The 144,179-nt window shown below is 32.7% G+C and overlaps 11 protein-coding genes across 14 annotated transcripts; 5 read left to right on the plus strand and 6 right to left on the minus strand.

Annotated features, from left to right (window-relative positions):
- Window positions 1–505: 505 nt before the first annotated feature.
- On the minus strand, window positions 506–7,262 carry LOC116775401 (isoleucine--tRNA ligase, mitochondrial). Its single transcript, XM_061524757.1, has 12 exons — window positions 6,853–7,262; window positions 6,529–6,651; window positions 5,543–5,904; window positions 5,231–5,344; window positions 4,839–5,038; window positions 4,280–4,440; window positions 3,680–3,913; window positions 3,090–3,256; window positions 2,708–2,840; window positions 2,240–2,391; window positions 1,823–1,957; window positions 506–1,565 (listed from the first exon to the last, which is right to left on the minus strand). The coding sequence occupies exons 1-12, from the start codon at window positions 7,042–7,044 to the stop codon at window positions 713–715; spliced, it is 2,826 nt and encodes a 941-aa protein (XP_061380741.1). The 5' UTR covers window positions 7,045–7,262; the 3' UTR covers window positions 506–712.
- Window positions 7,263–7,265: 3 nt separating this feature from the next.
- Window positions 7,266–11,871, plus strand: LOC116775127 (protein LTV1 homolog). The gene is made up of 11 exons (XM_061524760.1): window positions 7,266–7,388; window positions 7,459–7,617; window positions 7,779–7,898; window positions 8,130–8,280; window positions 8,365–8,478; window positions 8,773–8,894; window positions 9,174–9,302; window positions 10,288–10,442; window positions 10,829–10,976; window positions 11,047–11,231; window positions 11,644–11,871. Exons 1-11 carry the CDS (start codon window positions 7,386–7,388, stop codon window positions 11,819–11,821), a joined length of 1,464 nt encoding a protein of 487 aa, XP_061380744.1. The 5' UTR covers window positions 7,266–7,385; the 3' UTR covers window positions 11,822–11,871.
- Window positions 11,872–12,013: 142 nt separating this feature from the next.
- LOC116775399 (vacuolar protein sorting-associated protein 35) lies at window positions 12,014–25,042 on the minus strand. Its single transcript, XM_061524758.1, has 18 exons — window positions 24,915–25,042; window positions 24,676–24,756; window positions 24,157–24,277; window positions 23,343–23,536; window positions 22,689–22,817; window positions 21,968–22,053; window positions 21,111–21,303; window positions 20,749–20,877; window positions 19,933–20,037; window positions 19,554–19,702; window positions 18,897–19,113; window positions 17,510–17,619; window positions 15,235–15,403; window positions 14,715–14,812; window positions 14,200–14,378; window positions 13,364–13,497; window positions 12,691–12,864; window positions 12,014–12,401 (listed from the first exon to the last, which is right to left on the minus strand). The coding sequence occupies exons 2-18, from the start codon at window positions 24,748–24,750 to the stop codon at window positions 12,243–12,245; spliced, it is 2,421 nt and encodes an 806-aa protein (XP_061380742.1). The 5' UTR covers window positions 24,751–24,756; window positions 24,915–25,042; the 3' UTR covers window positions 12,014–12,242.
- Window positions 25,043–25,253: 211 nt separating this feature from the next.
- Window positions 25,254–31,286, plus strand: LOC116775035 (trafficking protein particle complex subunit 12). The gene is made up of 11 exons (XM_032667819.2): window positions 25,254–25,475; window positions 25,606–25,832; window positions 25,960–26,040; window positions 26,346–26,426; window positions 27,008–27,188; window positions 28,392–28,549; window positions 29,106–29,249; window positions 29,883–30,026; window positions 30,100–30,266; window positions 30,371–30,494; window positions 30,942–31,286. Exons 1-11 carry the CDS (start codon window positions 25,346–25,348, stop codon window positions 31,188–31,190), a joined length of 1,686 nt encoding a protein of 561 aa, XP_032523710.1. The 5' UTR covers window positions 25,254–25,345; the 3' UTR covers window positions 31,191–31,286.
- A 164-nt stretch (window positions 31,287–31,450) lies between these two features.
- Window positions 31,451–34,464, minus strand: LOC116775037 (histone-arginine methyltransferase CARMER). The gene has a single exon (XM_032667820.2). It carries the CDS (start codon window positions 34,310–34,312, stop codon window positions 32,714–32,716), a length of 1,599 nt encoding a protein of 532 aa, XP_032523711.1. The 5' UTR covers window positions 34,313–34,464; the 3' UTR covers window positions 31,451–32,713.
- A 489-nt stretch (window positions 34,465–34,953) lies between these two features.
- Window positions 34,954–43,932, plus strand: LOC116775398 (ATP-dependent RNA helicase DDX24). Its single transcript, XM_061524620.1, has 14 exons — window positions 34,954–35,215; window positions 35,428–35,815; window positions 36,619–37,218; window positions 37,618–37,770; window positions 38,510–38,663; window positions 39,320–39,497; window positions 39,881–40,010; window positions 40,626–40,758; window positions 41,219–41,308; window positions 41,428–41,539; window positions 41,839–41,956; window positions 42,617–42,794; window positions 43,572–43,740; window positions 43,812–43,932. The coding sequence occupies exons 1-14, from the start codon at window positions 35,075–35,077 to the stop codon at window positions 43,911–43,913; spliced, it is 2,646 nt and encodes an 881-aa protein (XP_061380604.1). The 5' UTR covers window positions 34,954–35,074; the 3' UTR covers window positions 43,914–43,932.
- On the minus strand, window positions 43,931–58,498 carry LOC116775397 (myrosinase 1-like). The gene is made up of 11 exons (XM_061524621.1): window positions 57,644–58,498; window positions 49,184–49,290; window positions 47,898–48,045; window positions 47,313–47,479; window positions 46,687–46,944; window positions 46,523–46,611; window positions 46,298–46,445; window positions 46,060–46,223; window positions 45,834–45,986; window positions 45,266–45,357; window positions 43,931–44,337 (listed from the first exon to the last, which is right to left on the minus strand). Exons 1-11 carry the CDS (start codon window positions 57,670–57,672, stop codon window positions 44,097–44,099), a joined length of 1,596 nt encoding a protein of 531 aa, XP_061380605.1. The 5' UTR covers window positions 57,673–58,498; the 3' UTR covers window positions 43,931–44,096.
- Window positions 58,499–63,806: 5,308 nt separating this feature from the next.
- LOC116775103 (protein SYS1 homolog) lies at window positions 63,807–66,169 on the plus strand. Its single transcript, XM_032667920.2, has 3 exons — window positions 63,807–64,156; window positions 64,595–64,716; window positions 65,085–66,169. Exons 1-3 carry the CDS (start codon window positions 63,977–63,979, stop codon window positions 65,272–65,274), a joined length of 492 nt encoding a protein of 163 aa, XP_032523811.1. The 5' UTR covers window positions 63,807–63,976; the 3' UTR covers window positions 65,275–66,169.
- Window positions 66,170–66,236: 67 nt separating this feature from the next.
- LOC116775396 (snake venom 5'-nucleotidase) lies at window positions 66,237–83,273 on the minus strand. 3 transcript variants are annotated; one of them, XM_061524526.1, is made up of 16 exons: window positions 83,010–83,273; window positions 82,335–82,477; window positions 78,810–78,930; window positions 77,977–78,084; window positions 76,842–76,928; window positions 76,266–76,432; window positions 76,015–76,113; window positions 75,818–75,940; window positions 75,362–75,527; window positions 75,032–75,210; window positions 74,541–74,696; window positions 71,597–71,776; window positions 69,906–70,030; window positions 69,312–69,416; window positions 68,461–68,557; window positions 66,237–68,091 (listed from the first exon to the last, which is right to left on the minus strand). In XM_061524526.1, the coding sequence occupies exons 2-16, from the start codon at window positions 82,458–82,460 to the stop codon at window positions 68,008–68,010; spliced, it is 1,923 nt and encodes a 640-aa protein (XP_061380510.1). In that variant the 5' UTR covers window positions 82,461–82,477; window positions 83,010–83,273; the 3' UTR covers window positions 66,237–68,007. The 3 variants fall into 3 exon arrangements, with proteins under 3 accessions (XP_061380510.1, XP_061380511.1, XP_061380509.1); XM_061524527.1 differs by lacking the exon at window positions 82,335–82,477; XM_061524525.1 differs by lacking the exon at window positions 83,010–83,273 and having other exon boundaries at window positions 82,335–82,940.
- Window positions 83,274–83,399: 126 nt separating this feature from the next.
- LOC116775332 (carbonyl reductase [NADPH] 1-like) lies at window positions 83,400–85,083 on the minus strand. The gene is made up of 2 exons (XM_032668217.2): window positions 84,872–85,083; window positions 83,400–84,529 (listed from the first exon to the last, which is right to left on the minus strand). The coding sequence occupies exon 2, from the start codon at window positions 84,339–84,341 to the stop codon at window positions 83,493–83,495; it is 849 nt and encodes a 282-aa protein (XP_032524108.2). The 5' UTR covers window positions 84,342–84,529; window positions 84,872–85,083; the 3' UTR covers window positions 83,400–83,492.
- A 14,260-nt stretch (window positions 85,084–99,343) lies between these two features.
- LOC116775338 (phospholipase A1-like) lies at window positions 99,344–112,850 on the plus strand. 2 transcript variants are annotated; one of them, XM_061524629.1, is made up of 5 exons: window positions 99,344–99,459; window positions 105,151–105,263; window positions 108,335–108,487; window positions 108,970–109,123; window positions 111,587–112,850. In XM_061524629.1, the coding sequence occupies exons 1-5, from the start codon at window positions 99,440–99,442 to the stop codon at window positions 112,257–112,259; spliced, it is 1,113 nt and encodes a 370-aa protein (XP_061380613.1). In that variant the 5' UTR covers window positions 99,344–99,439; the 3' UTR covers window positions 112,260–112,850. The 2 variants fall into 2 exon arrangements, with proteins under 2 accessions (XP_061380613.1, XP_032524119.2); XM_032668228.2 differs by having other exon boundaries at window positions 99,376–99,534.
- The last annotated feature ends 31,329 nt before the right edge of the window (window positions 112,851–144,179 follow it).

Raw genomic sequence — 144,179 nt, forward strand, 5'->3', positions numbered from 1 at the left:
CTTATAATTTCAAATTATAAGATTGCAATCGCCAACCCGTCTGGAGCAAGCGCGGTGATTAATGCTCTAACCTTCTCCGTGTGAGAAGAGGCCTTTGCTCAGCAGTGGGCTCCGATAAGCTGATGATGATGATGATGATTATGAGATAGAATTTTGTCTTTTTAGACGAGACAATCATTTTGTCGAGATTAATGCTTTCAATATCAGTGACTAATATAAATTACTTTATTTCTACTGATTTAGTAAAACAATTTCATATTTTATTCTATTTATAATTAAAAAAATATTCGCAGATTATACTAATTAAAATTATCAAACAACTGAACGAAAAATACTTTTCTTCAGAATTCTTAAACAATTTAATAATTTCCTATTTTTTTTTTTTTTTGAAATTTCGATAATCTCGTAACAACACAAACCTCAAAGTTATTGTTTCTCTACTTTCAACAGGAAGAAAATTTGGTGCATGAAATTAAAATAAAACTCATTTTCTTTGTATTTCTTTAACCCCTCTCATGGTTTATAATTTGATATTTCTGTTAGTTTAATCATAAAAGCAAAGAAAACACATTATTGACTGAACTATATTGTTTTATTATAACATTTTGCCTTAGAATTTATTAGGCTACAATTGTTCGTTATGCTTTTCATAACAATTTGATTAAAGCTCAAATAACATTAAAATTTTATCTTCAAATTTTGCCTAACAATTTCAATACATAGCTAAAACTTTTTCACATCTCAAACACTTGTCACTATTATCTATCGCATTATATTTCCTGCATCTCAAACATTGATCTTTTTTACTCTGTGCCAAATCTACGAGCATATTTTCCCCGCCATTATTCAGTCTGACAGATGACAGTTCTAGAATTTCACATAACACGCTATCGTTGATGCCATCTGTGTGGTTTAAATCATCTAATTTATTGAATAACTCTGAATTTATTGTTAAATTTAATTCGAATTTCTTCAAATGTTCATTTTTAGTTTTTAGTATAACGTTTCTTTTGATATCCAATATGGCCTCCATTAACGACGAATCAACATCAGACGGCTTCAAGACTGGCAGTTCTTTGGTGAAATAAAACGGTTCATCATACAACGGATGATACTGCCACACTTCTTCGATCAGATGAGGCAAAATTGGCCCTAAACCCTTACACAGAGAGACCAGAATCGTATGTATCACAAGCTGAGCGGCGAGTCTCTCTTTAGAATTTTTTATTGAACAGTACAACCTGTCTTTAATACAGTGACAATACAATCCGGACACCTTATTACTTACAAAATATAATACATTCTGCGCCACATGATTGTATCTAAAATTATCGTAATGGTGATTTGTTTCGTTCACAAAACTATGACATTCCGTGACCATGTATCGGTCGAAGAAATTTAATGTTGGATTCTTGTAGAAATCCGTCTTCCCTAAATCGCTGATCACGCCGAGTAGGTATTTCATTATGTTTCGTATCCTTATCACTTCGTTCTGACAGTCCTCTAGAAGTTTCTTGCTGATGACTATTTGGGAATGTTGAGTGGAGTGACTCGCGACCCACCACCTAGAGTACAAAAGGTGATAATATGAATAATGTTGAATAATAAATATGAAAAAAGGTAAAAGGAAAGAGGTTTTATGTAAATTACTGTCATACATGATTCAGTAACAGATTACACATATCTGTCAATGGTTGTTATAAGAAAGAATTACTTTTAATTTTTGGTTAATTAAGAAAAAATACTGTTGTTTTTTTTTTCTAATATAATTTGTGAGTATTGAATAACTTGTAAATGAATTTCGGGAATTACTTTCGCATACCTCAAGGTGTCGACACCGTAAGCGGCGTTCTTCTTGTCACCGAATATTATGGTTTTCGGGTCAATGACATTGCCTATGGATTTAGACATTTTACGTTTCTTGTCGTCAACTACGAAGCCGTGTACGAATATAGATCTATGGGAGAATGTAAAGAGAATTATTGGAATTATTGATAGTTTTAACTTAAATATCATATTACAGATTTGTTTGGAGATAATTAATATTAAGTATGTAAATAAATACGTTTTCCACTAGCTTATTGCTGAAAAAATTGTATTTAGACATGTTTAGGAGAAAAACTTTTATCAAGTGACATTTTTTTAGTTACTATAATGGATGGCGAGCTAGTCTAGCTGTTTCACGATTTCAGAACTGTTAACAATAAATTTGTATAAACAATATCACTAAATAACTCACTCGTAAGGCGCTTCACCCTTCAGAGCGAGAGATGTTAGCAAGGAAGCTTGGAACCAACCGGTGAGTTGGTCAACACCTTCAGAATACAGGTGAGCCTTACGATCCAGGGTGTGCCAGGAAAGACCAGAGTCCAGCCAGATGTCCATTATATCCTGGATAGATTTTTTTATGAAAATTATCAAAGGATCAATAGGACAACGAAACAAGATAAACTTTGTAAACAGTAAGAAATTTGTATGCCTTCTTCTGACTTAGAATGTTTAAACATTAAAAGCTGTCAATATTATTATTATTTTTTATATTAAAACAATGTTAAAAAATATCGGTACAAAATTAAAATAAGGAACTAATTGACGAGCAGGAAACGAACATAGACTAATAAAACTGCAATAATTTCAGAACTGTGGAACTTATATAATTTTTTTGTCTCTGATGATGTCCCTCGACTTCTATGACCCTAAACCTCACCTTTCCTTTGGTAATTTCTTCACAATTAAATTTCTCAGAAATCTTCTTCGGCATGAGATCCTTAACATCGCAAGTCCACCAAACGTCTGTGCCGTCCTTGTCTATGAGAGAACAGATATTCTCTATGATTTCCCTACAAAATGCCTATATATAATAAAATGGTTCAAATCATTAAATAATTTAAAAAAAGACTGTTATAGAATCAAAATCAATATCGATTATTTGTATAGGTCTATCTACACTGGTTGCTTTATCATAATGTGAGAATAACCAACGCATACAGAACGGGAAATCATAAATTGTTAAATTCTTAAGAGATCCGTTTATACTGGTCTCCATACTAATAATATGATGTCCAGTTAATTATGATCTAGATACTCACTCATCAACAATGATCTCGTTACCCCTATATAAAGCAGGTATGGGCACGCCCCAGGCTCTCTGTCTCGATATACACCAGTAGGGCCTCTTCTCCAATTGAGCGCGGAAGCCCTGTCTAGACTGGTCCGCCGTGGATGGTGGTAGGATAGCCACTTTATCTAGAGCTCCCTAGAATTTTTCTGTTATTTTAATAATAAAATGTCTCTTTATGTAAAACTTACAAGTTGAAAACTACAAGACGTTAAACATCGTTGCAAAATATAACAAATATATTTACATATTGGAATAAAGCGATATGCAAAAGCTATTTCATTATATATATATATATATATACTATTTATGTGCTTCTTTTAAGTCTACTTATCTTATATTACTCCCACTCCCAGCTTCTTATTTTTGTCTTTCCCAAATTATTGTTGGAACATTTACCAAGACCTAAATATTTTATTACTACAGCCATTTCCATATTATTTTTCAACTTTGGGATAATAACGAGAATATTGTGGCATATTTCTTAAAAGTCTCATTAAAGTTTAAAACTGGCAAAAGAAAACTGCTCTTTCACACAATTTACGCCATCAAAGATCTCACCAGGGCCGTTTGTTTCAACGCGTTCGTGTCTATGAACCACTGATGGCTGGCTCTTAGGATAACCGGTTTTTTAGTTCTCCAATCCAATGGATAGGAATGTGTGAATATACCCTCATGTATAATCGAGTCTCGAAGCTTCTTCATCACAGTTTCCTGGCCTTCCTGCAGCACGTATAGCCCGTCCAAATCGGGACCGAGGTTTATATAGCGGCCGTGTTCGTCTACATTGCACTCCTGCGAAAAAAAATGCATGTCTATGATATCGTAAAATTAATCAGAAAAAAGTTATTTTTGGGATGTATTATCGCGTTTTTAATTATTTTAAGCTACTTGCTCCCGAGGTTTCGATTACTCTGCAGCAGCTATCACGGGTAACCGAAACCTCTAGAGCATATTTTTTCTTAAATAATGAAAAAAGCTAACGTACATCCCAAAATATTAGTTTTATTTACGTCACCTTATTGATAAATGCCAATGTGTGTGTGACTGTAATTTGTGGGTGTGTCAAAACGTGACAGCACACTTTTTTTTAGCTTACATTTTAGCTTTCTCGGCTTAAAATCAGCTATTCCTTTCAAACGCTTTTTACTTTTTACTCACCACAGTAATATTATTATTGAGAGCAACGACAAAGTCATCCGGTCCATGTGCGGGTGCTGTATGAACTAAGCCAGTGCCCTTGCCACTGGTCACGTGTGCTCCTGGTATTAGCGGCATAGTGTGTGTCAGACCGTTATAAGTTGTGGATGATAAATGTTGACCTTTGGTAAAAAAAAGAAGGATTAAGTTCTTGTATAGTTTTTTTTTTTTTTTTGTTAATAATGTTAATCCATCTATAGTGCCAGTGTTATGTATGTATTTTTTTTTTTCGATATTTTTAGTTTTTTTATAACCAGGATATATTCAGCCAATCTCAATTTAAAACCAAAATATGGTTGACATTGTCAATGAGGGTTTTAATGAAAAAAACCTAAATATAAAATGCCTCTGATATGGCAGAACTTAAGTTGCAAATACTAAACAGAAAAGCTATTTATAATTTGCTACGACTAACAATTACTTTATTCAAAATAAATATATATAAGTAAATTAATTATTTATAATTAAAAAAAAAACTAATAAAAAATAATACTATTGTATTAATTTTTTTAAAACCTACCCTCAAACTCCACCACAATGGATATTCCACAGTCCAATACTCTCTCTAGCTCTTGAATCTGATCTTTAGCGATAAGGAATAGCTCAGATCTTTTACTCATTTTGACGACACAGTACACCATGCTGGGGTTGTAAGCTATCGCTTTGTTAGCAACTAATGTCCAAGGAGTTGTTGTCCAGATGAGGGCAAATATTTGTTGGCTGGCAACATTATGAATAAAAAAATATATATCTTATCTATAACGCTATGTAAACGTGAAACAAATCAATAATAATTTGTAAACTAATACAGTAAAATTTTTTTAAATACTATATAATTTTAATTAACATAATAACAATATTATTGTTCATCAGAATTTTAGTGTCTGTGACACATTATTTTGTATTACTTACTCAGAACAGACATTTTTTACCAAATCAGGAACTTTCTCCATGGGAAATTTAAAATAAACCTCTTTGCTTTTAAAGTTAGGATCATATTCCAATTCCGCTTCAGCTAATGCTGTCCTAGACGACAAAATATATTTATGATATAATATTAAAAATAACTTAAGAGTACAGACAAGAATGTACTGAGTAATATTCTCACTGACACACAATCACACAATATTCAGTGACTTATTTTCTCAATTAATAAAATTTATTTCTATATACAAATGTTACGGTGAAACAAATTTATAATCATAGTTAAAATCCATCATGTACCTTGAAGATGGAGACCAATAAACCGGTTTAAGGGCTTGGTAAATTAAGCCGGATTTGTACATTTTATAGAACAATCTCAGCTGGCTCTGGACATAGTTTTTATTGAGTGTTAAATAACATTGCTTTTCCCAATCGGCCATTATACCCCAGCTTTCGAATGCTTCTTTTTGGCTCTTAACTGTTTTGAGTGCAAAACTTCTTGCTATTTGTCTTGTTTGTACTGGATCTGTGGGTTCATTTTTGCTTTTTGTTTTCTGGAGAGCTTTGAACTCTATTGGAAGTCCATGGCAGTCCCAGCCTGGTACATAATGGACCTTATTGCCTTGAAGAATCTGACTCCTGTTGTTTATATCCTTAATGATCTGTAAGATATGGATGATATTGTTATGTAATTATAAGTCACTGCATATCAAAACCAAAGTTACTTTCTCTGTCCCCATAATACCTATGTATGCTTAAATATTTAAAGGACGCAAAAGTTTTTGATGTGATTTTTTTTTAAAGATAGAGCGATTGAAAAGGTAGGTTTACATGTATAATAATATCAATTAAATATTGAAGCATATACTGTTATTTTTGAGGTTTCTAATGTGAATTCATAAAGAATTACATTTTTTTCTGCTTACATTGCAAACACAGGCTGAATCCTATGAGATTGATCAAAATAATGCACTAAGTATTGCACACATTGCAAAGAACTACAGAAAACTCTGTGATGTTATATGTCTATCTCGTATGGAAATCCCACAGTAACTTTTTTTGTCATTTACTTTTTACAACAAATAATGGTTAATTTTCAAAGCTATTTTAACCAATGCAGCATTAATCCGTATCCAATTAAATACCTTTAATACATAGTTAATTTAGTATAGATCTATATGGCCCGTCAAAGCATATGATTTTAATTTTATACCTGTGCGAAACCAGAGTGGGTCGCTACGTTGTTATATACAACATATATACTATTGTGTAATTATTTCATTTACCTTGTTAACAGCATGCCCCATATGTAAATCTCCATTTGCATAAGGTGGCCCGTCATGTAAAATAAATTCTGGACCAGTTAAATGTTCCCGCTGCCATTCATAGAGTTCGGAAAACTTTGCAGTCTAAATAACATTTAAAGTGGTTAAATAGAAACCGATATTTATGTTAAAATTGACGAATTACTAATAAGAAACTAACAATGGTTTTCTAATGTATTTCTTAAATAATTTCAGAAAAAAAAAACTTTTTTTAAACAGGTTAATATATTTAAATTTACTAATTAATCATCAAAAGTATGTTTATATTATAACTTTTATTGATACCTTTTGAATTTTCTCTTTGTTGATATTAGATCTAGCCGGAAAATTTGTTTTAGGGAACAAAACTGTGTGAGAGTATGTTTTTGTTTTTGGTTTTGTTGAACTTTCCTCTCTCGTACAAAAGAAGGAGGTCCATTTTATGTTTGATTTTCTATAATTATTATGAAAAGTTCTTAAATTGTATGTTTTGAGCATTTTAAGGTTATTATTTTGACAATTCTTGTTATGTCATGTAAAGTTGTAAACTGGATTCCGAAATTTGAGTCCGTGAATTGTAACATTTCAATGCAACAGGTGTTACAAAGTAATTTGTGGTTTTTAAGGACTTATTGAAAAATAAACGGATTTTTGGTAATAATTAGTGCAATATGTTTATGAAGTTTAAATCATTCAACTCCGATGACAAATTATTGTAAATTTCTAAACGTATAGAGAAAATGCAGGTGTCAAACTTGAGATAAATTCTTTCAATTAATGTCTGCCAAAACAACACATGTTCTTGTGAATAAATCTTGAAAACAAATAATTTTTCCAAAATGGTAACGAAATAAATAATGTTTGTTTATTTGTATAACTAAATATGGTCCATTGTTATAATGTTTGTTGCAGCCGAAAGCTAAGAAAAAGTTTATAGATCGCAAAAAAGCTGTAACTTTCAATTTGGTGCATAGATCCCAAAGAGATCCCTTAATCGCCGATGAAACCGCTCCTCAACGTGTGCTTGTGCCCGTGAACGCCAGTATTCCTGTAAAAAAAGAAAAGGAACCTGTAAGTAATTTATAACCTGCTTTGTTTTGTAAATTTGTAATTGTAAATTATAATGTTACTACGTAATTTTAATAATTACTAGTTGTTCATTACAATCTTTCTGGAACAACTCAACTTCTACGTAACACTAGCAATTAATATGTATTTTATATAAATTTTAGCATTTATCAGTAGAACAAAGAAAAGAAGAGCAGAAAAAATATGGCATATACTTTGATGATGATTACAATTACCTCCAACATCTTAAAGATACCAGAGAAGTTACAATGGTGCTGCAACCTGTGAGTGAATATTTAGTATAGATTTAGAAAATGAGATCTATAACTTTTGTGAGTATTCATTTAAATAAAACTAATATTTTCGGATAATTAAAAAAACTACATATTCCCGATGTTTCGGTTACTTTGCAGCAACCGTCACGGACAGATGAGATGAGATGAGATTATATAAGTTGTATTATTCTGAAAATAATCTTGTAATTATATAATTCTACATACTCAATGTTTTTACAGAAAGTGTCACATAAAGGGGAAAAAGTTAATGACGGGGCTATTAGTGAGAAATTTGATGACGGTGTAGAAGAGAAAATCCAATTGCCGAGCTCGGTTTTTGCTTCCGAAGTCGAAGAAGATGTGGGATTGTTGAATAAAGCGGCTTCACAAGGTATGAGATAATTTTCATTAGATCTCTACTATTTAATTAACATCTTTAACATAACAAAGGGGATAATATTATTGTTGTTTTCAGGGCTCTGTCTCCAATTGGATCCCGATGTAGTCGCTGCTCTGGACGAGGACTTTGATTTCGATGACCCCGACAACGAGCTAGAGGACAATTTCATTGAAATGGCTATGGGAGAAGGTATCTATGTCCTGTGGAATTGTATTTGATGTTGAAGAAAAATTGAGGGTATTTTAAATTTAACTCAATTTCAAAATATAGACCAAAAATATATCAGAATAACCTCAATAATAATACAGTTGTGATACTAGAAGATTGATGGTGTGGACTGTAGACAAATTTATAACTCTATATTATTGTTTGATTTTAATCCTTATATATATCATGAATATTGTATAAATTTAAACATGTATTTATGTCCCTTAAAGTATTTTCTATAAGTTACATGTCTAATTACTAGAGATTGATTGATAGGTGAAGATGGTGACTATGATGATGGTGATAGTGGAGATGATGAAGGCAGTATGTCCGGTGATAACTCTGATAAAGCATTTGCATCAGATTTTGACTCTGACGATGACAGTGATAGATCGCAGGTATAAATACATATAAATATATATACATACAACTATGATATTTTAAGTGGTTTAATTTTTTTTTTACTTTAAATGATACTTATTTTGTATGATATCAGTCTTTTAATAATTAATGATAATATTATGTCTTTTCTATATTCTAAACTTGCATATATCTTATATATATTCAATTAAAAAATCACTAGAAAAATATGTATATGTAAGTCAAATACAATGATTGTAAAAAACCATTTAATATTCAATTTGTATTGCTATATAATAAATTATTCCCGATTTAAGGAAGGAAGACCGAACATGCCATCGTGGGACAAAGAGGACACCAAGTCTAGATTTTCACAATACTCTATGTCCTCGAGTGTGATCAGACGCAACGAAGGTCTCTCCTTATTGGACAATAGATTTGAGAAGGTATGATTATTTATTTTGTTTTCCTTGTATACTTTTATTTAAGTGAATAAGATAAGAGCAGCTTTTATTGGTTTTATGCAAAGGATTTTTTGTACATTAGTCTTTGTGTATAGCAGCCTTTCTCAAAGTGGGCGATAACGCCCACTTGTGGGCGCTGCGACTTAAAGGGAAATGGTAATAGACCCAACGAAATTAGGCATTGTGTAGAGGTCTGGGGTATGATTTGTAATTTCTTTTAGCTAGGATTAGTTATAGTGGTTTTTTAGTAGGTGAAAAAAGGGGGCGCTAAAAAATAATATATTCTCATAGTGGGCAGAGACAAAATAAGTTTGGGAACCGCTAGTATATAGTATCAATATATGTAAAGACACGGAACTGTCTGTGTGCAGTTTTGTGAGGCAAACTTGTGGTAAAGATAATTATGATTCAAACGATACGAACGAACGTCACTTTTATATTATATATAAAAAATATTAGATTTATGTAATTTTTTCATTGTACCTTTTATAAAATTTTCCAGAGATCTCTACTTAGATCGTGATAAAATATTATAATAAGTTTTTCATTTATTTAAACACCATATTATTAACGAGATTATATTTTATATAATTACGAATCACGTTTAATTCATAACTTGTTTTTTCCCGCGACTCCGTCCGTGTTAACTTCAGAATAAGAAATGTATATCCGACGGAGCGAACTCTGTTTCTCCTTAGCGCAGTAAATCAGCATATTTTTGATTTTATTAATATTTTTTTCTTTTTCGATTGAACTAGATGAAAAGTATCCTATGTCCGTCTCCTGGTTCTTAGCTACCCTCCCGCCAATTTTCCTAAATTCTCACCGTCTTTCTTATGTATATTTAAGAAAGTTATGTAGTTAGTACTGATTACATTATTTACAAACAGCTGTTTATTTCTTATTTGGCTGAAAATTTTAAAGTCGTACCTATATATATAATCTAAATAATATTTTTATTCACCAGTTGTATGCAGAATATGATGATACAGAACTGGGAGCTCTAGATATGGATGAGATAACTGGCTTCATGCCGGAGTCACACCGCATGCTGCTGCAGGCTGCTGAGGAGTTTGAGGAATCACAGCGAAGGAAGGAACTGAGCCGAGAAAATGACACCAGGTACATCAGTGTTTTATATTAAAATTTAAAAACTTCATAAAAGGAAGTTCAATATTAACTAGTAAATTTTTTTTTTGTCAAATTTATTATACTACATAAAGATTGTATTTAATATTGAAAATAGATTTAATCTCTCGAAAAACCAATGTTCTTGGGTAATTCTGCTTACTGTTTGTAATTAATAAGCAATACCTTTTAATATAAAACAGAAAAACCGAATTTTCTGCTTGGAGATTTTGTAATTTTATTAATACTGAGATTTCTAAGAATCTTGGAGGCAAATGTCTTGTACATTATAGATTATTTTGTTACATACTTAAATTATTAACTATAAATAAGGAGAGTCGGGAAATATATGTTATGGCTTCCGTGCATTAATATTGTAGGATGAGATACCTTCAACAAATTGCCGAGGAGTCGGATGAAGATCTCGTGTCAGTGGACGTGGACCCTCAGGAGAAGTGGGATTGCGAAACTATACTGTCAACTTACTCCAACTTGTACAATCATCCCAAAGTTATTGAGGAACCAAAGGTCAGTTGAAGGTTAATGTTTAAATATATTTTCTTACATTATTATTATTTATCGTAATTTATGTCTCCAGAAACCGGCCAAAATTAAGATCAATGCGAAAACCGGTATACCTGAATCAACGCTGGGGAAAGACAATACACTCACAATTAAATCTCTGGCCAAGTTCAATGCTATGAATAAAAATGAGGATGTCTCTGATGATGAACGGACCAACGCTGAGTCAGTGCTGTCGACATTAAGCGTTCTGTCCATAAGGTAGGTGCGAGCTAGCTTTGACAGTCGACTTTATTTTTGGTGTAAGTTACATCATGTGAGTACATACGAAATAGATTTTATAAATAAGAACTTGTATAGAAAATAAAGACTGAAAATTCATTGGTATGAGTAGGTTTCAAACTTTCAAAACTCTAGCTATCAAGGACCAGTTGCTTTATTATTAAGCTATCGTAGCCTCCCGGACCTTTCAGGCCCGTATTTAACGAGAAGGTCCCATCGGCCCACCCAGCCTTCTAAGTGACGCTGTCAAAAATAAGGGCTAACATACGGTCAAGTCTTTAAAAAAATATATGCCGACTGTACTCTGTGAATTAGGCATGATAAATATTTTCACGTGTCCTGATAAGATGGACATTACTACATTTTTATATTAATATATCAATAATTACAGACCTAAAGACGAAACAGCAGAAGAAAAGAAAGAGAGGAAACGTTTGTTAAAAGAATATAGAAAAGAAAGAAGAATCGAAAAGAAAGCAAACAAAGAAGCATTTAAAGAAGAGAAGAAACGACAGGAGAAAATTATGTTGAACAATAGAAATAATGTCCAAGGGAATAGAATTTTGTGAACATCAAAAATATATATTATACATTAATAAAAAAATATTTCATATTGCCAGCAAGCAGTCTTATTTAATTTTATAATAAAGAAATTAATTACATAAAAAACCAATGCGCGTGCGCACGCACGTACACACACACACGCCTCTGAACCCGCTCCCCCCCCCCTCCCATACACAAATATGTATAATAAAAACAGCTTATAAACATATCATATATTGCTTTAAAATATTTATATAGAGATGTTATTCACAGATCATGTCGGAACTAAACAACACATTTTGTTATATTTCATTTCTAAACGTTAATATTTATTACTAGATATCGATTATAATTAATTCCCTATAGCTGTGTTAATACTATGACATTACCAGATTCTGAGTTACCATATAATGTAACTTATAACGTAATTTCCTCTATATCCAGGGTCTAAGACAGTTGCAACCCTTCATATCCCAGACCCTCAGGGTCGGGACACTCCATCCTGTTCTTTAAATGCTGCAGCGTGTTGTGAAAGTGCTTCGTGATCTGTTCGACCTCCTCCGATTGGTCCAGGTTGCCCAGCTCCTCGCGGATTTTTTGTATTATCTGTAGTTTTAAAACAAATATGTCATACAGATATATTAATATAATAAAGTCATAAGCAAATTAAATATAGACTGAAATTACATTATCTCTGGACAGTGCCAATTATTTATACTGCCTGTTTGAAGGGAGTAACAAAATGTCTAGCTCAACTTCCACTCTGCGACGTCCACGTCACCTTACTCTGTGACATCACACGTCAAATTACTCTTTGACGTCACACGTCACCTCAGTCACCTTACACTGTAACGTCAGACGTCACCCTGCTCTAAGTCGTCACTAGTCACCCTACCGCTTGTATGAGAGGCGCGGTGAGGCTGGCGTGTCCCCTCTCCCTGAGAAGCGCGTACCGACCCAGCAGCTCAGCCAACAGCTGGGCCTGCACACCTCCGTCCATACACTGCTGGGCGACGCGGGCCGCTTTCTTCAGACAGTCAAGAGCTCGGGACGCATCGTTCAATGCCCACTGTTAAATGAAAAGACACTATCTATTGTACTACAGAATATAGATATTAGGACTTAGAGATTGTTAAATATATATGTTACTAAAATATATATATTTTAGTAACATAAAATAAAATATATATATATCTATATTGAAATACTATAAAACGTGAAATTAAAGAACGTATAGAGATAAGAAATGTACTCCTCAGTTGCTTTACTGATTACTTATAACCGGACTTGGACATGTTTAGGTAAAATTTATTAAAATTCATCATACAATTTTTTTTTGATTTTAATAATATTTTCTTTTATATTATTAGTAATTTTACATTTCGTTTTTCGAATAAACATTGCTTTTAATCTATAATTTTGTTAATAAATTAATTAAACTTAAACTATTCATTGATAGGAAAAAGTAAAATAAAATATCTATCAAGTTTATCTTTGTAAAAGTAACATCACATATATATATATATATATATATATATATATATGTGTGTGTGTATATATATTCTTACCTGTTGTCCATCTTTACCAGCTTTCCAGAAGAGGTGTGCACATAATGCAACAGCCCGGCTCTGATCAGGTTTCTTGAGTAGCTTGCTGGCAGCGAGGGCACACTGCGTTCTCATAGGCTCAGCATTCTCAGCACCTTTAATTATATATCACATTATAATTACAAATGCGAGAAATATTGAGTATATATATATATAAATATTCAAGTTATTTCTTTATATTATTGCAAGTTGTTAAAAATAAATGAACACTAAACTTAACACTTTCATTAACAAAATAAATACAATTTTAACTACTTAAAACAGAAACTATATGTTGATGAACTATAGTGTCTCAGAGTGTTAACGTTTTTAGATGTCAAATAATAAACTCTTGTATTATATTCCCAGTTTCTTCAAACTTGGACACGCACACTTTAAGCTTTTCAAATTAAAATCTGTCCTGTAGACACGAGCAACAGTGTAGAAATCGTTTTTATAAAACACTCAATGAACCGGCAAGGCGCGAGTGTTCGAGATACAGTTTCAGATTTGATTTTCAATGTTCAGCGTTACTTCCAATGATATCTTACAAAATAGCTGAAGCCAGTATTTATAGTCTACAAATACAAGTCGATACTTAAATGTTGCCATTACAAAATTACACTCATTCAGTATTATAATTAATACATCAGTCATAAAAATAGTTCTAAAGATGATAGCATGTTAGAATTAGTACGGCACAGATGGCGCCACTTGTAACACGAGACAGCCCCTCCCCTGCCCCGCGGCAGACACGTGTTCGATTCAAAAACCACGATTGAATACCTCATTATTATAAATATTTGTTACAAACTTACCAAAGCAATTGATTTGTTCGAACGTTGCTATTATCAGCGTGATGGCCGCCAGTTGGGCTTTGCTGTCCGATATTTCGTCTTCATACAACGAGAACGCCTGTGATAAATACTCGTAGGCTATGGTCTCGTGGTTAGCGAAACCTATCTCGCTTATAGCGAGAGCTCCTTGGAGATACAATCTGGAAATATATTTGTGTAAATTACACTATTTATAACACAAGAAGGGCTGTAACGAGCTGGCTGAAAATTTATTGGATGGTAGCTCAGAACCAGAACACAGACATAGTTCTCATCAAATTTTAGTGAAGAAGAAATAAATAAAATTAACGTAATAAGTACAAAATCTGCTTATTTACTGCTGCTAAGGTCAGCTATACATTTCTAATGATGAAAAGACGTTGGACGAGTCGCGACAAAAACTAGTAAAACTTTAATATATACGTCACAGTCAAAGCAACAAATCTAGATATTATATATAGTATCTAGGATAATATCCAGATAAGGACATTTCATACCTTAGTGGGAGTTCAGCGAGCTCGGCCTTCACCAGCAAACTGATCGTCTGATGACAGAACTGGAATATCTTCTGGCATTTCTTCTCCCACATCTCATCCTAAAAAATATATTTAAACCAAATAACATACTTAGCAATTATGTGTTTCCTTTGCTCGAATAAACATCTACTTGTCCCCAATTCCTATATTAAAGAAGGTTTAGAACATTTAAATTATTATAGCTGCGTAACGAACATCACGTTTAAACTGAGAGTATTTACGTGAACCATAATGGCTAATACTAAGGACACTTGTAACCTTTATTTGCCGAGAAGTCCTACATATGTACATATGTCTAGGAGTGCATGAGAGAGTAAGTGAGTGCATTATAGAGTGAGTGAGTCAGTGAGTGCATGAGTGAGTCAGTGAGTGCATGAGTGAGTCAGTGAGTGCATGATAGCTCGAGTGAGTGCATGATAGACTGAGTGAGTGAGTCAGTGAGTGCATGAGTGATGTTTTCCGTGCGATTGTATGGCATCACCTGTTCCTTGAGCTGGTGGTAGGTGAATGCCAGCGAGTAGGCGTGGAACACAATCGGCGGGAAGGTGTGCTGTATGCGGGCGGCGCCTCCGCCCTGCAGCAGGCGGCGGGCGGTGCTCAAGATAAGGTACTGCTGGTCGGCCGAGTCCGACTTGAAGTGGTGGATCAGTCTGGAACCGGGATTAAATGATTATTAGTATATGTCTATATGACGGAATATGAAGTGATGTTTTTAATCACCAAGTTTTAAGACACCATCTTTCGTAAACCATACTTAAAATTACTTGAATTTTTATTATAATCGGAAATATGTATCGAGATAATATACATATATAGAACAGGGGGACGAAATATCTAAGATAATTCCCACATTCACTTGCGAAAATAATGTACCAATGACTATATAAATTGTATTTAAAAACTTAAACTGATTTATAATAAACATAAAAATGATCAATTTACAAATTATAAGTAAAACCTCCTTGAAAATTTAAAATAATATATACTTATTCATGACACAGATAATATAAGAAATTAAACATATTTCGTTTATTCATAACATATTTAATGTAATCTATATTAATATATGAAAAAATGTTTATATTCCCAAAACCTCGGCATTTCATATAATTCTTTGAAAAAATATCAAAATGTGCGAAAGAAATTCCTAACAGGGTTATTTAATTTTAAGCATTCGGACATGAAAATAGTTTGATTGGTATTTTAAATGTTTTCATACAATCATAAAAGGACAATTTAAACTTTTTCGAACTGGACGTCACTTAACAGTACTGTTAGGCATTTGGCGGGAATCAACTTGGATACGTTCCACCCTAACTAACCCTTAATGTACTAGAGGGCGCTGTTGACAAAATTAAGGGTTGAATAATATTTTTCAATTTAAAATCTAATAATTGAAATTGTAATTATTATTTTCGTTTTTTTTCTTTACTATATTTAAAAAAGGAGTTTATAATGTTTAGGTTTTAGTTTTTAATTAAGGGATAGTGTTCGCTGGATTCGCAATATAGGGTACCAATATGATAGCTCAGTTGGTTGAACGATGGGGCGGTAAGCCGCGTGTCGTGAGATCGAATCCTGCAATCCTTGCCGGGATTGTTTACGTGTAAAGGTTTTTCTACATATTATCAACCGATTCAGGATTCGAACCCGCGACCTGGCCGTACCGTGCTAAGCCAGTTCTAACAACTGAACTATCGTGTTGGTAACTACGTTGTTTTCGACAATTTTATATATGTCGCCGAAAATGATGTCGAATTTTATTTAGCATTTTAATTCATCGAATTAGATTTGGTGTAGAAAATGGATCAATAATAAATAAAAAAGAAATTTAATATATATGTAATTTAAGATTTTCATAGAATAAATTATTTTTATTATATTATAAATACTTTTTTAAGTTGATAAAGTTCAGAATTAGTGATACTTAAAAAATCATCAACATATTATTTTTAAAAAAAGAGAACATAGATTAAAAAGATATTTAGTACATGATTAATTTCGGCTTTTTAATTTCATCGCAGAAATTGGATGTCCGTTAGTTGATGATAAAATAATTTATTCCTACTTCTTTAAGTGATATTTAATAGAAGGGTAATTGAAATGGTCTCCGTTTTAATGGCGACTTTTTTATTTCTTTGTCAGATTTTTTTTTTATTAAATTTAAATATAGTATGTATCTTTATTATAATTTATTTGGTAGAATCATATATTATAGCTAGCTGTAGATGTGAAATAAAGTAGATAAAGAAAAATTTTCGAATAAGATGCGCTTATTTGACAAATAGCAAGACTAACCGACGGACACTTCAATCTCGCCTACCCGTGACCACGTTTGATTCAAGATAACCTAAATATCGAGTTATATTTCCCTGCCTTTCTCCGCAAACCATAATTTAATATTAAATTTACTGACATATTCTTGGACATCAAATAGAAAAATGTTAATTAATAAATTTTATTAACTACCAATCATCTTTACTTTATGTGAACTTTTGTAGCAACTATTGTAGCAACTCTGAAACCGTTTTTGATAATTTAAATAAAACCTTAGACTAATATTAAAAAAAAAAACATATTTTACGATGAAAACACCAACGTATAACATATAAATCCTACTTGAGGGATATTTAAAAAATCCCAATTTCACATAACTAAAATCTGGGATACACAAACAAATATTAAATAAATAAGTATGTATGTATGTATGTTTGTATGGTTATGTATGTATGTGTGTGTATTTGTAACCCACATACCTGGCTAACAACCCCTGCTCTTCCATAAAATCGTCAGCATCTTGTTCAGCTGCTGGAGGATCAGCTTGATCCTTGACCAGAACATCCAGCATTGAGAGAACAGCTTCCACCTGGGGGAAGACTTATATTTATATATACATATATAGATTATGTATATGTATAGACTGTAACATGAAAATCTATACAAATAATCATTTTTTTTTTGTCAGAGCGTAACAGTAAGATATCGTTTTATACTAGAATTACATAAGTTACATATATACTAATATAAAATTGTTCATATTTTTACCCGCCTGTATTTTTGTTCCGGCTAATCTATAAAAGTGCTGGACCGATATTGAAAGGACTTTCACTTGTGGATAATGCAACAAAGATTAACTTGGGCAACATTTATTTGATTAAAAAAATATACTAATATCTAAAATAAATACAATTTTGACCTAAACATGATAATAGTTATATTATGATCCATAAATAATGTTCAGAATTTTTATGTCTGTTAAATTATTAATTGAAAAAAAAATATTATGAATAAACGGTCAAACAGATTTATGAAGTAACAAAATATTATATTAAATTAGTTACACTGCATACATAAAGTAATTATTAGGTTATATATATTTTTTGTAAGTCAAATAAATAGAGACATTGTTGTTTATTAGTTCATTATACAGGGTGGCCACTGGAGGTTCCAGCAAAGCTTGGAAACATACTTATATGTATATTAAAATAAGAGTTACATATTAAAACTCATAACCTATACCTAAGACTACATGATTGCCCCGATGCTAGGATATCAATGCCATTCCATAGCTTGTGTGGTGTCAGGAATCTTCTGGCTCACACGGCTTGGTGTTGGTTCCGCGGAGTCAGCGGCGTCACTCGTTATATGATAATTTATCCATACAACGATGTTGCCCCGGCGATGTCCATTTATTTTATAATATGTAGCGCGTACGTAACAAGTTATACTTAGTCGGTATTATTAAATAATAATATCAAGCACCATGTAGGAAGTCACTCTATTATATTTAGTTATGTGATTCAGTTTTTCTACTTAGCACGATATAACATAAAAAAATTAGTATAGTTTTATTAGATACTAGTCACAGACAAATATTTAACAATTTCATCATTGATAACTATGACTTCTGGTGCCAGTTTTGTTTGAGGCGGTTAAAATTATCTAAACCTGAGCATGGTTAGTGAAAAAATCAGGATATAACACATTGAGTTAATCAATAACCAAATTCAGTTTTATTCTGTTATATAAACTTTGGACGGTTAATACAAAATAGTTTAAATGTCACATACAATGTAGAAGTAAATGTACAAAAATATCTTACATTTTGGAAGGTTTTTAGAAGGAAGGGTAATAATTACTCACATCTTCTGGTGTGGAGACAGTTGTATTGCTCTCGAGGACGTCGTTGATAAGATGAACAGCTATCAGCATCCTGCCGGGCTGGCTCAGCCTGTTGATGAGTGGAGCGTAGTTCTGGAGCTTGATCAATGTGAGTATGTTCTTGTAATGATCAGCTGGCAGCTTCAGTATCTTCATGAGCTCTTTGAACACGGGTGTATTGTGCTCCAAGTATGGTTTTCTGGAAAAACGAATTATCATAATTTTTTTATATAAAGCAGTACTAAATTTATTGTACCTTATATACGTTAAGCTGACTAGAATAAGTAGTGTCAAATGTGTGATTAAAAAATATATATTTGTTAGGGACATTTCGTTTTATTGCTAACTTTAATTCAATGTTGTATTTGTGTTGATGTAAATTTGTTTAAACTCACCTAAAGCTACAGAAAAAAAAAATATCTTTAAATTATAAGTTCTATAATGAAAAATGCCATTGGCCTCTAGCTATATAATAACTTTATTGTATGAAACGCCTTTATTATTATGATATGTCAATTACTTATCAACAAACTCAGAATATGTTTGAGAAATATTTAGTAATTTTCTGTAACAAGGTCAAAGAACATTCAAACATACAGTTTAAATAATTCCTCATTGTACACACAATAATTTACCAACCCTGATGGTAGTATGTCTACACATATCCTGTCGGTGTGAGCTAACACCCTGTCCACATAAGACAGCTTGTCAGGGTGACATTTCTGTGCTAGTTTCAACAGCGCCAGCTGCAGGGAAAGCATGTCCTCCGGCGGCATGTCTGTGCGACTCTGTGAACAAAATATTGTATAATCTGGGGCAGACAGCACTGATTGAAGTTCTGTCGAAAGTCTTTAATTCGATTCCCGACAGGAAATATGTTACTACTATAAGTACTGGACTTTTCATGACTGGTTACATTTGGAGTTGTATGTATACAAGCAGTGGCATATTATGCTAAGGAAAAGACAATATTTTAATATATATATATATAATTTTAATTATTAATAATATATATCACCTGAGTGATAGCAGCGACCTGATCAGAGAACACCTCGAACAATTGCACCTCTTGTTCCTGTCCATCATCAAGGACAACACTCAGATTCACATTCCCCTCGTTCCTCTGCAAGAATTATATATTAAAAATACATATAATAAAAAAATATTCTATTAGAAAAAATATCTTTAAAATTATTATGTTTCCTTTATGTGACAATTATATCTTAAGGATGATTTAGCTTAATTTCACACACATAATTTATGATTAATATAGTACCAAGGTTATAAATATATTACAACAATTCCTGTATGTACTATGGAGCCGTTTATAGTCTGTTGGTCGTGACGTCATAACATCCGTTAATGTGATCAATACGCGTAAGTTGAATAATTAAAATAATTAAATTTTTAATTTTATATTCACAGTTGTATTGACTATTTGAACTCACATAATAACTGTAAACAATTTTTGAAGCCACTTTTTAAGCAAAAAAAATTCAACTGTAAAAAGATATGAAGTATCTTGTTAATATGTTTATTAAGAAAATTTATTCATAATTATCACAGGCCAAAAACGGCCTATATAATTTTGAAAGAGTTGTAACCATCATTAACCAGACATAGCTACAAACATCTGCAAGGAAATACTATGACACATGCACACACATATATACATATACACACACCATCACATTTACATTGTCATCAAACTTACAATTCTCTTTTGTGCATTGGGGTTTAAATAGTAAATTATAAAGTCAGAGTGAGAGAGACTAATAGGAGTGAAAGAGAGAGAGAGACCTATAAGTGTATATAAGTGAAGATATCAACATACCTGACTGTAGGCGGCAAGTCGTTCAATGAGCGCTATAATGATGTTCTTTATGTTAACACCGGGCTGCAGTTCAGCGCATGACTTCAGGAACGGCTGAAGGTTTGCCAAGTGAAACTCATCGGGGAAGACCTGAATGATACAGAATAAAATTGTTATTGTTAAGTGATTTTTACATAATACAGATTTAGAGCAATAATATATAAAAATGTATAAAATTTTAAATATTTCAGTAATTTAGATTTCAATCTATAAGAAAATGATAATGAATATTTTGTACCAATTTTTTGTATATTTAGTCCAAGCTCTATATATATATATATATATATATATATATGTGTGTGTGTGTGTTTATATGTATTTACCTGTATGATACACTCCATGAGATATTCCTGTGCTATGGGATCCCTGCAGCTCACGACCTGTTCCAATATAGCTGGCAGCACCAGCCTCCGATAATCCGCCTCACTGACAGACTCCAGCTGTGACACTCGGACAAGATTGGTGCCAACCAGGATGCGTAGTTCTGATCTTTCACGCTCACGACGCTCTTTGTCCCTTGAAAAAAAAAACATACATATACATCACTATTCTTATCTCAAGTTTATACCGTCTAAATCAAAACGAAGGGTTTCAAGTTTAGCAGCCGGCACGTAACTTGGTAGAGACGGCACGTGGAGACGATAGACGCGCAGATAGAGTCTTAGGTGTAAACAATTTAATATTTAATTATCAACAAGCAGATATTTTTTTTAAATAGTCGCCCGAGAGTGTAAGTTACCGTTCTTATTACGAGTGCATTGAGACCAGAATCGTTTGTAATTTACATTATCGAGCGACTATTGGAACTGTCACCTCGTGCTTTTGCTCGTGTCTCGTCTCGCGACCCGTACGCTAGTGTAAATCCCGGGTCATAGGTATGTCATGGGACGCGGGAAACGTGACGTCATAATTATTGTACGTGATCGGATGTTAGCCCCCGAGTACACTTGCGAGCACTTAAATTGGACCCGTCGTATTGTTACTGTTACGAGATTTTGTTATTCATAATCGTCAAAAGTGACCAGTTTTTTTTGCACCAAGTATACCAGCCCAGCTTATCCCCACCACGCCAAAATTGCCAAGATACGTGCCAGCCATACATTCTAATTACTACTACACATTAATGTAAGTCACTTATTTCTTTATTAAAATTAATTATTGTATATATTTGAATAAAAACCTCGAATGTCCTTGGTGTTGCATCCTGACCCACAGCTTATTCATTTCGGCGAAATTCATCAGCACAAAGTCTATAGCGTCTCTGACCTGCAACAAATAATGAACACTATTACAACTGAATAGACTACAAATTCGCAAAACATCCTTCTAGCTATATAAATTATGTTACTTCACATAATTATACTGAAGTAAACTTTATTTTATCTTTTCAATTTCGAGTTTCCTTTTTATCTTTTTGTTATCTTAAATGTTTGTACTACAGTGATATAATAACCGTTTTATTACTAATATGTCATTTACAAAATTTGTGAGTATGATAATAGTGTTTCTTCATTTATATATATATACTACGAGATGTGGCCGTGAGCACAGTTGCTAAAAAGTAACCGAAAACCGCGTAGTTTATCCAAAAAATATTAGATTCATTTAAATTATTGGCAGGTAGCTGATTTAATAAAAAGTAACTTAGGGTATCTTTTTTCAAGATCCCGAATGACCATCCCGAAATTATAAAGCGCGAGTGAGAGGCAGGGCGCATACGGGGCTTTAAAGTTTTGTTATATTTCTTATTATTTTTCTAACGCAGACGGAGTCGCGGGTAACAGCCAGTATTTATACACACATATATATATATGTGTATATATATACATCATGAAGTTTACAGCCCCAGAGAAATTTTTATAGCTAGTTAAGTTATAATAAAACTTATGTATTTTCCTTACATTCCCCTCATTTTCATTCTCCGCTTCCACGGTGTCGGGCAGAACATTCCTTGTACACTGGAGGAGATAGTTCCTTAGAAACAGCCCGCGTAACGGATGCTGCACGCCACGGCACATTTCAACCAGATCCTGCAAATGATGTTGAAGGTACAGATTACATTTATATTAAATGTAAACTTCATTCATTATATTGATTGAATGAATAAAGTTTACATTCATTATATTAAATGTAAACTTCATTCATTATATTAATAGAATGTATATATATGTATATATATTAAAAAATACTGGAAAATACTGGTGAAGAAAACTAACAAAAAATAAGGAACATTTAAACCTATTTGTTTTCAATTTTTTATGGAGTTTTCTTGATGTATTAATTCATATTATGGACAGTTGAAATTAATATGTTTATATATAATATTTCAAATCTACTTGCGTATGTAAAACAATAAGTAAAAAAATTTAATCTTGCTACTATCATTATGATAAAAATAAGTTTATACAAAAAATAATAATTTTTTTCGTCTGTTTTTTTAACATAGGCTAAAAAATGTTTAGACAGGACATGATTTTTACTTGATAGGAATACTTGTAGTGTAACCTAAAAAATCAAACATATATATATAGTTAGCCAAGTAATTCATATCAGACCTTGAGCAAATCCCTCCTTAAATTTGTATTAGTTTTGATGTAAACTAAGCCGACTGTTATCAATAGGTACAAACGAGGTACAATATTCCCAGCATACTGTACTAGTTCATACAAATCTGCAACTTTACGACCCTTCTGAAATTCTTCTAGAAGATACAGTTCCAAGTGGCGGAGCTCATCAGTAATTGCCATGTCTGGTTTTGTTGTTAGGAGCTTATTGAATAGATAATATAGAAGTACATAATAATAAAACAAAAGCAGGCTATATATGGCTTACCATTAATATATATTTTTTTAATCTGTGTATGAATATATTAATATTATACATGACAATTTAATAGTTACATATATTTTCAAAGTTCTAAAGATTTCAGATGAAAAATGTGGATCATCAAGAATATGTTCACATACTTCTAATCAATATTAACTAATGATGTATGCAATTGTCCTTTTTTTTAATAATTAATAGTTCATGTGTAAATATTTCTGACAATTCAATATAATTAAAATTTTTTTTTTTACAATTTTTTAGTAATAGGTATTCTTTTTAATAAAATATTAAGATAGGCAAAGCTTTTAAATAATATTTATCATTAGACATATATCTCTATTTTTGTATGTACTTCATACTTTAGAAATTTTATATAGCATAGGGCCACAGTCTATATGTGGGTCTTATATGTCTAGCTAAATAAATGTCATTACCATAAACAATTGAAAATTCTATTAATACTGGCTGTTGTATCAAATTTTATAAAAAAAAAATAGTCAAATAGTTTTCCTGTTACATTAAATTAATATTTCTAAAGGATACATAATTCATAATAACTCTTTGGTGACAAAAGTGATGTCCTCAACTCTCCCAGCATTGTAGAAGCGTGTTTCAATGCATCCATAAGTTTTGATTTGTCCAGGCATCTTTTCATTTGAAATGCCTGTAATAAAAAGAGTTCCAACTAGTAAAGTTTTTTTAATAATAGCATGAAGAAGATATACGAAATTAAATAAGAGTATTCATCTTAATCTCTACAAAACACGCTGTGGAAAATATGAGTGAAGAAAATTAACAAAAAATAATGAAAAATTAAACCTATTTGTTTTCTATTTTGTTTTTGAGTTTTCTTGATGTATTAATTCATATGGACAGTTTTTTTTTTCTATATTACAACTGAGTTATAAGATAAATATAAATAGTAATTTAGAAATTTTTTATTTTATAGTATTCAAGTTTATATAACTTTGACTATTGTAGAGGTGTAATGTATGTGTCAAAATATTTATTGCACATTAAATTGGTTATTAGAGGTAAGTACATATTTATTATTATTGCTACCTGAAATTTTACATTGCTTAACGCTTCCTCCAAAAGCTTCTCCTGCTCCTCTACGGGCGACGCCTGGTTTGTCATTTGTGCCTGCTCAAAACATAATATTTAATCGACACCTAATTATCGGTAAAAACCACTTTTTATTCATCTTCTCCTACATAAATACGTAACTAACATTCGACCAAATATACAAAAATGGATGATCTAAATGCTCCATGATGTTTTTCAGTGAAGGGAATACGTACCGAACACGTAATAAGAATAGGTAAAACAGTAATTCGTTGATAAAAACGTTTTGCACCACACAAAAACACCTTCAAACTTCAATAAATGTTGTTGAACTTGAAGTTTCTGATAACATCGTAAAATGACGTTTGACATGTATAAAAAACCATAGGTTAAAAATTACAATAAAAATCTTTGGTCACTGTATTGAATAAAACGTATATAACATAAGACACAGAGAAAAAAAAGATTTTATTTTATAAAAATACTACGATAAAATTTCTTTAATATAATTAATTAATTCATCTTCAAGATAATAAACGAATACTGCTTACAGAATATATAAGAGGTATATTAAAGTATTTCCAATTTGTCAGAGCTTAGTGTCAAAGCAAATCTTATCATAGCAAAATATCGAATTTGATTTCTACATGTAAATAAAAGTGATAAAATGGACAATAAGCCAACCTTGAGCCAATACTTTGGTGGCTCAGAAATTCCACCAGCCTCACAGTTTTTTGATGAAATAGGAACATCTCCTTCAGAAATGATTCAAAGTATTTATCTTGGGGAATCAGAAGGTAAGAAATAAAAAATCAAGTCTCTCTAATAGATATATTTTCTTCAATTACACCATTAAATAAATTATATAAACTCTCTAATGGAAATACTGTCTATACAGAAGTATTATAATTTTCTGTATCTAAACAGCTGGCATAAGTGCACCCAGAGCTTTCACAAGTCCTCCTGACCCCCAAGAAATATTCACTAATGTAATACCCACTGTGAGTTCGGCAACTGCAGTCCCGGCTACCAGCTTGCCAGATCCATCAACATTCTTTGATACAATTGGACCCGAACCTCAAATTGGTTCAAGTAAGAGCAATCTTATTTCTGCTGCTGTCATTACCGAGGCCATGGACGGACTAAGTGTTAAGGTGTGTAAATCAAAGTAATTGTTTTGTGTTGTTTGGAATTCTGTATTCAAATTGCTTAGTGTTGTAACAATAAATCTTTATAACATATATTTTTCTAATGACATTACAATATATATATACATTTTAGAATCAACCAGTTGATAAGGAAGGAGATAGAAGAAGAGATGCTTGGATACCTAATGAAGAGGCAAAAAAAACCTTGCTAAAGGTGAAAAAATTAGCAGAAATTTATACAACTATATTAATAAATTTTTTACTTTGCAACATTGATTAAGCATTATTTTATAAAAAAAAAAAACTTTCATCTTGTCTGTCCATGATAACGGTTGCTGCAAAGTAACCAAAACGTGGGGAGTATGTAGTTCTAAAAAATTCTTAATAAAAATTCTAAAGTTCTAAACTAGAGCATAGTAATCTGAAAATATTAATTCTATTTAAATGAGTACTTGCAAAATTCTTATGTCTCTTTAACATTACTATTTTATAACGTCATATATTGGATTTACTTTCCAGGCTCAGTCTTCTCCAAAAGGATCGTTTTTTCCCGAAAGGGAAGTCCTCACTATGCCTGGGTTAGTCCTAGAAGAGGAATTGGTGAGTGCCATCTACATGCAATATTTACCAGTAATAGACACAGAAAAAATATTAAAAAAATTGTTTTGTTGTTTATGGCTGTTATTTTTATCCAATAACATTTCTTTTTCTGGCATTTGTTTTTTTTTTATGGAAAGAGGTTCATTATACTGACGCATTAACTTAAATGTGAGTGACTTAAATCAAAACATTTTTAAAACAATTTCAGCAAAATATGTCTCATCATTTTAAATAACAAGATATTAATAAAAGATATGTTATTTAAATTTAAAATTTAATTTTGTGTTTTGGTAGCAAGAGTAATGATATTATTTTGATCAGATGTGGCATGTGTTATGTTATTTACAACCATAATATATTTAATAGATGAGAATGATAAATATGTATTTATGCCATAAACATTGGTTTAATATGTTGTATACCGTCAGAAGAATTCATTTTAATAACCATAGAATTTTTTTTTTTTTTTTTGTTAAATTCATCCTAATCAGGACAGGCCAAGAGAACAAACTCTTTTGTAATTACCATAGACTTTATCAATTGACATTGCAAGTGTTGCAAGATTTTAATCTATTCACCAGGCTGATGCACTTCAAGAGATAGCTGTGAAGTATCTTGGTGTGTCATCAGCTGGTAGCCGTGGTGTGGTCCGAGCGGAGCATGTGAGTCGGGATGAGGCAGGGCTCCGGGAGCTTCTACGGACAGGCTACTTGAGGGCTGCGGTAAATCTAACTGCTACATTACTGAGTGCTGCTGGTCAGGGTAAGTTGAGTAAAATAATGATTATTATTGATATATATATATATATATATATATAATATTGATATATATATATATATATAATATTGATATATATATATATATATAATATTGATATATATATATATATATAATATTGATATATATATATATATATAATATTGATATATATATATATATATATTGATATATATATATATAATATTGATATATATATATATATATAATATTGATATATATATATATATATATATATATATATATATTATATGAAGTCCTGACTCTTGAACAGCTGGAAAACCTTATAGCAAGGTCAGACACGATAGCTTAGTTGGCAAAGCGACTGGAAAAGGATATTACAGAAGTCGCTGATTCGAGTCCAGTTCGCAATTATTCCAATAATCTCCAATCGTTGGAAATGTTTATTTCTATAAAGATATATTATGGTCTTCTGTAAAGTCCCTGTCAGACATGTCCTTTTATTTAGGGTATGTTAGGTTATCGAAATAGGCGACGTAAGTTGAGATATATTTTTTATATGAATACACGTCAAACTCAAAATTTCGGATCACAATGAAAAAAAAGGCATTTATATCCTTTTCCATGTTAGAAGCATGTATATAAATACTTTATTATTAAAAGCAAGTTCTTAAAATAATTATATTCACTAATGAAATGTCTGGGTTACTTTGGTATTTACGTGTAATTAATTTAATAATACCAAATAATAAAACACGGTCATTGACCTTGCCACAAGTGAATTCTTTATGGCGGAATTCGAAACATTTTACATATGCTTGATTAATAGTAAATTATATAGGAAACGAAAGGTTCTAGGAAAACTACGGAACTTACTTATATGTATATTATAATAGAAATGACATATTAAAACTTATAACCTATACCTAAGACTACATGATTGCCCCGATGTTAGGACAGCAATACCATTCCATAGCTTGTGTGGTATCAGGAATCTTCTGGTTCACACGGCTCGGTGTTCGTTCCGCGGAGTCAGTAGTGTCAGTCGTTATATGATATTTTTATTCCAAACAACGATGCAGCCCAGTGATGTTCGTTTATTTTTTAATATGTTGCGCGTACGTAACAAGTGTCAATACATTGTTGTTATTTGAAACGTAAATAGAGACGACGTAACACGTAAGTCGAGGGATACCCGTGTTCGAGTATATTCTGATTCCCGAACAGGCGCTGGTCGTATGCACAGACCGACGAAGCACAGTCAACGCTCACTACAGCTGTGGCTGACACGGTTCGCTGTCATGTGTCGCATCAAGTTGTACGAACCTTTACTGAAGGAGGCCGAACCGTTTGGAGATTTCACTAAACCGGATATGTTTTATGAGGTGGGTGGTTTATTTTTTTTTTGGTTATGAATTTTATTCTAAAAAATATATATTTGTTTTTTTTTTATATTAAGATGAAGCTTATCTCATATGAAAATGAATTGTGTTATTGAAATGACGTAGATTTAAATTTTGAATGTCTGTTTTTGATTCAGATAAAACTGACTATAATCACGACTAACTTAAATAAGTACAAAATACACACAAATAATAAGTACACACACAAATAACATATAAATGAATAATTTAAATAAGCAGAAATATATAAAAACTTGGTACAAATGATGTTTCTATCGCCTGAATTGAAATCGTCATCCTTACTTATATTGAATAAAGAGAATATTGTTGGTCAAGAAAAACTGATAATATTGGAATAATTTTAAGAAATTTATATAAAAAAATTAAAAATTATTTAAAATACTAGTTATCACCAACGAATGGTAGCTAAACAAAGTATCTTAAATCAAATTATGATATCTAAAGCTAGTATATATTTAGTTATTTAATAATATGTGTTTTGTTATTTATTAAACTAACAATATTCTTATATAACCAGTTTTATCCGGAGGCTTACGAGAATCGAACCGGCTCGTTGGTACCGTTCTCGTTGCGTCTCCTCGTCGCTGAGCTACCGGGGCATGTCGGCAAACCCGAAGAGGCCATGGATAGATTATACGCAATGCTAGATGTTATTGAACAGGTTAAAATTATTTATTAAAAAAAATTGTGCGCGGATTCCCTACGAGCGGAAGAATTGAATCGTTTAGAATCACTAGATTGTAAACGATTCTTATCCACTAAATTTGAAAATAGAATACTGCCCTATGTAATTATATGTGTATCAAATCAAACTAAAAAAATAAAAATATTATAAATAAATAATACAGAACAACAAGTACGTATTTCAGCTAATTGCACGACCGTGACGCTGCATACCAAAAACACCATGCGTATGTGCATGGAAACTACCGACTATCTCCCTTTTTCTCTCCTACTTTCTATATTTGTCTCTTTCTTTATATCTCACTCAGCTTAAAAAGTTAAACGTAAACTTGTCGAAAGTCGCATAGGAAGTTTCACTTCAAAATAATATTCATAAATATATATATTTAAGTAAAGAATACGTCTATCAATTGAGATTTCATTGCTATCTCTTTACAGATTACGTGAGATGTAAAACTAGAGGAATTATTTTTTTCTGATATTTTTTTTAATGTGTAAATTATCTTGCTTTATTTCAATTAATAGTTATCCAATAGAAAACCTTGTAAACGCATAAAAAAGTGTGCGATTTTATTTTTGAAATGGGTTTTGATTTTTTTTTTACAAACAGATGATATCAAACCTTAAATCCGGTAAGACGGAGGTTGGCACAGATAATATATCAGCTGAAGATCAAAAAGAATCACTGCGACTGTGGAACGGCAGGCGGATACGAGTTTTGCATTCAATAACAAACTGCGCTATAGCTCTCAAGGTATATAATACTATAATAAATATCTATTAATAAAGCATGGAACGATATAATAATAAAATTATAATAATTTCAGGATTACCGTCTAGCGACGAAGATTCTGACAACTCTTAAAAATGAAGCGACTAACGTACAACAGCAGCGAGCGCTGCACAGCGCTTTATGCCGCGTAGCGCTGCTAGCTGGACACGGACGCGCCGCCGTAGCACACTGTAGCAATGCGAAGGACGCCAGAAATCATATGTAAGTGCTACGAGAGTTCTTCGTAACTCGATTGCTACGTAGTAATGTCTATGCTACGCTACTAATTAGATTTTGCTACAATTTTTCTATGTAATATTTTCCAGCTGCCCAACTCCAGATGTAAGGGAGTATGTCGACTTGGGCTTAATAGACATAGCGCACGGCAAGTATCAAGACGCCTACAATAACTTTGCGAGAGCAGCTGATCAAGAACCTACTAATATTATGGTATGCCTACGTTGAATTTATCGATATAATGCAATATATATTTTATCGATATTTTCAAAAGATTTTGTATATTTCATCAACTATTTGGATCTATCTAGCAAACGTATTCAATAAAATATATTCCGAATAACATGTTTTCTACTACAAATTTGTAATATATATGTTTTCAAAACTGTATGTAATGCTATTTACATATAGTTTCTCCAACATATATATGTATATGCATATAGTATATTTCAATATATTATCTACTTTGGATCCTTTATTTCAGCTATTTCCAGCTCTATGAGTATTTGAACAGTTCCATTGTTTTCGTAAATCAGCCACACGATCTTTGGCATTCATAAAATTAGCGTAAAATATTTTTTTTTATTTCCATGTACGTCACTGATTTTTTTTTATTAATCTTGATGATTTTCATTAATGTAGGGATATCCGTTGTTACAGGTAGCTAACAATTTGGCTGTGTGTCTCTTATATATGGGTCGTTTGAAAGAAGCTATATCCGTTCTCCAGAAGGCCATACACTCGGATCCTGAGCGAGGTCTGAATGAAAGTCTTCTCATAAATCTGTGCACTCTCTACGAACTCGAGTCTTCAAAGACAAATGAAAAGAAACTTAACTTGCTGAGAATGCTTTGTAAACATAAAAGCGATACTATACCTAATGTATTGGAATGTCTGAAACTTGCTTAGTAAAACTTAGCCTCTTTTGTTTTAAGAAGCATCTAAAAGAAATCTGATTTATTATTTATCTGTATATTGATTGTGAATACATTATTTATAACCGGATGTGGTGTTTTAATTCGGAACCGACTTTACGTATAAAAAAAATCAATCGGCAGAATTTAAATCGAGTTTTTTTTTTTTTAAGAAAAATAATATTTGTATAAACTGCCAGAATTAGTATGTATGTAGATGTCGTGTTAATAGTTTGGGCAAATAACTGAAGAGTATGTGACAAAATTTGTTTATTTTATTACAATTCAAACATTATTGCTTATCAAATTTTTTTAAACCATCGATGATTTTTAAGCCTTCTAAGTGCCGATTCAAAGACCAGATGGCTACCAACGTTCTGCCAAATTGAGGTAGTTAGCGAGTTTGACTAATGATGAATTACTAAATATATCTTCATAGTCATTTAGCCACAAACATCAATCGACTAAACAGTCTGAATGTTTGCAAGCGGAGACATTATTAAGATACATCAAAGGATTTCAGATTAATATAATATCATACTAAACCTCATATTCTACCTCAAGCGTTGACAAGTACCTTCCATATCGCCTACTCCTAATATAATGGCATAATTTTATAAGAAAAATTTCTCATGCACCAACACAAAGCAATTAAAATATTACAAAATAGTTCTCATGTTAACATAAAAAAAAAAAAATACACCTTGATTGTATCTCAAGTCACTGGCGATATCTACAAAAAGATTCCAATAATATTGTGAGATAGAAATTGGTTGATTTCAGTCAAAAACTTTCAACGGTCCTAATATTAATATTTACATAAAAAACTGCATATGTATCCAACGATACAACTGAAGTTCGGTTTTAATTTCTTACATCTATACTACTTAGTTCTTAAAACTATGCCATAATTTCAATTTAATTAAGATAGCTGGTGAAATAATATAAATTCAATTTCAAAAGGAACAATCCTAAAATATTGTTAAAAATTGTTCTATGTTACTCATGATGTTCCGAGGTCACGGCAATTACAATTAATCTTGGATCCAACATCCACATAATAAATGAGACGATAACATTCCTTTCGTCTGTAGAAGGACTACGCTAATGTACTTCTAATCACTTAAACTAGACACAGAGCTGCCGTAGGTCCAGCAGTTGTTACAGCCACTGAGATTGTGTAGGGACATATTTACACAAAGAAAATGCTGTATCCAAATTACACTAGTAAGCGTCATACAAACTGAGAACAGAACGCACCGAGTGGTATTACAACACTTCATTGCATATCTTAATTCTGAATCTACTTATACCGTTGTCAACTTACACCTAATGGGATTATGATCAAGGCGGTCACCTCAATTAATATTAATTACACGACCATACAGCTCGTCCACTGTGATGTTTAGTAAATAAATAAGTCCTCTTACACACTATAAAGTTTGAACGGAAGATTGTTCACAACCGATTGCGACGGTTCCTTATAGCTCTAAGACGCGCTCGGCGCGACTTTGCGGATTAAATATCGCCATTTTGGCTTATCCCGATCCTCTTGATGAACTCCTCTTGCAACATGACGGTTTTAATCATGTTCGGATGAGCCCCATAAGCAATTGTTTGATCTGGAGTTGAGCAATACTGTTGTGTACCATCTGTAAGAATAACACCTTGTCCATTGCTCAATGAGCCGGCGGATTCAATGGAGTTCCAGTAAGATTCGCTTGGAGATGTGGTGTTTACTCCTGGTGGTGGTGCCGCAGGTGCACCGGTATATCTGAAGTATGGGTTCTTTAAGTCTAATGTGTTGGAAGATGATATATTTGTTCCTTCTAGATTAATCTCCATTGTAACATCATAGCTTTGACGTTTATTTGCTAAAAGAAGCACTCGACCTGTCAATGCCTGTCCTTGTTTGGCAAAAATCGGTGTCTCGAGTAAGCATCTGACTTGGTACCAATGTGTTAGTGGTTCTGTCGGTGAAGTAGACAACCAGATGTGCTGTGTACTACCAGCAAATAGAACATCAAACCAGAAAGCCAGTCCATGGCACGTTCCAGACTGTGTCAACTCAAATCTAAATGGCACCTCTATACGATGTAAATCGGTTTCATTGGCATTCAAAAAGTCGACTACATGCCTCACAGATCTCGACATACAAATGCGTACGTCAAAAGTATCTACAATGGGCTGTCTGAAATACTCCTTCATAGCAGCAGTGCGTAATGCACTCAGATCAACTCCATGGAAACATGCCTGATACCAGAAGTTGGCTTTGTTATATTGTTCCATGAATAGAGCGTCATCTGTGAATGGCGCTATGTGTAAGTCTCCTCTGGTAGGATACATGTTACCGTTGGGTTTTAGCCACTTCTTTGCGTGTAAATAAGTCTCCAACATACGCTCATTATAAAGCATGTAACCCATTGGCTCGGATATGATTACATCGACGCTCTCTGGTAACTCGATTTCTTCTATTTTACCAGCAACAACAGAGATACGATCGTGAAGCCCGTTCGCTCTGACAAGAGCCTGTGCATGATGTGCCATGTTGCTAGCTTCTACGGCATACACCTTGCGAGCACCAGCCTGTGCCGCGAAAAATGACAAAATACCGGAACCGGCGCCGACGTCTAACACTACTTTGTTTTTGAAATCGTTGATGTTCGATAAAATGGCACGCTGGTATGTACTTGTTCTCACATAGTCCTGCATCATGTTCTGTTGCTGACTTAGGTATCCATAAAACTGGAAATACTGCATCGCCGAGGAATCCTCCGTGCGCACCGTAAACACAGATGATGATCGACCAGCTTTAATCTTACTAACCAGCAAATGGAAGTTCTGACAGTCAACATCAGAGGAGAATTTGAAAAACAGTGTTTCATTATCTATTGTAAAAATGTAAGATTGGCCGGCGACTCGCGAACACTCGCTCTGACTGTGGACGGGGAATTCAAGCACCTCTTGAGCCAAGACGGGATCAGCACGTATCACTTTAACACTAAGACCTTGCGGGTCGTAATCCACGTTTACGTTCGTGGGGAAATTAAATCGCGGAGTTAAAGCACCGTCATTGTTGACGGCGGAAACCGTCACCGCGCGAAACGTGTTCGCCATTTTTATTACGCTTCACCAACTCGATACTTTTGTTTGAAAATTCAGGCACGCGTACGGCAAACAAAGAATAATGCCGTTGAGAAGTTTTGTAGAGGCCGGTGTAAAATCGATCACTCACAAACTTCCTCCCTCTGCTTGTCTATGGACGCAGCGGCAGCGTGCTCTTTATGTTTTTTAATTATATATCAGATTGAAGATCATACGGTGTGGTGCCAAAATAAGCAGTACAAATAATTTCAAATTTAAATTTATTTTTCTGTGTTATTTAATCAAAACACAACAAGAATTATTTTGTTAATAGTAAGATTGTTTTACCTAATATTATTAAAATTTTATGTCACTTATTGCTTTAAAATATTTATTAAAATAACTTTAAATTATTGTATATTATTTATATAAGGGTATAAAATAAATAAATTTGTGAGTGACAAAATATTTTTTTGATATTTAGATTTTTTATTGAGAATATTTAAAGAATTTACAATTTAAATATTATAAATAAATTATTATTATAATATTATAAATATTGTCAAACATGTTTCGTGTAAGGGTAAATAATTGTTAAACATTTTCACGCCAATATTCCTTCAAACGCAAATGAATTATACATGTCAAACTGAATTTACTATCAATGTCAAACTCACGTTTATTTTCGTTGCTATCAGCAACTAACATTGTAGGTTAGAACTTAGAAGTTCAAGTTTAAGTGTACAGAAATACATTTCGTAAGGCACAGTTGAAAGGTTATTATTTTTTTACACAATGTCCAAAAAGATTCAAACCAAAAAATGGGACTTAGTACCATTAGATGGGTTCCCTATCACAATGATGGACAAGGGGTTTGTTGGACTTGAAGAATGTACAGACTACGGCCTGGATAAACAAAACAGAAGGTCTAAAAAGGTAAAGCCAATCCATTTAATACTGCACTCCATAGGTTAGGAAGATATATCGTAATCATTTATTTTATTAACATCAAATTTGAAATTTGGAAATCCTATATAATAGCAACAGTTATAATAATTTTCTGCACATACCGTACCCATGGTGAAGTAATAAATTGTTTGACAAATATCTTAACATTTTTATACTAAAATGCCATTTCACTGTTTTAGAATAAACAACCAAAAAAGAGGAAGCCGACAGAGAACAAAGTAAAAGATAAAGGTGTAGAAGTTCCTCAGAAGAAAATTAAACTTAGCAACGGTTTTATAGTTGAAACATGTAAAAAAGTCACACCATCAAAAGCAAATGATGTCCAAGAAAACAATGAACAGGCAAAACAGAGAACCAAAAAGGTTAAGGTAGCACAAGTAAAGGCCAATAAAGTTAAGAAACCGAAACTCGGTGAAAATATAGCTAAAGTTACAAATCTGACTAAAGAAGACATGTTGTCCTGGGCGGAGTTTAAACTGCCAGAGGAGATTGTTAGAGCACTTATGGAGCAGGGATTTAAAAATCCGACAAAAATACAACAGTTGGTACTCCCTGCTGCGATTCACGGTAAAAATTTGCTTATAATATAAATAACATTTACAAAAACATCTAACATTTCTATGTCATTAAAAGATGTTATGCATTATGTATACTTGCTCGATATTTTAGATAATATGATGTTGAGTAAAATGTAGGTAGATCACTTAAGTGTTTTTGTATCTGTCATTCAGTCTTGCTACTTAGTACAATACATAATTTTAACATAGTTCAATTAGATCCTGCAAAAGATACAATGAAATAAACAGTGTTTCATATGAAACTAATATTTTTCGGATGACTGCGCGTATTTTATTATTTTTAAAAACTACATACTCCCGATGTTTCGGTTAGTTTGCAGCGACCGTGTACACGGGCAAACGAGATGTGAATGTCTGCCCGTAATTATCCGTGATCACGTAATAAATATTAGTACTCGCGAAAGTCTAAGAATTAATTAATATTTTATATTTTGACAACCTTTTCTTACAGTGTGTATACATAGCTATAATAGTTTAGGTGGAATCTCTCAATTCTGGAGTCGAGTCGATATTTTGTACACATTTAGATTGGATGACAGTTAGGTGAAAACATTAATGATCTGACAAAGAACAGTTCCCAAAAAGAGTAGGACATATACATTGTTATGAACACAATATGGTTATCAAAACAAAGTGTTTTTTGGAAGTTTTTTTCTAAAATCATTTATTGGTAATATAATGTTTTTTATATTGTCTTAGTGCTTGATGAACTATGAACTATTAATGATTTTCGTGTCTCAAACTATTCATTCAAATTAAAAATAATATATGTTTTGTTTATATAAATCCTAGGTAGAAGAGATATCCTCGGAGCTGCTGAAACGGGCAGTGGTAAAACATTAGCCTTCGGACTTCCAATTTTAACTGGCATAATGAAACTGAAAGAGAAAGCTGAGCAGAAAGGACTAGATGTGTATGATATACCTTTTAAGAAAACGTCAGTTAAAAAGAGGAAAGATGTCGAAAATAAAAAAGAAAAGATTAATGGTAAAGATAGAAGGAATAATCATAAAAATAATGAAAAGAAAGTAGAGAGTGAGAATGTAAAGGAGTCGTCGGAGGATGGTTATAGTAGTGGCGATGGAAATGAATCATTGAGTGGAGGTGATGTTGATGAAGAAAATAATGATAGTGACTTCATAGAAGAAATAGAAGTTCCCTTGAGGAAATCAAAGGAATCAGAGGAAGATGATTTAAGTGATGAAGATTATGTACATTTGTCTGATATGTTGGAGTCTGATGATTTAGAGAGCGATGAAAATGATGAAGATGAGGTTAGTGATGGCGAAGATTACGATGAAAATGATGATGATGAAGATGATGAACAAAATAACGATGTAAGTGACGATGAAGAGAACAGTGGCATTGATGAAGTAGACATTGCAAATGGAGGTAATGTTACAGCATTTTTTTAAAGGTTTTTCAATTAAATTACAGAAATCAATTATATTGTAAACATATAAGTTAAAATGGTACAAGTTTATTATATCGAGACTTTATATTAACAAAAGGATCATATATATTTTTTTTATATTCATTATGTCCTTCTGTTGATTTCAATCTCAATTTTAACATGGAATTGTCTTTGCTGCAAGCTCTTGCAATACTGGTGTTTAGGTTAAATAACTTAGGGTTTCAATTAACGTAACCAAGTAACTTGGCACATTTCCTTTTAATAGTTAAACCTGTACAAATATAGTTATTTACACATACCTTTGTCACACCGTTTATATTTGCTAGTATTACCGCTATTTACCTTGTCTGCATGCTAAATAAATTTTTAATCATCAGGTAGAGGCTGCGTGAAGGTGATAGAAGATGTGTCATTGCCGGAACAAGTTATGATGAAGACTGGCAAACCTTTGTATGCTCTGATATTAACACCAACCAGAGAATTGGCCATACAGATCAGTAGACATCTCATAGCTGCTGCTAAGTATACAGGTTTCGTGTATTTCATACTAGTTCTAGTCTGCGACTTCGGCCGCGTTGTTTTTGGTATCATGTTCATAGAGGAACGAATAATGTGAATTTAATGAGAGATGTTTTAACAAACGATCAGCGACATCTATCGTCTGTTTAACTTGACTTCAGCTATCACGACCTCTTTCATGCAAACTAACCTAAATTAAAAAATAAAAAATATTCTATCAGTACATTATTGGCGAATGAGTGACATACCCATACATGTTCAGAAACTAAAGAATTTATAATGTAAGTAGGACTTGAGGTGTCCTGAAGATAATCTGATATAGGATTAAATATTTTTTACTTTATTATTTTCTGAACAACGAAGATGTTAAAAATATGATTCAACTACATGTAGTCCAGATGAAAGACTTGCTTTACTTAAATACATATAACATTATATTTTATTCATGTTTAAGATAATTTACTTAAAATATCAGAATTGATGTTAATTTTTTTTTGATAATGAGGTGTAGCTTTCGCGAGTATTGATTTAAATGAAACTAATATTTTCGGATTACTACGCGTATTTTATATGTTAAACAAAATACATACTCCCGACGTTTCGGTTACTCTGCAGCAACCGTGATCACCGGCAGACGAGATGTGAGTGTCTGTCAGTTGGTCTTGATATTTATATTTAAATGATAATAATATTAGTTTTTTTTTGTGTTATATATTTTTTTAATGGATGATATGCAAACTTTTTCGTCAGGCATAAAGATAGCGACGGTGGTGGGTGGCATGGCGGCCGTTAAGCAGGAGCGTGTGCTGTCATCAGGTCCGGAGGTGGTGGTGGCGACTCCTGGCCGGTTGTGGCAACTGTTGACCGAGGGTCAGAGCCATCTCATGCAGATACCTTCCGTCAAGTGAGTGCTACAGTATACCACTAGATGGAGCTACCATCAGCAATAAAACCTTTTTGCTATGGACATTGGATGAATATAATATGCATAATCACAAACATTTAAACAAATAAAAATGTAATTTTAATTCTTTTGATATAAATAACTGTAAATGTGATGTAGGTAAAAGTTGTTTTTATATTTTGGACTCCCATTTATGAAGCTTGCAAATGAAAGTCTTGAATTGAAATTTTCATGAAATGATGCATGGAATTTTGTTAGTAAAACAGTTTTATGTATGACACATACTGTGTTATTATGTGGGGCTCAGAGACTATTTGCTTCTACCGCGGTCCTGAATTGTATTTTCATTATGTTATGTGTTTGATTGGTTAGCTTGTATTATATTTTTATTAGGTTTTAGGGTATATAAGTTTATGAATAGAGAAGCTACAGAATATTGAAGAGGTTTAAAAAATGTAGAGCTAGTTGTCCTTATAGTATAGTCTCTGTTACAATGTTGAATTTGCACAGTCGTTTTTTTTGATTTCGAAGACGAATGTATGTATTACGAGTAGTTCTTAAGCGGAGGATAGTTACTTAAGGCGAAATTATAATTGCATTGATCGTAATGAGTCTTTGAAGTTATTATTGGGCAGTAAGTGTAACTTTTCAAACAGGTTTCTGGCCATCGATGAAACTGATCGTATGATAGAACGCGGTCACTTTGAAGAACTGCAGCCCTTATTGGAGAGGCTCAACTCAGAGGAAACTCACAAAAACTCAAGACAGAACTTCGTTTTCTCAGCCACACTCACAATGGCCCACGACTTACCCTCGCATATGAAGGGCAAAAAGGTTATCATGTACTAAAAACTCATTTTCGTTAAGTTATCTTTTTTCAGACTTATATTTTCATACACAATTTAATGAAAATCGGTTCAGCTACGAATCCATATCAGCGTGTGAAACGGATGTAATTTTCTAGCAATATGTTATGTAAAAAAAACTCATAAAGAAGGGGAACACAAAATTTCCTATGCCATAACAAAAAAATATGTCATTAATTCTCAAAATTTGTTCAAATAAAATACAAAGATATATGTTAATGTCATGTCAGCTAATTAAAAATAAATTTAGAGAGAAGCTTATAAGTTTTAGACAGAATATTATAGAAAAATCTGATAAATTTTCATACATGTCCCTTCTAAAAATTTACTGAATCTGTATTTTTCATACAGGTAACAAAGAGAGGGAAAGTGCTGAATAGAAAAATTGACAAAATGACACCGCAGCAGAAGATAAAGAGATTGGTTGATATGATAGGGATGTCGGACCCCAAGGTCGTTGATATCACCACACAGAACTTGGGTAACATATATATACATATATAAAGATGTTTGTCTGTCAATTCTAGCTCCTTAACTCATCTATTCCAAACACTTACTGTATATGATACAAAAAAACAATTTTTTTTTTGAAAAATAAAAAAAAATACATATAAGGAGTAAATATAAAATTAAAATTTTATATATTTCCCCTGAATTATGATCTCACTGATATCATTTTGGAAATTTGGTTATAGATTTAATTTAATATATATTTTTATGGTTGTCAAACGGTGATAAAGTCAAACTTATATAAAGAAAGTATGTGTAATATCATATATACATTTAATACTAGTTTTCGCCTGCGACTTTGACTGTGTGAAGTTTGATATTAGGTTCTGAGAGAAATGTATGAGTTAAATAACAGATATGGCAACCGGAACGGCAGCGACATCTATGTATGTGTCTCACGTGACTTCACACACAAAACGACTTACGCCGCGGGAACTATCAGCACATCGAGAATAGATTACATCCCGTATCTTATTCCGATGTCTAATCTACATTAATTGAAAGTTACATCACAATCTGTTCAGTAGTTTTTGCGTGGAAGAGTAACAAACAAACATATTGTAATGGTGATCCCATATGATTCCAGGTGCCGCGGATACGTTGACCGAATGCCGCATAACGTGCTCGCTAGACCAGAAGGACGTGTTCTTGTACTATATACTGAAGAGACATCCGGGGAGGACTATCGTTTTCTGTAATTCAATCAGCAGCGTAAAAAGGTTTGTTAACTTATAACCTACGTTGTATTGTATTTTGCCTGATAGTCTTGTAGTTGATGTAATGAAAAGGCAATCTAGTAGATATAAGTATTGTAATATTATAATTTACAATTTAAACATTAAGACGAGATTACAGTGCTAAGTTCCGATGGCGAGTGTCGACAGAAATGTAATAATTTATTTATTTAGTTCGTAACATATCGAATATCGGTTTGTTTCTAAGTGCCGATATGGAGTGTGATTTGCACTTACATTAATAACATCATAATATATAAAACGCAGGCACAATATAATTTTTGACTACGTTAAAAAGAAGTTTTTAGTGTATCATATTATATGAGGTTGATTAAATTATGCTGATCAATCATTTACGTAGTCATCAATCGGTCTGAAGCAACATTAGTTTGGAGGTGCTTGGTATTAATTATTCTAAAATAACCTTATTATTATTATTAATCAGGCTGGCCCAAATACTAGCGTTGGTGAAGTGTAACCCCCTTCCGCTGCACGCGAGCATGCCACAACGACAACGTTTGAAGAATTTAGAAAGGTAATCTCAAACTACCCTCAAACAAATAATATGTTTTTTTAATTTACACTTTAAGTTAAACATTTTCTTAATATATTATTATATAAAATAAAATTATATATAAATATTTATCATTGTAGATTCCGTGACGATGTCCACGGCGTGTTGGTGTCTACTGACGTAGCTGCCCGCGGGTTGGACATACCTGATGTAGACCACGTGATACATTACCAGGTCCCGAGGACGGCTGAGGTGGGATACATACACATACAACTCATATGATTGTTTAATTACAGGAATTAATATATCCTAACTAAAATTATATATATATATATACATAACGTCTGCCCGTGATCACGGTCGCTGCAAAGTAACCGAAACGTCGGGAGTATGTAGTTTTTTAAAAATAATAAAACACGCACGCATAGTAATCCGAAAATATGAATTTCATTTAAATATATAATGAACGTTTGAGATTTTTACTAATGTATAAAATATATATAATGTATAAAATATCCCACAGCAGCCATAATAAGTTTGTATTATTCTAGAACTACATACACCGCAGTGGAAGAACAGCCCGCGCTTCCAAGGAAGGCCTGACGATACTCATGATGGAACCCGCCGAGGCCTACACTTACTCTAAGTTATGCCGGACCCTCAATAAGAGTAAGTATATATATATCAATACATATTATAAAACAAAGTCCCTCGCCGCGTCTGTCTGTGTGTTCGCGATAAACGGACAAACTACTGCACCGATTATCAAACAGTTATCACCACTCGATAGCGTGGTTCTCGGGGAAGGTTTTAGTATATAATTTGTTAGGTTTTGTATTTACTTGCGTGTACATTAACGATATTTGTTGAAGATGTCGGGAAACATGAGCCGTCTGAGAGCTTTTGACGAAAACGCTGCCTAAAGCCTTTGATACGATATCGTGGAATTGTGTATTTTATATAGGTTTACAGAAAAGTCCGCGGTGGCATATGTCTATCTCTTAAGGACAACATACTATATCCATTTTACAACTTTGAAAATTGGCATTCCAAAAGCTATTTACATAAATACGGTACTAAGTCTTATCAAAATAAATTACTTCGTTGTCAGGACTACATCAGTATCTGTAAATTACTCTTCAAATCATTTGAGTCGTTCGTACCATTTGAAAGTTATCATAGTATAAGTTTAATAATTCTCAAAATTAAATAGGCTTTTTTATATTTTTTGTAAAGAGCCCGAGCGAAGCCGGGGCTGGGACCTAGTATATACATATTTTTATAACCACGTTTTCTTTGCTTTTCATATATAATCTCTTATTCTTCCAGCATCCGAGCTGCCAACATTCCCTGTACCGAGCTATCAAATATCACCAATACGAGATATCATCAATTTAGCCAGGGAACTGGACTCTCTTACTACAAAGAAGAAGAGATTGACTCACGAGCAGAGTTGGAGAGACAGGGCAGAGAAGGAAATGGACTTGATAATAGACGATGATGACGTGTATCCTTTACTAAACTGTATATATACATATATGTATATATATATATATATATGTATATATATATATATATATATATATATACATATAATTTTATATAATTATATTTTAATTAATTGTTATAATATTATTACATGCACTATTGAAAAAGACACTATTCATGTGACTAAGTTGAGGTTACGACGTATGAAATATATTTTCGTTTCAACATAAAGTGATTAGTGTTATATGTATATAGTCTTGGTTAACAGCGCCATCTTTTGTTAAGTTGATGTAGTTGTGCTCTATCGGTAAAGCAGGAACAGTTTTTTCATTGGGTGATTATAATAATAAACAGTGTCATAGATAACTTTATAGCCGCTTACGAATAATATATGTATGTATATATATATACAACATGTATGTATATATATATGTATATATATATATATACATGTATGTATATATATATATATATATACATGTATATATGTATACATGTATATATATATATATATACATACATGTTGTTGTTATTCTCTGGGTAGGATAAATATTTAAAGGGTCGTCAATAGATAGTAAAACTTAGTATCTATGATAATATTTGCTTATATTTTTGTACATTTGTTGTTTTTTACATTTATATTTTGATACAAGGTAACAACGCTGTGGCTACAAATATAAAATTTACTATGCTAAATAACAAAATTTACTTTTTATGATAAAATTTATTTTATTTATATAATAAATTATTACTAACTATTTATATAAACACAGTAATTTCTTTAATACAGTATCAGTCCGGAGTTTAAATCCGACCCGTCAATTGACAAAGCTCTTAAAACTAAGAGGAAACAGCTGGAATCGATACTGGCAAGACCGCTGTTCCCAAAAGGGTTTTCATACAAGTACCCCACTCTAAACGATCCAAACGCATTACAGGTCACGTCTGATGAAAAGGCTTTGGAGGTTGTTATATTATTATGAATAATATCCACAATCTAAAGGTAATATCTCTGACACCGCCATTTTGTTTTCAGGTTATGAAAAAGGCAATACAGAGCGGCGAACTCAAAAGGGAAAAGCGGAAAGGGAAAAACGCGCCATTACTGAAATTAGAGAAGCTTTTTAGAAATAAATAATTTTATTTTGTCTTTCAAATTGTTTTCATATTTATTTGAACATGGCAACATTATTTCAATTAATAATAAAATCTGCTGTACATCGTTATATTTAGTAATACTTTAGAATATTTCCCATAGCTATATAAATCTTGAATGCTGAACAAATTAAAAGTTATTATAAATTATTGTGAATAAAAGATATCAAAACAAAAAATAACCTAAAATTATATTTAAAGCTGTCAAAATTATTTCGCTATTCAAAGATTTGCCGCCATTTTCCGCAAGCCAGACGTCTCCTGAATTATAAGAGCTGTCTATACAAGAACTCGTAACATTTAATGATCTATTTTTCGCCACACACGAATAGTAATGTGCTGAGTTTCTCGGAGTCCTGCTTCTTTTAGGATCTTCAAAGTTAACTTCGTACAGACCAAATTTACTACTGGAATAGACAAAAAATATGTTTCAGTGTCATTAAAAATGAAACAGAATATTGTTTATGACATAAAAAAAAATAAACGTAGAAAAATGAATTCCTAATTCGAGATATATCTTTTTCGACAATCTTTGTTGTGTATAATATATATATAATTCAAAAAAAATAAAAATGCGAACTTTAGACAATTCTCATCTTTATTTTACTTCTTCTTTGAAATGGACACTGGAAGTTTAAGAAAGGATTGGAGTAAAAAATAATTTACTACTATATAAAAATTGAAAGACCAGAGCCAGGCAGATTTGTTTACAAAGAAATTTGCATACTACGAGAAATATTACAAAATTGAATCACAACTAACGATCCCAGATACGTTAAGATGCTTACGTCACATATGACCACAAATCCTTCATTAGGACTTAACAAGTCGTGGGTTAGGTAAAAATAGTAAACAGAATCGAGGCTGTGAAAGCAAAAGTGGGAGTAGTTTTAAGAGACTGCCCAACTAGTAATAAAGAAAGGAATAATTATTATGGCGCTTAGGATTACGTATTTAAGACTTCATCGTTGTTCAGATACGCACCACGACAATTACGACAGTTGAAACTTTGGTCCATTTTAAATATTTACTTGCACTATTAATATCAAGTGTGATAGAACGACTGTTGGCGGTCCAATCTAACTAAGAGTATAGGATTCTTAAGAAAAGTTCTGGAAGTTTCGACAGTAAAATTTCAAATAGAAAATAAAGAATAGTTTCGTAAAGCAGTTCATTTTAACACCTAGGACCTGTTATTGAGATCAATAATAATAATTAAATAGACGCCTTCATTTCATTATTAATAAAATTAAATTAAATTAAGCCATAGCATAAAAAAAGGTCAATAACCGATTTCATCTTAGTTAAATTAGTTTCATAAAAACTTTAACTTACTTGTATCCGTTAGTCCATTCAAAATTATCTTCTAGTGACCAAGCAGTGAATCCAATGACGCTCACGTTGTCAGCTTTTATCGATAATAAAACCTAAAAAGACATGATTTGATGTTTTCTAACTTATTTAGAATTTTGGCAGGGGTCGCGGTGGCTTAGAGGTTAAAGGCCCGCCTTTCGTGTATGAGGGTGCGGGTTCGAAACCTGGCAAGTACCTACCAATGTGATCTTTTCCGAGTCATATGTACTTTCTAAGAGTATTTAAACACCACTGACAGACGGTGAAGGAAAACATCGTGAAAAACCTGGGCTTATATAATATTAAATTATACTCGATACTGGCAGAATATACTATGCATGTATTTGCACGGATGAAGGCCAAAAAAAAAAATTTTTTTTGGCGTTTTATGTCGTCTTACTATTATTGTTGGAATATATGAATGAAAAGTGTTTGAAGATTGATGTGAGAGGGTTTGGAATAAAATTATCTTATTAAATTATTCGCATAGCTGCAAACTACATATGTCTATACGTAAATCATTTTTTTTACAGAATATATTATGACTCGCCTGTTCTAAGTGGTCTCTGTAGAAGTTAGTTCTTTTGTAATCGTTGAGATCGTATCCTGCGGTTGAGAATCCACATTCTGTTATAAGAATATCGATATCACCGTAGCTTTTCTTCAACCAAGACAATGAGCGGCGTAGACCTAGCGGATACACCTTGAAATTGCAGAATATTTTATAGAAACAAAAACAAAACGGATCAATGAAATTGATTTCATTGAACACTTACCGGTAATATATCTAGAGCCCCATACCAAGTGTTATTAGGATGTACCAAAATGGCGTTCAGTTCGGGTACTCCTGTTATGAAGAAATATCCGGGATCTTCGCCGGGTTTAATTGGCCTGATCAAATTAGACGTATAATAGTTCACGCCGTAAAAATCAGCCGTGCCTGAATATTATCAGAAACGATATTTGAATGTATTGTTTGGAAAAGCAGTAATAAAATAATTAATGAGTGTTGACCTCTTACAAATTCCTTCTCTTGTTTCGTAAATGTTGGTAATCTGGATTCCTTGTATCCTTGTTTCAAACTATACTCCAGTAGGACTTTTTCTAGTACGGGAGGCCAACCACCCTTTTTGGAATAGATTGGATGGGAATATCTACCAATCTATATGATGATATTGAATATTGAATATGACTTTATATTTTTTTTTTGTTAATCTTTAAGACGCACATTCATCTTACCGCGTGTTCTCTGCCGAGCTCAGCAAGTTCTTCGTGATTCGAGATGTATGGGTCCAGCCACAGAAAATTATTAGCCAAAGATACACTCCCTGGAAAAAATATGATATAATTTAGTATTTAAATTTCTATCGAAGAATATGTAAACTATACAATAGGTATATTACCTCCATACTTAGGTTTAAACTCTTTTTCATATATCCTGTACGCATGCGCATGCGCCATTAAAATGTGTTTATTGCACAGAAATGGTGCAAAGACATCTTCCTTAGCAGTAATGAATATTCCAGAGTTGTAAAAATAATCACATTGAACGTTCGCTTCATTTATTGTTATCCAGGTTTTAACTCTGTCACCGAAAAGGGAAAACACGATTCTGGCGTAATGTGCAAACCATTTCACTATCAAAGGATTTGTCCACCCACCTACATTACAGATTATATAAAATGAAAAAATAATTTATAATTAAAAATTATTAACGAAAAAATCTTTCAAGTTGGATATGAATAATGAGAAATTCGAAATTTAAATCTTCAAAGGATAAACTGGTAGCATTTCATTTTACAATCTTCGTATTCGTGTTGAGTGTCAGCAAGCTATTGTTGAAACAGTTAAAATTAAGGTTCTCTATATAGATATATTGGGAATGTAGTCTACATTGTATGCTGGAATAACCAGTATTTTTTGTATGAAATATTTTTTTTACACTTTTTTAGTTACAAATTATTTTAAGAGTCCTTGCAAAGACAGAAATTAAAGAGCTCGAAACAAAGTGTGTAACGGGCTGAATTACCAAGTTTGTGGATTATAATAGGCGTCTCCCAATGATAGAGAGTGACGACAGGTTCAACACCAGCACTCACAAGACCATCTATAAGTTCATTGTAATATTTCACACCAGCTTTGTTTATTTTATTTGAAAAACCAGTTGGCAGAATCCTTGGCCAGTTTATTGAGAAACTTAAAAAAAAAAGTTCAAAATATAAAAATTTAATTAGTCGTATAATATAATTTAGTCGTATTAGAATGAAATTATAATAAAACAATTTCATGTTCTTATGATGATTCTTTACCTACGGTTCGTCTTCAAAATTAGGACCTTTTTAAGTCAATGTAGATTTTATATATGTTAGTAGGTACACGAGTTGTCGACAACCCTATTTTCTTCAGTGAAATAGTGTTTTTATCATTATTATAGTCGATATATGATTATTCAAGTGTTAATTATAACAACTTTCTGACAATAGTAAAGTTTTCAGAGTGTAATGACAGACTAATTCGTTTCAGTCTGATACGGGCGATGGAGTGGATTAGGGAAAATGAGATTTATGTTTAAATGTACATCAATGAAGCTGTTTTTGACATCATGATAATATACCGATAAAATTGCAGCCCCAATTCCTTTGTTATCTTTATGTCTTCTTTCCACAAATGGTAGGAATCAGCCGCGACATCTCCGTTTGAATTATCCTTAATTTTCACACGATTCTCGTGGACGTAATCGTCCCAAACGCTGGGACCCTTACCTGATGATAGACGTATAGACGTATATATTTTACAAATAACAGAGCAGATCATACACGGATTATAGTACATTGAATCGCCAACACTTTTAGTATATATAGTATAGTATTGGAGATTTATTTTCTAGCGACATAAGTGATATGTCTACACCTACCTACCGTAATCTCACGACTTAAGATTACAATATTAAATATGAGAGTGTTTTGTTTGTCTGTGTATGTTATTCAATTACTTTAAAAGTTAAACTACGTAGGTAAATTAGATTTGAATATCTATAATCCACATCAATAAAACACATTCCAGTGAGTATTATTAGATTAGTTTGTATAGTCACACTACATACATAAGGAGCGATTTCTGTTTTCTTGTAATCCACGTATATCTAAGCATAAACTCAGTTTTATGAATGAAAAACTTGAATGCTCCGTGTGTACTCCCAATAATCTAATTTGTGGTAGTTACGTTATGATAACTAAGACTTTCGCTTGTACTCATTCAAATGAAACTAAGGTTTTAGTATACTACGCGTTATTCTATTTTTTATAGCTACATAATCCCAACGTTTCGTTAACATTATAGCAACAACAGTATAATTGATACTGCACTGAGTCTATCATTCGGTTTCGTTTTCGGTTTAAAGACATTTATTTCTCATAAAGAACACAAAAGTTCACTTATAATAAGAAATTACAATAATTTTGCTTGAGGGTACATTTAAAAGTCTGCCTTATGAATTATATACAGTAAAAGAAATGTTGCGGGTAGTTATATTACACAAACATGTGTAGGTAGGGGTTACATTAACTTATAAATTATTTTGCACATATTCCATTACACTTTTTTTGAATATAGGAAAACTCTTGCTATTAATGATTAAGTCTGATAATTTATTATAAATTTGAACTCCTTCAAAGAAAATGTTTTTCTTTCCATAGTTGGTTCTGGTTTTTGGAAGTTCTAGTTTATTACGTTTTCTAGTGTGGTATGTATGTGTTTTTTTATGAAAGTGTAATTGTAAATGTGTTTTATTTGTTATTATTTTCCTAATCAACATGCAACATCATTGATATAATTAAACATAATTCGATTAGTAACTAACTAAATGATTTAAAGGAATCGCTTTATTTTAAAAGGTCTCACCATCATCATTCCATCCACCTTCTATTTGATAAGACGATGTCGCGGCGCCAAATTTGAAATTCGGCGGAAACTCAACGTCTGAACCCGCCAAACCTCCGAGAAATGAACTGTAACAATATATATTTTATTCAGGTGTACGTTTTTGTAATATTCCATTGAAAAATAAAATTATTCCCTTCTTTAGTAACGTCTTCCAAAAAAGACGAAGGGTAACTCTTAAATATTAAATAAGCAATTACAAAAAGATTTCAGGCAAGCGACAGTTACTGAAGATCTATTATGATATCATTTAAATATTTTCCATTTATGAGACGAAACCTCTTAGCATTCAATGGATTCACCGTGCGGGTGCCGGGTCCATTGCGTTGCAGGGAGTGGAGCTTCAACAGTGCCTGGGACTTGCGACCCAGGTGTAGGTTTAAGGGGCCCCTAACTAACGCGCGTTAAACGCTCACCTCCACTGTCCAAGCTCCTCTCCCTACCTAACCATATTTGAAAAGAACCTACTAGGGCTGCCTTCGAAGTACGTTCCAAGAACGAATTGATGTGAGTTCTGGACAGGCCCAAGTCTTTTAGTAGGTTGTAGAGAGATTTAGCCGTTATACCTCTCGCTCCCACTTCTACCGCGTATAAATCCACGACGAACCTATTTCGAGTGAGTTCGTTTGTGAGCTCGTAATATTTGTTGACCTTGATGGTATGGTCTTTGGGGATGTTGGTTTCTCAAGGAACCGTAAGCTCTATCATCACAACGCGCTTTAAGATTCGCGAATACATGAATATGTCTGGTCTGGAGGCCGACGCACAAATATCCTCGGGGATTTGGTATTGTTTTTCACACGTATCCATCATTATAGTCCAATCCGTAGCGTCTTTAAGGATGGAGTAAGGCTTGACATTTGTTTTTATACCCCTAGTGCCCTCTCTCACAAAACCTACTTATCGCTCCTTTGTGGTTATTTCCTTTTGCGCTCTGGCTACCGAAAGACTAACCGCTTCACGTATGATTTCCAGAACCCTATCGTGACGACGCGAGTATTGACCGCTATCGAGGAGTACCCTACATCTCACTAACAAGTGCCTAGCAGTTCCAACTGCCTTCCCACAGATATAGCAAGTCTTTTCGGTACCTTTACCCCATCTTACTAAATTACTCTGATCTGGGAGAGTCATCTGGAACGCATTGAGATAGAATTTTAGCAATGCTGGCGACCAATCATGGATTAAGGTGCGCCATTTTAGTGCTAATGGGATGCAAAAATCTCCTATGTCTAACCACTCGTTCTGCATTTCTAAACTTATTGCATGGATCTTATATTTATCATTCTCGTCTTGTCGAATAAAAGACTTCAATATATCCGTATCTTGGACCTTCCTACTTGATCCTAACCCTACTCTGTTACTTTGCGCTCCTATCATAAACTGCTTGTGGAATTGAAGCCTTGACTCTAGCTCTGGGGCATCTTTGTCTTTTGGGAGCGATGTAACGACGTCATCCTGGGATTTCCCCAGGATGTATCTCTTGGAAACTGTCAGGTGTTTATAGAGCTCCGATGGCCTTTTTAGACTCATCCCAAAACTATTGCGATCCCTAAATAAAGCCGATGAATCAGCCGTTAGCGCGAGCCCGAGCCACAACTTCAACATCTTTATGACGCCTGCATCTAACTTTGACAAAAGACTTTGACAAAACAAAGAATATATAGTAACGTAATAAAGTTTAAGTCGAATAAAATGTTTTTTTTTTTTTATTAGTAAATATTTTTTTTTAAGTTCCGTCGTAAAATAAAACATGATAAGTAGTTTTGAATTGAAATAAATGTTTCGGATTTTTATAAAATCCTTTTATAATTACCTCATGGATATAAAGCGTTAGAAACAAACATATACAAGAGTGTTAGAAGGTCTCTCGATTATTATCTTGTAATATATAAATGAGTAAACATAGCCACGTTTATAATATTAACAGGCTATAATTAAACTTAACATTATCAATATCTAAGTCAGGGCTGTCTAGACTTGAAAGGTTCTAACGCAAATGAAAATTACCGAATACATTAGGGGCCGTATAATATTTTTAAAAACTTTTTGTTTTTCCATTTTTTTATCTTTATTTCCCTCGGGTATTGGCTAGAATCAGTGCATGCTTGATTGATGGTTCTGATAATGAAGACTTGCATTTCAATTTTATAAATTTCATTATTGAATATGCACTTCCACAAAGATAGGTAGTCGCCATCTTGCAACCCGTTTTTAGACCAAAAACTGACAGCTTCGGGAAACCTTCAACAATGACATTAAAATATTCGATTCGAGATTCTGGTATGTCCTTAAACAAGTGATCTAAATGAAGATCAGACAGTGCTAATTCATAATTAGTATTCACACTTTATGGTGATTACTTTTATCGTGAAATGGAAAATTAAAAACATATAAATAGAAATAGTGAAACAGTTTAAATTAATTCTGCTTGAGCTTGTTTTTTGTTTGGTGTTTTACCAACATTTTGTTTCGTTACTTTATTTATTCTGGCAACAACAGCGCCTTGAAAAATGTTTTGTTACCGAATATTTACATATAAAATAGGAATGTTAAAAAAAAACGACAACATTAAAAAGAAACATGACAGCAAGCAACATAAAATTACTATTATGTACAGTTTAAATGCGTTTTAAAATTAGCACGATTAAATTTTATACGACAAATAATCATCAAATGCAATGCCATTAAAATCATTAATAAAAATGTCACAAATGGCCCTCATTAAACAATATATATCCAGCCATTTCTCATTTTAAATAGAGACGGCACAGATTACATCACTTAACCATAATGTTGAAGACTCAGCCTGTTAGCAGTAAAATAGTTATCTAGCAAGAATATTATAATGTCCTTTATCTATAATAAGTGCGTATACTTATAAACATATATGGAACTTAACGCTTCAGAGTAATTGTAAGTACTTTTAAGGTTTAAATGGTCCCTGACATATGGAACAAAAACTAGGTCATAGTCATTTTCTTAATTTGTTATATTAATGTAAGCATTTCTTAGCGATATAAGTTAATCTCGTTGATTATTTTAATTAAAAAAGTGAACAGTATTTCGTTTTTGTACATGATCAGGGTCAAGCCAGTCCGTACTTCTATACGGGTATTAAAACTTTGTATTTTAAATAAAAAACGAAATAAGTTTATACGATGAATACTTTGTCAATAAAATTTATTTCGATATTATCGTGCACAACAATTTTGAGGGATTTTACCTCTTAAATTACTTTATAACTAATCATTGAAATTATCATGACATCTTAATGTCGAAGACATAAAAAAAATCTAGGATTGCATAGTTAAAACGTGGTGCAACAAAATTTATCGCTTATCTGATAACGTTTAATACTTTTTTGTATTCTGGATAAAATTTTTCTTTATTTTTCACTGACAAAAGCAAACTTAATTCAAAAAGAATTCCCCACCAGCAAACGTCAAAGGAAATAACAGTTGGACAAAACAACCAGGCGGCATAAGAGAAGGTTATAATGAAACTTAACTAAATTAAATTATTAACTAATTAAAATACAAGTTAATGTATGAGTCTAGACTCTAGACTCTAGAAGAACGAAGATTTAAATCGTAAAACAAACAACAGATATTTTTTTAAATACTGAGAGGAAAGTGGATCGTTTAGGACAGAGAATATTTTATATATAAATCTATAACATCTTCGTTCCCACATAAGCATTCATAGCAGCTGAGAACGGTAACGGGATATATGCTCGTATTTACGAAGATCAATAATAAAGCCAATACAAGAGTTATGATCGCGATCTAATTTATATAGGTTATTTATGGAAATATTACAGCAATTTACATCAGCGTGACCGATGATAGCTAAGGTTAGTATTAGTATCAGTACTAACAGAGTTTTGGTTCGTAAGTGTGAAAACCGCTTGTGTCAACATGAATTAAGAAGCGACCCCGTGACCTTATTGTCCACCTCATCAATATGAACGTCAGGTCAATGAAGTGTAAATAAAAAGTCCGATATTATTAGTGACGAAGCACTGATGGGTGTGTTGTCGTAAAGGGATGCTATAAATACTGTCGCTAGTATTCAGAATAGCCGCTGGTCTGATTCCTGGCTTGGCATTTGGCATTTATTAGGATTCACTGTTATCTCAAACGGAGCACACATTCGTGGACATTTTCATTGATGTCCGGAATCGGAGCATTAATACTGGCAGGAGAGGCATGTGCGTAAGTTTTGGGATTATAAGTACAGATCATACGAGAAGATGATATTTTTGGTAATGAATATGATCAATGGTATAATAAGTATATTGCCATGTTGAACACTGGAAGCTAATTCTCTCCAATCAGACAATGTATTCTCAACACGTAAATTTTTATGGCGACCATGAATATTAGTAAAGAACCAATTTAGTTTTTTTGGAAGACATGAACGAGATAAAAAAGCAATAACAATATCGTTGTCAACTGTGTTAAGAGTGTTGGAGAAGTAGGTAACGAATAACATAGGTATGTTAATCCTAGTTAAATAACCGGTAAAATTCCATTGCAATCTTACAATCTAGAAAGTTCTGTAGCTATGATAAACGCTAATTATCTTCCAGGAATGCGAGTTAAAACAGGATATAGGATTATATAAGGTTAAAGGAGATTGTTTGTTTGAATTCTAGTGTGAAGACATATTTATATTATCTGTGTAACGAATTCAAATATTATAAAAATTTAAACATGCTTAAACTGTAGCTGCAGTTTTGAATATAAGAAACAGGAAGTCTGTGGAAATGTAAGCTGCCAGTGATTTGAATTCTTGTAAAAAGAACTTGTAAGAATCAGCTAACATAATCTACAGATAATAAAATTAATTCACCAAACAGTTTACATGCCATTCGTTAAATAATAGTAATTTATAAGAAGTGAAATAAAAGTTAAAAATGATCAAGGTAATTAATCGAGTACCGCTGATGAAAATTAGCAATAACGTACTTTCATATAATAATGTATGTAATATTATGTGTTATCTGTGGATAGACGTTTGTTTTTAAAAAATATAAAAAATATATTTTAAGGTATTAACTCGTTCATTCACTTTTCTTATAAAATTAAGAATCCACTCGCCTTGATAAATATGATAAAATTTTTATGAATATGATATGAGGAAAATATGTTATTGTAATAAAATAAAAAAAAAACAATTTCCTCACAAAGCTCTTTCAACGAAATACCCTTTTTGTCAGCCGGTTCGTTTCTTAGAAATTGAAAGGTGAGTGGGAGAATAATTAAGGTGAATGATCGGAGCAATGAATTCAGACAATATACTACAGATAAAAAAGTTTTGTTTGTCAAATTATGACGTTATTGAAAACATTCGTGTCATTTAAAATTATATTACTTTTATTTTATTGCCAGTTATAAAAAAATACATAAATTAAACCTTCGCGGTTTTTAAATGATACGTTTAAAAACACGTCAAGTTTGTGATGAGATAATGCTCACTTATAGTCTGATTTTAAAACGATTCCTTTTCATTATATCAGCCCGTAAAATCTCAATACCGCCTTATCGATTGTAAAACATTTATAAAATTTATTTCATTATAATTTTCATCAAACTAAAAATAAATTATATACTATAAAGTTAAAACAAAAATTGATTAAATCTATAAAATATTTTATTAATTACTTTGTTTTTAATTAATAAAAATAAAAAGGAAGGTCGATTATTAAACAACCGTGTGTTACTTTTAATTCACTTTTCCGTTTTGTAAAATTCTATTTTATTCTATCAAAATATATTGAAAACTATAAAATAATTTACGTTATTAATATATTTAATTAATTAAAATTTAACAAGTTACAAAATGATCATTATTTACATTAAATTTAAAGCCACCAATAATATATATACGGTTGTTACTTTGATAATTTAATTTCAAAATTTTATGTCTTTAATAATAAATATATTAATATATTAAACATGTATAGTAACCCAAACATATTAATCTTAAAAAAAACTTCTTATTTATCATTGACTTTCATATCTAACGTAACTTTCACAGATTAAGTCATCTCATCTTTTCTTTTCTTTTGTTTTGCTTTTTCTTTATTACTACTTTCTTCTATTAATTATTCTGTTATTATATATCAATTAATTTTTATCATACATACATACATATTTAATTTAATTTTGAAGAGTTTTAGCAAGGACTAAAATATCGATTTATTACTAGTATATTTTAATATAACGTAGCTGATATTGCCTTCTTTTGGCACCATCGATCAAGTTTTTGAAATTGACAGTATAAATTTCTTCAGTTAAAATTAACAAAAAAAAAAAAATTTCTTTATAACGATATCAGTTAGTACTCAACCGACGATTTAGCGAGCGTTGAAGCCCTAGTAACCACTTTGAAGGGCCTTTGATCCGTATGTTTACTAAAAGTTTGAGGCACCACACTACAGACGGTGCATTTTCCGTTACTCATTCTATAAATTACCCTAAGAGACATGAGACTTCTCAGAATTCTATGGATTCACCGTGCGGGTGCCGGGTCCTTCGCGTTGCAGGGAGAGGAGCTTCAACAGTGCCTGGGACTTGCGACCCTGGTATAAGTTTAAGGGGCACCTCCACCGTCCAAGCTCCTCTCTCTGCCTAACCAAATTTGAAAAGATCTACTAGGCCTGCCTTCGATATACGTTCCAAGAATGAATTGGTGTTAGTTCTGGACATAATCAAGTCTTTTAGTAGGTTGTAGAGAGATTTAGCCGTTATACCTCTCGCTCCCACTTCTACCGCGTATAAATCCACGACGAACCTATTTCGAGTGAGTTCGTTTGTGAGCTCGTAATATTTGTTGACCTTGATGGTATGGTCTTTGGGGATGTTGGTTTCCCAAGGAACTGTTATAATAGTTGGTTATAATATGCGAAGATTAATGAATGAAAATTTATTCACGCTTCGTATTTAAGGTCACTATAGACAGTTATGATAAGCATACCGCTGTGGGTAATTCGTATATTCACATTTTTGTTATATCAAGTATAGTATAAATGTTGTACAACATGTATTAATGAAAGCCTTTAGAAAACACCGCTCTCGCTTCAACCGGCGTTAGTTAGTCAAATTAGTTATAAAGTATATAATATCAAAATTAAATAGATTAAAAATTGTTAAATAAATATTCAACAATAACGGTTTTATTTTTAAAACTTCCGAAATAATCAAAGAATTGATAGATATAAAACGTTGATTTTAGATAAATGTTCATATCCTTTGTCAAAAATTAATGTGTTAACCAAAAAAATACAGTGTTTGTATTTTATAACTAGATTTTAGATTTTATTTTTCCTGTTGCACTTTAATTGTAAAAATTCTGTCAAATTTTGTAGTATAGTTGCATTGTTTGTTTCACGAATTTCTTTACGTTCACTTTTCATATACAAAATTCCATAAGATTGTTTTGAATATATACAAAGGCCTTGTAACAATAAGATTAAGGAATATTTATTGTATTATGTAAATTACTATGAAAATGTTGTAAAACAGCCACTACGAAACGACGACGTCTTTATATACGCATTAATTCCAAATAAATTTCAACTATTCTTTATTAAGTAATCATCAACGTTCATAACATAACATTTTTTTTTGCTACAAAATAAACATTCTTGCTAACTATTGTTTTATCTGTCACGGAACTTGAAAACTCAATAATTTTATTAATATCGTTGTAATTTTTTAAAGTAAACAGTATGACAGTTAGCCTTTTCTGTCAGTTTGATAATCCAAGGTCATACAAAATTATTGATCAATTAGTTTTTTATAGTGAAAACATTTTAATGTACATTTTATCTGAAATAAATTAACTATTATTATACATATACATTTTATTTTTAATTTTATCACAATTTAATGGGCGAATTAATGGATCAATGTTATTTGAGAGTTTAAAATATTTCCGTCTCTATGTAAGTTTGATCTTAAACGGTTTAACCGCAAACGCCTGGTTAGATTATATATATACATATATATGTGTAGTCTTAAATATTTGTACAGATTTTGTGTCGTATTTTATGCTATTTTTCTTACACATCGAAAACGATTGATTAAGATTAAACATAATTTAAATCAAATATAAAATGTCTGAAGTAACTAATTTAATTATAAGGTAATATTAAAAAATTTCAAAAATTGCCAGTCTTTCAAAATTATGATAAAAATTAAATTAACACAACAAAGATTCTTTTACTCAAGTGAATATTACGAGTCAATGTTAAAAAAAAACACCCTTGAATGAAAAAAAATTAATCATGTCGGCATCGGAAAAGGATAAAATAGTTACTAGATAAAAATATAAATATAATGAAAATTGGATAAATTGCACAAAAACACTTTAAAATTCCATACACAGGATGTTCAAAGCACTGATACTCACAGCAACACTAGCGTGTGGAGAGGAGACATCGTCGTCACTACGACACTTTTAAATTATCAAAACATTTTATACGTGTCCATAAGCAGTAATGGTTGTAAAATTTGATTTACAAATCTTTTATATTCAATGGAATCGACTAATGTCAGAAATAATATAACCTTTAAAATTTTTATTACTTTATTTTAAATTTCAAACTATTTTTGTTTAACCTATTACTAACCTATATCTAAGATTTTCAGTTGTAGTCATTGAAGTGAAACTATGTTTCTAATAAGATTCCTGTTTTTTCATCATCATCATCATCATCATCAGCCTATCGGAAGCCCACTGCTGAGCATAAGCCTCTTCACGCATCGAGAAGGTTTGAGCATTAATCGCCACGCTTGCTCAAGACGGGTTGGCGATTTCAAACTTATAATTTGAAATTATAAGTCCAGGTTTCCTCACGATGTTTTTTATTCTTTTATAACTACATAGTCCCGACGTTTCGGTTCCTTTACAGTATCTGTAATCACGGGCAGACGGGAAAAATGTGCTAGTATTACTAACGCTTATGTATTCAAAATAATAAAGTTCTTATATCTGTCTAATTGTGAGGGTAACGGTATTGTTTTATTTTATTATTCTACTATTCGTAGTTTGTACCAATCAGTGTCGGTTTTAGATTTTTTATCAGTGTAGGCCACTTTATTTCTGCCGCCCCATATATGCCCCACCATTCTAAAATAATAATAAAGGTGTTTAAGTTAAATAAACGAACTAAATAGTCTTTAAGGAAGAGCGTAAATAAGAAACAAGATATACAATTTTTTACGCGACTTTTTATTAGCAAAATCATTTATATTGTCGTCATATTTTATAGTATTCATTATCTCTGCTTCTATATAAAGAAGAAGAGGATTGATTTTTTCTAGACACAGTGACGATCGTCGGGTAATTTTTGACCCGTTTTAAAAAAGAAAAACTCCTTTCCCCAGAACTATCATTTTCAATCATTTTTAAAACAGTAATTATTTTATACCAAGAATCGTTTAAACTTCTAAAAGCTTCTACTCTAGCTGACCAACGAGTTAGGTTCACTCTTTTGAGTGTTTTTCCTCTTCCTATCTCTTTCGTAATTTTTTTCTAACGTTCAGTTGACTTCACGAAGAAAGTATATACCTCCTCTAGCAACATAAAAAAGTGGCAGGCTTCTTTTTTGCCTGACAGTCTTGTAGTTGATGTAATGAAAAGGCAATCTAGTATATATAAGTATTGTAATATTATAATTTACAATTTAATCATCGAGACTAGCTTACAGTGCTAAGTTCCGATGGCGACTGTCGACAGAAATATAATAATTTATTTATTTAGTTCGTAACATATCAAATATCGGTTTGTTTCTAAGTGCCAATATGGAATGTGATTTTCACTTACATTAATAACATCATAATATATAAAACGTAGGCACTTCACTTCCCTTCCTTTAAAAAAATAATAATATATAATACAATGACACATTATTAAACGAGTAAAGTAAACAGTATAACAAAATATAATGCAAAATTGAATTACCTGCTACGAATATATAAAACGAAAATATTTTACAATAGTGAGATCTAAGATTTTCGCGAGTTTTATTCATTTAAATGAACCTAGTATTTTTCGGAAAAACTACGCGTGATTTATTTTTGTAAAAAACTACATACTCCCGACGTTTCGGTTACTTTTCAGCAACCGTGATCACGGGCAAACGAGATGTCCGAAACCGTAACCGTAAAATGTAACCGAAACGTCGGGAGTATGTAGTTTTTTACAAAAACAAATCACGCGTAGTTTATCCGAAAAATACTAGTTTTATTTTACAATAACCAAAATTTAAAAAAAAAAATACTTTTAATGTATTTCGTGTAAACAAAAAATATAATGTCGTATAAAATATATACTATAAATAATGAGTTTAATTATTAAGACATAAACCTCACTGTCGGCTTGATGAGTCGTCCGTATCGGGTTCGGATCAGATTGTCATTGTTACCATGCTCCTCGCTGCAGTTGCTATGCTCCCTAAAATTTGTTGTGAATTCTTCGCCTTTATTTGGCGGAGCATATTGAATTTCCGAGTCATTGTGCATTAGAAATGGAGGTTTTAATCGATCTATTGAGATTGTTAATATTATCAGATATCATAATTTTAAAATGTTTATCCCCTCTCTATATGACTTTATGGGGCCCAAAGTAAGGGGTTGTTAGGTTTGTGACATGGTCGCAACGTACAAATACGTGAGAACACGATGATAAGACTGGGTGTAAAAATATATTTCCTTGTCTGTGCGGTCGCTTCGGTACGGCGGCTAGGTTACGAATGTGCATACGCAGATCTTGCAATAGTGTTTCGTTATCCGGAGATGCTTGCTTTGACGACTCAAATAAATCTCCTGGTAATATTAGAGTAGTGCCATAAACCATTTCAGCGGCAGAAATGCCTGTATCGTCCCGTAAACATGCCCTAAGGCCGAATAAAACGGTTGGTAGCTCCATTACCCAATTTTCGGTATTTCCACGTGACATCAGTGCTGTTTTTAGCGTTCTGTGCCACCTTTCTATTGTACCGTTGGCTTGTGGATGGTAAGCGATGGTGCGAATTTTCGATATTCCTAAATATTTTGTCAATTTACAAAAAAGATTTGATTCAAATTGACGACCTTTGTCTGTAGTGATGTTGGCGGGACAACCGAATCTTGTAATCCGTTGAGTATATAAAGCGCATGAGACGCTTTCTGCGGTAATATCCTTTAAACATTCAGCCTCAGGCCACCCAGTCGCTCTATCTATCATAGTCAATATGTATCTATAACCTTGACAATACGTTAATGGACCGACAATGTGCACATGTAGATGTTCAAAACGGCTACAAGATGGAAAAGAGCCGAGGGGAGATATTGTATGGCGTCGAATTTTTGATTTTTGGCGATTAACGCAGGCTTTCGTCCACTCATTAATGTCCGAATTCATAGATTTCCAAAAATATCTATGTGTTATCATTTTTCTAAAGGCACGCGTGCCACTGTGACTAATTCCATGAATCGCTTTAAAGGCTGTATTACGATAGTCGCGCGGTAGATAAGGGCGTGCGCACTCTTTTGATATTTCGCAATATATTGGCTCACTACAATTAGGATACAAGATGGTTTTAAAATTTAAATATTTAGATTTTAACAAGTATTTCAACTCTTCATCGTTTTGTTGAGCCTTTTGATAAGGCACGATATTTTGTGATCCTTGAATGTACTCTATTGATTTATAAAATTGACTTATGACATCCAGGTGTCGTAGGCGTCCCGGTGTATCACTACCACTCGTAGCTTTTTTATGTAAGGCGTACACGAGCGGCTTATGATCCGTAAATATGGTCACTTGTTGACCTTCAATCATGTAATTAAAATGTTTTACAGCCATATATATGGAGAGTAGCTCCCGGTCGTAAGCACTATAAAGTTGCTGAGCTTCGCTGAATTTACAGGAAAAGAAGGATAGTGGTTTCCATTTTTGATCAATTTTTTGTTGAAGGACGGCGCCTGCGCATGTGTTGGATGCGTCAGTTATTATAGCTAAAGGAGCTGCGGAAACAGGATACGACAGCAAACAGCCCCTTTTAAATTGTTTTTACACAATTCGAATGCTTTTTCAGTCTCTTTGCTCCACGTGATTGGGGTTCTATCGTTGCGATTTGTATTATGTAAATATGTATTCACTTCGTCGTAATACAACAAGTCGTAATACCACTTATAAAACGTAGGCACACTATACAAATCTCAATGGCGAATTTTCCCAACAAATTTAATGAATGAGCTGCACAAGGAACAAACAGCAAATTCTGCTTGTTCTTGATTTTTAGCTTGTAAACCATTGTAAATCCCTGATATATTGGAGGCATAAGACTGACCACGGCAACTTTTGAGATTTATGTTTATCTTTTCGAACTCTGTAGTTATGGCATCACACATTTCTTGACCCTTGTGTCCTACAGAAGGCAAGAATTTCATGAATCTCTCACATGGTTCTCCGTTGTCTAAAACATATCGAACCACAAGTGTTAGCTGATCTATATGTGATGCATCCGGTGTAGAATCCACAATCAACGAAAAGTACTTTGCTTTTTTTATCTCATCACTGATGTATTTCACTGCTTTGGCACCCATTAAATAAATAAATTCGTCGCAGACAGTTTTCGTAAGGCAGCTAGTTGTTCCTGATCCCAGATTTGCATATCTTTCATTGTGTTGAGTCTGTACTATGTCAAAATTGGCTATTAATTCAAGAACATAATGTAATTTCCACTGGGTCTGTCACCAATTTTTTCATTATTTCCTTTAAAAGCGAGACCTCTAGAAGCTAATCCTTTTATTACATAAACTACCCTCTTTAAAATGTTCTCACAGTAAGAAATTTTTTCGTTAAGTTGGGCAGTCAAGGGTGATTGGATATTGCCATGAATCATACCCCTAGCTCTTAAAGCGATAATGCAGGATTTATCATTTAGAGTTTTCGTGATGAGCTACTCGAACTTCTTCATTCTTCCAATCATTGAATCCTTCCCCGTTAAATTGTGTCCTGTTCTCAATAAATCCAAAGGCGAAAAAGGGTCCACAGAATACGGAGCCCTTGCTTTCCGAATAGATGAGCCAATTCCTTTCTTTAACTTAATTATTCTTAATTTTTCTATAAAATATATTTTTTAGTAAATAACGGCGATGATCGGAAAACATTCGCGAACTTTTTGTTAAATCACAGGATTACACAGAAGTTTTCTAACCATTTCACGCAATAATATCTCTCGTTAAATCTTTTATTTATCATAAGGTTGGATCTGAGTTTAGTTTTATGGTTGATTCAATTGTAATAAACGTCGCAACTATAGACATTTCCTCGTTGTCTGACTTTAAATTACTGCCATTTGTTGAAGGTCTTTCGGTATTAAAATCAAGAGATGGGCAGGTGTATATATTGCCCATCTCTTGATATAATATTATATTTCACTGGTATGTAACAGCAAAGTCGGAATTTTAACTTTAACTTTTTATGTTGGAGCTAAATTGCCGTCCCTGTCAACGACTACTTCCTAATCGAAAAATTATAGTAATTCTTTTACTGTATTAAATCTAACGGACTCTCAAACAGCCTTCCAGCTGAAATCCGGCACTACAATTCGTTCGCTGTTTTAAGTGTAGTTTACATAATTACAGTTTGTCATTTTCAGCAATACTATATTCAATATTATGTTTTACCATATTAACTGTTTGTGAAAAAGTATGTCTAGTCTAAGTATAGTCTATATTTGTATATATTTATATTTATATATACTGTAGGAATATGAGAGGGTAGAAGAGAATCAATGTAGGAATATGAGAGGGTAGGAGAGACTCAAACGACATATAAGCCGTTGTCAGAGGACATCAGGGCTCTTCTTTTTCGTTCGTAACGCGCGTTGGTGTGATAGTTTAGTCGTTAGTAGATTTTCGAAGTGTGTTTAAATCTTTCGATTGTGTTATATCCGGATTTCATTTAACGATTAGTTTAAATCAAGATAGTTGAAAGTTATTCATTTAGAATTGTTTTTATTTTTGTGTAAATTTAATAAATTTGCAGTGGAATTGTATCGAATGTTATTTTTTAAAAAGTCAATTCTTACCTTGTTTCTAAGAATACAAATATAGACTATATATACAAATATTATATAGATATATACATCTCGGGGCGAATACATTTTATGTAATTAAATAATAATTATGGATGGTTGACATTATCAGTTGTCACCTATCTAACTACTTGCGTGCAGTCAAAACAATGAGTGTTAGTCGGTTGGTAAATAGAGGCGAGGGTACAGATTAAAAACATTACCGCTCGAACCGTTACAGGGATCGGACCTCTTCGAAGTAAAGGATTCGTCAAACCGTCTACGAGCTGACCTTCAATACATGAGACCCTGATAACAATCAAGAGCGTAGGCATTAATGACGTCAATTATGATGAAATCACTATTTCAAAAACGATGAAGTTATAATATTTTAAACACACACATATATATATATGCATTAAATTTTATGTTTGTTGTCACCAATTTATTGTCTTCACCTCAGACAAATTTATAATCTGTTATTAGTTTTAACGACATTGACTTATTTGTTGTTAGTCATCTTGTCAGTTTGACAAAACAAAATGCAGATATCCGAGTTGTTTAACCCATATGTTTAATTACTTTATATAAAATGATAAAGAGTTAATGGTGTTAATTTCCAAATACACGAACAGTCGACACATGCTTAAGTTCCGATCTATCCCGTTGTGATAACGATGTCAAAAATGAAGAAATTAACGGGCTCATTTCGCTACACGCAATGGGATCCTTGTCTTATAATTTCTCAAATTATGGCAATGCAGTTTGTTTTATATCTCTCACTCAGTCTCATAATAGCTATAATGCAAGATTTGACTTCTTCCACTAGAACTTTGGATCATTTGTTTGAGTATCATGTAAGTATGACGAAATTATTAAATTTTTACTCGAAGCTCGTAACTTCTGTTACTCGGTAGGAATATGTTTTTACAAATTATTTTGTAAATAAGGAGCCTTGTACAGCTTCTTATTTATTAGGTTTTATTATATGACCTACATATTTACTTATTCTTTTTAGACAAAATATTATATAAGTTTGATATTATCAGGATTTTCAGATAACTTTGAAATGAATTTTATGAAATCGTTATATTTATTTTTGTTAGACTTTGGAGAGCCAAATCAATTTCCAGTATTCTACAGCCATAAAAATAGTATTAACCAAAATATGTCTATTTTTTTTAATTTGATTATTGCTATTTGCCTTAAGAATTGAGAGCTAGAGAGATTTTTCATCCCATTCCCATTTCATAAAATTTCGTCCTGTTTGTTTACTAAATATTTCGCATTTTCAGGAAATACATGTTAAAGACAATGAGGGAAGAGCAATTATAGCAGCCTTTGTGATCAATGCTATTATTGGGTCATTTATGCTCTGGATGCTGGTCGGAAGAACAAAACTGTGCTTGGACTTTAGGTAAATTTGCTACTAGTTTATGCATAGCCTAAAATATAATAATGTTTATTTAAGTGTCTGATATAAAATGAATTAATTTTTTTCAGATAACTATGTGATTTTTATTATTAAAATATTTTGAAATTTCCATTATTTATCTGAAATTTAAATGAAAAACCGTGATCATGGACAGACAGGATCTTAGATATGATTATTTATTGTCATTGAACCCATATTTTTTATATTTTAAGCTAGATTGTGTACATTTAAAAATTATATCCCTTAGAGAAAAAGTATACTATTGTGACGGTTATAATCTGTCCTACAACAGTTTTCAAAAATGGAACTCTTGATACAGAAATTAACGCAAACAAATCATATTTTTCCAGTTGCACCTTCTATGGTATACATTTACTTTTCTGCTGGGTGTACAATGGATCATTTCCCACAACATTCTCCTGGTGGGCGCTGAACATAGCTTCTGCGGCTATAACATGTGTCGCCGGCGAATTTCTATGTCTCCGTACCGAATTACAAGCTATTCCGCTAAGTAATATCGGTGCTAAGGTGGACTTATGAAACCTACCAACTTCGAATATATCTCAGTGATTGTATGACATTTGAGTACAGTTGTGATGAAAAGTGTTTTTAATGTATGAAGATTAGACTTGAGAGTGATCAAAGTAGTCCAGAAGGTTGTGAAAAACTCACTGACAAATATCTGAATATAATTCAATTAATTCATAATATTTAATTTCATTAGCAGTCTGTTAATAAATTAATGTTTTAAATGTTAACGTCTGTGGTATATAGGGGTTAAAAAAAATCCCATTCAAGATAGCAAAGTAATGCAAAGCCTACATAGACTATGGAGTCCACACATTACCGTTATGGACCTATAAATTAATCAAAACAACTTCATTAAAGGTATTAAAGTCTCTTGTGTAATGTCGTTTAACACTTCTTTGCTTGTTACATTTATTCTTGTAAATAACTTATAATTAAAATTATTATTTTTTATGTATATTTAAAAAAATTTACTCATTTTAATTTTGCGTTATTCTTGGTTACGTTCAAAAGAAAATTATGGTAGTAGTGGTGGTTTTCATATTTTGTATATAAATTTGTAATTCGAAAAATTTTTAAATCACATTTATAGTTAAACAAAATATTTTTTTTTTTCGATTGTTCAATGTATAAATATTAGTCGTACATCTTGTAGATAGTTAGTTTATGTACGTGTCAATAAAAAATATCTAAATAAACATGAAAAAAATAAAAAAATAATTGAGATACTCCCTTTTTGAAGTCGGTTAATAACCTTCCAGTGCATGCGAATCCGATATCATTAGTTTTAGTAACCTGATGAAGAAATAATATGTACAATAACATAACGCAAATATAACAAATATATTTGCTTATCAAATCGGTCAAATATATACATGATTTGAAATAAAATTGTTGCTTAATGGTATTCTTTCATTTATTTATAATCGACGTTACAAACCCATTTACATTTATAGGTTTAAAAATAAAATTCGTTTATAGATTATAAAGATATATTTCAAAACAAATCAACAAGTTGCAACGTATCACAATATCACAACTACGTATCGAAAGCAAAATAATATTTTGTAGAACCATACATGGCGATGTTTGACAAGAGACACACTAGTTAAACATTTATATTAATATTTCAACATCCGTAATTATTTCTATCCAGCGATAAGGCACCAAATAAAGATATTTAAAGTCATGTGGCAATTTAATTAAGGCTGCGGGTGAGTTATTAATTTTTTTCAAGTATCATTTGACAGTTCATATTGACGTTTTAAAACTGACAATTTTATTGTTAGGTGTTGACTATTAGTATTTTTTTTATTTCAGAAAAACAGACGAAGGTGTTTACAATAAATGCCGTCGAATTGTTGTCGAATTATTAAACAAATATATTTTTTAATACTATAAAAAAAGCTTTTTTAAAAGCAATCACAACACTTTTAGTAGTTTCTAAACACCGGACTTTTATTTATATTATGTATGCTTAGTCTAAGTCGACATCGATACACTACATACGGAGCGTTAAGTTTTTTTTTTTCATTAATATTTTCAAATTATATTCTTACTTCCGCAACTCTTAGAATGTAGTGTGACGATGCAAATTTGGACCGTCAATACTGTTTATGTGAAACAAGACAATAAAGAGAGTAACAAAAAATAAATTCACCTATTAATTATACGTAATGTGATTTACACTATAAATATATTTAAAAATAATCTCATAATTAATATTCACCATTTTTAAACAGAAATTATGTTTCTGCTACTTAAATAACTTTTATAAATGGCTATCGGTTTTGAAATCTAGTAATTATGCCAACGTTATTGGTATTTATTAAGGTATGTTTAACATTTCAGTGCTGTTTCTAAACTTCTCTATTTAATGTGCATCACTTTTATAACTAAGAAACAGTGAAAGCAAAAGCAATCTTATTGTATAATACATTTTAGGTATGATAATTAATGCATGGTTTTGGTAACTAGATTATGTTTTTAAAAATGTTTTATATTGATACTCTTTTGAAGAAATATATAAATATATATTGGTCAATTAATTTAGCTACAATAAAAAAAAAATATAGAAATTTTGATCTTTCATATTCGAATGTCTATATATATAAGAATTAATAGCTATTTTAATAATTATAAGATATGTAAAGTATATTGGCAGTGTAAATAATTTGAAAGAATAAGATCATTTGTATGATATTGTAGATTATAAATAAATTAAAGAACGTATATATAACATATTAAATAACATTTAAAAAAATATTTGATGACATTTTGGTATGGAAGATGTTACAAGGAAGACAACTTTAGGCCTTTTGAATAAAATAAATTTAGATTTTGTGTTTTGTAACATGAATGTACTTAACAAAAAAAAATATATATATATATAGAAAATGTTCATAAATTTCACTTACCATAAAAAAATTATCAGAATACTATTTTATTTGAGGTAGTTCTAATTGTTCTTTGAGCGCTAAGCAAATAACAACCTTAATGTATAGGCAAATAATACAGAAGTGTAAAGCAAGATACATCATGAAGCACTATCACATATATCCTTATCTGGATGATTGCTTTTAAATGTATTTTATATGAATATTTTTTATATATATAATTTAAAAATTACAAACACGACCGAATGAATTAATTAAATATAATAAGTCAAATTCTATTCAAAAATATTAGTTTAAAAATGAGCATTATAAATTAATATCATCCGGAGTCCTGTACCAGGATTGGTATCTAAGGTGAACTTTCATCGTCAACTTCTTTGATCACCGAGTCGGATTCCCAACGGGCCTTCTCAGCAAGGAGTTCTTGTAATTTCTGTTATGGAACGATATGAAAACATTTTAATGTAAACCATAGATAATATAAAAAAAATATATTCTTGTCTTTGGCTTTATTCATTTTATGTGTTTACTATTACCTATTTGTAATTTGACTATTATTTTGAATGTTTGACTTCATCACAAAGGGATGAGTAATTAAAAAATTTATACTTAAATGACAACAATGTTGCAATCAAAATTATATACAGATTATAAATAATAAACATTCAATTTAATTTTGTATTAAAAAAAAAAACTTTGTAACTTTGAATATTCCATACTAAAATATGATAAAATATTTTTTTTAAGTACCATAGTATATATTGGTATTTTTTATATGCAATGTATGTATATGTATACTCACTTCCGGTTTAGTGAGTATTATAATCCTGTTTTCAACTTTCGGCGCCAATTCGCATGCGTTCTGTTCGAGGTCGTCCAAAGAAGCCCGACGGGTGAGTCTGTGGGATTTTGTTATCATTTATGATTAAAAAGTCTTTAACGCGGCTTTGCACGTGTATGTCGTTATGTTTAATGTCTCTATATACATCCATCTAATAAATTAAAACTATTTGCTGTGATTTTTCTTTGCCGTAAGGTTCATTTTTTTATCATTATAGGAGCCTCAAATTTGAATCTCGAACTTTAAAAGAAGAAGAAAGAAGTTTCGAGAACTTTTAATTTGTAAACCGAGTCTTTAGTTTCTCTATGCGAATACACAAATTCGCGGGCAGACGAGATGTGATCACGGTTGCTGAAAAGTAACCGAAACGTCGGGATTATGTAGTTTTTACAAAAATAAATCAAGCGTAGTTTATCCCAAATATATTACTTTCATTTAAATGAATAAAACTCGGGAAAGCCTTAGATATCATTAATCAAAGAAATGATTTAGAAGTTAAAAGCTAAAATTTCATTACTATCAAAGAAAGGCCAAGCGGAACTCCTATGTTCCTTACGTGGATACCATATTTTTAATAGCATGAACGAAGAAATATAATATTAGTACATAAGTCCTATAAGTATTTAGTTGCAAAATTAAAAGTTTTCTCTTACATAATTCAAAACTTAACAAACTTGGAATGATGTAAAGTATTAAGATTTACAAATGTTATAGGCCTATTTTAAAATTATGCTCGTTTATAGTCCTTAGACGTTGGTCCCAAAAGCTTCTGTGCTTGGAACGTAAGATAATTTGTGTTTCTGATGTATTACCTGTGATGCGTGTTGTGCGATGGTTCGACCGCTACTGACGATGCTCTCCTCAGAGGCGGTGGTCCATCCAGCTCGCTGTTGTCCAACATTTTGACTAGACTATGCCTGAGATGAGAGGCACGTGTTATAAAACATGAATATGCATCGGCTTACGCCAAAAATGCGGAACTTTGTATGTATTTTTATTAATAAATTTCGCAAAAACTACTAAATGAAATTAAATAGTTTCTATCAGCAATTTTGGAATATATAGGCTACGTTTTGACCCAAATGCCATTATTTGAAGGGACACCTAAATATATTAATTTTAAACGAATCTACTTTTATTAATTAATAAGAATTTTAGTTCAAAAATTAATATCGCTTCATATTCAGCAAAACTTGTCAGTTTAGTAGTTTATTTCTGCCTATACAAATATGAAGTTCTTTGTATATTCAATAATTCTTCTATTATCTTAATCAGTAAGATAAAATACTTCTTATATTAGTTCTAATACTAGTTCTCTTATGTCCTACATTTTTAGCGTTGTATTTTCATATAATTTTTGTGATAATCTGTGTAAAGATGTATCTTCAGATCATTATATTAATTACCGTCTACTGAGAGTGACGAGCGATTGTCTGTGTTTGGAAGGACGAGCGCGGCCGGTGCGAACGTTAATAGCTTGGAAGTGATTCTGGATAGCCATTCCGACCTCTGGACACATGTCTTCTGAAACCTGTAATATACATGCGTGGGGTCTTGATTATTCTGCCAATGTTTAATCTACTTAGAAGTCTAGATAATGATATACGATACAACATGGGATGGGATAGGAGATAGCTTTCAAAATTAGTCTGGCGACATTCTATATGATAAAAGTCGCTACAGATTTCTTTAAAATAAATAGATTTCGTATATAGTTTTTGTATTAACTGCTTTTGGTGTTCAGAAAATGGAAATTTCCATTCCACCAAACTGACGGTGCGCTGGCCTATTTCGAAAAAAAAAGGAAGCATAACTTCTTTGTCCTCTTTTTGCCGTTGAATTCAATTCCTTTCTTGACTACGAACAGAAAGTATCGCCAAAAAACTGTTATGGCATGCACACTGTATGCTATGTGCAATTGACACAAGGTTCCTAACGCCATGATTTAAACTGGTGATGATGGATAGAATTACCAATGATCATCTTTTGGGTTATCTATCACAGAACCAGCTTATTAGTGATCTCCGACATTGTATTTGTTGAGAATAAAGCGCTGGGGACCTTCTAGCTGGTAGAACGCACTCAGTGCTTTGCCCTCGAAGGATATATAATATGCTAGAATCTAGCAAGTCTAACTCGCTTAGCTCTGGCATTCGGCCTTGATATCGCTAAGGCCTCCGATCGACTTTGTACAAAGCTCTTTTATCGAATTTACCTATGTCCTATAGATCACCTATGGGATTGTGCAAATCACCAGCTTTTTTGCAGTGGAACATTAAAACGACGAGCTTCCAAGAAATCATATAAGCTTATGGTCGAAACATATGCCCATTAACATTGGTGTACTCCAAGATTTGGTGCTACCGCCCATACTGTTTATCTTACATATTAACGATATGCTATAAACCAATAACATACGTAGCCATGCGGATGACTATACATGTGAGGTTTTACCTCCGACCGGGTAAACATCTGTCGGGAGCAAGTGGAGGAGTTTTCAATCTCATAAAACTGAATTTGTTCAGTTGAACCCGTCGAAATAGCAAGTGTGATTTTACCCCTAAAAATCTAATTGAATATATATTTAATATTCCAGGGTATTCCTCTTACGCTCCGAAAGAGTAAAGGGATCCTTGGGGGTAGAAATTGAGATCGACGAGAAATTGGCTGCGAGAAGGCCAAATTATCCGCGGAAAAATTTGAGATATTGAGTAGAGTAATGCAATACTTCAAATCGGGACACTTTTTTTTATTATACAAAGCGTGCAATACCTACGATTAAGATCCCTTAAGTGCCCAGAGTGACGTGGGCTCCCTTTACGTATTCTAGTCCGTTTTATGGGGAAGGTTCTGAAGGATTATTTGACAACGTGCCTGTGTTACAATTGTACCTCCACACTATCATACGTAGGGTAGGATTGCATTCACATCATTTAGATACTTACCCTACATAAAGATCTGTTTGCTTGTTACAAAATCGTCTTCTATACTATATTTGAATTTAGAACATTTCTTAATTTTATGTCGTATCGATGTCTTCTTCCTTTATAGACTCAAAATATAATATTTTTAATAAAATGGGGAAAAGTTATCTTACCAGAATGGGACAATCCTTCAGCATGCTAAATCCGTCGTTCCCTTCGTGTAGATACTGCTTTATTGCTAATCTGTATTTCTGGTCCTTCTGTAGATATTCATCTCCAATTTTTATCACCTCTTGTGCGATCCTTTGACCTGGAGGTTTTGATGGGTCAAAAGCAAAGGATATTCCGGCCACCTAGAAAAATGTAGACTTTTTAAAGAGGTATGCTATCTTAAAAAGTGCTTTAAAGTTTTCAATTACATATAAATATTGTTGGAGCATCAATTAAATCAATCAATTAATTCACAGCTTACGAAATTGTATAAATTGATGGGGTGGGTACACATATACCACTACAATAATAAGCATTCAAGTAATCCAATCCTTCTTAACATTGAAGTGACGAAAGCAATGATTAATAGTTGTGGTGGTGTTGGATCAGATCAAGTCTTATAGTAATCATAATAACACAGACGACATAACAGGCATTAGCAACTTTAGAGCGAGCCTCATTTCGGTATTACTAATCGGCTACGTTATCGACGAAATATATTTAAAGCAAATAAATTTTTAAGTGCCTTATATTTTAAAATATGTTGAGTGATGCGTAAATAGCTTAAGCACTAACAATGATTTAGTAGTAATTTAGAATTCATGTATCTGTACTGGGCTTATTAGGTATAATTTTATTTATTTCGGACGAAATATGATTTCATATATAGCCTTGTTTCTGCTTTGTTACTACTGTCTATTTTTATTTAAATTTTATAAAAGAATTTTAGATAAACCAGTCGAATAGATTGTCCATTTGTATTAATGATTAATTAATAATTTTTTATAGTCGCTAGACTTGGAAAAGGGAAAGGTTTTTGCGAAATTTTTAACATCTCTTAATGTAAGAGATGTCTTCAAAAATATTGAAAGCAGTCGAAGGTTGGAAGACTACCACGTTATATTCTCCGATACAATACCCTAATATTAACCTATGCCTATTTACAAGCGAAAATAATAAGCAACTTAAACCTAAGACGGAATTACATATTAAAAAGCGATAACGCCCTAATGTACAGGCTGTTCTTATTATTTCAGTTGGTATTTTGATAGCGAGATCTAGGATATCAGTACCGACATCTGTTGTCATATATGGGAACTAATTTTATTCATACTAAATTTCACCTGTATTTTTTGCGACTTTTGTAAGTAAAAAGACTGTTTTTGTTTCGTTTCCATATTTTTTCGTGGGTTTTCGTATATATTTTACTTAAAACTTGCAAAAAAATGTTTAACTTGGGCGTTGAAAAAATGTTTAAAAATGGACCAACGAACCAAAATATTATAAAGTGAATATATTTTTTGTTTTCTCTTTTAAGAATTCAGAAAATATTTCCAACTATTGAAGTAAATAGTGCTAAAAACCTATTTTGGTACACACAAAAAAATCAAAATTTAGAGATTTAATGAGGGCAGTATTAAAAACTTTTTTAGAACAACGGACACCAAGGTTTAATGTGCAAAATTTCTTTTAAGAAACTTTTTAATTTAAAAAATAAAAATCAAAATAAAGACAACTATATAATATATTTGAATTAACGGTCTACTTTATCGGTCTGTCTAATTTTTTCAATCTACCGTCAATCGTTTTTCAACATCTCCCCATTAGGGAGACGTCTTCAAAAATTTAAGACAATTTATACACCGCGTGCCTTTAACTAGCGATATCCTGAAGCCTCCTTATTGTCTAGTTTGAAATTTCGATAGCGAGATGTAGTATACCAGTAACGACATCTGTCGCAATTTATCGGAACTAATGAGAAGTGGGGTTCGTTTCTAAGACTACCTTCTATTTATTAGACTGCACTGGTTACTCAAATATAAGTTTTTGATTGTTTTGTTAGTGAGGATTTATGTAATATCTTTTATGGTTAATTAATTGCAAGCATTTGCCACCACTAGCTTAAACAAAATTTGAAATTTACTTATTCAAAAAAGTTCTCGGTTATTAAACAATCATATGTTAAGTAATCAAAAAGGTCATTTGGCCCACGATGATGTGTCTTTAATTTATTAATGGAAGAGATGAGTTTACTTTTTTCCTCAAAGCGTTGGGAATGTGGTAATGAACTGGTTCCTCATGAAATATATGATATGGGGTAAAAGATTAAAATAATCACATCTAAAATATAATTACAAGGCACAAATATGGTAAAGGAATTAATGGTAGCAGTCTCCTAAGACTTTGTTTGAAGACGGATTTAAGCTTCGAATGTACTTAAGTAGTTGCACAAGGGTCTTCATCCAGTTGTCTTTTTTGTATGCCTTTTTCTTCATTATGATTACAATGGAGATTTCATTTAAGATAAGCGGAAAATTTAAGCTATTTTATTATTTATGTTTTGCTTCATAAACACTTTACAGTCTTAAAAATATTAAATTGTGCAGAGAAATCTAGTCCCACTGCTTTCTTCCATACTTAATTTAAATTATTGTAGGTAAGTTTATACATTGATGGAAGTATTATCAAACTGAAATCAATAAGAAAGGCCTTGAGAAGACTTCCTTAATTTATTAATTTTATTAACATCTCCGTTATAGGGAGACGTTTGCAAAAATTTTTTTTATAACACCGCCTAAAAGGTACTATAATGAGAAACCTCTTATCATCCTGTTTGGAATTTCGATAGCGAGATGTAGGATACCAGTAACGACATCTATCATCATTTATTGGAACTTATAATTTCCAGGGTTCGTTTCTAAGACTACCTTCCGTTACATAAAATTAATAATAATAATAAAAAAAATGAAAACTTTATTTTAATAATACGTTAAAATATCAAGCAGTAAATAGAGAAAAGGAATAATGTACTAATCGTCACAGAGCATACGGTCAATTGAGGGTAAATTCATATTTTATTTATACAAGCTAAAAAAATGGTCTGATGGCGTATAATAGTTCCCCTACCTGCGGAAACCTTCCTTCGAGACTGGGGTATTTGGAGACAGCATTTTCTAGAACCTGTATCACGGTCTCCCCAGACGCTTCCACTACTACCAGCGGATCTCGCATCGGTATTATGGTAGATAGATCTCTGAGAGTGAAATCTCCTGCTGGGTGGACCTGGTCAAACGGTACTTTTTATTAATTGCGAGCTGCATACCCTGGATTCGTATGAGCAGCGTGTGTAACTAAATCTTTATTTCAATATATATAATTCTAGCACTTCAATCCTTACAACAAAATATATGAACCAACAAATTTGTACAACGGAAATTATACATCTTGCAATAATATAAAGTATCTATAGCTATTAAGATTACCTACTTAAATTAATCTATCCAATCTTTGTAATCTGTAGAAGTGCTAGGATGTATTAGTTCTTATAAAATGTGCTTAAATTTTTACTAATAAAAACAGAGTCTAAAAAATAAAGGATTCTAAATGATCTAAGTTACCTGATCCGATCTGAAGGTACCACTGTTGAGTAATAAAAGGTCGGCCCCAGTGGCTGCTAGAAGAACATCACATACCCAATTCCCCAAATTACACTCTTGACGTCTCACGACAGAAAACCTTCCTTCTAGAGGAACGCAAAACTTGCCAAGAACTTCATCCATCTTGCCGTCTATCATAGCTTTGAAAAAGAGTTCCAATAAAATAATTAATCAGTTTCTAAGAGGAATATAAGGATGAACTCGTGTTTTTGTTATTTAGATGATATTTTATATGAGCGATCCAACTAAATGGCGATTATTTACTTGTAAATACAGTGCAGTGAAACTTACCACTGTATTTCTCGACTTTCCCTTTTAGTACGGGATCCTCGGCTATATTGCTGGTGACTTTAACATCTGAGATGTCCACTTTGACGCTCTCTGTGCCGAAGTTTATATTAATTTTGCTAAACTGTCGGAAATCGGTGCCGCTTTTGACTATGTATTTGTTGTTTATCTGTTAACAATATTAAGATGTTGTTAGTATTGGGGATGTCGGATGTTACTTAGTACTGACTTAATTTTGTATTTAGGCCAGAATTTGAGTTGTTATTTCCCATGGTTCTTGGCTGTTTTATTTAATTAGAAAAAAAAATCATACGCCTTATAGATATGCAAAATTCACAAAAGTCGAAATAATTAAAGCATAAAGGAACATCTACTTAACTTGCAATTGAGAAAAATCATGACAGTATAGTTTTATGACCTATTAAAAGGTTGAATTGTGAAAATTTTAGGCAAACGTACCTCCAAAACTTCATACACATGGTCATGTCCCCCCAAAATAAGATCGATGTCAGTACAGCCCTCAGCCAGTTTGATGTCATTCGGAGTTCGCATATGTGTTAGTGCTATCACGTATTCACAACCCTATAAACAAAAGAATATCTCTTTTCTTACTGTAAACATTCCTTTATATATTGGTAAAATTTTTGTGTTCATACCTCTTGTTTAAGCTGTGACGCCAATTTAGATCCCGCTTGTAGGAAATCTATAAACGTTACCTCTTCAGGGTTAATCGTCGCTAAAGTTTCCAGCCACTCCTACAACATTTTAGAAATAAGATTATTAATTATTCCTGGTCTCCATTAAAACAATGAGTCAAAAACAAAAAAAAATAAATAAATTAGGCATTTTTTTTATGGCCATAAAGTAAGACTTGCCTCAGTCGGATTTATCCAGAAATATGTCCTACCTGTTCCACAAGACCAATCATTCCGATTTTATGACCATTGCACATCAGAGCGTGAGTGATTTTTCCATCCCCCAATGGTCTCCCGGTTTCGTTGTCTATAACATTTGACATCAGCCATGGGAAGTTACACTGCGATACCAGGTTTGACAGCACGTCTAGACCGAAATCTGGAACCGTTCTTTCATGTTATTGGAATTTTTCCAAAGAAAATATATTTGTGTTATATTTTGGTAGATTAGATTTTGGTAAGTATTTAAAATTATGAAAAAAGGCTTGTGAGTTTGTTACTCTTCTTTTATAAGCAAATCACGTTGTTTTGTATACCAAATAATAATGTATTTAGATTAATTTGTGATTTCAAAAGTAAAACAGACACAGTCTGTTTAATATTTCTAAATATCTTGTTTCTATTATAATATTATCAGAAATTTTGGTACCAGAATAATCAAAATTAGCAGAGATTCAAGTGTAAATAAATATAAAATCTTCTATATCTAGAACAAAAGATTTAATAGCGTTCCGTCAAATTGGCTAACAATAAATCAAATGGTTTAATCAAATGTTCTAGTGACTCACCAAAGTCATGGTTGCCAAATACGGCACAATGAGTTCCTATTTCGTTCAGTACTGGCACCATTTGTTCCCCTTTTGTGAACGTACTTACTGTGAAAATAGATCTTAGTTTATTAAAAATTAATTTTGCATCAACAATGTATCTTTTTGTGATTTTTTTTTGCAATGAAACCAAAGCTGTGCTCTCAGTTAGGAAAGCTTTCATTTCTGATTTATTGTAAGTTTTAAGGAATGAAGGGTAGGATCACTAGTGTCACTTAACCTCAATTAACCACTAGTCAAGAGCAATGCCATGTTGTATATTTATATATATCAGTTTAAAACGAAATTTTAAAAAGATCGCGAATTTTCATTGACTTATTTTTAAATAAATCAGCAAACTTCTTAATTACGTAGGTTTCTATGCTACTTGAACAAGAACAAATCAAGCGTTAATGTTTGTTTCCATCATTCTGTTTGCGTGAGTAAAGTTCATAACTTCTGCAAGGTCAGCTTTTCCGTTTTACACGAGTCGCTTCTGATATGAAGTAATGAGATAATAAACCGTTTTTATTTGAAACAATTCTATGCGATAGGCTAAAAATATTATAATTTACGGGATAATTACCAATAATTGGTTAAGTATTGTTCAAAAATGCCCTCGTTTATTTTAACGTGATAGCTTTACGATAAGTGTGAAGAATTGAGACAATAAAATCTGACGGAAAGGATGAAGATATTCATCTACGGTACACTGTGGAAGTCATATAATGATCGGACGATGGAAAAGTAAGGAGGTTGGTAAAAGAACTATGGAACATTAAGTAAGGTGTTCAAGAAAAATCCAAGGGACAATATGGATGTTTGAACTGATTAGTCTAAGGAACCTTATGTACAGAGTGAAGGCTCTGTCTATGGAAGGTGCAAAAAATTCGGACAAAGGAAATATCGGCCTCAACGGATTAAGTCACACATGTAAATGAAACTAATATTTTCGGATTGCTATGCATATTATATACGCATATACGTGATCACGGTTGCTGCAAAGTAACCGAAATTTCGCGAGTATGTGCTTTTTAAAAATAAAAAAAATACAAGTAGTAATGCGAAAATATTAGTTTTATTTTAATGAATACTCGCGAAAATCTCATTAACTCACACATGCTAGGTGAGAAGGCATCCCCACTAAATAGGACCAGGGGATTGAGATGCTGTAACGCTTTAACCGCTGTGCTGAAGCGAAGAGCACCACCAACCGGCTCAGTATCTAGAGTAATTGAGAATTACCATATTATTAAAAAAAAATGTATATAAATAGTCCGCATTTAACATCGAAATTAAGTTTAAAAAAGAATTATTTCGTATAAGACTGAAATATAAATTGTTTTACAATCATCATCATCATCATCAACCTATCGGAGCCCATTGCTGAGCAAAGGCCTCTTCTCACATGAAGAAGGTTAGAGCACTAATCACCACGCTTGCTCAAGACATTTCAATCTTATAATTTGAAATTATAAGACCAGGTTTCCTCACGATGTTTTCCTTCACCGTCCGTCAGTGGTGTCTAAATACTCTTAGAAAGTACATATGGCTCGAAAAGATCACATTGGTACTTGTCAGGTTTCGAACCCTCGCCCTCAAGTATGGGAGGCGGGCCTTTAACCTCCAGACCACCACGACTTCAATTTTAAAATAATTTTGATTAAATAAACTTTCCTTATTAAAATTAATATACAAAAAATTTTTTTCAAATTACGTAGTAGTAATATATTGTTTACCCGTACACTTGCGTTTAGATGGAATATACGAATATACAGAATATTAGTTCTAAGTTTCTGAATACTCGTGAGATAGTATTTTTACTTTAAGTAGCAATTAATCACAAATTACTTGCATCGATTTTTTCGATAATTAAGTTTGAAGGTAATAGTTTTTTGTTCTCATATGTATAGTAACGTTATAATGTCTTTGTTTTCGCGTAATACTTACTGGTAGTTTGTTCGATGTTGTATACATCGTTGAAGTGTACTATTACTACGTCGTCGGCCATTCCTCTTCCAGCTATCGAGCTCACTGCTCTTCGGCCCACCTGACGCACTTCCAAAGACGCCTGCGAATAGGCCTTTCATTGTATGCTTGTACTAAAAACATCACTCTGAACCACAGTCCACTAGTTTCCTTTTGACGTAACGCTATTATTTTCATGCTTATTTTCTTATAAATATATTTATAATAACACTAATAACATTACTTTAATAAAATTTGATTGTCCTGCAGATTAATATCTAATAAGGCATCTACACAACTAAACATGCTCATTTCAGTGACTAGCAATAATTAAAGTTTGTGAGGACCTTAAGCGTTCTAATAAGATATACTAGGCTTGCGATAAAACTGAAATGGGTGAGCACTGTAAAAATTGGAAAAGGTTTTACAGAGTGCAATAATTACATACAGAAACCTATACGACTATTATTAAAACTTTTAATAACTCATTGGAAAGGAATATTGGGTTACTTTAAGTAGATTTTCAAAGTAAATAAAAGTAACAAATTTAAATAGACAGTAACCGTTTAAATATAACGTAGGAGTAGTAGATATTTTTTTTCCTGTAAACCTGCTCTTTTTTTGCAAATTTCGAAATGTATTTGAATATATTTTGACAATCTATGGCAAGCGAAAGAAAATATTCACAACGGGCGATCTTTTTTTTTCCATAATTGAGATTTTCGGAAAAACGCATTTAATAAAAACATATATAATATAATAATACAATAAAATAATTATAATACAATACTACGAAAAATATTACGAGATGAATATTTTTTTTATCTCTCGATTAAATAACTTTTAGTTTCTCATTTGCAAACATTTATCAAGTATATTTTTGACGCGGAAGTGATTAATATAAAAAAAATATTTTGTAAACGACTATGAAGAATTGAAATATTAACCTGATAATGTAACGCTCGACAGTCGTTTGTAAAAAAAATTGATTTTTAAATTTCATGCACACCAACTTACAACAAAAAACAAAAAAACAATCTGACTATGTAAATTGTTAGAATAGTTAAATTGTTTTTCAGATGAAGCTTCAACGCAGTCGCTTAAAAAAATAGTAGTATAATAACTGTGAGACTTTTCCCGATATTAATACTGTATCTTGGAAAAAAAATGGTCACTCAAGAAAACAACGAGGAGTATATGATTGATTGACGTATAAATTTACACGCTTTTTTTCTTCTCTATGATCGATGTTGTGTGCGTTCTATAATAATAATTTAAATTTATATTCTTTGTGATTAAGTCATTGATTAATAAGTGGATTAAATTATTATAATAAGAGACCGGTTTTTCAAGATATCACTCCCAACATAGACGACAAAAAAAATTGTGAAACAAATGTAGGTATAATAAGTTGTCAGAAAAAATAACACGTAGGACTTTATACATATAAATTCTATTGGAGTCCGCTTATATTACAAAGATTATTACTGTATATTATAAAATATTAATTTAATACTATTGTAGATACTATTATTTGTTCCTGTCTATTATAAATAGATATACAAATACACTAGACTTCTATGAGCAAAAATTTTTGGAAATTTTTTTCACCCAAAAAAAAGTCACACAAAATTCGCACGTAATCTTAAAACGGTTAAGTCAAACAACAAAATTTCAAAGAAAACTGGCCCGATGACCAACTAACGAACCTTCAAATACCTTAAAAGAGACGGAATAATTAATGAGACCTTGATATTATCGTAACGGTATGAAACAGTGGCCTGTTATCACGGGTCTAAACACGCTGGGATTACTCAAGCCGAAATTGATAAAGGGTGGCTCAAGGTCACAATGTCGGAACAATTGCCTTGAAGGTGTTAGTGTAAATTGTTTGGGAACCGATAGCTGAAGTTCAAAATAACATACAAGAGGGTTTGTAAATGAGAAGATCTTTCTGGATGAAAATACTTCAAGTTAAATAGGTGTAAATAAAAGTTCAAATTATTAAGCTGAAACATTGAGAAGTCTCACATCAATATATTAATACAAATTCTTTTTTTGATATCTTAAGTTCATAGGTACGTAAAGAGGTTAATTTCAGTAATATTTTATATGGGACCCATTTAAATAACTTTCTTATAGTTTTAAATAAACGCTAAAGATGATTGTATAACAATCAACCATGGATAAAAATACATAATTTAGTCATACGAATGAATAAATCAATCATTTTCCTATTTAAATTTTGTCTCATATATTATCGTGACAGCTGAGTTAGTGGAGCCGCGGATAAAAACTACTTTTTTTTACAGACAACACTTTTTTTTTATTTTTTTTTTATATTCCGATTTTTAATTACAAAATATCGTTCTAAAATTATAAAAAAACAACAAGCGAAGCTAGTGCATATTTATTTAAACAAAAATATGGGTTGGAATTAAATCAATTATTGTCTATTAAGGCTAAGATCTTAAAGGCAAGTTAGAAGATAAAAAAAAAATCGATGATTTTTGTATTCCAATGGTATATAAAAGTGGTTTAAAATATTATATGTTTTTTTTATTTTCTCATAAATAATCCGTCATTGAAGATAATAAATCGAGAAAAAATCTATATAATCTTAGCTAAAAGTTGGAACAAATGCATGTAGAGTGACAATGATTATTTAAAAATATTTAAAAAATAGTTCTCTTAAATGTAAGAAAATCTTTTTAAGAGAAAGAAATCTTATTATTATATGTATTAAATATGTCTGTTTATTTTTCGTTATCCTATTTTATAGGTACCTTTTAAGAAATTTAAATTAAAAAGAAAAAAAAATTAAGTAGAAAAAAGATTTAATAAGTTTAAAAAACTGTATGGAAAAGCTAAAAGGTCCAAAATTTTATTCTGATGAGGAATATTAAAAAGGGTAAATTAATAGCATATTTTTTCGAGATAGAGACTTAAAAAATAAATATATTTAAGTGTGATTTATAATAAATGTAGTAGTAAAATCTAGGTGTAGTTTTGTAATAAGGAATATATATGTAACAGATTATTAAATAAAAAAAAAATACAGTTTTGTTGCCAGTAACTATAGTTTTATGAAATATGTTCAATTTCTATAATTATACACCTTAATATCCAATGTTCCAAAAAAATACAATGAAATTAACTATTTAAAATAAAAAAGAAAACATGTCATTATGTTTTTTTTTTAAATTTTATGCCATGGCTTCATTTACAGTGGAATTATTAGATATTATGCCAATGTCATAATGAAATATTGTAATGTATTTAAAAAGCTGTTGTTGTCATAAGGCTATGGTTTTATATAAATGAACTACAAATTGAGGCACTACCACAGTACTATACTGATAGGATAATATTAATATACATACAACATTATTTATCTTTACTTTAAATTTAACATTGTATTTCTTAATATTATTATTATTTATATATTGTATTACAATTAATATTATCATATCAATACTGAAACATCCAAACAACATTAATTCGTGCCTGTTTGAGCCATCCAACAACGGAACGGACACCATCAGTCACTTCTCCCGGCACATCGACACTCGTAGACTCTATTAATGAACTCCATCGAGATCGTAGTGCAGCCTGAGCCGCAAATGATGCCATTATGCGAACTGATTTCACTAAAACCATTGTGTTTTCACAGTTTTAGCCCAGTATACATTCCTCCAATTAATTTTTCTTTTGATTATTTATAATAAATAATATTCCTCATACATTAAGTTCCAGGTAGACTTAATTTATCCTAAACCACTCATAATGAGCTCACTATAATTTCATGCTCGAAAACACAGTTTCGTTTTAATCTATATTTAGATTTCACCAGCACAAGGTCAACAAACTTTAAATATATAAAAAGTTGATGACAGTCCTTACAAAAATAGTCACCAAAACTTATAAACAGCAACGGAATTTGAAAGCTAGATTGCGCAGTGAGTCTCGATGAATACTAATGCAGAGGTCAAGAAGTATTGAATTATTTTGGCACAACGTCAACCTCTTGTAATTTATCTATTGCATATAATTCTTATTACACGTAACTGCAAACGCATATGTAAACAAATATCATACGTCTGTACAGTATGCGATATTCCTTTCGTCAAAATGTCATTTTTCGCAACTAATTCTAATATAATAAAATTGGAGACAACTTACCTATCGGATTAAATGCCACTTAGGTTAAATATATATTTGTTATATTTACGAGGCCTATTTCATTCAAAATAAAATTAAAATAGCGCTTTACTATATAATAAATTTAATTCAAATAATTACAAAAAGTATGCGCACCAACGAACGGAATGCCTAAGCTCTACTACTGTCAGGTGTTCGGTAACTTCAAATTCGATCGGTTGTCAAAATGTGCGTTCCTTTTAACATTATTAATATTCCTATTTTGAAATAATTTGTGTGATTTAATTACACACAAGAACTTAGAAAAGATTTAAATTCAAGGGGTTTTTAATAAATAAAATTTATTACAATTGATTTAACACCAAGTAAAATACAATTTTCATTTATATCTTGTGATAATAAAATTGATAATTCAAAATAATAAAATGTATTTATTTTCTTTTTAAACGATAATAAAAACTCAATTCATGATTTAGATATTATTTTGTAAGTATTATTGTGACTTTAATCCTCATGTTTATAATAATAATCACCATCAACGTCGTACCAATCAACCAATTTTTTGGTGTCCCACATAAACGTGCCTTTTAGATTAGGAGATGCTTCTAAAATAAGGTAAACAATAACATCTGCTGCTTCTTCTGGATCTTTTACACCTTTGGGTGCCATATCGGTTTTTAAGTAACCGGGATAGATAGCGTTTATTGATATATTCTTATATTTTCTTTGTTGCACCATTGTCAAAGCTGTCATAGCGATTTTAGATACTCTATGTTCTGCATGCTTACCCTCATCAGCAAAGTCTTCTTTTTTAAAAGTTCCATTCTTTACGCTGTTCAAATAATCATCAACAAAATTATTGATATCTTCCGTTTCTAAATCTTCTTTTGTTAATGAATCTAGCCACTTTTTGTTGCGTAAATTGGAAAGGTGGCCACACATGCTTGACACATTGACAACTCTAGCGCCATCTCTTAGTAAAGGATATAAATATTTTTCAATGTCTAGTAAACTTCTGTAATTAACGTCGATATTGTATTTGGCGCCTTCGTAAGACGGATAAACCGTTTTATAATCCATAACTGCTGCATTATTTACAAGAACATTCAGACCACCATGTTTTGTTTTTATGAAATCAGCAAATTTCTTTATACTTTCTTTATCACTGACATCCAATATATGAAACTCAGGTTTTAATCCCATTTTATTCAATTTTCTTACCGCCTCCAATCCCCTTTCTTCATTCCTTGCTAGTAAGTAAACAATTCCATCAAAGTGCTGACACAGTCTTTTGACTATGAAGAAGCCCAGTCCTTTATTCGAACCGGTAACAGCTGCGACTTTTTGTGCCATTTTCTATTTTGTCTCTTTAAGTAAAACTCCACACAGAAACTTGTCTCAATGGAAACTGAGATAAATTGTTGTTTACATAAAATGGTGAATACAATGAAAGCAAGTAGCAACAATATAAAACAGACTTATCGCGCGTTTAAATGACAATGACACTAGTCATTACACTTTGTTGTTATCATAATGAAATGCTAAAAACAGAAACAAAATAAACATTATTTTTTCTTGGCGATAATTGTTTTACTATTATTAATATCAAAAAACGAACAAATATTATCTATTTAAAATTTTATATATCCTATACATCAACTTTGTTTACATATACAGATTATATATTATACAGAATTCTAATACGTCAGAAGAAATGATGGAAGTCGGCTCTATAATGTAAACCGCTTTTGAGTTTTGACATTACTTTAATAATTATTATCCACGATTATGTAGGGTACGGTTTATGGCTAGTCAAAGGTTCTAGGAAAGCTACAAAACTTTCTTCGACAATAACAATAACATAACTAAGACTTTTAATTTACATCTAAGAGTATATGATTATCCCAATGTTAGGATTGCAATGACTTCCCATTGCTTGTGTGGTATCTGGAATCTTCTGTTTCACACGACGGGCATTCGTTTCGCGGAGTCAGGAGCGTTACTCGTTACATGATACAAGTATATTACCTACATAACGGTATTGCCACTGCTATGTTCGTTCAATGTTTGATATGTGTCGCCTACACAAATAGACACTTATGTTTAAAGAGCAACATTAATAAATCTTTATGAATAAATATGTACTGGGCAATTTTTAGGTTACTTTCAGCATTTGACGGAGTTAGGCTGACCTGGTTGATTGCTATAAAGTTAAAAAAACAGCGTTTCGATTAATTAAAAGTAATTGTTTCTGCGTTTAGATAACATTAGCATTAAAGGACTTAATAAAGTTATCTTTTGTGTTACGGTAACTGGTTTTGTTTGTAAAGGTTATTTTAATAATTGTTTAATTAACCTCAGTAAAAATTGTTATCGGCTTTAATTTGATTTGTATGTTAATAAGATAAAATAAATATTTACGATTATATTTGGATACATACGTGGGAATTTAAGTTAATTATTGTTTTAGATTTGATGAATGCTCATAATAACAATAAACGCGTGGATAAAAAAATACCAGAAACACTTTGTTTGTGTACGTTTTATCAAACAAACATAAAGTCGTCTAATGAGTTGGCTCACAGCTTGGCAGGAATGCTAATTTCTAAAGATAAATTACTACCGACCGCACGTAATCCCACTTCATAGTTTATGATGCCATCATCTCTTAAAGTAATATAATATCTCGATTCAAAGATTTTTAGAACAAACAGAAAGCTTCTATTATGATTACTACTGCAACAATATTGTCAAAACTTAAGGCTATCTTATATATATATGTATCATTCTTCGCAAAGGGTCAACTAGTCTGTCACACACGCAGGAATATTTAAAACGCTTGCATATGTACTGGCTAAAATATAACTCGTTTTCTAACTTCGCAACAGTTAAGTAAGCAACACGAGACATTATGTTAGGAAATTGTTTCAAATTATAAATATATTTTTCTTTCCACGCTAGTTATCTTCTACAATTTCAGTACTGTCATACTTTTAGAATAGTCATGAATATTTAATACTTCCTGTAGGTATTTAAAAAGTATTGTAATTTAATATCAGACCACTTGTAATATTACCATTAGTATAGATTTTGAATAGCCCGTGAAGGTAAATATTTTTAGAAAGTCAAGACATCAAAAGTTATACGATTAAAAAGGCCGTATGAATGAACTCATTCAAAAATTTATATGCTTTACAAAAGTCAGAATTTAGGTATATAGATCGTGTGACTTTAGTAGACAAAATTCTTAGCTTTCCATGGATTCACCGTGCGGATGCCGGGTCCGTCACGTTGTAGGGAGAGGAGCTTCAACGATACCTGGGACTTGCGACCCAGCTGTAGGTTTAAAGGGCCCATATCTAACGCGCCGTAAAAACGCTCACCTCCACCATCCAAGCTCCTCTCTCTACCTAAACAAATTTGAAAATTTTGGTAGATATTTTTAAGGGTTGAAGGAAATGTTAGTAAAAGATTGTTCTTGTTGGAAATGGACCCTCGGGTGAAGGCATCCTCCAGTCCTTTCCACGCATCTCTGTCTTTAGTAATGAATGCTATTATTTCTTCGCTCCATACTTGGTGTACATTTTCATTTTTTAAGGATGTATTTGGCTAGTCAACCTCTTTGTTATATTTACTTGTAACGCATTATAGTAAGATTGTTTGCCTCTGTTATCCATTACTTTGTTTTGAAGTTCATTTTTTATTCTATATATTTATGGTCTTGCTGTCATCATATGACAATATTTTAAAGTAGACTTTTTCACTCTTTTATTAGACCGTACTTGAAATGACAATTTTCATTACGTGACACTTGTTCTAATAGATTTTATATCAACGTTAAATTAAATGGATCTCATGTGAGGTAGAGTTATAATTTTTTGCAAAATGTGATTAGTCATTTTTGATTTATTCCAACAAATTGCTAATAGCATTCCACTTCAAAAGAATAGTATTTGTTAATTTTGGTCAACAGTGACGAAAACTTCTAGCGGGTTAAAATTTTAACCCCTATTGAATATATATCAGAATATTGAAATTTTCATTATAAATAATTTAAAATTCAAATTGAGAATGTAAAAAAATATATATATCGGCCGGAAATCGAAATTGTACTTAACCGAAATTACAACATTTTACTTAGATGGAGGTGCCACATCTATTTTTATATAATAAGATCTAAGACTTTCGCGAGTTTCGTTCATTTAAATGAAGTAATATTTTTAGGATATACTACGCGTGCTTTGATGTCACATCTCGTCTGCCCGTTACCACGGTTGCTGAAAAGTAACCGAAACGTCGGGAGTATGTAGTTTTTAATAAAAAATAAAGCACGCGTAGTTTATCCGAGAAATATAAGTTTCATTTAAATCTATTTTTATAGTTTGCTTACTAAGCAATATAATAATTTTATTCTATTCCTGGAATTATTGGCTTTTCCTGATACATTTCGCCCAGTAAATAAAAGCGTTTATTAAAGTGAATATATTTTTAAATATAATTTTACCTTATATATTTCGTTTGACTTTATTAAAATACTTTTCACACTTATTGTACATGCTGTAGTTTTGCCTCTTAATGTATGTTATAAAATACTTTTCAAGCATAACATTTTATAAATTTAAAATTCTAATGACGTTTATTCTATAAAGTTTCCACTTTAAGGTTAATATAAGATACTGTTGATATTTATAGAAGATAAATAATAATAGTTCTGGAAATATATAGAATATTTTAATTGTAATCTTGTTATTTTAATGTACTTTATTTAAAATATTAAATAATATATAATAAGATAAATTTACTAGTGTTTTGCTGCATATAATACCGCTATAGTATATATTTTTCAGTTAAATGCAAACAGATTAAAATAAGCCTTTTTAACATTTAATAGTTTTTTCACGCAACTTCGTTCGGTTGAACATATTAATAGGGCACAGAGAAATGTATAATGTGTATTAAAATATGACATTACCAACTAACCAGCAGTGACAAACGTCATCTATAGTATGTGTCACCTGACTTCATGCTATATATATCGATACTCTGCACTAACGTCTATATATTATACTGTTGTTAGACAAAATTTCCTAAAATGGTTAATAAAAGTTAACCACTTTCAACAAATATAATAATATTTATGGTAAGTTGTTAAAGATAGTCGAACCATAGTCTGATCTTTGAATTTGTATGTTATTATTTTCTATTAAATGTTCTGTAACGCATGTGCAACATGCCTTATATTGCAGACGTCCACGACGACGACAACGGTGACTACCTTAAATCAGGTAGGCCGTCTGCACGTTTGCCGCCTTTGAAATAAAAAAAAAATATTTCAGCGTTCCCTATAAGTATTGAAAATGTATTCAGTGCTTATATAATAGAAACGTTATCAATTTTAAAGTCATCGAGTTGCAACAATTCGAAAATCGTGTACTATCTTAAATAATATACTTATCTTTTCTTCGGACGACCACATTATATGTAATCATTCAATAATGAGATCACGCCTGTATAAGGATGCATTGGCTATAAATATGCTCTTAAGCATGATGTTATTTTATTCATTATATTAACAGAAATAATTGTGTATGCGAAACATACGCTAAGTATGTCATTAAGACAATCACAAACTGTTTTACCCTGGAGTATCATAATTTGACAAACGAATAATTGAAAGGGTAATTAATTTATAAACTGATTAAATTATAAAAGTTATAATTTTTAACGAGGCAGACACCATTGCAATTGGATTAAGACATTGTCAATAAAGTTTGATGCTCCTATAAAGTATTTTAGGTCTGTGCAGGTAATAAATATAGAGGTTAATGACATCGAAGGTTTTCGTGTGTAAAAATTTAAATAAAACTAAGTTTGTACCCATGTCTCGGTTACTTTACAGCAACCGTGATCAAGGGCAGACGAGATAAAAGTGTGATAAAGGAAATAAAGATCTTATTGATAAGTCAGGAATTAGTTATATGTAATTAATAATATATTTTCCTATTAAATTCTTTTAGTAAAAACAAAAGAATGAAAAATAAATAAGGGAGAAAGGTAGTGATTGTCGGATAACGTGAAAAATACGACTCACAGAATGACAGGGTTTTAAGATGTGACAGTAAACTTGAAAAGTTCAAGGACAGGAGAATACAAGGAAATATTTTCTTAACTTAATAAAACTAAAAAACTTAAAGTACAATCAAGAAAGAGAAAAAAAAATTGCTATAATACAATTCCAACAGAGTCAAGGTAGGCACCTAGAAATGTTTTGTAACAGAGTTGCTGTTGGACATTTATAAAAATAAATTAAATCAAGAATACTTTATTTTTGTATGTTTTTTTTAGGAAGTCTTTTCAAACAATAAACAAATGTTGTTTTCTTTACGAGGTTCATTGTAAGCATAACGAGATTTTGGTGATACAATAACAGCAAACAATTTATTCAAATACAAGCGTTCTGATCCTCGAACGTTAAACTTGAACCCTGTACATTTGCATATGGATATCCGAAGATATTTTGCTGTGTCACAGTATTCTGGTCACAGTAAATTTAGCCCTTGATTCAATGAATTGACTAATTTGTATAACAAAAAAAGAGAAAGTATCCTTATAGTGAATAGGAGTAAATTTTTTTTGAGAAAACATTTTAAACAGCAACAACACAAATAATTGTGTTAGAAAGGACAATAAAATTGATCCTTTAGCGGTCGATCAATTGACGACTGCGATGTCCGAATATTACGAATTGTTTGTCTCTTGTTCATTATGATGATTAACATAGTTTTATTTCGACACACAACTCCGTTTATCGTTTAGATTAATACAGTTCATGAATTTGGTGTCTTCAAAGCAAAGTCTCTTTGAAGGCTGAGACCTAAAAATCTATTCGTTTGTTAGAACAATGAAGTGATGTACATGTTACTAAATTAACTCTGATGTAGGGAAAGTGCTGTGGTGGGGGTACAAAATATATTAATTCTATGAGTGAAACAACGATAGCAAGCTTAAAATGTAACTATTCTTGATTTTATTAACTTTCATTTACATTTAACTTTCTACCAAGAATATCTTAAAAGATAGTTTTTGCAAATATACAATATACATACAAATATACAATATACATATGTATTAGTCTTTTTATTAATCTTGCTCAATTATTAAAATTAAAAGTAAAATACGTTAAATATTCGAGCTACAGAATTTTGCTTCAGAAAATTTTTTTAAGGAATTTGCAATTAAAATTTTTTTCCTGGTTCACGTGGTAGCTTTTATCTGGCACATAAACACGTATGAGTTGAAGTGTTCGTTTAAATTATAATGAAAATTATTAATAAAATATAAATTGGATTTTTAAGTTATAGCTCATTTTGTGGGAAATTACGTATTTTTATAACATTGCAAATACCAAAATTTCTGTATCATTGTTTAAATGTTGTTCTATTTGATAATTAGTTACTTTTCATTATTTCTACCCTCCATAGTTTGAACGTATTTAAAGCTGACGCCATGGCATAAAAACAAAAAAAAAGAAATTGATGTGTGGTTTTAGGCTTTGCTATTGGCATCAAAAATAACCTAGTGTAATCCCAATAAACAATGCCTAATATATTTAGTATCACGGAAACATTACTATAATATAGGAACATTGAGAATTTTCACATTAAATTTCAAAACACTTAAATATATGCCATGTTGTTCTGGTGCGACAGAAATTTATTATAGCACAAACTGAAATTAAAATTAAGTCTCTAATTTTAGAAACTTGAAATTGGAACAAAATTTAAAAAAAAAAAATTAAAGTTGGGAGACATTTTAGTTGTTATTCCTTTTGTTAGACCTAAAAAAAAAAACATAAAACTTCATAGCAGACCAATTATTGTATTTAATTAAAAAAGTTGTCAATCTCATCTCTCATTTTAAAACCTTGTTGAAAAAGCAGGAAGTTTGAAAAAGATATACGGAAGTTGTAAGTTTTTTAGCTATATAGATGATTATTAAAAAAACTTTGATTAAGGATCGATTGAAATGTTTAATGGACACGGTCAGTCAGAGAAAACATTCCTTTACATACCCACGTTGCAAGATTATCTAAAACATGTCCTATTTAGTATAATATAATATTCTATGTAGTTCAGAGGGTGTCCTACTAAGTATTTTTCCGATATTTAGCCTTGGGCATACGGGTACGCGACCCCGGATCCTCGAGCCACCACTTTCATACCTCTATCCTCAGTCCATGAAGGTGGTGTCCCGTACCTCCCCTCATTCCCCTTCCTAACCTCTTTCCCCCCTTCTCTATCTTTTCCTTTCCTGGTTTTACCCGGAAAACGGGGTTTTGGAGGTCAGACGGCAGTCGCTCCGTTAAAACCACTCCCGCCACTCTTATGGTTGCAAAAGTTTATGGACTGGGTACGGCTAGGGCGTCGCCGATAAACGACGCGCAGGCACATCGCCCTACACCTGCGATAAGTGGGCAAGGGCTACCGTGTCAAGTACGGGCACGGCTAAAGACGTTAGTACCCCAAAGGAAACTCCGCTTTGCAACGTGGAATATTGGCTCTCTAACCGGACGATGCAGAGAACTCGCAGATGTACTCATGAGACGTCGGGTCCAGTGTGCGTTCCTCCAGGAAACTCGCTGGAAGGGCAATAAGTCTCGGAACATCGGACAGGGTTACCGGCTGATATACACTGGGTCGCCTTCAGGTAAAGCTGGTGTAGCGGTAGTGCTATCTGAAGAGCTTCGGAATGGTCTTCTTGAAGTTGATCGTCGCTGCGACCGCCTGATGCGGGTGCGGGTACTGATCGAGGGAGTGATTACTAACTTGATCAGTGCTTATACTCCTCAGGCTGGATGTAGCGGGTCCGAAAAAGAGTCATTCTGGGAGCAATTTGAAGAGGTTCTACGTGCTATACCAGCTGCTGAAGTAATCATAGTTGGGGGGGACTTAAATGGCCACGTAGGTAGGGCTGCGGAAACGTTTGACCGTGTACACGGTGGTTTTGGTTATGGTCGCCGCAATGCAGAGGGAGAAAATATTCTCAGAACTTGTATTGCGTCTGACTTAGCCGTCGTGAACACGTTCTTCCAAAAGACTCCACAGCACCTTATCACGTATAAGAGCGGGTCCCACTCAACCCAAATAGATTATCTGCTGACCAGACGGTGTCATATCAGCAAGGTGACTAACTGTAAAGTCATTCCTGGTGAAAGCCTGACGGCCCAACATCGACTTCTTGTCATGGACTATGTCGTTACCCCGAAAAAGAAAGTGGCCGAGAAACGTAAGCCTCGCATCAGGTGGTGGTTGCTGAATGGAACGATGCAGACCAGCTTTCGGGCAGAGGTTGAGAGTCAAAATCTGTCGACTAATACCGAAACTGCTCAGGAAGTTTGGGATCGAGCCCAGTCAGCAATTATCACAGCAGGTAAACGAGTTCTAGGCCTTTCTAAGGGAGGACGGGTCATTGACAAGGAGACATGGTGGTGGAATGACGAAGTGCAGGAGGTGATTCGTGAAAAGAAGACTGCCTTTAAGAAGTGGCAGCAATCAAACTCTCCTGAAGACAGACTAGAGTACATAGCAGCGAAACGTGCCAGTAAAAGGGCTGTTGCCAGAGCCCGCAGTGATAGGTTATCACCATTATATGATACACTTGAAACTGCGGAGGGGCAGAAGCTCATTTACAAATTGGCACGAGCTCGGGATAAGGCGACGCAAGATATCGCAAAATGTCTTAGCGTGAAAGATTCCCAAGGCACGTTGCTGTGTAATCATGCCTCTGTGAAGGAGAGATGGAGATGCTACTTCAAGGAGTTGCTAAATACTCAGCACCCGTGCAGTCTTCCAACCGAAATACCTCCTAATCTTGGACTTATTGCCCCGATAACCCCTGACGAAACTCGGAATTGTCTTCGACGCATGAAGAATCGGAAAGCGGTGGGACCTGACGATATTCCGATCGAAGCGTGGAAATCATTGGGCTCTCTTGGTGTGCTCATGCTGACGGACCTTTTTAACCGCGTCTTGAACACTGGGACTATGCCACATCAGTGGCGTTATAGTTACATTACCCCTATATACAAAGGCAGGGGCAGTGTTCAAGATTGTGGTAGTTATAGGGGCGTTAAGATCATGAGTCACACCATGAAGCTCTTTGAGCGTATGATCGACCTCAGGCTCCGCCGAGAGTGTACTGTCTCGGAATGTCAATATGGATTTCAGCCAGGATCGGGCACCTTGGACGCCATCTTTGCCATCAGAACTCTGATGGAGGCATACAGGGAAAAAAGGAGAGCTCTGCATGTCGCATTCCTAGATCTGCAGAAGGCCTTTGACTGCGTGCCTCGTCAATGTATCTGGTGGGCATTGCGATTCAAAGGGATCCCTGAGGCCTATATTGACATCATCAGAGACATGTACCGCGATTCCGTTTCAATGGTTAGGACTGCTGTTGGCGATACAAAACCCTTTCCGATCTCAGTAGGGGTTCACCAAGGCTCGGCTCTTAGCCCCTTCTTGTTCAATGTAGTGCTGGACACTGTCTCGGCTAACATCCAGGATCAGCCTCCATGGCTGATGATGTATGCCGATGACATAGCGCTCATTGATGAGAGCAGGTTGACGCTAGAGCGAAGAGTGAACCTCTGGAAGGGTACGCTTGAGAACGGTGGTCTTAAACTAAATGTGACGAAGACCGAGTACATGGCTTGCGGAAGCCCGGACTCTTGCACTATCCATATAGGTCCTGAACCAGCCGTTAAGTCGGAAAAGTTCAGGTACCTTGGATCTATTCTGCATGAGTCCGGAGGCATCGATCACGATGTCCAAGCCCGGATCAGCGCTGCTTGGGCGAAATGGCGTGAGGTCACAGGTGTGGTCTGCGATCGCAGAATACCTACCAAGCTCAAGGGAATAATATACAAGAGCATAATCCGACCGGTTCTCTTATATGGAAGCGAATGTTGGCCAACACTGTCCAGGCACACTCAGGAGCTTCACGTCACGGAAATGAAGATGCTGAGGTGGATGTGTGGCGTAACGCGGGCTGACCGTATACGTAACACATTTATCCGAGGTAGTCTTGGAGTCCGTGACGTAGCGGATAAGCTTCAAGAGAGTCGCCTGAGATGGTATGGCCACGTTGCACGCCGGCCTGAGAATTACGTCGGAAAAATTTGCCTTGACATGTCGGTCCCTGGAGCAAGACCCCCAGGACGCCCAAGAAAGCGATGGCTGGACACCGTGAAGCAGGATATGAGAGCCAATGGACTTACCACCGCGGATGCTAAAGACCGTGCAAAGTGGAGGAGTTTGAGCAGGAAGGCAGACCCTGGCTAATGCTGGGATAATTGCCAGGAAGAAGAGAAGAAGAAGAATATTATAGACGATCATATGAGAAAAGCGAAACCATACAAGCTATCGTGCTATCCACATGAGTCAGAATTCTACATAAATCGTAAAAGGATCAGACAAATGGATCTCGGCAACTATTAGATATCCGGCCTATCTCTTAGACCGTCTGTATGTACTGGCGCCTTTCAACGCAACTTAGAGATTAAAAAAATGTATCTCTTAATTTATTGCTTTGCTTACTTATTGTTTAATTTGTCTGCTTTCCTGTAAAGAAGCAGCTGGTGATTTCGCAAGCTTAGCTTTGCAAGAAGGTCGGATAAAGGGAAATGTTTTTTATTAGACAGCCTGCAGCAAAAAGCCTAAATATATATTTTGGTTAAATTAGTTAAGTCCTATACTTGTGTAAGAATATCAGACTACGTTGCTCTCCGTTTTGTAACAAAGATTATATTATTTCTGTTGTAATTTGATTAACTTGTTATGAGTTACTATTATTTTATGAATTGGTTATTTTTCTATGTTTATGATATTAATCCTTGTTTAAATACATACATATATATAAGGCTCTTCTGGCAACAAGTGCAATTTTTTATCTGTATATTAGAAATAAAGAAAAACATGAAAAATGTAATTTAAGGCAACCAGTTATAAATAGCAATAAAAAATAGTCTAAATACCAGTGAAAACAGTAGCGGATTTAGGCTTTGGCCCGTGAGGCCCGGGCCTAGGGAGCCAAATTTTGAGGCGCGCCAATATTTTTAAGATGACTGAAATTAAAAATCGATTAGGTTTTCTGTAAGCGGTAAGACCAAATTCTAAAGTGTATTTTTTTGCGCTCTTACAATCTAAACATAGTTCCATTTCAAGGGTAGAATTTCTTTGTTAAAATTATTTATTACGAAAGTACTAAAATTAAAAATCTAAGAAAAAGATATATTTTTTATTTAGGCTGGCATATTATCTAATTAAAAAAAACTCAAAAAAAAATTAAAACTATTAAAAATTACTCTGAATCAAATATATTTTCATCGTTCTAAAGGAGAAAGGGGCCTATTAAAGAAATACTAAGTTTTTGAGGACTCAAATACGCCAAATCTTTTGTATTTAATGATATCCAAAGTAAATAGAAAAAACTTGATACATAGTGGACTGGATCAAAAAAAAAATTGTAGGTTTTTTAAGTATATATACTATTACGAATGATAAAGAATAAAGATAAGTCGTGGTGGCCTGGAGGTTAAAGGCCCGCCTCACACAGGTGAGGGTGCGGGTTCGAAACCTGGCAAGTACAAGTACCAATGTGGTCTTTTCATATGTACTTTCTAAGAGTATTTTGACACCACTGACAGACGGTGAAGGAAAACATCGTGAGGAAACCTGGTCTTATAATTTCAAATTATAAGATTGTAATCGCCAACCCGTCTTGAGCAAGCGTGGCGATTAAAGCTCTAACCTTCTCCATGTGAGAAGAGGCCTTTGCTCAGCAGTGGGCTCCGATAGGCTGATGATGAATGGTAAAGGGCGCCAAGTCGTCATGGGCCTAGGGCGCCGTCAAAATGACAGCTTTGAGTTGATAAGAATAACTTTTACTTTCTATTATTTTTCCTTTCTTTTTCTATTATATTTCCATCGAAATGAAAGATAAATAAATAATAATAAAAACTGCAATAGCATTTTCAAATGATCAGTCAAACTCAATCTTTTTATTTCTTAAATCATGATAAAACCTTTTATGACGGCAAAACTCAAAAGAATATGCATACATGAACAAACGAGTTAAGTAAGAAATATCTGACAGATTGATTTTGTGTGATATCGCTTATGATATTTAAAAATAGGCTTCAACTGTAAGATCACATTATTAGCAGAACGCTTAATAAAGTCAGAAAAAGCTGCAAAATTTTCTTTTCGGTTAAAAATTTAAGTACCGACCCATAAAACTCAGGTGAAATTATGTATTAGTTATTAAAAGTTCAGAAAAGACAAGATGTAAGTAAGAAAAGACGTTCTTCACACCGACATTAATACTATAACTAAATATTTCTATGTATAGAAGTTAGAGTAGGTTCAAACAAATCGTATGCGTAACACATAAGTTGTACGCCTCTGGGAACACGTGTTTGTTATAAGTAGCCTTCGTTACAATAATAGTTCACATCACATCACGTACTTTGGCGACAACATAACTATAATAAAAAAAAAACAGAAAACAAAATGAGACATAAAACCAGTTTTATTAAACAATATTTTACAACTTAACGTATAAAATGAATTGAATATAAATTTCTTATTCAGTCTGAGTTAATACGACATTTGACATATAATTCGAATGGGATAGTCAATATGTTAATTACGTCTTCAACAAGAAACGCCATGTCAAGGCGCTTCCATAGAATGTGTTATCAAAATGTATTCTCTATTTTAGATTTAATCAAAAGCTATCAGAAAGAGATAGATACCATTAAAATTGCCACTCACATTTATGTTTTATATTTAAAAATATGAGCTTCTCACTTCAATTCGTTTAAATATCCGTCTGTAATAAATTATTTTTGTGTATTCTGTGACGTGTAAGCATGAATTTGTATCAACACAGTACCTACGAAGTTTTTCGCTTTATTGATATTTTTTTAATCTCTGTGACACTTCGACTAGCAATATAGGTATTAGGTTAAACATTTTTTCGCGCCAAAAATGGTATTTGTTACCATTCAAAGGCATAAAATCTGTACCATCTAGATTCAGTATAACCTTGACACATTAAGAATCCAACAGAACTAGCTTCTAGTCGCCATAACTGCATGTAAATCTAATTGCAACTGGATATGAAATAATCCCATAATAACAATCAGACCTTCACGGTATAATTATTACGTATAACTCGCTTGGATTACTAGCAATTCATCCATGACAGAGGAACCAGTCGTTTCGCTTACAAAGTTATATCTTGTCGACATTTACTGAAATACCTATTAATATATTAATACATAAGTAGCAAAGGAACGGTTTTGAGAGAAATGGAAACAGAAATTAGGTGTGAATCGTTTTAAATAATACATTTAGTAAAATAAAATTTACACGAAGCGCTCATTTACTTTTACTCAAACGAGGGCTGTCTGCTTAATAATATACTAGTTTTTGTCCTCAACTCCGTCCGCATGAACATCAGAATTGCGCTCGGAGAGAAATGCATAAATTGTGTTAAAACAATATATATATATAGTAACATACGTTGCAGTCTTTTCATTATAAATGACTAAGATATCACCTGAAGCGTTATGCCAGGCTGATTTGTGAATCTAAACCATCTGGGGCTCCACCCCAATGCGTACAAGAAAGTTCATTCAAATCGGTGCAGCCGTTTAGTAAAACTTTAGTGATATACAAGTACAGTAGGTTTATATATATATAAAGATGTTGTTTTATATGTGTCATATATTTTTCTGTCTTTCCTCTTAAATATTTCAACTTGTAAAATTATTATACGATATCATCGCTGTAGATTAGTGAAAGCGCGAAGCTAATTTTGGTGTACCATGTCTATATTATATCTATCTATATTATTCATAATAGTTCTAGAATTCTAATATAACATTTCCAGTGAGTTTAAAATTTTACAATGTGAAAAACATTTTGGCTAATAAAACAAGCGAATACAAGTGACGTCATTCTTAATGTCGTTCAATTTTACCAATCATATTTAATATACAAACATTAATGAAATTTTACCTTTCGAAGAACACGGAATTATAATATTTAAAAAGTATAACATCAAGATTATTTTTAAAATCTGTTATGTAATTCCATATAAAATATTATGTTGTTATATTGTTACGCATAAATAAACTTTGTCATCATAGTTGAGGGTATAACAAAGAGAAAAAAATAACAAAAAACACTTACATGTACATTAAAAAAGAGGTCACCATCAAACGTAATCTCAAGTTATACGAATCAAAAGTTGAAACCCCATCGCTGTGTAATTTAATAAGATATTTTAAACATTCGACATTGGATGTTTAGATTATTGAATATTCGTTACAAGTGGGTCATGGTTCAACGATTTGAGATTCCTCCGAAGTTTAACATTCGATCTTGAACTATCGGTGTTTCTTACCAGCTGCAAGGACTGCCATATCTTACAATTCCTTTTGATACGGATGTTATGCGAATCTAATTGTTATGTATTAATTAATTTGTCCTTGATATAAATAGCTCCAGGAAATGTTGTTTGTGTTTAGTAACAATTAGAGGCATTACGATAAGTAGTAAGAACGCGTGACATACGAAACTTTGAACGTTAAATTAGATTTATTATAATATATTATTTTAAATTTAACTTTGTCATGCACGTGAACTATACATGAGGGCGTTTGCACTGTAATTGCACTGGTCATGACCGGATATCGAATCCATGACCTCAACACTGCCTTCATACTTTGTTACTCATTTCACATGGCTCTAATTTAAACTGGTTTAAAACTCATATATATTTTTATTAATGAGATGAAGTTTGATTACTTTTTATTTTTATGTTTATGTACGCTCTGCCTGACCGGCGAACATAATTGTAGTAATTTATGGAAGGTTATGTTCTGTTAAATACTATCCAAAGTTGAACTAAATTTAGTAAGAGCATCCCAAAAATCAAAATGTGAAAACATTCTTCATTCCAGTTTATTGGTAACTTTAAAAAAATCTATAATTTTCATTCATGGTATTAAGAGTCCAAAATAGTAAAAAAAATCTTTTACGATGTACGATTTTTGTTCACCTCGTAAATTTAATATGTCTAATAAATTAATGTATCTTCATAAAAATGGAATCGTTTTTAGAAAAGAAGAAAATGCGAGACAAAATATTACAATAGTGTAACAAAACGAGAACTTTTTTTTAATATTAATAAAATATAAACATAATGTTTATATAACGCGCTTTGGCGACCTCGATTATGTTATTTGATATGTAATAAAGTTGTTTTATATTTTTTTAGAGCGTTGTCGTTCAACAGCCGGTCCTGATCCTTGTCCTTAAACTTGTGCTAGTTCGTTGGCGATACTCGCGCGTGTGTTACGTCTTCAAGAACAATTTTTAATGTTGTGTCGAAAATACCGGTAAATTATTTTATCTGTATTTTAAGTGTATTTTTTTAATATGTTCATATAATACATATGTTGGAAATTTTTCTTGTAAGTTTATTAATTAATCTTATTTTTATTTTTTATTTATTTATTTACTTCTGGTAAAGCATTCTATAGAGGTGCAATAAGCACCTGTGCATAGACACCAGAAAAATATAATACATTTATAAAAAATTAATACATAATATTAAATTAACTAAGTAAGTAGTGTACAGAGTATATTAAGATTATTTTACAAAATTTTTACATAAATACTATTTATTATGAATTAAAGTATTATTGATTTTATCCACCTCACATAGGTTTATTTTTTTTTTCTTAAATTCTATATGTTTTCTGTGATGGTTTTAATATAAGAGTGAAATTTAATTAATACAGATTTTTATAAGAATATCACACCCAATTTCACATAATTTAGACTTATAAAAGTTATTTTTTAACATTTAGTAAAATATAAATTTTAATATTGATTGTTTAATTATATCGAGAAAAAATAATTAAGAATCATTAATTGTATGTTATAACAATTTCGTATTGCAATTAAAATATAATATTTTTGTTTATTCTGCGATCTTAGCCAGAGGGCAAACTGGTGATTGGATTTTTTTCGAAAATTGTTTTTGCGAAAAATATAAATGAAGGGCATCATAATGTTTTTGAAAACGCTCTGTTATTCACTGAGGTTAAAAGTTAAACATTTTTTAACAGCGTCTAATACGGGTAATGAAAATCTCACTGTCTTTGTTTTTGTTAACCGTCTATTTATATCACTTCTTTCTTTATATGTAAGTTTAAGATCCTTATGGTTTGAGTGATAATTAATTGTGTATACTCTTGTACATTCGCTGCAAAAAAAATAATTTTGACCAGGAATTGACATTGAAATCTGAAACTCGTTATTATTTGCTTTTTCCTTTTATAAAAATATGTCTCGCTTTACGACGATTACATAAAACGTATTATTATTTTTTTAATATATGAATAATTTGATAATCATTTATCATAACATTTTTATCTTAAAGGTCATCTAATGTCATGCATTTTGTCATATTTTTCTTGATATTTCACGCTTGTGTATTTTGTTCATAAATTTTTTGAGGAAGTATGCTATAGTACTTATTGCTTCCTTATTTCTATTGTAGTAATTGATAACGTCGGGAACAAATTAGATTTTTTTTTTATGTCCGACCCAACTGTTTTAATGTGTATAAATCAGTTTAACCTTAAAAGAAACATTGAGTCGGTATGAAGTAATCGATTTTTTTGGAGGCCCTCGTGTTCGGTACTTAAGGTAGTTTTACACGCACATTGTTACACGCCATCAGTACGGGTTAATTGTAGAGTCTTAATGACAAGTAAAATCAAGATAAAGTCACCTTATAATTTTTAAACAAACGATTCATTCTGATACCTTTAGAAAAATGTGTGCGATTAAGTGATTGCTTCTATTACGTTGATAATACAAAATTTTTTCTTTGTATCATGACTGAATATAAAAAAAAAACAATGAAAACACTATAGCTGTGTAAAAGTCTCTTTAGACTTAATAGATTTTATGACTGAGTTGACGATTAATTTATGATTCTAAAAAAACTATTACATCGGTGTAACAAAGGCTTTATTAAGTTAATGAGGTCTAATCTTCTACGTGTAGATCACTAGTTTTTACCCGCGGATTCATTCGCGTGTTTAAATTTAGAGATTTATATTAATATATAATTAAGAAACGGTGCAATTGAGAATTTTATACATATATATATATATTATAATAAGCTGGTCAGAATTTAAAAGTTATAATCATAAATTTAAATAAATAAATATATATATATATATAAAATTTAGATACATAATAAATACGTATATCATACTTTTATATATGGTTGTGGTCATATATAAAGCCTTTTAAAGAAAAAGCTTTTATATCGAAAATAATTACGTGGAAAATTGAAGGGAATTATAAAGTAATGATATGGCCATAAATAGAAAAAAAATTCAAGTTAAAATTTCAAATGAATACAACGTATTGTTGTATTGTACTTATCAGACTCATACGTTACGTGGCTTTGGTTATTTATAATATTGAAATCAGTTTAACAACGTAGGTATGTAAAATTATTTAATTAATCGCGCCTTGGCTTAGATACATACATAAAATTCTGACGTTTGAACTTTGATAGTTATAGAAATCTGAGCTAATCCGACGTCAGTCTGTTCATCATAAACTAATTATAATTATGGGTAAGAATCTTTCATATTTTTTTTAAGATAAGTCATGAGAGGTAGTTTTACTTGCCATTACAGCCTTACAAATGTTGGACGTACACTATACAAAAGCTAAAGCTATCTGGCTACCTTGATAATAAATTTTACCAAAATCAACTTTCAAATTTTTGAGTATATCTAATACCAAAACATTTGCATCACTACACCAATATGGGGACATACTGAAAAAGCTACTTAGAACATGATATGTGTAACTTTTATTGGAAAGAAACTTTAAAATTAGATTCGGAGACGTAAAATATAAAAAAAAATTTGGGACCATACATTACGAATGCTGAAAATATTTTAGGCATCATAATCATCTATTAATTCCGTATCCTCGCTGTATAAAATATTCACAACAATTATTTTTTATTGCTATTTAGATTTTTGTCAGTGCGGTTGCAATTTTAAGAAAAAAAAAATTATGTGAGTATATATTTTTTATTTGATGAGGATCGTCCGTGAACATTGCGCTAAGGTCGTCTCTTATTATTCGTAAGTAATTTTTTGCATACAAAAACATTTTTTTTTTTTATATTATTAATTAACATTAAATAAACACGTTTAGAGGATCAGTGTTGAACAGAATTACGTGTTTTATTGTATTGGCTTAACTTTTTTTCGTTGTAACTTAAAGCAAATTGAGTTTTTTTTTTTAAAGAAACTAGTATTATTCGGATATACTACGCGGATTTTATTATTTAAAAAACTACATACTCCCGACGTTTCGGTTACTCTGCAGCAACCGTGATCACGGGCAGACGAGGTGTGATCGCTTTAAATGAATAAAACTCGCGAAAATCTTAGATCTCATTAAATCGAGTTTTGTTGTAGTTTAATAAATAATACCTAGTTTCATTATAAATATTTAGAATAAACGCGCGTTAGCTATGTAACACTGGCCACCGAAAAAAGGGAGTTTTTAAAAACTACCAAGTCCTATTCAAATGTATAATATTAAAAAATGTCATCTAAATTTTAATCTTGTAATTTATAAAGTGATACAAAAAATATTCCTTATATAGAATCTGCAATGTTATGTCTGTTTCTCACTTGAGTTGATAGTGTAATACATTATCAATATAACACTAAGAATATAGCCGGATGTGTATATTTTAATAAGCTAAGAATATAGCCGGATGTGTATATTTCTTTGCATTTAATACGCGTAAATAGTAATATATAATTTTATATATAATCCGATCATAAACTTTGAGAGCATCGCTCAGTTTTAATTACAAAAGTCACAAGTAGAAAACCTCGAGAGACTTTGTCATGTTAGGATACAATTTGTAATTCGGAACAAGGAATTACGAATCCGACAGAGTATTATGACACTGTTTCTGGCTGGTGACAAATTGAAACGCTCACAGATAGACATTAGTTCGTAGTGTGATTGATTCGAATGGAGAAAAATGCTTTAATAATATATATCAAAATAATCATATCTAAGATATTCTCGTGGACACATTTAAATATATATGTTTTTCGAATACTACACGTATTTTTTTGTATAACTACATGATTCTGAAGTTTCGGTTCCTGTATAGCAATCATGATCACGGGTTGACGAGATGAAAGTGCTTTTCAAAGTGTCTTCCATCCCTGATCTTTCATTTGAAAGTTTCTTTCATTTCGTCTATCGTGATTACGTTTGGTGTAAAGGAACCGAAGTATCGGGATCATGTAGATATACGATAATAAAACGCGTAGTATCCGAACATATTAGTTTCATTTAAATGTGAAAATAAATGATTGAATAAAATCACTTCAATTCTGAAATAAAGAATAATATTGATATAATAGTGTTGAACATTAATCACCATAGCCTCGTAATTAAATACAAAAGTTATATACAATGTAAAATCTCCATTTATATAGGAATTATTTACATTTCTTACCCATTATCCTTATATTAAATAATCGCGTGAGGTTGTTACGAAATATACATATGTATATAAGTGTCTTTGAAAATTGAATTAACTTCAGAAAAAACTCGTACCGTGTTAGTAATATATGTAAATATTAATAATAAATGTTTTTTAATTATTATTTAAATTTGTCATTATATAAGAGTCAAATAGATTTTGTTTAGATTTGACGAAGATACAAAAGATAAATTTAAAGGTGAATTTCGTTCTACATCCATAAAGCCTCTGTGTTGCTTTTGTCAACCTTAGGGAATAGACAATTCGTGTTCTAATTAAAGGTACACTTTAGTAGTCTCTGCTTCACGGACAGTCCCAACATTTTAGATTATCCTTCGAAAATTTCGGTAGTGATTTGCCAAAACACAAAGTGAATTTTATCCGAATTGTATTTTAAGAAACTATGGGTTGAATTTCAATATGTCTTTATTACTTTAGTAATAAAAAAATGTAGGACTTGTGATGGATCCTTAACTATATTTAAGGTTGAAAAAATACTTTTTTCAAAAATAATAATAATAATATATAGTTTAAAATAAAAATATATTATTTAATCGTATAAGTTAATACTTATGATATTAATTATTTGTAAATTCAGTTATAAAAAAGTTTTGTCGTAATAGGTTCCAAATGATCTATTATAATCTTTACTGTACAGTCAATCATCGTACGTATATAATTTTTTTTAAATATTTTTAAAACATTTTCATTAAGGTTAATAAAAGATATGTAGACCTTTTCATTTTACCTTCCTTTCTGACTCCTTATTTGATCATATCTACGATTACAGAACCAATTAGTATGTCGAATAGTCTACCGTGAACTCTGAACGCTAAGCCTTCTGTTAATTCTAATAAATCATTATAGTTCTTTATATTTAAAATGCAGTACTTACTTTTGGTCGAATCTCATGAAAGACAGATTCGTTCTTCCAGCAATTTATTGCTTCAAACTCCTTCGTCGATCTGAGTTACTCGTTTTTCGTAATATTTTTCTGGCTCTGGAACAATTTGCCAGAGTATTAACGTAAGGCTCCGTCATGATACGCTTTTTGATATCAAGTAAAGAAGCGTGCTTTAAAAAAGATAAATCTTAGTTTTTTATCTTCTTCTCTTTTTTTATTTTTTTTGTTAGTATTATAATTATTCTCATATCGTTTTTTACGGTTCTGCACAAACTCATATTTGATTTTCTTCAACATTCGTGACGTTATCTGTTAGTTAATGTTGTTCAGCATTAAGCTAGCTTTTTGTGCAATATTTTTATGTGTGCAAAAAAAGAAAATTTTCCACAGAATTTTTTCACCGACAACTTGATCGCAACACACACACACGCTTGATGAACACATCGCCTTTGATAGATCATAATTGTCATCACATCTATTTGAGATAAAAAATTACTAATATAAGTCTGAAATCTTTTGGGAAAAAATTGACAAATATCCACATTGTAATATATTACCGATTCACAGGAAGATGCTGCGGGAACTAGCATATATCGGGATATTGCTCCTAATAACTCCAAATATCACCTGTTTCGAGCCGCGCCCAGAAATAGGTTACCCGGCAGGACTTATCCCGGAATGTAAGTATCGCATATTTAAGTAAGAATATTCATTATTGTTAGAGCATATACGTTAATATTCACATTGCATGTAACTATACAATGATTAGGGAGTTTAGAACCAATGAAGAGAGTATATATACTCGTGTATATATATATATATTAAGCAAAGTTAATAAGTTACTTATATCGATTCATTTTGGTAGGAATTTGCATTTTAAATCTTAAAATAGATGGTTGGAAGTTATTGAAAAAAATTCAATATAAAATAATCATACAATCGTTGGTTTCTTTTTGACAAATTCGTTAAAAAGTTTAGAAATTTAATCACGATTTATACATTAAACGTATGTATGTATGTTTGCTGTCTCTTGAGGTTTATTTAAAAAAAAACTTATGCAAAATCCAAACTAATAATATGTAGATAAGATGGTATTAAATTAAAATTCCTACACCGGAGGTTTAATAAGGTAAATGACTTATAATAACTGTATTTTTCTACTATTTTAGTGTGCCTCGAAATCGAGCAACGTTATTCGACTATCCTAGACTATACTAACAAAGTATCAAATAATTAATTAATTGCCAATTGTAAAAATAAAAGGTCAAAGGTCAATTTCTTCGTCTTTATAAAGTATTTTCAGTTAATTTTAATTTAATTGGTATCCTTTTTTTCGGATAAAAGCGAGAACGCATTCCATTTCCTTAATTACTTCCTCACTTTAAATTGCTACGTTTTTAACACAATATGAATTGCTTTGCAAGTATTGTTATTTCTTCTGCACTCATATTTTTTAATGAATAGCAAAAGAAAAATAAGCTGTTATTTGCATTCTTTGGTAATAATCAAGAAATATTACTTTTCAAACGAGTTCATATGAGGTCAGACCATTCAGTTACAATATATTTCTTAGCTAAATTTAGACCATTCCATCCCTAAAAACTTTCGTTTTCACGAAAAAAAAAATCTGACAACCCGGTACATTGACTTACGTTAGTTGATAATTTTTTTTGTAATATTATTGGCAATGATTAAGAAAAATTAATATATTTATTGAATTACTATGATTAAAACATTGTTTCTTCAAAGAGGAAATCAAAAACTCAATGCATTTGATAAAAGTTTTACGATGGTCGGAAATTAAATTCATTATACTGAATTCATCACGTATTTGGAGTTCACTACAAGGTCGTTGACATTACATTGAAATGCTAACGTCTTAAAACGATTAGACTAAAAGAATTTAAGTATTTTTCTAATTAAAACATAAGGTTCCTTTGTTGTAATTTAATATTCATGTATGAAGTAAGTGCCTTGTACAATTCATGTCTCTCTGAGTTTATAAGGTTATCTTTGGAGATGTTACACTCGAATGTAATTCTTGATTCTCTAGGGAAATCAAAAATATAAGTTTAACAGATTTCAATGCAGATAAACTTTGTAGTTATTTTAATAAGGGAGAGTAGTGACAGATTTTAGTATTATAATATATATATATTTTTTAATTTGTATTTACGTTTACGAAATGACATTAAAATTAATAGCGTTTCATGTTTTAATGAAGTTTTTACTCATGTGTCATAAGCCATGGAGCTAACTGTAGTTTATATCTGCATTACTGATTTCATTGAAACGAATTTTGAAAGTAGGGCAAAAACAATAAAAGCCGCATTAGTTTTTTACTATTTATTTTAAAGTATTAAAAAAAGTTACTTTAAATAAAAGAATAAAAACCAATAAAACTCACTCTAACAAGACGAAATTTGAAGATGGATAGTCACTTTTTTATCATCTTTTTATCATCAAGTATAAGCTAGAAGTATAATTTTAATTTCTTTACTTTTTAATACCTTTATTTTAAGTAAAAATATGTGTTTATTGCGAAAGTGATAAAATCCGGTTATAATCAGTCTGCAGTTGAAATGTTGGCTTAATGGATCAGGTTCGGATATATTCTGACCGAAGACGGTAGTTGAATTACTTTTAGATCTGCATATAGTCATTGATGGAAGTTAGCTATGCTCGCTTCTTATACTACTAGTCTCTAAAGCGAAAAAATAATTGCAACAAAACATTCAGTTGATGGAAATATCGACCCACAGATGAGGATGTGCATTTATCGTCACGTTGACCCTCTGCTAGTCGATCTGTTCGTTAAATTATAAAACTATTTTGTATACAATTTGTCACTAGAAAAACAGGTTCTCGTTACAAATAGTGCCTTTAACATAAAATATGATGTCGTATACCGTTACGTTCGATATTAAATAAAATAGAGAAATATTATTTCTTAAAAAAAATTTAAAGCCAATGACAGGATACCTGCTGGAGGTCCTTGACCTTGAATATATTAATAAAATCGTGTGTTTTGTATCGTATTATTAATATTGTACATTGCTTTTAAACTACTATTATAAAAGTTTATAACAAAAAATAAATTGATCTTTTAGAATTGTATTGAATCAGAAGTTAATATATAATAAAAACGACATAATTGTAATCACTTGTATGATGTTTTCAATCGGTTTTTTATGTACACATAGTTTTTTATCTTCCGTCCGCTACCGTAGTGAATTGAGGCAACGCGATCTTGATTGGCCGTGGTAATAATAAGGCAATATAAATTATGATTAAGATTAAATCAACATATTGTCATTATTTGCCAGGTATGGCACAATTAAGTTGGATTGTTGTTTGAAAAAATATATGTTTTTTTCTATTATAACTCGCGTTTCGTATTGTTTTACATTCTATCTGACGTTTCGATCATTCGAAAGCGTGTGGTAAGCGTGGTAAGGTAAATGAATACCTTAATTATTTTTTTTCATATTATTTTAAATCCATTTTGTCTTTATAAAAATGTTATCTGTTAAAAATTTAGGACGAAAAATTTCATAACATTAGCGGGAATTATTATTATTTTTTTATTATCTATAAATCGTATCGTTTTCCAGGAAATTATTCAGAAAATCTTATGTTACAATTAATGTGTATATAAGTTTGAATTAATCTTGCAGTCGATGTTTTTAATCAAAAAATTTATTAGCAAAGATTCTGGAGTAGGAAATATTAACACTATTCGCTTTCCCAGGTCCTGGAGTGTTGAAAAATGCGACTATCAGCCCAATAATGATGCCGATGTTGAAGATTACCGTCCACAGAATGTCTGAGACGGGAGAGGTGACTAGGAAAGTGTTCCCTATCCTGACCGCCCATAAAACTATACCAAAGGAGAAACATATTGGTAGGTTTAGCATGTTTATCCGTCACTAACGAGGCATACCGACGCACCATGTCTTATAACTTAAGGATAATCTTTAAGATGATGTTGGCGGATATTTGGAAAAGTAAAATATCATAAATGTAATATTTAGAGGTCCAGTAATTATTATTTACTGTGTTTAAATTTAATTTATTACAAGTTATATATGTATATGTGTTTGTTTGATTGGAAGGCCTTGTTGTTGACGTATCACAATAGTAGTAGAGCTGTGGTTGTCCTTTAGACGTTATTTTGACATCTGGTATTATAAAGTTATGTCTCAGATGACTTGTTTTATGAGTATATCCTTAATTAAATTTTTTGTGACGGTTTTTGTCCCCTGCGTATAATTTATAAAATATCATCAGTTCTACAACTATCTTTGAAATATAGATTTAAATATCAACTTAACTAATTATAAAAGATAGCATTAATCAATGTATTATAACTTTTTGTAATTCCAGACTTTAGAAATAAGAAAACTGTTTTATACGCTGTGGGATTCTTGGACAGCTCAGTTTATCCTCAGTCCCAAGCGGTAGGAACAGCGTACTCTAAACGTGGCTACAACGTTCTGATCACAGAGACGTTTGCATTTCTGACATACATATATCCAAAGTAAGTTTTCATTATGGTCCTATATTTTTCTATTTTAATTTAAATAAAAAACGAGATGAACTGACAGACATTTTCATTCCGTCTGTCCATGATCACGGTTGCTGCAAAATAACCGAAAGGTAAAAAGTATTTAATTTAAAGTAATAAAAAACGCGTAGTAAATCCGAAATATTAGTTTATTAGTTTTATTACCTTATAATTTAACAATGAAGGTCGGGCGTATATAAAAATTGGGCAATAAAACTCAATTCGCTTCCATATTTCTATCATGTTCGCTTAAAAGACTATAGACATATTTTAATAACATCATTATTATTCTAGAATTAATTGTAATATATAGAATATTTGAAATTACATCTAAATATTTAAATGAAACTAATATTTTTCGGATAAACTACGCGGATTTTTATTATTTAAAAAACTACATAATCCCGATAAAATCTTAGATCTCATTACATCTAAATAGTTAACACTATCATTGTTTAATATCCGAATTAAGATATAACATTGCTGACTGGATACACGCTTTGTTATACACGCTAATTTGTTATTCAAGTTCGAGAACTTACTTCGATATAGAAAACAATAGTTGCATTTATTGTCTTGGAGACAATTGAATAAATCGAACGAATACGGAGCAAGTTTTCTTTTTAAACGATTATTATTAAGGATATTGGAATCAGGGTGTTTTATAGTGTATTTTATTAAACAAGAAATGACGATATATATTCCGACATCGTAATGTAGACATGTACATTTAGCATTACGAAACTTGCACTTGAAACAAAAAAAAAACTTGTTAGTTGCGGTGATAAAAAGGACTTGATTTTATACCAAGGTTTTTTGCTTTCGTTTTTTATTCGAAATATCTGGTAAAGAAACATCGTCAAAAAATTTTATATAATACTTAAAATCTAATCTTGAATGTGATAAGAAATATTAAAAGTTGTGGCGTTAAGCCAATGTAAGAATTTTAAGGCCCATCTTGAGGCGTCGCTAGGTTGTCGCTGGCTGTTGCATAATGACACTGTTGTAACGTGTCCTGGATAGTTACCCAGTTTTGTAGAAACCAAAGATAATTTGAAGTTCAAATCATAATATGGTGATAAGTAAAGTTTGTGATAATATTTTTATAATGTTTATTTTCTATTATACTTTTTTTCAAATTCAGGTTATAATATCTTACCTTAAAATGTAATAGTCCAAATGTTAACAAACATCACTGTTAAAGCCTTTTGTAACTTCATTGAGTTTAAATGTATTGCCTATTCAGAATTTTATTATTCCATTCAAATGAGTATATTCATTTATTTTATAGTTAACAATCATTGACAAGAAGTATTGAATTGTGTATTTATTTTTAAATACTGTTGATGTTTTTTGCAAAAAAAATTTTTTCTTCTCTGAGTAAAAGTTTCTTGAGATTTATTTTCACTAATAGCGATATTATTTTTTTATTACAAAAGTGATATTAGTTTTTTTATTACTTTTTTCTATCTAAATCAAAAATAATAATCTATTTAGAATGGACGAAAACGAATAAAAAAGTTAGCAAACTTATTATCGATGTTATTGGAAGTGAAATTGTATCGAGAAAAAATTATGATCTTAATATTTTTTTTACTTTGATATTTTTTAAGATAGCAACGATAAGATTCCCCATAAGAGCATTCTCCAGAATGCTAACAAATATCACTGTTACGTCCACTGTTGTCCACAACTAAAAATCTTTATCTCCTTGCTTTGTTGCTCTAGATACTTTTAGTAATTAAGATGACTTTAGGATTCATGATAGTAGGATAAATAGAAACAAATAGGTGTTCTTTTCAAATGTGGTTAGGTAGGGAGAGTGGAGGTGAGCGTTTACCGCTCGTTAGATAGGGGCACCTTAAACCTACACCTGGGTCGTAAGTCCCAGGCACTATTGAAGCTCCTCTCCCTGCAACGATGGACCCGGCACCCGCACGGGGAATCCATTGTATGCTAAGAGGTTTCGTCTCTGTGAAGAAAGGAAAGGAGACAGTTTTCTGCCGATTTTACAAAATATTTATTTATTTACTCCTCATCATACTCCAGATCATATTCATATTATACCATCACATTAAATACAAACTTAAGTTTACTAAACAATGTAATTCTAGATTATCTCATGCGCTTGTTCGAAGTTCTTAGACGTATAAAATTTAAACATTAAATTAATAATAAATTTAAATAACATCAACTAGCATCGAGTCTTAATTTATTTAAGATAATTATTTTACATTTGTTATTTTATGAGGTACAATTGACTAGAATAATGACGAAGTAGATATTGCTTGTGGTAAATAATCTTTTCTCTGTGTACACGTCTTCTATTATGAAATCTAAAAAACTAGTGATGAAAACAGAGAATTAGGTATTAATATTAGAGTGAAGCTGTCAGTCGCATCTCTATAAAAATTAACAGTAAATTATCTGTTCCAGATCAGTTCGACTGACGCGTACCATTGGCAAGAAGGTTGGGGAATTTTTAGTCAAATTAACTGAATATGGTTTAACGGCTGACAATCTAGAACTAGTTGGCGCTAGTCTTGGAGGGCACGTAGTTTCTCATGCTGCTAAATATTTTTACGCTGCAACCGGTAAAAAGCCAGCAAGACTAACTGGATTAGATCCGGCTGGGCCATGCTATAGAGCGTTACCAGCATCAGAACGACTTGATAGATCCGATGCCCAAAGAGTTGATGTGATCCATTCGAATATTGACGGCTTTGGTATCGCAGAACCTCTTGGTCATATAGATTTCTATGCTAACGGTGGTGAATTTCAACCGAGCGACATACCCTACATTCCATGCCTTGTCATTTGTAGCCATGTCCGGGCTATCATCTATTGGTGGCAAGCTATTGAACATCCTAAGAAATTTATTGGTGTGAAATGTGACAACGTTCAAGAGGCTAGATTTGCAAGATGTTACAATAACACGCAGATCAATTATCTCGGTCTCTCAGCAGATTTTTCGAGAACGGGAATATATTATTTGCCAACCGACAATGAATTTCCTTATTTCAGAGGAAAGGAAGGACTGAAAGCTGAAAACGAAATTTACAAATCTACTATAAGGAAGATTAATTCTGATAGCATGTTTGTCGTGTGAGTAACGCACATGCCTACAGTTTATGGTGATACCTATAGAATTCCTTTTATAGGAAAATATAGAATAACCAGTAGGGTATAAAATATTTGTATCGCTATGACGTAGAGTAAATGCAAAGAAATTCTATTTATGATTTAAGGTTCAATTATAATATCGGACTCACAAAAAAGTCATTGCAATAAAATTAGTATATACGTGCCAGTCTTAAAATTAAATAATAAATATTACTCAACGAAAAGCTTCGGTGATTTTGTGCTTCAATAAAATTTGTTTAAAATTTTTTTCGTTAACGAAAACATAATGAAAAAGGATCAAGAAGAAGGAAATGAAAACAAATTAAATATTAATAAGTTTAAAGAAAATTTAAACTGTGATTATTAGATGATTACGTTACTTGCAGAATGAGTCTTATGTATCTGGTATTAAGCATTATAATTGTAGTGAGATAAAGGGTGGGTAGGAAATACTATGTGTATAGAATTATATAATTAATATGAAAAAGTAGATAATGATCTTATTATTCTAGTCCAGTTTTCAAAGAAAACGTGTTTTTTTTTTATAATGAAATTAAAATTTATGTAATAAGTTCTATTTCGTTTTTTTTTTTTAATTTCATAAAACTCTTTGTTGCGTATAAAAATCTTAAAACATTTATTTCTTTTTCATTTTTATAATGTAAAGAAATCTAATTTATAAAACAAAGAGCCAGTCTCGAGTTTTGAGAAGAACAAAAGTGCTGTCACTGAAGGTGATTTGGCTTCGTGACAAGACGCTATTTTTTGACTAGCCGAGCCAAGAGCTTTGACTGCAGAGTAACGAGAAAAGAGCTTGTTTTTTTAATTAATTCAACTAATGTTTTAAATGCTATAACTTTAAGGACGTACGAATTTGATATATCTAAATTTAATGTTTCAAACAAACATTGCTTTAATATTTTTTACAAATTTAAACAATGTATGTTATATATCAGAACATCTTTACACTCTTTGCAGATAAAATATTTGTAGTATCTATAGGAAATGGTAAATTTATATAAATAATATTAAAAATACTCAAATAAACAGATCTAATTACGACCGTGAATGAAACATATATTTTATTGTTACACATTTTAAAATATGTATAAGGTGAGAAGTGAAATATATTTCGAATATAAAATGAATAAAGTAATACAGATTACGTATTGAATGGTCTACAAAATTTTGAGAGGAATCATATATTAGATCTCTAAGTACTGAGATGCACAATATTTGTACTGAATAGTATTCATATAGAGGTTACATACACAAAAGATTCAATATTGTATCATTATATGGGTCGGTTCAAAGTTACGATCTAAAATTAATATGATTTAAAACATCAACTATTTTGTTTGTAAATGAAATTCTTTAATATCTAGACCAAAGGTATACAAAAAGTTAGCCAAAGATAGTTTCGGATAACATGATTTTAACATATTCGACTAATAAATGCATGGCTGAAATATTATCTATATTTTATATTCAGTCAAGGTGCTTTAATTAAAGAGAGCGAGCGTTAAGTTGTTGGTTAGTTAGTAGTTTCACAGGATTCGACTGGATGGAACACATGTTGAAAGTAATTTAGTTTAACAAAAGGTTAAGTTTAATAAAGTCGATAACTTTAAGAGTTTATAATATCAGAACTCATGTGTAGAGATGTCTTCTTCTAAACTTTATTTTTACACAAGTCTAATATGTCTGTTTATATTCCTAAACAGACATATTAAACTTGTGTAAAAATCAAAACGCGTCATCAATCGCAAATGCAACAATACGATTTGATTGTAATCTAAATGAATAATTGAAAGTAATTGATTTGGTATCTTTGATTTCACGAGCTCATATTGTAAATGTGTTCCAGGACAACGGATAAAAAAAAATATACTGATTATACAAGTATTATAAGACACACTTATAATACACCGTTACGAAATTTGTTTCACACTATATTTTCCATATAATAGTTAATTTAAGGTTATATTTTTATATGCCTGTAACCGTGTCAACGTATTGAATGTTAATCAAATGTGTTATGTTCTTTTATTTTTGTAATAAAATAAATATAGCAAAATGAGAAACAGTTGTTATGTATACGAGTGCGGGTGAATGAAGCTGAGAGTGTAAGTGCTTGAGTACAATTTCCCCAAGGTTGCGATTGAATCAACTTAGTTAACGTGATAATTTTAGGAACTTTATTGCTATATATATATATATATATATATATATATCTATTTGTACATAAATGAAAGTGTAAATTTAGTTTATGTTACTTATTTGTCGCAAAGCTAGGAGAAAAATTGCAGATGCTGTCAGCTTCTTTACGGTAGGTGTCTTAATAATTTTGAAATTAAGATTCTACTTCAACGTGCACAAAACAATAAATCTATTATTATTCTTTGTATGAACATTAAGCAACACCCTAGAAAGTTTTAACATTAATAAAATTTATTTCTTTTTTTAAATATATCCATCTTTGTTCGTGAAAATGCATGTAATATAATGCAATGTACAAAGTTAAATAGCAGTTGAAGTAGATAAAGTGCTAAATTTATTCATAGTGTTTAAACGAGTCCTAGGTAATTATATTATAGAGCATTTTACACGCCATGTCTGAAGATAGAACATTAGTGTCAGGCTTCCAGAATTAACTGGACATTAGCTAACATTAAAATGCGTTCGTTGGTATACCGTTGCGTATTTGTGCTTAACAGTTGATCCAACATCAAATCTAATCAGTTAAGTGTCAAAATTATTCTTTTTTACTAAGCTATAAGAATATTTTATTGTACAAAACAACGAATTTACTTCCCCTTTAAATTCTCTACGACCGGACATTCGAGTGTATTTTCTCTAAAGACAAAAGATGTTTCTGTATTCTTTTACAATATTTCAACACTTGATGTCACTCGACTGCCTGTAATCAATACTTAATATTAACTGTTTAGTAAATTAAAAAAGGAAAACTGTAATTTGAAGATATTAATTATATTGTAACCTTATTAAAATGTTTGCTTAGAACTTCTCATTTCATTTAAAAAACTTTTCTTTGTACATTCTAGATAATCAAATAGAAGCATTATTATAGTTGCATTTTAAATGAAGCAGGGTAAGATCGTCTGATGTATGAATATTTGAAATGACTAGATTTATACAATCATAAGGAGGCGCTTAGTGTGAGATTAATTTGGTTAATGCTATCGTATAATATTGTTATTAATTTGCTTAAAAGCTTATGAATGAAGTTATGAATGGTTATTTCATAACGATTATAGACTACTGTGAGGTGGCTTCAACCATACTTACAAGCCTTGACAGCTCTAGATGTATGTATCTCAAATAACCGGCAATAATACTCGCTAGCATATTGATCTACACGTATCATTTGGATTCCAAGCTGTAATTAAAGTTATTTTGATGATATAATTAAGTATAATAATAAAAAATATTGTAAATAGACGTGTTTTATGAAACTGAATGCGTAAAATCCACTGAATCAGACGTCAGGAGAAATTCAGTTTAAAGCGTTTTTGTTAAAGTTATTGATATGAAAATTTATTAATCCTTATTCTGATATAATGTACAGCTTTTTTTGCCCACTTTACAGCTTTTTATGTTTATATGTTGAAAATATAGCACAGCAATTAACAAACAGCTGAAATGAGTAAAAACTAATTGCAAGGTTGCAAGCAATTGTACGATTGAAATCGCCAACCCGTCTTGAGCAAGCGTGGTGATTAATGCTCTAATCTTCTCCATGTGATAAGAGGCCTTTGCTCGGCAGTGGGCTGCGATAGGCTGATAATTATGATAATGATGAAGGTCAGAAAATAAAGGTAAATGTTTACTTATTTTAAGTTAAATGTATGTTAATTGTTCGTTTTACATTATTTATTAGAAAATATATTGTTTTAAATATGTATTAGTTATTAACTGATACATTTTGATATAAATTTATAGATAATATATTTAGAGGTCTGGATGAAGGATCTGAGTCGCCAGCTTGGCGTTCCGCTCGCTCCGTTCGCTTCACTCAATAATCTTGACATTTTTCAATTTAATTTAATTTAGGATTAAAAATTATACTTATATCTTTTTTTTCTCATTTAATATTTTTGCAATGCTATAAGAAAAAAAATTTTAGTTAAACAAAGACTTTAATAAACAAAAAACCTACAAATTGATTTCATTGGAAAATACCGAAACGAAAAAATTATTTATTAAAAAATATTGTCGAATATAGTTTTTTTTTATAATTCTGCAATTAATCGTTTCCAAACGACTGGCTTTCATACAATTATTTTAATAGAAACCCATCGGGCTTTAACAAACAATGGATCACAACTCCGTATTGGAATATATGTTATTTTATGCAAATATCATATGTAACGGAATGTAATAACAAAGCTTGATGATTTAATGTTCATTGCACTAATAATTATATATGAAATAATGTTTATTTACATACCGGGTGTCTGTGATGGCTAGTGCTGTCTGTTAGGGTTTAAGTATTTGAAGTGAGTAGAAGATTTATCGCTTTTGTTTCACGCTACTTGGTTTTGAAGTGTTTATATTTAGATCATTTTGTTTGAGCTATTTGATAAGGTATCGTCGTGTGTTTTTTGAGTGTATTTATTTCCCTTATCATATCTTTTTTATACAAATACTGTAAAAGCATTTTATATATTTGGATAACTATTTATTTCTAACTCTTTGAGGGCCGGACTTTTACAGCTCGTCTGAGCCAATAGCGATCAACGCAAGGGTTCCTCAAGATTCTAGTTTGTTTAAGTTGCATAGTTTAACGGCTTAATAGCTTGTTATTACCGGGAGTTTTTGATTGGGGGATGAGGAGTGGTAACAATCCAGCTCTCGAGTTGCCGGGGATTTGAAGGGTGATCTGAAAACACTGGTCATAGTAGACCATATTAATTTCACACTTTAGATAGTATCCGATTGCAGTAAAGGAATTCTTTTGAAATTTACCGCTACCAAAAATATCGCTTCACACTGAACTCATTCACTCATTTAATATTGAAATAACCTCTAAGGTTCAAGTTCACATCAAGATTAAGGTAATAAATAAAATACAAAGTTAAGATTAACCTTGGGCAGTTCATTGAGTCCTACGTCAATGCATCTGAAGGGGAACTCGAAGTCCTTTTTTTACTCCTGGATTTTTTGTCTCTCCCAAACATAGGTCATATATTGACTACAGTCAGGATTTGGTAGGTATTACCAAATACCTTAAACAATTAAAATCATTGTAGACTCATCCGAAAGCCTTATTGGTAAGCATGGGTGTTCCCAGGAATTGCATGATATAAATCCTAAATAACCTCTTTATCTTCTCGTCATTGAAAGACCAGATAGCGAGTCAGTACAGCGAGTCTCCATTCTTAAGTTGAAGATCTTTTTCATTTACTCCTATCTCACATAGGATTGGAAAAATTTGCCTACGTTTTTGCTCCGTTCCACCTAAAATTTGTAGGTAGGTCTTCAAGAGAAGAGTGAATAGACTTTTACTGAGATACTTGCTCTTACCGCTTAGTGCTACATTTCCAATCACCGCCATGCGCAATGAACACTAAGCTTTTCTGAAAAAATAATCGCTTCCTCTTTTTTTTTTAATACTTTCAACTATTTGTACATCGTCAAAATGTAGTGGGGATGTTTCATCCTCTAAAATATTTTTCCGTATATATTTACGTAAGCTGCTAAGGAATGTTATGAGTATAATATTAAAATATGTTTATTGGTGTTTATCTTATCGCACACCACAAATGAGGCCAAGCAATACAAAAGTTTATTTACAGAAAGGTATACGAGTCTTATCGCTTAATAGCGATCTCTTCCAGACTCCTTAAATATATTCAAAGGGTTTATTTATTGATACTGTATTGGTCTCGTATTGCCAAGAAGATGTTAGTCTATAGATACTCATATCACAATAATGTTTCAGTTGTGAATCAATTTTCATTAAATAAAAATATTCTTTTCTCAATAAAATATTAATTAATTTATATATTGAGAATAACTGTTATTCATTTTAATTTATTATGTTACACAAATGTATTGTTTTACAATGAGTATTTATCTTAACTATATGCGGTTTTGTTATTCAACAAGCGCACATGTTGTGTCATCCTACATTAAAACTTCCCACACTAATTCGTTACAACAATTTCTATAATAGCTACCAAGTAACTTTTGTTATTCGTCTTACTTTATAATTTATAAACTATCAAGTGATTGTGTTCATATATTAATTCGATTAAAAGTTAAATATTGGGAAGCAACGAAAAGAAGCTTTAGGACACAGGTGTCTCAATTTTATTATGTCATAACAGCATGTCTGTACAACAGACAGCTGTTATGCTATTTAAGTCAACATACCAAACAACAGAATAACAACATGTGTGTTTTATTAATGTATTCTTACATTTACATTTAAATTTAATATTACGAAAAACGGTTATGATTTTTACAATATAGTATTTACTTGTAAACTTTATGTTACTTTTTTACTTACTTTTATACGGTAAATAGTAATAATTATTTTTTATAAAAGAACGAATTGTTACAAGCGGCGCCGTCCGCGCCGTAGTAATAATAATATACTATTATAATACTTACAATTATAATTAATTTTAATATTGAATCATTGTAATTATGTAATGGCAACATTTTAAATGTCAAAAAGAAGACATATGTCATTGAATTTTTGTAATTTCAGGCATTAAAAAGGAATTTAAGCCACGACTTGAACGTATTTATTAAGAACCTATTTAGGAACACTACTTATTATGATCCTAACAACCTATTATATAATATACTCCTTGGATCTTAAATAGAAACATTTTTTAGATTTTAGTCAAGCCACTAACATTAAATACGTTGATTTTTCACTAAATAGAAACTAATAAACGTGTTACAAATAAAAACGGCTTTTTTTATTTAGCTCCGAGACAGGACAGCAGGACATTAAAATATAGTAATATTTTCTATAGCTATATCTTTCTATATTGTGTCTGAAAGTTCATTGCGTACATCAAAAAGGCATGTCGGAAACATATACGTTCACCCGAACAAATTACAAAGAGTAATTAACGTTACAGAGTTCTAAAGTGTTTTACGCGGCTTTTTGTTAGGAATTCCCCTTTACGACGTTGCAGTAGATAGAGATAAGAAATTTATTACCTTATACGTGATTTTCTTTTGTACAAGATGTGAAAAATATATACTATATTATCTGTTAGAGTTATCGTCTTGGAGACTTAAAAATTTCTTAATTATTTTTTCTACGAAAAGTACAATTAGTTTTAATACTTATTCATTAATGATATTTAAGTTACATTGAAGTTTGTTGAAGTAACGACGTCTCATTATATCACCTATTAGATAAGAATTAAATCTGTTGGCACGAGATTACACAAAAAACATTCTGTCACAAAACCAACTTACTGACGTTAAAGAGCTTTCGCTAATTGGAAAGTGAAACAGGCACTTACAATATTAATTATTTTACTTGAAATAACTATTTAAAACTTACACATGTTGCAACGAAAGACTTATTGATATATGGGTATATATTATATTAAAATTATTGAAATTGTTTAGATGTGAAAAGTAATTGGTTTCCTGTATAGTATAAAGAAATGATATTTTTTTCAACGAGAAAAGATAGTACTATATGTAACTCAAGTATCCAAAACTTTTCTTTACTACGAGTACTAAAATTTAGAATTAAATTAAACACTAATATCTAATAGAATGCTGTTTAAATTTGTATAATTTATAAATATAAGACATGTATAATTTTGTAAAATTTGTGAATTCTGATGTAATGAAATGGAAGTCAATAAAATATTTAAAATAAGATAAACATTATAATATATATAATGTGGCGAGAATATATTTATAACTGAAACCTTCAGACCATCTTCTTTTTATATAAGTATCACGAAACAAAACAATTACTTCTTCCCAATGAAAATGGGCTCTAATTTAAAGTTGTCCATTTTCATATTAATTAAATCGCATAAGACGGTGAACTCACTTTGATGTTCTTTTTGATACTGTTTTTGCTAACTGAAATTAATATTTGAAAAATAGTTCAGTTGCTATAAAACACTGATTCTTGTAAGAGGCGTATTATTTCATTGTTTAGTGAATTCTACGCTCATGTATGGGGCAACTCTTCAAACATTTTTCAGATTATTCATATTATTCATAATATGTACACACGTTTCTTGAAAATATTAAATTTATATTAGATTAAATTTTTAATTATTTCCTTTAAGATACCCCATAAAATTAGACATGAATAAGGAAATACATATTTTTTACAAAAAGACGTCTAAATTTTTTTAAGTTACGCAAAATTTAATGTGATTATAAAAAATCTCTTTCAGTTAAGATATTCTCAAATGTAAATAGGAATTAACTAACCTAATTTAACTTCGATAAGATTACTTAAATACTTTCTTTATTCAGCACTTACTACATCCAGCATCGAATTTACGGCATATCGAGAGGAAATGAGACTTGAGAAAAGTTCACTTTAGTGATAGTAAAAAACTTCGTTTTTAGATTTAATAATGCGTGTATAATGTGTATCGTGTCAGTGCATTGTGTATAGCGTATTGACACGATAGGTCCGTGTTAAAGTGTAACACAATATAAATATATTACAGACTAGGTCATTATTATGGAGGCAAAACAAAACGAGACAAATGGCTACATGGATTTCAGTAAAGTGACTTTTAAGAAAAATTTCATGCTAAATATGTCGTAGGCTCTGACCTAGCTTGGAAAATGGATTGATAGAAAAATCCTAGCTTGTGAGAGTCGTACAGCTCGTTGTCTCAGCTGGAAACCTTAGCTCGATTTTAATTGTACGCATTACTTTTCATAGTTACTCTTCTAATGACTGACGATGATGCCTTTGTCGCTCTAATATTTGCTAGTTCTTTGTTAAATCAACGAAGAAAATATATATCATACTTTAATGTTATTTATATCCAAGTAAATGGTTTACTTGTATACTTATTTAATCCTGAAATTTCAAATAAAATGATCAAATAATATACGATCATATAAATGTGTATTTCTTGTGTGTTTCATGTGTATTTATTTGTATTTCTTTTAAGGCAGTTATATCGAAAAAAACAAATATCATTAGGATTATAATTTTATTAAATTAGGATTATAAATATGAAGAATTTAATATAGTAGTTACGATCTTTTGAAATAAATATTGAACTGGAACAGACATCTTTGATTCTCATTTCTATACGGTTAAAAGATGAAAGGTAGTAATCTTACGTAGGCTGGAACATGTTCGCCAATATTGGATCTTAATTAATTGAGATCGATGGAAAGAAGTAAATAAATATGAAACTAAACATAGAAAAAGTAATTCGTATCAAAGAAACCGAAGTAAAGTATCATATTTTACAATGTCTCGATCAATCTCTAAAGGCATCAAATGTTATTTTGACACTAGTGAAAATGGTTGGTAGATTTGCCTATAGTCCATTTATAAACTTCTTGTTAATGTAATGTATATATAATTTATGTAAATTATAAATAATAGAACAGTCGCAGAATGGCTCGAACACCAGGTTCTAGATTTTTTAGAAGGTAGACAATTATTTTTATGAATGAGAATAAAATAGAAAATACCTTTTATTTAAAATACATTTATTATGTGTGATAATACGAACTGTGAAATGAAATATAGTTTATTAAATTAAACATATAGCATAAATGATGCTATAACATATAGCATAAATGATGCTATTGTTGTCATAAAGCCTTTTAATATCTCAGAGACCAAAAGGTATTTAAATTTAAAAATCCATACAAGGGTATTTCAACTTACATATGGTGAAAAAAAAATTTTAGGTTGATGTCTCGCCACCCTATTATTTTGTTACACATATCGTTAGAAATATAATTCGCACTATTATCGATTTTTAATTTTATGAAAAAAAAAACATTGATATTGGAAAGTCAGGATATTAAATGAAAAATTTGAGTGTACTACTCATCAACTGGCTTCTATAAAAAAAAATTATATAAATATTGAAAATCTTAAGAAACAAAGCACAAGCAATGAGGGTTAGGAAAATTCTTTTTTTTACTTAAAACTATGTTGGTTACGTCTTTTTTTGATGTTTTGGTAGAAATGATTTTCCTGTTTTGTTCCACTACGTGGAGTATAAGTTGCTTTTCTTCCTCATTTTTACTAAGAAATAAGTATTTTGTTGTAATCTTCAAATAATTTCACACCTCTTTCTGTAGTATCGTTAACGAAATGTAAGTTTTTAATGCTAGTTTTACCCTGAATGTAATCATCATTCTCGCCCCAAGTCTCAGCAGGCAACTGTAGGAATGAATCTTTGATGTCAAGAATTGTGTGCGTCCGTAATGTAATTTCAGATGCAGAGACTCCTACGGTAGCCGTGATTGATAGTTTAGAACGGTGATTCTCATTCACTGTGCCGCGGCACTTTGTGTGCCGCCAAATTTCAAAAGTGTGCCGCCAAGTTTTGCAAATATATAATAATGTTAATATTATTAAATTATATCATTTAAAAAGAAACATATTTTTAACATGATTATATATATAAATCCACAAAAAAATAAATTATTTTATTATTTGCTTTGCAACGACGTTTTTTCTTAGTGCCAAATTATGATGAAGCGGCGTGCATAGGAATATGTCTCAAGTCGGCGCACACTTGCACATCACACACATTATCAAAAAACATCAAGCTAAAATTTCGCATTAAAGATATTTTTATTATTAGCTTGTAATTAATCCCTTAATAAAGTTTAGTTATTATTGTAGTATATATTAGTTTATTTCGTATATTTAAAATTTTTGTCATAAACTATTTATGTAGTGCGTTGTAGTAAGTAAATAATTTTTATATTTTTCTTTGTGTGCCGCCGAATTTTGAAATCTTTAAATATGTGCCGCAAAAATAAAAAGGTTGGGAATCACTGGTTTAGAAGAGTCATCTCGTATTTACCTTAGCTACATAGTCAATAAGTGAATAGGCTAAATAAGTTGAATCTCAGGTATTATTAGGTCTGGTTATCATTCGTTGCGTTTTTGGATTGTGTTTGGGTGTGCTTAGGTTGTGTAAGATGGGAGATAGAGAGTATGATGGGGGGGGGAGTGCCGGGGGGGGAAAACGGGCCTTTTAACTGGGAATGAGTTTGGTGCGGACGACTCAATGTCGTCGCGCCCAGAGTCGGTGTTGGGAGCCAAGCGCCTCTTTTCGGAGGTGTCAGGCTCCGACACCGAGACTGGGGGTGATGTCATTAGAGGGAAGGTTCCGGCGGGAAGGCGAGGCCGCGGTCATACGCTGGCTAAGGCCAGGAGATTCCTGCGGGAGCGTGAAGAGGAGGAGTCAGAGGCTGCCTTTAACTCCTGCCTCGAGAAAAGCCTCGGGAGGGAGAAGAACGGGGCAAGGACGAAGAAGAAGGAGCTCCCTGTGGAGCTGGAAAGTATGGGGGCGGAAGGGATAATGATCGAGGCCGAAAAGAACCTCGATGTTATCAAGGAGCTAGTCGGGAAGAGTTTGAACCTGAAAGGGGGATACTCTTCCCGGATCATGAGGGCCTCGGCGTTCCTACGCGAAGCACTGGATGTGCTGGTGACGCGAACGGAGGCTGAGGAGACCCGCCGTCTCAGAGCCGACATTGGTCGGCTCCAGAGAGAAAACGCGGGTCTCAAGGAGGAGGTGCGCGCTCACCGGGAACAATTCCAGGAGATGTGTAAGGAGAGGGCTTCGATGGTAAGAGCGGCGGCGGATGGTCCCATAAACCGGGACCAATCTCAAGTGCTGGAGGCCAACATCGCCAGGTTGGTTGGCAACCTGGTGGATGGGCGGTTGGCCGCACTGGAGTCCCGGCTCAAGCGGGAAGAAGTAGCCCGCCCTCCCCTGGCGGGTGACAATTCGGTCGAAGCCATTGCGGCCAGGAGGGCGATTCGACAGGCGGCCCTGCAGAGGGGGTCCAAGTCATCGGCCCCTTTGGCGGCGCCACCGGCGCCGGTGGTATCCTCCGACGAGGATTTCCCTTCCCTCCCTGCGCCTTCCAAAGGGAAAGGCAAGAGGTCAAAAGGAGGGAAGGAGGTGGTATGGACTGCATTCGGTCCATCCACATCGGCTGGGGGGACAGATCGGGGTAAAGTGGGGAACGGAGCCAAAGCGGCGGGGTGGACGGAGGTGGTTCGCCGCAAGGCCCCGAAGAAGAAGGAGGTGGTGCCGGTGCCGAACACGCCGGTGCCGCAAACAAAGAAGAAGGTGGGCCCTAAAGAGGGCCCCAAGAAAGTGGCGCTCCCACGCTCCCAGGCCGTAATGCTTAAGTTACGGCCTGAGGCAGCGGCCAAGGGAGCGACCTACTTGTCGGTCCTCCTAAGGGCCGAGAGGGAGGTTAACACAAAGGAGCTGGGCATCGGGCCCCTGAAAATCCGTGCATCGGCAACAGGGGCCCGCATCATCGAGGTGCCTGGCTCAGCCAGCGCGGACAAAGCCGACGCTTTGGCCGCGAAGCTGAAGTCCGTGCTGGCGGAGGAGGCGGAGGTGTCGAGGCCCGTGAAATTCACGGACGTAAGAGTAACGGGCCTCAACGACGCGACGACCGCGGACCGGCTGATAGCCGCGGTCGCGCAGGAGGGGGGCTGCACCGAGGCCCAGGTCAGGGTTCGTAGCGTGCGACCTGGGCCTAGCGGCACAGGCTCTGCCCTGGTGGAGGTGCCGGCTGCAGCGGCGAAAAAGTTGCTGCAGCTGGGCAGCCTGTCAGTCGGGTGGAGCCAAGTGCGGCTCTCGCATATGGAGGCACGACCCAAGCACTGTTTTAAGTGCTTGGGAACGGGGCACGTCGCGGCCGCGTGCCCTAGTCCAAAAGACCGCAGCGGTTTGTGCTACCGCTGCGGCAAGGAGGGCCACAAGTCCGCCCAGTGCTCCGCGTCACCGCGCTGCGCTGTGTGCGCTGACGCGAGCAAGCCGGCGGACCATGTGATGGGGGGTCATTCGTGCCGCCCCCCATCCACCCGTGGGAAACTCCCGGTCCAGCCACAAAGGGCGGGGGTTTCGAGGCGGGCGTCGGGAGCTGAGATGTCCGAATAATGGCCGGACATCTCAGTTTCCTGCAGGCCAACGGTAACCACTGCGCCGGGGCTCAGGACCTCTTCCTGCAGTCCATGGTGGAGTGGGCCGTTGACGTGGCGGTCATAGCGGAGCCGTACTATGTCCCTGCCCTACCTCATTGGGCGGGAGACACGGGCGGCTCCGTGGCGATCGTCACGCGGGCGGGCGCCGTGCCCCCCCTCGCAGTCAAGGCAAGGGGCCACGGGTATGTGGCGGCGGTTCGGGGGGAGATTGCCATAGTCGGGGTATATTTCTCCCCGAACCGCGACCTGCCGGCCTTCGAGAGTTTTCTCGACACTCTCGGACCGGTAGTAGGGCAGTTAGCGCCTCTCCAGGTCGTTGTGATGGGGGACCTCAACGCCAAGTCCACGGCGTGGGGAAGCCCTCTCACAACACCCAGAGGGAGGGAGCTGGAGGAATGGGCGTTAACTGCCGGGCTGTCCCTACTCAACACGGGGACAGTCCAGACGTGCGTGCGACGGTCGGGAGGTTCAGTGGTGGACGTCTCTTTCGCCACTCCGACCATCGCACGCAGAGTGGAGGGATGGAGGGTTGAGGTAGGAGTGGAGACGCTTTCGGACCACCGCTACATACGGTTCGAAGTGTCTGCCACTCCTGCCGGTCGCCGGAGTCCAGCGTCGAGTTCCTCGTCGTCCCGGGAGAGAAGTCGGTTCCCGCGTTGGGCCCTGTCAAGGTTCAACCGGGAACTGGCTGAGGAAGCGGCCGTTGTCGGCCGCTGGAGTCTCCCGGGGAGTGCGGAGTTGGGGGTGGACGAGGGGGCTAGTCGCTTTGGGGACGTTCTCCATAACGTCTGCAGAGCGGCGATGCCCCCCATTGGACATCGACCCCCGCAGGGTGCGGTGTACTGGTGGTCGGACCACATTTCCGACCTCCGGATCGCCTGCAACGGGGCCAGGAGGGCATACACCCGGAGCAGGCGACGCCGCCCCCAGGACGAGGAGCGTGATGGCCGGCTGTACAGGGTCTACGTGGCGAAGAAGTTGATCCTGCAGCAGGCCATCTGCCGAGCCAAGGAGGCAGCCTGGCTGGAGCTGGTGGATTGGCTCGATCGAGACCCCTGGGGCCGACCGTACAAGAGGGCGCGGAATAAAATCTGCGCCCAGTCGGCCCCCATCATGGAGGTGCTCCAGCCGGCTGTTCTGAGGGGTATCGTCGGGGAACGCTTCCCCGACGCCCCGGCGGGATTCACTCCCCCCAGGATGGCTTGGCAGACGCTGGAAGAGGGCGACCGCGTTCCGCCCACCGTCACGGAGTCTGAAATGGAGGCGATTCTGGCTCGCCTCCAGAGTAAGAAGAGCGCACCGGGTCCGGACGGGGTGCACGGGAGGGTTCTGGCCCTCTCCCTGGTGCACCTCGGAGGAGCCCTCTGGGAGCTGTTCGACCTCTGTCTGAGGTCCGGGCAGTTCCCGAGGGCCTGGAAGGAAGGCCGGCTATGCCTACTTCCGAAAGGCAGCCGGCCTCTGGACTCGGCTTCGGCGGTGCGACCGGTGGTTATGCTGAACGAGGCGGGGAAGGCTTTTGAGAAGATTATAGCCACCCGTCTCGTTCGGCACCTGGAGGAAGGCTCGGGACCGGGACTTTCAGAGTCCCAGTTCGGGTTCCGAGCCCACCGGTCGACCGTCGATGCTCTCAAACGCCTGAGGGCGGTGACGGAAGAGGCGGAACGCAGAGGAGAGGTAGTGTTGGCGGTGTCGCTGGACATCGCCAACGCCTTCAACAGCCTCCCACACAGCGCGATACAGGCGGCACTCGAATACTTCGGAGTGCCCCTGTATCTGAGGAGGCTGTTAGGCAGCTACCTCTCCCAGAGGAGGGTGGCAGTCGAGAACCGGAGGGGGTCCATAGAGTGGTGGACAGTCGACAACGGCGTTCCACAGGGTTCGGTACTGGGACCTGTTCTTTGGAACGTCGGGTATGACTGGGTCCTGCAGAGTCGCCTCCTCCCCGGGATGGGTGTCATTTGCTATGCAGATGACACCCTCGTCTTATCCCGGGGACGAAGCTACAAGGAGGCGGCGCGGCTGGCCGAGGTCGGAACTGATATCGTGGTCAGCCGCATTGAGAGGTTGGGGCTTCGGGTCAGAATCGACAAGACCGAAGCCCTCCTCTTCCGCGGGACTGGGCGGAAAGGACCCCCGCCGGGTGCCACCCTCCTCATAGGAGGAGGGAGGGTCAGGGTGAGCCCAACCATGAAATATCTGGGGCTCATCCTTGACGGAGGGTGGACCTTCGTGCCCCATTTCAGAGAGTTGGGGCCGAAGGTCATGAGGACGGCAGGTGCGCTGGGGAAATTCCTCCCGAACCTTGGAGGTCCCAGCGCAGCTTGCAGGCGGCTATACTCTGGGGTCTGTCGGAGTATAGCCACGTACGGTGCTCCTGTTTGGGCTGATCGCCCGATGAGCCGCGGGGTCAAGGCCCTACTGCGCTCGGCGCAAAGGGCACCCGCGGTGAGGGTGATTAGGGGGTACCGTACGGTCTCCTGGGCCGCAGCGACGGCTCTTGCTGGCGATCCGCCCTGGGATCTGGTGGCGTCGGTTCTCGCCGAGGTGTTCTCTTACGTCTCGGGTAGGAGGGCTCTCGGAGAGAACCCTTCGTCAGAGGAGATCCGGGCGGTTCATCGGCAGGGGGAGTCGCGCCTTATGCGGGAGTGGGGGGAGGACCTGGCGGGCCAGCCGTACGGTAAACGTACAACGGCTGCGCTCCGTCCGGTCCTAGAGCGTTGGATGAGGCGGAAACGCAAACCCCTTACTTTCCGTCTGACGCAGGTTTTCACCGGGCACGGCTGCTTCGGTGACTACTTGTGTCGGGTGGCCAGGAGAGAGCCGGGAGGAGGCTGCCATGAGTGCGGCGCTGCGGTGGACTCAGCCCAGCACACCCTCGAGGTGTGCCCGAGATGGGCTGCGCAGCGCCAAGACCTTGTAGCGGCGCTCGGCGGAGTGGGCTTGTCGCTTTCGAGTGTCGCGGAGAAGATGCTTGAGAGTGACAGGTCCTGGATGGCGGTGTCCTCCTTCTGTGAGACGGTCATGTCCACGAAGGAGGCATCTGAGCGGGAACGGGAGGTTGCGGCTGATGCACCCTCCCTCCGCAGACGACGGACGGGGGCGCGCCGGGGGCGATATCAACGCCTCCTCCAATAGCGCCCCCTCGCCCCGGGCTGGGGTCGGGCTGGTAACCCGGCTCCTGTGAAAGCCCGGCGTCGTCGGGGCGGTCCTAATTGCCGGGATCACCCCCTTTCTCCGAGGGAGTAAGTCCGGTCTTTGCCAGGACCGGCCAGTCGCTGGTGTGCCCTGTCGCTGACAGATCCGGGGTGCACCAACATAGCGGCCGATGGCTTTCGCAGTGGTTTTAGTGAGTAGGGACCTGCCCAGGTCGAGTCTCACACATCCTCTCCGGCCCCACCAAGGCCGGTGAGACGGCTCGTAAAAAGAGTTTCCCTGCGTCATCAAAAAAAAAAAAAAAATAAGTTAGTACATGTGTAATCTTTAACGTTAATTTACTGGGTGTTCAAATCTGTCCATGTAAAACAGTATCTTTTAAACACTTTGTTTAGAAGAGACATATGGGTGAAGTTACTTTTACCGAATTCATCACGGAACATTAACTTGTTAAGTAGTTAAGTTATTTTTTAAGGCATTTTCTCATGTCATTTAATCTTGTCAAGTTGCATTATATAATAATTTATAAACGCGAAAGCCTGATCATGTATTGATATATAAATGTTTTTTATCTATCATCTCATTTCTCTTATATTTCTTGGGATATCCAGATTTTGATTTATGTCTGGTTAAAATTATTCTATACAAAAAATGTCTAGTCCTTCCTCACACATATTGATTTTTTTCTGTACCAATACCCTGCATAGATGTACATCCATGCCGTAAATATGTGTAGAGAGTACTATCCATACATATTTACCATAAATACATCAGATCAAAAAAATAATTGCTTAAATCTAAAAGTCACCGTACATAAAATTTTAAACATTTATTTCATCATGTGTACATAGCTGCCAAACACGTGTGTTGCCAAAATACGTATTTGATTGAGCCATTTTATTTCTCTTTGTGCCAGTGTAATTTCAGATTTTTAAAACAGCTACAATCATAAGCCCAATAGGTTATCAAAATGAATTACTTTGTGACATAATGTTTACGTTACATGTCAAGTGCATATTTTTTTATTATGTATTAACAACAGTTCGAGTTGCGAGTAAAATTTTTTATTATTCATGTGGTAGTTTTTTTCACATTTACTATTATCGTATTAAAATATATTATCGTCTAATATATTGTATTTAAGGTTCATTTTCTGGCTTCAAAGAGCTTTCGCTGTAACAATTGTCTTTATCATGAATACATTTAAATGCCCGAAACCATAATCAGATTAATTAAAGAATTATCTTACAGCTGTCGATCAAATTCTAATTAATTTCATACCTTAATTGATATTAATTAGAAATCTGTCCTTATAAATGAGCTGATAGATTTTATGAGATAAGTTTAATTTTTCGATTTATTTCCGAATGTTTCATTGTCATTTATAATAATAGTGTTTTTGGTTTTGATAAATTATAATAGGTCTTTCAAAACTAACCGTGTTTCTGTTCAGTTGGTAACATTTGGTCTGTTTAATATGTAAACCGATTTGGTTAAGAGAAGCAAGCGGCGTCAGTGTTTGCACTTCGTGACTTGAATAATACCTGAGCCTCCTTTTTATACAAGACCGTTTTTTTAGTTTTTATGATGTCATATTCCAAGAACTTTTTATTTCAATAAGGTTAAATAAAAAAGGAATTTGTATTAAACTTAGGCATTGGATTTGTACTTAATTGAAGAATTGATAATAATGATAAAACATATCTAGTGATTAAATTAATTTTGTCTTTTAAATTATTCAAATCGAGTATGGATAAACTTCGTGGACACGTTTGTTCCTGAAGTCACCAAGTCCATTTGGTTTCAAGCTGATATCTCCTCTGATATCATTGATTTGGTTATTTTAGTCATAATTTTCATTTTCATTCTTTTCTTCTTTGATAAGTACTTGATTAGTTGGATAATTAACCGTGCAATGCCGTGCAGAGCCATTAACCATGCTTGTATGTTGATTCACATCTTAGATAGCAAAATCTTCTGTAGAACTTAGACTGCCAAATCTTCTGAAAACCTCTGAAGATCTATAACAAAAATTTTGACCGAAGGAATTTGGGCCCTCAAAAGTTAAATAATAAAGTAGCAATTTAGAAATCCATATTAGAAACGACTCATCTTATATATCAGCTATCGTTTGTCAATAAAGCTAAAGAACAGTTGGCGTGCGTCAGGCGAAATTTTACAAAAAAGTCGAATTCATTTGGCAGTTTCTTCTAATGTCCTTTTTGATTGAAGTAATTGAATTCTGTACAAATACCTCAACGGTAGAAAAGGTAACCCGGTAAAGGCTTTAAATTAAACAACCATTGGTAATTACAAGTCTGTATACTATATATCTGATGGAAGAAATATAAAAATTTTAAACCGAATGCGCTATTTCTACCCTGAAAATTTACCTCCAATATCTATATTGTTCTAAACGAGCTGTTTTCTATTATTTTCTGTTGTTGATCAGTTGCGAGGTATATGTATATGTCCCACACAAAAAGGGAATGAGAAAAGCGGTTCCAGCGTGACGTTAATTTAACAGCATGTTTTAATTAACTTTTTTTTTCCTTGGGGCAATGCTTTACACGTAACTACCCGCCAAAAAGAGCTGTTGAATTATCTAGGGCTTTCCACTTAACTCCACTGGAGATTTTTCAGCGGTAGAGGGAAATTCTGGGAAATCCTTAATACCATTTTGAGGACGTTAGATGTGCCAGGATAGATGTCATATTATAAGTGTGGATAGGTGGTTTGTATCTTTGATATGATACCATCAATATAGAACTGAAAGTACCTCCGCTTCTACGATCACAAAATTGGGGCCACATGTGAAATGACTATTATTTAAATTATTTAATATTTTTATTCAAATTATGTTTATATCTAAAATCAAGAACTACAAGCACTACTTTCTAGGTTATTGAATAATAAGGTTATCTAATGAGACTAAAATGAAAAGGCTGAGAAAGTCATTTAAAAATCGTCAAGAGTCGCGAAACGCAATCACCGGTTAATCTAATAAGAGTAGTCCTTTCGTTAATGTTGTTGTATTAACCTTCCTCTATTTTTTTTTATATAATTTGAAGAAGATAATTTTTTTTCGTAATACATTGTTTATTTTTAGGATAAATAAACGTGGTGCATCTAAATTCATTGTATGTAAGTGCAATCAATATTAAAATTTATTTAACGCGCGTGCTATTTTTAAAGTCATCCAAACTGATAAAAGTGTATAGTTATACGTTTGTTGTGATTGCACCATCCTAACCGAGAGTAAACTTCCGCTAAAGTAGACTCCACAAATAGCGAAGAGAGGTACAAATGCGATTATCGGTTTCATCACTTGATCGAACATTATTAACGTCAAGAAAAATGTTTCAGAACGTTTTTCTTTTTACTTTTTTCAGTAGCTGTAGAATATTTGTGCAAAATATTGTTTTGGATGATGCATTTCAAGTAAAAATATTGTTGTATATGTAACCGAAATATATTGAAATAATGTTGTCTGTCAATTTGTAGAGAATGACGATGACGGTGATGGAAATGACAAAAAAAATCTGCTATTTGTGGTATATTCCTGTTGGAATATTTTTGTCAAATCAGTCACAATTTTCTTTACTACTCCATATTTTCTTAAGGCTTTCAATTTTTTGGCTTTGACTTTCTTATGGCAAAAATTATTGGATATTTCTGACTCTATCAATCAATTATCTAACAGATTGATTAATTATGAAGCATTCAGCTTCTATCATCAGATAGAGAACATAATAGTAACGTTATGTTTATCTTCGTATGTTTGACTTCGAACGATGAAAACCGATGAAATTTAAATAAATTTTAAAATTTCATATCTATATGATGTAACTACTTAATTTTAGTCTGTTAATATTGTTTTTATATTGATTTATATTTCAGAATAACAAAATAATAATATAATTTTTTATATACTCCTAGTTATAAAAGATTTGCACATATATTTAAAACTATTTGAAAGTTAGCAAATAGTTATTTCATTTCTTTGTAAAAATTTTTTTTAAATATATTCTCGCCTCCCTTCGAAGATTCCAGGCGGTTACTTAATTGAGATGAATGGTCAGATCAGAAAACTTTTATAATGGTGTTGCGATCTAATGGAGCGAAAAGGTTTTAAAAGTGCAAGTAAGAAAATCTTTTAGACTGAATAAATGTAAGGTGTGAAAAGGTATTTTAATTTATCAATATCAAAATGACGACATTCAATTTATTTAGAGTAATTTTGGGTTGAGATGAAAGTTCTACTCCTAACCCATCAAATTGAGCATGTGCTCGTATGATTTACTTGACATTCGGAATATACTTACTGAGTTAAATGTTGTACATAAATCTTACTTATATACCATCGCTTAGCAGCAAAACAAATTTTTGCTTTCCTTTCTATATTGAAAAGTGACTGTTTGAAAAAAAAAAACAATGTTATATTTTTATCCATGGAGTTACTGATAAAAAGTTTGTTATTAGACTTGGAATACACAAAACCTTCTCGGCTTATATATTAGAGCCTAGCTGCGCTTATCTTTCAATATTTCCATTGCCCGAAAATGAAGTTTTTCATGATTTGCTATCTTAATTCCGGGCCTTTTCTGTCGACTGGAAAATTCATGCAACCAACTTAAGCTAGATATTGGACATCGATTAAAACAATGACCTTGAGTTTTGATTTGGAGGAAGTTAAATATTTAATCAAAACATAAAAGACTAGGTACTAGAAGTAAGGTACTAGAAGTGACGAATTTGCTTAATTCGTCACTTCTAGTACCCTTGTGAATTGCTTTTATCGCTATCTAAAAGATAGAAGTGGTGTGGGTGTATTAAGGTGTATAGTTTAGGCCCTTCTAAACTTTGAGTCGAATAATACTCCTTTACCTTGATGTTGAAAGACGCCGGTAAAGTATCACTTCTTAAACATAAAGGCAAAGAATTGCAAAGTTAAATTTCCACTCCTTTTAATATTTGATGTTGACATCTAGCCATTTTCACTCCAATCGGTGTTTCCAAGTCTGGATTTTAATTTCATCTCTTTTGACGCAGACACCATTTCAGTATTCTACGTTTTTTTTTTTAATTTACTTCCATCAAATAAAACAACACCGAATCTAAAAATTTAGTATTTTCTCTTTTCCTGCCATGTACACAATATAAGACGTTTTTCTATAGGAGCACATTTTTAACCGCGAACATCTCCGCATCATAGTTAAATCTGGTATCAATTAAGCTTTAATTGTTTTTGACATTTTGTACAGAGACGAAACCTCTCAGCATTCCATTCACCGTGCGAGTGCCGGGTCCATCGGGTTGCAAGGAAAGGGGCTTCAACAGTGCCTGGGACCCACGATCCAGGTGTAGGTTTAAGGGCTACCTAACGCGTCTTAAAGGCTCACCGCCACTGTCCAAACTCCTCGAAAACATGCCCACAAAATATGAGTTTAAATTCTGTAGTTAAAAAAAACTGTTAACTCCGCTAATCTACTATGAAAACAAGTTGTGTTTTTCCTTACAACCTGACTTTATCACCTTCACAAAATGTACGTAGGCTTCAATTATTTTATGCGCTATAAACTAATTATCTCTCATAGATATATATTTTAATACAATTAAATACATAATTACGTAACAGTATAGGGGCGCTAAAAACTGACCCATGACAGTGGCAAGGTACCAGAGGGTGACCGGTATATGGTTATAGCACACAGGGGCTAGGTTCAGCACAAAACCGTAGTTGGATTTCCCGGTTGCTAAAGATTTGGCTGGTAAGCTGAACTTCAATCAAAGAACTTCCATCAGGCATTAGTCCAAGTTTTTTTAGTAGCCCATATTTTTCAATCATCCCACCCTCTTTATATTTTAGCTTTAAATGTATACATTTATCCGCTTTTGTACATACTAGCAAAAAAATACTTATATATTTTAAATTCCGTATGATATATTCGTATCTGTTATAACCTAACTTATATTTTTAAAGGGGAGATTTGATTTCTTTAGCACTCCTCCGAAATGCCACTTAAATTTGTTTTTTTTTTCTTCAGATATATATTTAACGGCCTTTATTAAGTTCTTTTATACTGCTGGTTTACTATAAAATCGTTCCCACACATTATTCAAATAACTTTAAAACAATTAAGACATTACTGTTACTTATTTAGACAGTATCTTTAGTATATCAATATTAAAAGATTTAGATAATATGAAAAGAAAAGGGAAAAGCTTTTAAAAGAGATCATACAAAGGAAGTTAAAAAATATAATCAAAATATTAAATTTTTTAAAGGTCTTAAACATATTATTGTGATTTACTTGTATAATTTGGATTTTTTAATAAAATATGTTGTTTGATTTTTTTTTTGATCACTATATAGAAACTGCAATAACAAAAAAAAAAAAGATTAAAACAACTCTTCTATTTGTGTGAAACATTTATTTTACTGTAAAAATAATCGTATCGTCGGGAAAATATAAAATAAAAATCATAGTTTACGCTTATGTTATTCAGCCGTGAGAAATGAGATTAATGTTTGTTAATTTTTAAATTCTACTAGCTCATTTATACACAGCTTATGTTCAAGTTATCTGTTATTTAAGTAATTATATAAAAATTTACAGTCACATCACGACTAAAGGGCTGTTATTTTTTTGTTCTGTTACATAGATAACACGCTAAGTACATTTTTGAAATATTATTTTAATGCAACCAACCAACCTAAGTACATATTTGTTAGAAAAAAAATCTATTTTAAAAATCAGAAGAGTTAAAAAATCTTTTAAATATATATATATATATATAAGATAAATATAACACGCGATTTTATAAATGCAGACACAGACAGAACACTAGAATTAACGAATTAAAAGAAACAGATATTTTTTTGGAATGAGGACACAATGCGTGGTTCTGCAACAAAATTCATTAGCTTTTTAATTTGAAGCGGTTCTGTGTTTCGTTGCCCCTTGTGGTTTCTCTCTGGGATTGTACTCGAATTGTTTTTTTTTTTGTGAATTAATATTATTGCCGCGTTAACTGTAGCATTTTTAATATTCAAAACTTGTTAAGTAAACGCTGTTGATTATTACTACCATATACATTCTTCTGATTTATCATCCGATAATTCATAAACCATTAAAATAAATTGCCATTATGCAAAACGTATTCAACGTTCGGGCATATGTTGCTAATTCCCGATTTGCGAAAATTCTCTATAGAGTCAAAAAAATTTTTTTTCATCGTATTAATAATAGTATAAATTTTATGGAAAAAAATATATCTTGATAATAGTAATATGAGTAAATTCGAAATCTATCGGGATGTTTCATGACAAAAGATTATCTAAGAATTGAAAATCCCGATTTAATGTTGGTTAAGAATAATTAGCGAGAACATTTATTGTACAAAGAACAGAGTTTGAGACGATCTTCTGGGATTAAGTAGCCTTAAATCTAAGTAAAAGATTTCCTTTGAAATTGTCCAAAGGAATTCAATTAAGTTTAAAATTATCTCTTAGCTATATTTATACCTCAAGAAATGACAACATTTAAATTTTATGTCTCGTTAAAGTATGCCAAGGTCCGTTTTAATTTGGAATGTATGTATATTTTTTTAAGTACCACGAATGTCGAGTAAGTAAAAAAATATTCTTAAAGCGAAAATTCATGCATCACACTTGTCATATTTATTTCGTTTTACAGACTTTCATATTATAGAGATAATTACAATTTAAAAAAGAAATAAAGCACATTAATTTATTATAATCAGAATTACGTATTACGAGTTAAATTATTCTATAAAATTTATTAAAATACTATAATCATAATATAATTGATTAAAATAATATAATCATTTCAATTAAGTGCATTTGTTTGTAATTTGATAGCAAGTTACAATATACGAAAATAACGTGTCAATGAATGAAATTTATGTAATTTTTTTACGAAACATTGAAGTATCTTTGTATCTCGGAATCATTCGGAAAGCCTAGCTTAATTTTAACAGCAGGTTTAGTAAACGGAGTCAAATAATATCATTCACTAGGGCACTTTTTAACTGGACAAAGAACACGTTAGTTTTTACATACGAAACGCAAAGGAAACGTAAAGCCTTTATTACTAGCAATTACTGAAAATACAAAAAAATATATCTCTTTATTCATTATGAACTAGATTTTTCCCGCGAATTCGTCCGCGTTAATTTCGGCATTAGTATTATATGTACAGCTGACCGGGCGAACTCTATTCCGCCTTAGAGAAAATAAATAACCAGAAATTCGAATTTATTATTGTTTTTTTCTTTTTCAATCGTAAAGAATTAAATATCCTCTATTCGTCTCATGGTTCCAAGCTATCTCCCCGCCAATTTTCAACCATACCCGTTCAGCCGTTCTTAAGTTATAAATAGTGCAACTAACATAACTTTCTTTTGTATATATAAGATTAGTTACTTTCAAAAATATGCCAAATTAAGAAGTAGGTTTATTAAAGAAAGAAATGAGACAACGCGTTTATATTTCGTAAGATCGTAAAGGGATATTCGATGATTGGTTTGTTATGGCTGTAATTTGTGTTTTATTGCAAAATACAATACAAGGGAGCAAACAAGAGGTACCGGTACTTAGTAATATAAGCATATTGTATTATTAAGTGATCCCGGTTCGACTATGACATGAATTTTTCATACGATCGTAGTTACATGTGATTATGTATTTTTTTTTCTTAAAAAGTTCACATTTCCATTTTATTTCCTTAAGAATATATTAGTAATAATTTCGCACAACAGTAAAGTTGCTTACCGTAATGTGTTGGTGTAAGCAAACTACATTATTTGAAGGCAAACCTTATAAATAAGTTACCTAACACAAAATAATGATTAACTCCAAGTGCTAACGTAACATAAAACAACGTGCACAGATATCTGTTGGAATATGTTACGTTGACTTTACTGCAAGTGACTCGCAGACTGCCATTGTCTGTGAAGTAGTTAGAAAATCTCGTTTGTAGCGGCTTCAGTCATTGCTTTTGTTTCTGAGCTTGTTTGAGGGGACCTCTGTGAACAATGTGAACAAATAACTGATATATAACAGACTATGTGTGTTACATAAGTGGATCTTGTGCTAAAAAATATTAACTTAGCATGCATGTTCCTTCGAATTTTACTTTTTATATGCAATATCGATAGATTGTAAAGTAGATAGGTCAATGTATTTTATAAAGTACATCTGTATCTATTGTTTGATATCCAGTATAGAATATTTTTTATCTCTTTCCTTTTTCTTATGCTATACCACAAAACGAAGAGATCCATAATTGTAAGTAAAGGTACCGAAAGGTTATTTATTGATCTCCTTTGCACTCATATCCAAATGCGGCAGAATAGGCGTGACTATTGCCAAGATGCATATTCTAAAAGCTAACAAAAAAAAATATTGAAAAAAAATCTGTAAGAGAACATAAATAATTGCAACACTAGTTTTTATTACTATTATGATAAAGATTAAAATTCAAGTTTCTTTATATATAAATATATCAATAACTGGGAACTTATGGATAGACACTGGTAATTCGTTCCAGGGCCTAATAGCTGTAGTCATAAACGAGACCGATAATTATCCAGTTCGGTAAAGATGAGTGTGAAGCAATAAATTGATCGAAGGATGAAGCTGTCTCTCATGACATTCAAACCAAAATTAAGATCCACATTTTAAATATGTATAAATAGAAATATAAAATGGAATTGAATAAAGAAAACTAAGTTATCAGAGATTTCTTCGGTCGTATATAGGTTACCATTTCATGAGCGTCTGTAATCGAAGATATACAAATTTAGTTTGGTCCAAAAATATGTAAATCTAGACTGCATTTATCAAAACATACAACTTTTATTAAGGCGTGGTTCGTAAATGTTCAAAAAACATATATAAACAGATACAATTCGGTTTTAAAAATATTAGATAATTTGCTAAGAATACTTTAGCCCTAACCGGAAAAAAGTTTTCAGACGAGGAGACAGTTTATTGCATTGAGGATAGCCAAAACCGCATCGCATAAATGTCAGTGACCGCAATCAGTGCGAATATCCTGCTGGCTTTTCTAAAGATAGGAAGAGAATTACCTGCTAGAAGGAATCGAAACATTATATAGGAGTTAAAGCGCTAGCAAGTGGTCCTATTCAGCAGTTTTAAAAGCATTACTTAAGTTGATTCAAAATAATAATGGTCAAGAATTAACAAATGTTATATTTTTTTATGTTTAACACTTTATGGCTCTAGTTCATTTCACCTTCCACTTTTTATTTGTAATTATTTTGTAACCCAAAGAATGTACTGACTTTTAAAACTATTTTTATTAATACATAAGGAGTACGTGTGCGTAATCGAAAATAGATTTAAATTAGTGGAGTGGATTTTTGTTCTGTACTCATCCTGGTACTTAATTTTAATGTATTCTATTATACGAAAGCGTTTTCATTGTTATAAGGATTGGTATGTGACCTATCAAATTTTTATGAAATTTTAGGAAATTGTCCATCATGTATTATTATATGCTATATATGCTTTTAAGATCATTTCGTTCTTACAGAACACTTAAATTTTATATTATATTTACTTTATATATTATTTATTATCTCATTATAATAAAAACAATTTTTTTTTCTGTTATTTAACGTTAATTTCTGAATCAACAGTATTCATTATCCGCATTTTTTCCCTTATTACTTCTTCTAGACGATGCAATAAATTCTATATGTTTAGCAGTGAAACATTAAGTTACTGGATCGAAATCATTCTGAGATATGTACCTTAATGTTATAAATATTTTTAGGGAAAATATTTTATCTTCGTGCTTATATTTAAGCGCGTACTACCTAGTTAAGTTAATAGAAATTTATAGTATTTTACACTCAAAGAGATTTTATATGTCCAAAAAGTTAATCGTTGTAACATTAAATATTTCAAGTAAATATTCCTCTACGAAATTCAATAAAACCGGGCTCATAACTCCACCTATTTGTCTTCCGTCCCAAAACGACAATTTATATTGATTATACGTTTTATTATTTAGAAGATGCACATGCTACCTACGCTAGCTTACGTGAATATACGAGAACTTCCATGAAGTCTTTATAGATATTTTATGACTGGCTTGTTTTAGAAACCTTTCCGAGGAGCTATATTTTAAAGTAATGATAGCTGCTATAAATAAAGTCTGGTCAAATTACTGACCATTTACTTAAAAAAAAATTAACAACAATATTAAAAATATATAATATGTTTTTAGAAGGAATTTTGAAAGCTTTTCTATTCTGAAGCCCACAAAAGGCGTAATGATTGAAATGTTTTAATTAGTTCTTTATGTTGAAGATTTAAAAAAAAAATTTTTTTTTTTTTAAACAATAAAATTTAAATATCAAATGCAGTTTCACACAATTTTTGTTCCTTTTTTGAATTTTATAACACTGTTTACACAGTCCTTATACTATAACCGATTTTTTATTATAATTATTATTAAACAAATTAGAACGTAGAGCATCCAATGGTTTAAACTAAAATGTGCTGGAAATAGAAGTACTTACTGTCCATGGAAACAGAACTGTCCGTAGAAACAGAAGTACTCACTGTCCATGGAAATAGAAGTACTCACTGTCCATAGAAACAGAAGTACTCACTGTCCATAGAAACAGAAGTACTCACTGTCCATACTATTATATTATTAGTTTCTTAAGATTATGGTGGATATTTGAATACAATGTAACAGTTGAGTTTCAAAAGCACGGAATTAAATTTAATTACTATTAAATGTGTTTTTTGTCGAAGAATGTTTGAAATCAGATCAACAATAATTCAAACGTGAAGGAATAATAACAAGAAATTTTACAGGAAATGTGAAAAAAAAATGTGCATGTATCATTATATCTCTTTAGTTTCTTTAAAATACCTTTAAAAATTACTTTCTATGTTATAGCTATGTGAAAAAGCGAATAGTAATTAAGAATAATGGCTGTATTGTGTCGAAAATTGCTTTTATTGTTAATTTACAAGGCTATCCGTCATCGTAACAAGCTCTGACGCCCGATGAATTTTAATAATTCCTGGATAAAATCTCTTGCGTTTTAATTTATTTAAGTAAAAGACCATTTTCTCAGATTATAATTATTAATAGTTATGAAAACCATTATTTTCTTTCTTCGTTATTTCCTAATAGGATGAAGGCGAGTAGGAAATATAATTGATTTTTAAAAATTTATAAGTAGAAACGACAGCTTTACATACACAGAATATAAATTACCAAATGGAGTTGTACGTATATAAATGTAGATAAAAATATTAATTTTTTTGCCCTTACTTTTCCCATTTGTCAGCACATGAGAGCTTGTGACCAAGATTTCGTCTACGGGATACAATTTCTGGTTAAGGTACTTGTTTAAAGATCTGGCTTTAAAGGAATTTTTCTTTTTATTTCTTAGTTTGAGTCTGTATATTCAGTTATAGTTTCGAAGTCGGTTTTTAAATAAATGTTGTTGTATTTTTTTTAGTTTCGATTCGTCGTAATACGATATTTTAATTGGTTGTATTTGAAATTATTTTCATATTGAAAAATTTTTTCATTTCATATTTTTCATTGGAATTATAATACTCAAATTTTAATTGCTGTTCTTGTATACTTGATACGACTGTAAAAATTTCATTTTATCAGGTTTCAGTCTAGTAATTTTGTTTCCTCTATAATGCTTTCAGTATCTTCTGTTAAATTGAACCATTTTTTAGATAATTGTGCTCATTGTTTCAAGATTGTTGTATTTAAAATGAGCTATTCAGTAGAATAGAAAAGTTTTTTCTCATGTTGACTAAACTTTGTCTTAAGAATTTTAACATATTTTAAAATAGGCGGTTTCATTCTTACTTTAATAACCTCTTATAAGGTTTAAATATTTTAAAATCACACTCGATGAAAGATTTCATAAAAGTGAAAGATTAAATTCCTCTCTTTTGTTTCATTAATTTCTCATTTGTTTTTTTTTTGTTGCCCAAACAAATAACTTACTAAAGCACCACTTCGTTTGTTTGTTCACTTTGTTGAGGACTATAACATTGTATTTCTTTTTATTTCTAAGACATATTTATCAAATATTGAGGGAGGATATTTGGCAAATACATGACACATCAATATCCATACTAAATATAATTAAATTTTTATATTATATCTGTAACGAAATTTGCATATATGAACATTAAAGTACAATATACATGTATAATAATATAAAAAAAAAACTTAAACATAACATAATCAATTCGTTTTCATTATTACTAAATCAGCTTTATATTTTCTTTTGTACTATGACGGCTAAGAGAAAGTAATTTTGTGAAAACATTAAGCCCATAAAATTATTTCTATTAAGAATGATCTGCGAAACACATTGATGCAACTAATGGTTCTATAATGACCTATCATTAAGGGAAAGTTTCCCTAATGTTCTGTCACTATTAAATTTAAATAATTTTTGTCTGACCTATATTCTAAACAATATATGTATTATAATTTTTGATAAAAAATATTTTTAAATGCTAAAAATTATAATATACAATTGAATGAAAACAAAAGGTTAATGTATGATGGATTTCATCTTTCAATATTTACTGTATCAGTTAATAAAAATTTTACTTTTACTCTCAAGGTGGTGGAGTGGTCAAGTTATTGTAACTCGAACATAAACTGGCCCGGCCGGGGAAGTACCACCCTCTCACAGAAGATTGGCGTGAAGTAGTCTTAAATGGCTGCGTTTTGACCGTTGAGTGAAGGAGCCGGTTGAGCTTTCTCTTTTCCCACCCTTTCCACTCCCTCTTCCCCAATGAAGGGTGGCAACGCATCCGCAAAACTATACTGCGGATGTCCATGGGACTTACTCTATCAGGTAGGCCATCTACGCGTCTGCCCCATTTGGCATAAAAAAGAATTAATATTTAAAAGAAAATTTCATTTATTATTCAGTCTTGTTAATAGCTTAGAATTGCTTCATTCATCGCTGTTGATATGATATATTTTCCTTCCTTATCGATATTAATATGGAATCAGTTTTAAAATAAATACAGAAATAATCTTAATACAAGAAAATATTAATTTTTAAAAATCTAAACCATAAAAGTTTGATATAATAACTAAAATAACAGCAGACACGAAACGATACCTCTTAGCATTCAATGGATTCACCGTGCGGGTGCCGGGTCCATCGCGTTGCAGGGAGAGGAGCTTCAACAGTGCCTGGGACTTGCGACCCAGGTGTAGGTTTAAGTGGCCCCTAACTAACTAACGTTTATTTAAGAAACCATTTGTGAAAAAAAAAACTGACTTCAAAAAAACAACATAGGAACACAGGAACTAAAAAGCAGAAAATAATTTTACACTTAAATACTATCTAATAAAACATTGTAAATATTTGCACAAAAATCGACCGAAATTTTTATTTACTTTCCAATATTCTTATTTAATAACTAAGTATATATACACAATTTCTTGAAACCAACTCACCTTTTGGAGTCGGCGCCTTAGGTTATGAGTAATATTGTATGACTGAACGTTACAGGTAAGGTGGAAAATATTTCTTGATAAATAGAAAAATTGCAAATATAAATGTTCGTGTTTGTTTATCTACATTGGATGTTTAGTCGATTTTTGTACAGATATTATTAGATTTATTAGGTTAGGAAATAGTATTTATTTGTAAAATCATTTTAGTCCCAATGTTGTTTTATCAATGTAGTTTTTTTGACTTAAGAATAATTTTATTTTTTTAGTGTAATTTTAAAATAGGTACATAGGGTAGAGTATCTGATTTATGTTTGGGAAAAATCGAGGTCAGGAATCTAAAATTGACGAAAATGAGCGCTTAAAACTTAATAAAAAAAGAAATATAGCACAACGTCTCCAAGGGTCATCCGAAAGACGTGAAGGAAGGCTTTCTCAAATGCGCATTTATTTAATAAAAATGCCTCATTTTTTTGATCAGATCCCATCATAAAAACATGACTTAGTGGCAATAAGACTACTGCACCGGGGGGGTGTAACCTTATAGATAAAAAAAAAAAATTTTTTTTAAATCGGACCGGTAGTGTTGGAAAACTCAAGGAACAGACATTAAAAAAAAACAACGAATTGATAACCTCCTCCTCTTTTAAAGTCGGATAATAACAATACGAAATCTGTCCTCCTACAATGGAAGGGAAACATAGAGTTGAACTAATTAATGTGTGTCATGTATGTCTAAACATCTGAAGGATTTTTCTTCGTTTTTTCAGGATTCCATAATCAAGTCTTGTTGTAATCATCATGGGACCATTTTTTAAGTCTACCTTATAAATAAATAAATAGGAATCGGTTTTCTAATGGTTGCTCCTGTCAGATCTGGGCCAAATTGAAATGGGACTGAACGAAAACCACTAGCTTTCAAAAAAAAAACGGCTTCGTCCAGTGGAAACTTATGAGATAACAAACATAAAAAAATACAAACGAATAGAGAACCTACTCCTTTTTTGAAGTCGGTTCAAAAGTACAAGAATGT

Source organism: Danaus plexippus, chromosome 25 (genome assembly GCF_018135715.1).
Source record: "Danaus plexippus chromosome 25, MEX_DaPlex, whole genome shotgun sequence".
NCBI lineage: Eukaryota > Metazoa > Arthropoda > Insecta > Lepidoptera > Nymphalidae > Danaus > Danaus plexippus.

Coding starts and splice junctions, on each gene's coding strand:
- LOC116775332 (XM_032668217.2), bottom strand. CDS start 84,341: ATGGCACAAAAAGTCGCAGCTGTTACCGGTTCGAATAAAGGACTGGGC.
- LOC116775035 (XM_032667819.2), top strand. CDS start 25,346: ATGGACAATAAGCCAACCTTGAGCCAATACTTTGGTGGCTCAGAAATT. Junction 25,476..25,605: donor TTATCTTGGGGAATCAGAAG/GTAAGAAATAAA, acceptor GTATCTAAACAG/CTGGCATAAGTGCACCCAGA. Junction 26,427..27,007: donor TAGTCCTAGAAGAGGAATTG/GTGAGTGCCATC, acceptor TCTATTCACCAG/GCTGATGCACTTCAAGAGAT.
- LOC116775399 (XM_061524758.1), bottom strand. CDS start 24,750: ATGACAAACCAGGCGTCGCCCGTAGAGGAGCAGGAGAAGCTTTTGGAG. Junction 22,818..23,342: donor TAAGGAGGGATTTGCTCAAG/GTCTGATATGAA, acceptor CATCATTTGCAG/GATCTGGTTGAAATGTGCCG. Junction 21,304..21,967: donor CAACACCAAGGACATTCGAG/GTTTTTATTCAA, acceptor TTTTTTTTCAAG/GGACAAAGAGCGTCGTGAGC.
- LOC116775127 (XM_061524760.1), top strand. Junction 7,899..8,129: donor TTACAATGGTGCTGCAACCT/GTGAGTGAATAT, acceptor ATGTTTTTACAG/AAAGTGTCACATAAAGGGGA. Junction 11,232..11,643: donor TTAAGCGTTCTGTCCATAAG/GTAGGTGCGAGC, acceptor CAATAATTACAG/ACCTAAAGACGAAACAGCAG.
- LOC116775396 (XM_061524525.1), bottom strand. CDS start 82,487: ATGGTTTTAGTGAAATCAGTTCGCATAATGGCATCATTTGCGGCTCAG. Junction 76,929..77,976: donor TGCCTTCTCACCTAGCATGT/GTGAGTTAATGA, acceptor CTATTTTCACAG/TAAGTACGTTCACAAAAGGG. Junction 76,433..76,841: donor ATTTGGCAACCATGACTTTG/GTGAGTCACTAG, acceptor GAACGGTTCCAG/ATTTCGGTCTAGACGTGCTG.
- LOC116775103 (XM_032667920.2), top strand. CDS start 63,977: ATGTCAAAAATGAAGAAATTAACGGGCTCATTTCGCTACACGCAATGG. Junction 64,157..64,594: donor ATCATTTGTTTGAGTATCAT/GTAAGTATGACG, acceptor TCGCATTTTCAG/GAAATACATGTTAAAGACAA. Junction 64,717..65,084: donor AAACTGTGCTTGGACTTTAG/GTAAATTTGCTA, acceptor ATATTTTTCCAG/TTGCACCTTCTATGGTATAC.
- LOC116775401 (XM_061524757.1), bottom strand. CDS start 7,044: ATGCTCAAAACATACAATTTAAGAACTTTTCATAATAATTATAGAAAA. Junction 5,905..6,528: donor TGGGGCATGCTGTTAACAAG/GTAAATGAAATA, acceptor CATATCTTACAG/ATCATTAAGGATATAAACAA. Junction 4,441..4,838: donor CATTGTGGTGGAGTTTGAGG/GTAGGTTTTAAA, acceptor TTTTTACCAAAG/GTCAACATTTATCATCCACA.
- LOC116775338 (XM_061524629.1), top strand. CDS start 99,440: ATGTTGTGTCGAAAATACCG. Junction 99,460..105,150: donor ATGTTGTGTCGAAAATACCG/GTAAATTATTTT, acceptor ACCGATTCACAG/GAAGATGCTGCGGGAACTAG. Junction 109,124..111,586: donor CTGACATACATATATCCAAA/GTAAGTTTTCAT, acceptor TATCTGTTCCAG/ATCAGTTCGACTGACGCGTA.
- LOC116775037 (XM_032667820.2), bottom strand. CDS start 34,312: ATGGCGAACACGTTTCGCGCGGTGACGGTTTCCGCCGTCAACAATGAC.
- LOC116775397 (XM_061524621.1), bottom strand. CDS start 57,672: ATGTCTCCTCTCCACACGCTAGTGTTGCT. Junction 46,224..46,297: donor AGAGAAGGAATTTGTAAGAG/GTCAACACTCAT, acceptor GATAATATTCAG/GCACGGCTGATTTTTACGGC. Junction 45,358..45,833: donor ACAGAGACCACTTAGAACAG/GCGAGTCATAAT, acceptor ATGTCTTTTTAG/GTTTTATTATCGATAAAAGC.
- LOC116775398 (XM_061524620.1), top strand. CDS start 35,075: ATGTCCAAAAAGATTCAAACCAAAAAATGGGACTTAGTACCATTAGAT. Junction 40,759..41,218: donor TCAATCAGCAGCGTAAAAAG/GTTTGTTAACTT, acceptor ATTATTAATCAG/GCTGGCCCAAATACTAGCGT. Junction 41,309..41,427: donor CGTTTGAAGAATTTAGAAAG/GTAATCTCAAAC, acceptor TTATCATTGTAG/ATTCCGTGACGATGTCCACG.